The following is a 134,601-nucleotide window of genomic DNA, read 5'->3' as shown; positions in this document are numbered from 1 at the left end:
AGTGATTCCAAATCTGGCTGCAAATTAGAACCACTTGGGGTATTAAAAAATGCCCACGTCTGAGTCCCTGACAGGTCTGAGGCCGGTTAATAAGGGTTGGAGAGGGTGGCGGCTCAGAGACTAGGTAGGCCATGTGAAAGTTAGGACCCCTGGAGGGAACCACTTCAGACTCTAGAGCCTCATGAAGCAGACTCCTCACTCCTCGCTGACTTCTTCCCATTCCCTTTTCCCTCCACAGAGTTACTGGTCACCATTGATTTACTGGCTCATCTCTATCTCCTACCTGTTTGGGGAAATTAAACTCCTACATTCCTTATGAGGAAGGCAGAGGGCGGGAGAACTCAAGGCAACAGAGCTGCGGCAGGTCCCAACCAAGCTTGGCACAGGACAGGCCTGTCCTAGGAAGTGGTTGTAGCCACAAGTGGCCAGTTTATCCTCTGCTTGGAAAGCAGCCCAATGAGCCTGTCACCCCATAGGCTGGTTTCTAATCACAGGGTGCAGAGGCACAGAGAGGAGGTGTGGGTGGAGGCACAGGATCAATCCCTAGCTCCAGTTGTTGTGCACTCCTACTCTGTACTTCCTTGTCGTGACTGTCAGAAAAGTCATCTTGCTGGGCACAGTGGTGCACACCTGCAATCCCAGTGGCTCAGGCGGCTGAGGATTGTAAGTTCAAAGCCAGCCTCGGCAACTTAGCTAGGCCCTGAGCAACTTAGCAAGACCCTGTCTCATAATAAGAAGACATAAATAAAAGGGCTGGGGATGTGGCTCAGTGGTTAAGCACGCAGGGATTCAATCCCTGGTATGGGGGAGGGGGGAATAATAGAAAGAAAAGAAGCTCATAGCATAAGTCAGCAAAAGGTGGCTTGCTAGCTAAAGTTGGCTTTCTAACAGCCACCTAAAAAACCTGAATTCACACCACATGCTTCCTTACAGCTCTCCTCTATTGCACCAGATTGGAGCATGTCTCAACTCTTCTGCCCAATGATCTCAACCCTTCTATTTCATCAGGTCTTGTTAAATAACACTCTGTAGGAGGTCATGGATTTGGATTGGCATCTGCACAGGGCCCAGTAGACCAAATATAGTTTAATCACAACAGAAGCTGTGGGCTGGTTGCAGAAGGCCCTAGAGTCTGTTAACTGATTAGGCTGTAAATAACTAGTTAGGTTGTAACCCATTGACAAGGCTGTGGTCAATTAAGTTGTTGTTGACGCCTCGCACCTGTTTTCCTTAAGTGCCAGTCTAATTGCCACATTGACATAAGTTCTCAGAAACTGTGTTGGTTCTGGGAACTACTTTCTTCATGAAAAGGGTTTTTTGTTGTTGTTGTTGTTGTTCAAATAGAGTCTTCTAAATTCAACTGGTCTAAAAAAAATTCTCTTTTTACAATATTGACATAGCAGGATCCAAAACAGACCTCTAGAGACCCCCAGGAGCACTAGTTAAGCGGAAGGGGTTACCAGTTGGGCCCTTCCTGAGCACTGAGATCTTGCTGTATCTGGAATGGTAGCTAAGTTTTCTCTCAAATCCCAAAGTTCCCCAAGTTTGTGTTTTGAGCCATCTGAATCTGCATGAACAAAATTTTGATCTGGACTAAGTTTGGATGTTGTGACAGGGCTCTCTAGGGAAGTCTCAGGTTTCCAATTGGGTCAAACAGAAACTGAACTGGGTTCAGTAGGAACAAACCAAACTGTCCTCTAGAGAGGCCTCAGGTACATGACCAGATCAGAGAAAAAAAACGAAAGAAACAAAAACTGGTGGGGTTGGGGATTAGCTCAGGGGTAAAGCTTGCCTAGCATGTTGCCATTTATTTAATAACAAGCATTAGTACTAGTCTCAGTTTGATGTTTGAGTAAATTTGAGTACTGAGACATCTTGTTTTAAATGTAGTGTAGGGAAGGTCAGGGTGTTTGGTCTGTTTGTAGACAGGAAAAGTATTGACTATGAAGAAACATGTTGGCAAAGATTTAGAAATGGTGCCCATCTACAAAATGGTGCTATGGAACAGCTCAAAACTGCTTGCTTCCTAGGTTGTCACTAGAAATTAAAGTTGCTGGGAGTTTAAAAAAATCATAATATGTAGTAATTACAACTAGAATCAACTCCTTATGCAAGGAAAGTAAGATGTATTTGGCAGGTAAAGCAATACTGTATGAAAGATGTGTTTTGCGTGAGGGGAAAGTATTAGATCTAAAATAGAATGACTGCTTATCTCAAAATGAGAGAGGGAAAATATATGACAAGTAATTGAAGGAATGTAAGAAGGTTGTGAAAAGCTGGAGAAAGATGAATCTTGTGAAAGGAACTTTGTTTCAAGTTCACTAAAATTAAAAAGGAACTACTTAAACTTGCTAAAAACCAAACTTCCTTTTTTTTTCTTGGGGGGGGGGGTTGCTGGGGATTGAAGTTGGGGCCTTGTGCATGCAAGGCAAGCACTCTACCAATTGAGCTATATCCCCAGCCCCCAAACTAAACATTAACATCAAATATAACTATAGCTGTATGCAGTGGTGCACATCTGTTATCTCAGCCACTTGGGAGGCTGAAACAGGAAGAGCACAAGTTTAAGACCAGCCTTAGCAACTTGGCAACAAAAAAATGGAAAATTAGAATATGGTTCCTTATGTTAATACAAGATTTTGAGAATTGGTCTGTTCTTACTAAGAAATAGGGCTTCATTAGGTCTCTTGATTACTTAGGAAAACCAAATCCTTTTTATTGAACAGCTTGGATATTTTTCCTATGACTCCGCGACTTTGTGTTTGCTTTTGAAGTTTCTTGACCATCACTGTGGTTAGATGAATGACTTGAAGTGACCCATGATCTTATTTTGATCAAGAGTTTTGAAACTTTAATATATTTTTTTTTTTTGGTACTATGGATTGAACCAAAAATGGTGGAGTGCTTTTCCACCAAGATGCATCCCAGCCCTTTTTACTTTTTTATTTTGAAATAGGGTCTCACTAAGTAAGGGTTTTGTAAGTTGCTGAGGCTGGGCTTGAATTTGCGATTCTCCTTCTTCAGTCCCCCAAATCACTGGGATTACAGGTGTGCACCACTCTTCCTGGTGAACCTTCAATACCTTTGAAAGATCTTCCAAAATCACATTCTAAGTTATTTTATTTGTTTGTTTGTTTTTTACCTGAAACTAACCTTGAGATGTTCCAGAGAGGCCCCTGGACCATCTGAAAGGAGATGTGAAATGAGCATATCCAGTAGGCCTAAGTAAATTGTATGGAAAGAATTGTCAAATAAGTGAGGTTGGATCTTCTTTGAGTTGTATTTATATGAAGATGTTGATAATGTGTTTCAAAAATCATACAAAATTCTTCATATAGTCCTGATGTAAAGCTGTCTGTCATAATTCTGGTTATTAAGAAGTTGTCTGTAACAAAATAACTGAATTTCCTTGTGAATTGTGGTGGTGTTACTATAATAAACCCTCATTTCACAGAAGGTTAATTTACTCTGGTCCGTAGTCTTTCTTCAAAGAGGCTCTGGAAAGGACTCCGTCAAGTGGAGGTTTTTGATCTCTGTTCGATTATATAATTGGACTGGGTAAGGCTTCTGGAATTCTAATGGAGAGATGAATTGTCAATAATCCTGCTAATCCAGCATCAGTCAGATCAGGAATTGACTGAATACCAGGAAAATAAATGCCTTGGGAAATTTTCATGCTGGGTCAGCCAGTACTGGAGCTGCTGCAATGCAGTTCTGGGAAAACCTGGTCCCAGTGTATGAGAGCCAGCCACAAGATGCCGTGAGAGCCAAGAAAGAGAGAAAGATCCAGGATGGTAGAGTCCACTTTAGTGGAGACAGTGACAGAAATGTGGTCCCAGGTGCAGCAAAGCCAGGGATCCCCATGATTTGGGTCAGAAGGAAGGGGCTTATATAACAGTCAGGACAAAATGACTTCATCTGTGCTGAATCATGGTTTGGTTTTGCTCAAATAGATGCTACTAAACTTAATTGGTCTCAGGAATCTTCCTTTCAACACCCTAATTAAGAGAAGGGTCAGTTCTATCATTAGGCACCTAATTTCAGGGAGCTGATCTCATTTCTCAGCTTGTGGTAAAACACCCCATCACTGAATTCATACAAATTTTTTTAAACATGCTTATTAGGCCAATGGGAAGGTACAACTAAAAGATGCTGCACAGTCTTTTCTTCTACCATAGAACTATAAAAAAGCAATTTTTTTTTTTTTTGTGGTACTGGGGATCCAACCCAGGGCCTCATGCATACTAGTCAAGCACTCTATCACTGAGCCACATCTCCAGCCCAGAAAGAAACAATCCTATTGACCACATTAAAACAAACTCAGTGAGAACCCAATTGTCTATAGAAGTCCAGTGCTGAGCAGCTGGCAGGGAACTTGACTGTGAGTAGAGCTGCCTTACCACCGCCCGCAGTTACAAAAACAAAGTTCATCAGGGAGCAGAAAAAAATAAACACAAAGAGTAAAATGTTAAAATAACTGAGGGTCAAGTAATGCTTTTAGTATTTTCTATCAAAATAGTCTTTATTGTGTTAGAACAGTCTTAGACTTACAGGAGAATTTTAGAAATGGTACAGAGTTCCCATACACCTTACATCCAGTTTTCCTGTAATTAACATCTTACATTAACATAGTACATTCATTCCAATTAATGAACCAATACTGATGGACTATGAAAGAACTTCACTTGTTCATATTTTTTCAGTTTTCCCCAAATGTTGTTATACCACATTACATTTAGTTGTCATGGCTCCTTGGCTCCTCTTGGCTATGATGGTTTCTCAGAACTTCCTTCTTTTTGGTGACCCTTCAGTGTTTTCATAGCACTGCATTCAAATATATTGTATGGGGGAACTGTGGATCAGTTAGAGCAATTAAAAAAACAAAACCATAAAAGAAGAAAGTCGCAATCGGTTGACCAATTGGAAGTTACTTTGTTCTGAACAATCTAGCAAACATTAAATAATCACATTTTTTAGTCACCACACTAAAAAAGTGCACTAATATTTAAATAAATAAAAATAAAACAACTGCCAAGTTGTGGATATTGTGAAGAAGCAGTTGCACTTGAAAGAGGGTGGGTTTAAGAAGGGCAGTGTTTGAGGCCAGGCTTGGCAGGCTAATAAACAGGGTTAGTGAGAAAAGTCTTCTATGTTCACATTATTGATATATACATGTGTCTTAAAGATATAGGAAGAAAACCACATATAAAGAAGATTTTTTTCCCCTTATTTAACAGACCTGTTAGAAGAAGACAAAGAATAGTTTAGGTGGAAATGGAAATTCATGTGTCTTGAAAATATAGGAAGAAAACTACATATAAAGAAGCTGAGGTTTTTTTCCCCCTTATTTAACAAACCTGTTGGAAGAAGACAAAGAATAGTTTAGGTGGAAATGGAATTCCCGGTGTACTGAGAATTGTTTCAATGTTTTTCTGAGTACTTCAGGCAGGAACTGAGACTAGAAAATACCCTTACCTGTTTAGCCAGTGTCACACGTCATTTAACTTAAAACACTCATCATACATTTATGTAGTAACCCCCTGTCCCCCTTGCTCCATGCAAATTGAGCTATTTTCTGAATCAAGTTCGTACAAATTTTAAAAACTTCACAGAATAACACGTTTTACAAGGCAGGCCTTTTAGAAGCTAATTTTGATTTGCCCTATTTTGGACTCTTCCAGTGTTTAGTCTATCTTCCTGGGTAGTTAGATTGGAAATAAGTTCATCATCTGATATTAAAAAGTCTGATTTTTTTTTTTTTTTTTTTTTTTTTTTTTTTTTTTTTAGATTCTGGGGATTGAACCCAGGGCCTTGTACATGCTAGGCAAGTACTCTACCACTGAGCTACATCCCCAACAAAAATGGTCTGATTTTAATATCTTCAGTATACCATTTTCTTGGTTAAAAACCTAAAGCTGGCAATCTAAAAGTACTAAAGAAAGTGGAAGAAGAATTTATGGCTCATTAGAACAAATCCCTGTTTCTCTTTGTCATAAAACTTCCTTGAAAGAGAACCAGGGGATCGAGATGATTTGTACTCTTTTTTAAAAAAATTTTTTTGTAGTAGTAGATGGACAGAATGCCTTTATTTTATTTGTTTATTTTTATGTGGTACTAAGGATCAAACCCAGTGCCTCACACATGCTTGGCAAGCGCTCTGCTGCTGAGCTATAGCCCCAGCCCCGATTTGTACTCTTTTTATTGAAGGTTCTCTGTGTAGTATCAAAACTCCAGATCTAGGTGGATGCAGTGGTGAATGCCTGTAATCTCAGTGACTCAGGAGGCTAAAACAGGAGAATCATAAGTTCAAGCCGAGCCCTGGAAACTGAGTAAGACACTGTCTCAAAAATAAATAATAAAATGGAGTGGGATATAGCTCAATGGTAGAACCCCACTGGATTCAATCCCTAGTACCAAAAACAAATAAAATTGAATCTACTATGTTAGTCTGGTGGGGGAAGATCAATTGGTGTCATATAAAAATCAATAGGTTAATCAAACTTCTTCAAATTTTAATTGGATATTTAGGATCAAATGTATATTATAGGACATTCATGATGAAAAAGATGATCTTAACCATGCTTTAGGAATAATACAGGCTTTTAGTAGTGCAAGTGTTTATTCTTTACTCAAAGGGTAAGTTGTTTAGGGCCTCACTGAGTTTTGATTGTGATTTGCTCTAAGTGAATAATGGTAAAATTTAACAGTTCAACTCATGAAGATATACAATATGACATCCCAATGTATTTCAATTTATGGCAGACTCTCTGTAGGAGAACTGAAGTCTTTGGTTCCCTGGTGATGCTAAACCATACCTTTCAATTCATAATTAACTGAAGCTAGAATCTGATTTTTATTTATAGATACTGCCAAAAGAAATATTCATCAGATTTCAAATAGCACAGTCATAAATTGTCAATTGGCAGCTTTCCATGTAAAACACCATCTCAGCGAGAGAAACTGGATTAGAGTCAAAACTGGCCAAGGAAACCTCAGGTGTGAGGATGCCTAAGAGGTCACTATGTGGCTTTTTGAAGACTTGTGACTGTAGCATGGTGCTCTCCATCCATGCAGCTTTTAAAGAACTATCAAAAACAGGCCCAGGTGGGGGAAGAGACAACTCCAGAATTTTTTAAAGTCTGTGATATTTAACATCTTTTTTTTTTTAGAGAGAAACAGAATTTTTATTATTTATTTATTTATTTTAGTTGTCGACGGACACAACATCTTTCTTTGTATGTGGTGCTGAGGATCGAACCCGGGCTGCTCGCATGCCAGGCCAGCGTGCTACCGCTTGAGCTACATCCCCAGCCCCTAACATACATCTTAACACCTTTGGCAAGACCTCTCTGGGGTCCTGGGTTTGTGTAAGTTGTCAGATTTGTCACATGGTGGTAAGGGCTTCCCCTCCACCTCAGCCTTCTCGACTTCAAATGGCTGGCCTTTAGTTAAGTTCTTTTAAAATTTTTGACTGAATTTTGTTCATTTGTGATCCAAGCTAGCCAGGTTTTTCCATTTGAGGATTATTTAGGTAGCTGTTCAATTTTTAAATGCCCTCTCTGAATCATCTGCATTTGGATTTATACAATTCATTCCTTTGTAGCTTTTCCCATCTTTGCTGAGGTAGGTTTCTGACAACCTCCACACTTTAGACTTTTTTAAAAAAAATATTTATTTTTTAGTAGTTGGGCACAATACCTTAAATTTATTTATTTTAATGTGGTGCTGAGGATCGAACCCAGGGCCTTGCATGTGGTAGATGAGTGCTCTACTGCTGAGCCACAATCCCAGCCCACACACTTTAGACTTTTGAAGCTGTGAATTTGGGGGTCTCAAGATCATGAGCTCATTGCAGCAATGTCTTCCTTCTTGCTGGTCGGAAGACTTATTTATTTATTTATTTATCTTTGGGGTGGGTACCAGGGATTGAACTCAGGAGTAGTCAGCCACTGAGCCACATCCCCAGCCTTATTTTTGTATTTTTATTTAGAGACTGGATCTCACTAAGTTGCTTAGCACCTTGCCATTGCTAAGGCTGGCTTTGAACTTTTGATCCCCCTGTCTCAGCCTCCTGAGCCGGCTGGGACTTATTTATTTTTATGAACAGCTGTAACATGCCTTTGGATTTGTTCCCAAATTTGATTTCTGGTTTGTCGTCTGCTCTGGAGTTTGAGTACACTACACTGGCATGCTCACATGTCCAGGAGGCTCAAACTCTGACTTAATAGTTGCTTTTAGCAGCTTAGGACGTTGAGCATTGATTTAGCTGCCATCACAGTTCCCTCCCAGCAGTTCCCATTGGGTGGTAATATTCATGCAGCTCATGATCAAACTTCTTGAGTTGATAATAATCTGCTTGGCTATCCTCTGCTACTGGTGACATTTTTTGTGGGGGGGAGGTGCTTGCTAAGTTGCTTAGTTGTTTAGGGCCTCACTGAGTTGCTGAGGCTGGCCTTGAACTTTTGATACTCTTGCCTCAGTTTCCCAAGTTGCTGAGAGTATAGGCATGTGCCTTCGTGCCTAGCTGGTGATACTTCTTGAGCTTACTGGTATGAATTTTCCTCTACTTTTTAAAACATGTATGTAAGCATCAATTTCTCAACATACTGCTGTGCTCTCTCTCTCTCTTGTTTTCAATCAGGTTCAAATTGCCTTTTATGATGATTCAGGTTGCTTCCAGCAGGTCTCTGTTGGAGTTTGTGCTTTCCCTGCACCAGGAAGGGAAATTTTCTCTTCCACTTTAGCTGAATCCACAGATCTGGAAGGTCAAGTTCTCTAACTCGTATGGCATGATGGTCCATTTCATTGGCAGGGTGAGATGGAAAGCTTTGCATGAGGGATACCTGTAATCCCTTCCTCCTCCCAGTCCTGTAGGTTGATATTTCTTCAAAAGATTCCTGAATTGAAGGCAAACACCTGTAATTCCAGTGACTCTGAAGGCTGAGGCAGGAGGATGGTAAGTTCTAGACCAGCCTGGGCAACTTAGTGAGCTCCTGTTGGAAAATAAAAAAGGACTGGGCATGTGTCTCAGTGGTGAAGCATCCCTAGGTTCAATCCCCATACCAATAAATAAATAAATAAGAGCTGTTTTGCATAATTGGGTTCAATCTATCTTTTTCTTGACAAATATAATGAATTTTCCAAGAATATCAATTCTCCCTCTGTGTGTTTTTTTAGGTGGTCAATATGAACTCAACACTCAATGCAGGGGGGCAGAAAGGGATAGCGCTCACCCATAGCAGGGCTCTTACAGGTCCCCCCACCTCCAGCTCTTCCCAGCCTCTCGTCCTCCCCCAAATCCTGGTTGCTCTCCTTGGGCCTTTTCAGCTTCTATTCCTCCCCAGCGCTACTCACCAAAGTGACCCAAGGAGCCCATGCAGGGCCCATCATCCCAGGCCCTGAGTGCTATGACATGTAAGTGACCTGGGTACTGGCAAGCCCAGCAGAGTACACACGTTTCTTGCCTCATCCTCCTGAGTTGCTGAGATTTCAGGCATGCACCACCATACCTGGCAGAACAGATTTTTTTCCTTTTTGTTAAGGAGAGAGGCTAGTTTTTTTATTTCACTCATTTTTTTAAAATTAGTTTTCCCTCCTCCTCTCCCTCCTCCTCCTCTTCCTCTTCCTCCTCCTCCTTCTTCTCTTTGTAGATGGACACAGTACCTTTATTTTATTTATTTATTTTTTATGTGGTGCTGAGGATTGAACCCAGGGCCTCGCATGTGCAAGGCCAGCGCTCTACCACTGAGCCCCAGCCCCTCGCTCATTTTTTTTTATGTGGTGCTAAGAATTGAACCCAGGGCCTCGCATGTGCTAGGGCGAGCGCTCTACTGTTGAGCCACAACCCCAGCCCAGAATAGAAATTTAAAAAAAAATATGTGCAGCTATAAAATCCTTTGTACATTTTATGCAGATAAATTTTTAAAACATCAATGAATAATCAGAAGAAAATACATTTTGCCAAAATTGACTCCAGTAAATAGAGAAAGTATTGCCAATCTCTATAAAATAATAGAGAAATCAAATATACCTACATGTAGAAGAATTCTACCAAACCTCTAAATATTCAATAATCCTTATACTACACAAATTTTTCCAGAGACCAGAAAATAAATGAGAATTGTCAAACTTTTTAAAGCAAATTCAAAATTCATATCAATCTGATGTAGCTTATACAAAAATAACTATAAATCAAACTCACATACGAATAAAATAGTTTACTCCTAACTCAATATGCTATTAAGGAGGGGGCTGGGGATGTGGCTCATGCGGTAGCGCTCGCCTGGCATGCTTGCGGCCCGGGTTCGATCCTCAGCACCACATACAAACAAAGATGTTGTGTCTGCTGAAAACTGAAAAATTAAAAAAAAAAAAAACGATTATTAAAAAAATGCTATTAAGGAAATGAATCCCTATGACCCAGTGGATTGTGTGAAAAAAGAAAAATGAGTTCATACCTGGAAATCCATTAATATAATGTAAATACTTTTTCCATATATCCTGAAAAGAACTTTTAAAAAGATGTAACACCAATTTCTAATATTTACAAAAACTAATATGAGTAATTGGATTTTTAGAAACATGATAATACATACACCTGCAAAAGTCAACATCTTACTAATGGGTAACAAAGCAAGATGCTCAATATCTTTATCTTTTTTTATAGTATGAAATGAACCCAGCCACATCCCCAGCCCTTTTAATTTTTTTATTTTGAAACAGGGTCTCACTAAATTGCTGAGACTGGCTTTGAACTTGTGATCCTTCTTCCTTAGCCTCCTGACTTGCTGAGATTACAGGTGTGTGCCACCATATCTGACTCTCCATCACTATTTAGCATTAAAGTGGAATTATTGGCTAAAGCAATTACATGAGAAAATAACTGAACATAAGAATTGGAGAGCTGGGGATATAGCCCAGTTGGTAGAGTGCTTGCCTTGCATGCACAAGGCCCTGGGTTCAATCCCCAGCACCACAAAAATAAAAGAAAGAACCACTGCAGTTATTAAAAATATAATTGGAAAAGAAAAGGTAAAACCATCTCTATACAAAAATGACATAATATAGCTGGAAATCCCCCAAAAGATCTATATTAAAGCTAACTCAAAAGAATTCAATAAAATAGTAATATATAAAATTAATGCAATAATTAATGTAATAACAATAAACAGGATTAAAGAGTACCCAATTTATAATATAAAATTAAAAGATAAATATTTTGGCATAAACTTAATCAGAAATGTGTAAATCCCATATGCAGAAAACTTCAACACATCCTAAGAAGATACAGAAGCAGACTTGAGCAAATGGAAAATGTAACCTTATTCTTGGATAGAATGACTCAACAGTATAAAAGTAAATCTACCTACTTTGATTTATAAAGTTATTGTGATTCAAATCAAAATGTCAAGTTTTTTTTCTGGCACAAAACAGTTCATTTTAAAGTTCAGATAGAAAGAAAAACAGTGCAAGAATAGCTAGCAACTCTTAAAAAAAAAGAGCAATAAGGAAATACCAGCCGCGCTAGAAGTCAAAATATACTTTAAATGCATTTAATTAGTATGGAAAGCTAATATTAAAATATACCATAAAGGTACTGGGGTTGTGCTCAGCAGTAGAGTGCTTGCCTAGCATATGTGAGGCCCTGGGTTCGATCCTCAGCACCACATAAAAATTTAAAAAATAAAATAAAATAAATGTATTGTGTCCAACTACAACTAAAAAATAAATGTTTAAATATATACACCATAAAAACACAAAACATTGGGGTACATAAATGGACTGACCAGAGGAACAGGAGAGAGTATGAAACTTTAGAATGCTAAGGTGGCATCTTAAATCAGTAGGTTAAAGGCAGTTTTGATTAATGCTACTGGGATAATTAGCTACTTGGGAAAGTATAAAATTGGATCTGTTTCTAGACTGTGCATGAGAAAATGGATCAGAGATTTAAATGTTAAATTTAAATCAGCTGGGGCTGTAGCTCAGTGGTAAAGCACTTGCCTCGCATGTGTGAGGCACCAGGTTTGATCCTCAGCACCACATAAAAATAAATAAAGATACTGTGTGTTCATCCACAACTAAAAAAAATTTTTAAAAATGCAACTACAGTCAAAGGCTGTATGTTTTCTCCTCTATGTGGAAACTAGAGAAAGAAAAGGAATTTTAAAAGGGGGGAATCTTATGTAAATAAAAGAGGAAAGGATGGGGAACTGGGTGAGGATGGAGGGAAGGAATAGGGAAGATACTGGGGAATGAAACTGACCAAATTATGTTATGTGCATGTATGAATATATATAGCAAATACCACTGTTATGGTAATGTTAAGACACCTATTTAAAAATTGCAACTACATAGCTGGGCTCAGTGGAAAAGCCATTATCTAGCATGCCTGAGGCCTTCAGTTTGATCCCCAGCATTGCAAAGTAAATAAATAAGACAGTATTAGAAGAAAGTATGGGCCAATTCCTTTGTAAGTTAGGTGCTATTTCCTAAGTAAGAGAAAATCTAAATGGAACAAAATAAAGATAATTTAGATAACATAAAAATAGGGGAAAAAAGTCATGAGCAAAGACAAATGAAAAATGAGGATAAAATATTTGCAACATAGACCACAGATAAAGTTTAAAGTGCCAGTTATCTAAAGAAATCCTAAAAATTGAGGAGATAGGCAATAGAGGGAAAGACAAAAAAAAAAAAACATTAAAACGATGGATAAAATACATGCATATATGAGCTGGGGTTGTGGCTCAGCAGTAGAGAACTTGCTTAGCACATTTGAAGCCCTGTGTTTTATCCTTAGCACTACATAATAATAAATGAAAAATAAAGGTATTGTATCCAACTACAACTAAAAAATAAATATTTTTTAAAAATACACACATATACAGATCACTAAAATATAAATGTACAAATATTTAATAAAGATATGAAAAATGCTCAACTTAAGAGAAATTAAAACTATGTTGAAATGCTTTTTCTTATTGCTAAATGTTCAAAAATTGGATGACATGATAGCTGAGGCTGTGGAGAAACAGATGCACTCATACGTTGTTGATGACAGAGCCAAATATCAGGGGATCTGGGAATACTTTGGTTAAATAATCCTATTTCTAGGAGTTTATCCTGAATATAGCACACAATGTGAAAATAAGTATGCAAACGTTTATTCACTATGGCATTATTGATAATAAGCATAACCAAATGTGCAGACATGAGAGACTGGTCAAAGGAACTATAGTATAGCCACACAATCAAGTACAATGAAGGTGTAAAAAAAAAACAATGGGAAAGTCATATTTTAAAAATCATAAAGAATGTACATACACACAAAAAACTATCAAAACTGATACATGAGCTGAGTGCAGGTTGCATGCCTTCAATCCCAATAGCTCAGGAGGCTGAGGCAGGAAGATCACAAATTCAAGGCCACCCTCAGCAACTTAGTGAGACCCTGTCTCAAAATAATCAATAAAAAGGAAAAAAGGGTTAGGGATATAACCCAGTGGTTAAAGCACCCCTGGATTCAATCCCTGGTATAAAAAAAAAAAAAAAAAAACAGGGCTGGGATTGTGGCTCAGTGGCAGAGTACTTGCCTCACAAGTATGAGGCACTGGGTTTGATCCTTAGCACCATATGAAAATAAATAAATAAAATAAAAGTATTAAAAAAAACTAACACATGAGGTAACAAGGTTGCAGGATATAAGGTTAATATACAAAATCAATTGTATTTCTGCACCCTATCAATAATATGAAGAGAAAACAATTCCTTGTATAATATTATAACAAGAATAAAATACTTAGGAATAAGTTTAATCAGAGGGTCTGGGTTGTGGCTCAGAGGTAGAGTGCTCACCTAGCACATGTGAAGCCCTGGGTTCAATCCTTAGCACCACATAAAAATAAATAAATAAATAAAACAAAGGTATTGTGTCCAACTACAACTGAAAAATAAGTATCTTTAAAAAAAAGTATAATCAGAGATGTAAAACTTGTGCACAAAAACTATATTATAGGGGCCAGGGTTGTGGCTCAGTGGTAGAGTGCTTGCTGAGCATGTGTGAGGCACTGGGTTCGATTCCAGCACCACATAAAAATAAACAAAGGTATTTTATATATCTACAACTAAAAAAATATTTTAAAAATGATATAATATCATTGAAAGAGACTGAAGTAGACCTAACTATAAAGACATTGCATTGTTCAGGAATTAAAATATTATTATAATAGCAATACTCTTGGGCTGGTGTTGTTTGTAGCTCAATGGTAGAACACTTGCCTAGTACCTGTGAGGCACTGGGTTCAATTCTCAGAATCACATATAAATAAAATGAAAGTTCACTGACAACTAAAAAAAAAATTTTAAATGGCAATACTCTCCAAATTGGTCTAAAGATGCAATGAATTAATTTCAATGCAACACAGTACGCCTTAAGTTGATCTAATAATGCAAGATAATCCTATCAGATCACCCTCTGTTCTTTTTGCAGAAATTGACTAGCTGGTTCTGAAATTCATATGGAGATGGATCCAGTCTAGCCAAAATATCTTGAAAATGCATTTGGAGTATTCTCACTTCTTAATTTAAAAAAAATCTACAGTAATCAAGAGAGTATGGTATTAAATTAGAATAAAAATATAGATCAAAGGAATATACTTGAAAGCCCAGAAAAACCCCTAACACTTATGGTCAACTAATTTGCAACAAGGGTGCCAAGGTAATTCCATAAGGAAAGAACAGTTTTTTCAACAAATGGTGCTAGGACATGTGGATAGCCACTGCTATAGTTTGGATGTAGAATGTCCCCAAAGGTCCATGTGTTAAAGGTTTGGTCCTCAGCTTGGTGCTATTGGATGGTGATAAAGCCTTTAAGAGGTGTGGCCCAGTGGGTGGTCTTCAGATCATTGGGGGCATGCCCTCAGAGGGGAATGGGGGACCCAGCCTCCTCTTCTGGCTCTCTTTCATGTCCTAGCCATGAGGTGAACAGCTTTGATCTTCCATGCGTTCCCTGCCATGTCATACTGCCTTGCCACAGGCCCCAAAGCACCAGAGCCAAGCAATCATGGACTGAAAGTTCTAAAACTATGGGCCACAGTAAGCCTTTTCACCAGGTGCAGTGATGCACACCTGTCATCCCAGCAACTTGAGAAGCTAAAGCAGGAAGGTCATAAGTTTGAGGTCAACTGGGCAACTGAGCAAGACCCTGTCTCAAAATAATAAAAAGGACAAAGGATGTGGCTTGGAGGTAAAGCACCCCTGTGTTCAATCCCCAGTACCAAACAAATAAAACTTTTAAAAAAGATTTTTCTAGTTGTTGTTGGACACATGCCTTTATTTTTACTTATTTTTATGTGGTGCTGAGGATCGAACCCAGCGCCTCGCACATGCTAGGCAAGTGCTCTACTGCTGAGCCACAACCCCAGCCCCAAATAAAACTTTTTTATAAATAGATTATTTCAGGCATTTATTACAGTAACAAAGTTGACTTATATAGTCACATTGAAAAAAGTTGAACCATTTCTTCACCCTATACATAAAAATTAAACTATATCACAGATCTAAATGTAAGAGCTAAAATTATAAAACTCTTAATAAATTTGTGTGACCTTGGCTTAGATAAAGTCTTTTCAGATATAAGATCAAAATCATACATGACAAAATAAGCAATAAATTGGATTTCACCAAAATTCAAAACTTGTGCTTCAAAGGATACCTCCGAAAAAATGATAAGACAACCTAGAGATGTGGAGCCAACTTTTGCCTATCAAGTATCTGATAAGGAATTGGATCCATTTCTCACATCCTATGCAAGAAAAATAAAGAAATGGATCAGAGTACTAGAGGAAATCATATACAAAGAATTCATGCAGCTCAACAATGAAAAGATAACCCAATTTAAAAACAGGCAAAAGATTTGAACAGATGTTTATCAAAGAAGATACACAAATGACCAAAAACTGCATGAAAAAAATTCTGAACTAGAGTAGCTATTGGGAAAATGAATATGGTCCCCACTGTACATATGCATCTACTCTTGTTGCAAAGAATTGATCATTTTGTTCAAACCTGGGGTGTTTTCCTGGTGGTCTCTGGCAGAAGGGAACTTAAAATACAAATATGAGAAGGAGAGGAGAATCCCCGGGTGTTAGATTGGAACAAGAGCTATCAGTTTGAACTCATAATTTAAAACAAACAAACAAACATGTATCTCCTAAATCCATCCACTAAAAGGCAAGTAGCATCAAACATGTCTGTTTCCCAGATTTTGGTTTCTAAATATTCTCCCTTAGAAAAATATCACAGCTTCTTAGAGAAATGGCTGGTCCCAGGACAGGGTTGGGGAAAGCATGAAGTAATGGTGGAATATCCTGCTGTGACATAAAATAAGGAAGAGCTCAGAGTGATGAGTGGAAAAGCCACAGGATCCAACTTAACAGGGCTTCCATGGTAAAATTAGGTACAATTTGAGTATCAAAATGAACAACAATAGGTATTTATTTTAAAATATTCAATCAAAAACAAGAATTTGACTTCCTGTTACTATTAATATTTTTGGCTAATAACATAAAAGAAGAAAGGAAAAATGCTTTCTTATCACAGAGAAATGGCCACAAATGAGTGTAGGAATTATAAGATTGAAAATTTTTTTTTGCCAGAACCATGCCATTGATGCAGGGAAGAATCATTGATGGAAACCAAAACCACTGGGCAAGAGATTTTTGGGGAACAGATTACTCAATCACCCCCCAGATCACTTATTAATTACAAAAGGGAAAAATTTTAAGGCACCTCTGCAATAGAGAAATTTGTTAAACACTACCAAGAAACTTAGCATTAAAAACAGGACAGAGCAGCCCGATGTACCGCCACAGGTGATGAACTGAGAACATAAGTCTGGGTGGTAGTTTCATCAAATAGTTTTAATTTGAATTTAATAACAAGGAAACAATTAGACAAACCAAAATTGAAGAACATTCTGCAAAGCAATTGCCCAAGCCTCCCGGAGGATGGCAGCATCATGAACGAAAATAGTAGTATGGCCGTAGGCTGCAGATGAGAGCTAGTGCAGCTGAATGTACCACGTGGTTTGGGGTTGGATCCTGGCTTAGGAGAAAACACATTCACAAAGGACATTATTGCAATAACTGAATAAATTTGAATATGAAATCTCTATTAGATAATATATCAATTTCCTGGGTGGAATAATTATTTTGTGATTGTGAAAGAGAATGACTGGCCCACATGTCCTATGAACAGTATTTACAGAGTATGTATCTTGATATCTGCCAACTCCCAAATTGTTCTCTCATATGCTCGTGTGTGTGTGTGTGTGCATCATAATGTATATGCATACAAATAAATTCTGCATGTCAAAACACCTGAAGTCAAAACATCACCTATTTGCGTTTTGCACCCCAAAATTTTTAAAGAAAACTCCATAATTGCATACAAATATACCCATGCTAAGTGAACTTCAACCCAGACATATAATGAATAGGACGAAAAAAACTATTAGAAAACTCTAGGTACTCACTTTCTTCTCATTGCCTTCCAAAAAGTAGCCTTTAAAGAATAAAAATGTTTTGTATTAGATTCTATAAAAGTTGAATTCTTTTAGATTTGTAAAGTGTCAAATTTATAGAAAAGTTTGTAAAGGGACAATGAGCACCCATAACCCTTCACTTAGATTTACCAATTTTTATCATTTTGTTATATTTGCTGCCGCCTTTTTTTTTCTTTTTCTTTTTTTCTTTTTTTTTTCCTTTTGGTACCAGGGCACTTAACCACTGAGCAACATCCCCAGTCCTTTTTTATATTTTATTTATCGACAGGGTCTCACTGAGTTGCTTAGGGCCTCTCTAAATTGCCAAAGCTGGCTTTGAACTCTCAATGTTCTTGTCTCAGCCTCCAGAGCTGCTGGGATTACAGGCATGCACCACCACACCTGGATATTTGCTTCTCTTTCTGCATGCGCGTGCGCGCACACACACACACACACACACACACACACACACTTCATTTGCCTCTGCCTCTGCACTCCTCCCAGGATCTCCCCTGCCCCATTTCCTCCTAGCTCTGTTCACCCCCTCCACTGGCAACTGGGGCTCTGCAACTGGGCCAGGGCTGCCAGTCAGGATTGGCACTCATTGCTCTGTCCATGAAATACTCTTCCCCAAACATCCACTGAAATCCCTCTTTTCCTTCCTTTCTCCCAAATATATCAGAATGCAATTTAAAAGAATTGATCCTGGCGATAAAAAGAAATGAACTATGAAGTCACAAAAAAATAGAGGAACTTAAAGAATAAGTTAAGAGAAAGAAGCCAATCTGAAGAGATGATGCCAATTATATGATATTGTGGAAAAAGAAAAATGATGAAGACAAAAAAAGATCAGTGGCAGGGGGTGGAGGAGTGTGACTAGGTAGAGCACAGGGGATTTTAGGGCAGCAGAACTGTTCTGGTGATATTGTAATGGGGGATACATGAATGAACCCTAATGGAGTTTAGTTACATATCTATCAGTATGAACTCATCAGTTCTAACAAACCTACTAAACTAATGTAAAATGTTAATAAGGTTGGTGGGGGTTATGATATGCTATTTGTGAACTCTGCCTTTTCTGCTTAGTTTTTCTATAAACCCAAAATTGCCCTAAAAATTAAGTGTCTTAATTTTAAAACCAAGAAAGTGTTAATTTCCACCCCCACCCACCCCCACCATGGTTCTGGGGACCAATGTTCTTCCACCGAGCTATATCTCTAGCCCTTTTTATTTCTTCTTTTTTATTGCTCACTTAGGCTGGCCTTAAACTTGCAATACTCCTGCCTCAGCCTCCTGAGTAGCTGGGGTTGCAGGCATGCGCCATTACACCCGGCCACTTATTCCTTTGTTGTACCATGATATTTATTTTATTTCACAAGAATGTTAGAATTTCTAGCCACATGGGGTGATAATAAACAGCCAGACTTTTAATCTCCAGCATGGGCCTCTGCTTTGAATGGTGTGGACATCTGACCCAATCTCACACAGCCTCTTCAACAAGCTCCTCCTCTCCCAATGCTGCTTTTCTGTCGTTTGTTCATAACTGTGTAAATGGCAATTTTTTTCTTCCATTTATTCAGACTAAAATATGGGAGCCATCCTCATCTCCTCCCTTTCCCCCCGCCCAACCCACATCCAACCCCCAAACAAATCCTGATTTATCTACCTTCAAAACATGCTTAAGCTGACCACTAATTGCCTCTGCTTCTCCAGCTGCAGGATCCTTGCCGGATGTATTTCCCATTTCCTCTTCCTAGGCTCTCTGCTGCTCCCTCCCCATGTGAGTTGGAGCTCCAAGTCTGGTTACCCATCTCTCTCCTCTTCCTGGCTGGCTGCACAGTGTCCAAGCTCCTGAGGACCCAGAACCAAGCCCCTTCTCTCTCCCTGAGGCATCTCAAACACAACCTGGACTTTGATCACCATGGACTGCTGATAGCTTCCACAGTGGCACCCAGTCCCTATCCCTGTCCTGGGGACCAGACCAGAATTGGTCTCTTGCAAGGTGGTTGTTTAGACATCTAACAGGTTCCTCAAATCCTTTATACTCCAAATGGAGGTGAGCATCTTTCTTTAGTTGCCTAGGTTCTTCCTCTCCTCCCCTATACTAAGGGAATGGTGTCACTCTGGTGCCCAGCTCAGAAACCTGGGAGTCATCCTCATGCCTACCTCAACCTCCTCCATACACACTCACCAAGTCCTCCTCTTTCCCCTTCCATTTCTCTCTCCAGGTGCTTTCCCCTTGCCCTTGCTGTGCGCTCTGCCTGGAATGACTTCTTCCCATTCCCACTGGCTGTTCCCCACTCATCTTTGGTCACCTACGGTAGCTAATGACAACAGAAATATTATTAAATGTTCTATTGAGCCCTTTAACATGGCAGGCACTGTACCAGGTGCTTTATAGACATTACCTCATTGGATTTTTACACCAATCCTAAGAGAAAGAATGACTTCCATTTTACAAATGGGGAAACTGAGGCTCAGAGAAGGCAGGTGAGGTACATTATTGAGGTCATGGAGCATGTGGGCCAGAGCTGGAACCTGGCTCCAGATATGTCCAATACTCTCTCCCCTGAACCACATGGCCTCGGCCTCAGTTTACCTCATCTATGGAATCTTTTCTGAGCCTCTTGCCTGGATCTGACCTGCTCCCAAGTGTTCACAGCACCCTCCATGTGGACCCAGCTCTTGTGCTTTACCTACCTCCTACTCTCCATCCCCAGGGCAGGCCCTGAATCGTAGGTGCCCAGCACAGCCTCTGCTGAGAGCGAGGTTTGTGGTGCAACTGTGAACTGGAGGCCTGTGGACCACAGCTTTTGTTCAGGTTCCAAGCGAAACCATGACTGAAGAGCCAAGATGTGTGTTGCAGAAATGCTTCCTCTGCTGATTAGGAGGAAGAAGTTTCTAGAACTCTCACTTCTTGTTGGAATGAACCACCCTTGACCAGGCTGTGAGGCTTCTGTTCTTATTTGGCCCTATTCCAAACATTTTTTTCTTCCTGTAAAGCTTTTTTTTTTTTTTACTGATTTTTAACCATTTACTCTGTGTCTTTTATTGGAAATTCCCTGTATTCACAAGAGGCACATCCAGTCAGGGTTCTTTTGTGGGTTTTTAAAAAATGACTACTTGCATCTCATTATATATTCCTTTTTATTCCAGCTTTTTATTACAGAATGTTCATATGTATGGAAAAATCTTTTTCTTAATATTTGTTTTCTAGTTTTCAGTGGACACAACATCTTTATTTTATTTTTATGTGGTGCTGAGGATCGAACCCAACACCCCGCACATGTCAGGCGAGTGCACTACCTCTTGAGCCACATCCCCAGCCCTGGAAAAATCTTAAAGAATAGTTCAATGAATACCCAAACCCACCAATTAATTCAATTTTTAAATTTTTTCCACATTTTTATTGATATATTATTTTTATTGGTATAATTATACATAATAGTGGGATTTCCCATTACATATTCTTACATGCACATGGTATAGAAATATCATTTCCCTGATAATGGAAATTATATGTCTTCTCCCCACTCCCTGTGGCCTTTTGCTATACTGATCTCCTTTCTATTTCATGAGGTTTCCCCCCATACCTTTCTTTTCCTTTTTTAAAAAATATTTTGTTTTTAGTTGTAGTTGGACACAACACCTTTATTTTATTTATTTATTTATTTTTATGTGCTTAGGATTGAATCCAGTGCCTCGCACATACTAGGCAAGCACTCTACCACTGAGCCATAACCCAGCCCCTATAACTTTATTTTATTAATTTATTATCTTATGTGGTGCTGAGGATCAAACCCAGTGCCTCACACGTGCTAGGCAAGCACTCTGCCACTGAGCCACAACCCCAGCCACTCTTTTCCTTTTTTCTCTCTAGCTTCCACAATGAGAGAAAAATATGACCCTTGACTTTCTGAGTTTGGCTTATTATGCTTAACATAGTGCTCTCAAGTTCTCTCCATTTTCTTGCAAATGACATAATTTCATTCTTTTTCTAATATCTAAAAAAAAATTTCCCACATTTTTAATTGGTACATTATAGTTGTAAATATTGATGGAATTTGTTTCATAATCATACATGCACACAATATACAATATAAAAATATAAACTTGGCCAATAGCACTGCCTAGCACTTCCCCATCCCTCCCAACTTCCTACTCTTTGGTCTCTTTACTGATCTCCCTCTTTTCCTTTTTCCTCTCTAGCTTCCACATATGAGAGAAAACATATGACCCTTGACTTTCTAAGTTTGATGTATTTCACTTAACATAATGGGCCGCGTTCCATTCATTTTCCTACAAATGACATAATTTCTTTTTTCTTTATAGCTGAATAAAACTCCATTGTGTATATACACTACATTTTCTTTAGCTGTTAATTCACCTAATATGGTTCTATAATTTGCCTATTGTGAATTGCGCTTCTATAAACATGTATATGCACATTATCACTATAGTATGATCACTTTAATTCTTTAGGATAAATATGGATGGGTGGTATAGCTGGGTCATATGATAGTTCCATTCCTAGTCTTTTGAGGAAATTCCATACCGATTTTCATAATAGTTATACTAATTTACTTTCCCACCAACACTGTGAAGGTGGTCCTTTTCACCGTATCCTCTCTAGCTTTTATTATTTGTATTTTTGATGGCTATCATTCTCACTTGGGTGACATAAAATCTCAGTGTAATTTTGATTTGCATTTCCCCAATTGCTAAAGATGCTGAACATTGTTCATATTTGTTAGCCACTTGTATTTTTCTTTTGAGAAGCATCTGTTTAGTTCATTTGCTCATTTATTAATTGGGCTGTTTTTTGGTGATGAGTTTTTTGAGTCCTTTATACATTCTGGATATTAATCATGTGAGAAGAATAACTAGCAAAGGCTTTCTCTTCACATTCTTGTTTTCTTTGTTTTGTAGGAGCGTTTTAATTTGATGCCATCCCATTTATTAACTCTTGGCATTATTTCCTGAGTTTTAAGGGTCCTTTTGAAGAAGTCATTGCCTGTCCCTCTGTTTTGGAGTGTTGACCCTATGTTTTCTTCTAGGAGTGGCAGTTTCTGGTCTAATTTCTAGGACTTTGATCCATTTTGAGTTGAATTTTGTGAAGGGCAAGAGATTGGGATCTGGTCTCATTCTTCTACACACAAGTCACCCTTTATCCCAGCATATTGGTTGAAAAGACTGTCTTTTCTCCTACATATATATTTTTTGCAGCTTTGTCAAAAATCAGATGACTACAGATGTGTGGTTTGTCTCTTGTGTCTTCTATTCTGTCTCATTTGTCTATGTGACTGTTTTATGCCAGTACCATTCAGTTTTTGATAATATATCTCTTCAGTATTATTTGAAGTCTGGTATTGTGATGCCTCCAGCATTGCTTTTTTGCCTTAGAATTTCTTTGCCTATCTGCGCATGGTGATGCATGCCTGTAATCCAAGTGGCTCAGGAGGCAGAGACAGGAGGATTGCAGGTTTGAAGCCAGCCTCACAACTTAGCAAAGCTGTAAGCAACCTAGTGAGAACTTGTTTCAAAGTAAAAAGGGCTGGGGATGTGACTCAGTGGTTAAGTGCCCTTGGGTTCAATTCCTGGTTACCCTTCCCGCCACCAAAAAAAAAAAAAAAAAAATGGCTTTGACTATTCTGAGTCTTTAGTTCTTCTAAATGAATTTTAAGATTGTTCTTTCTAGTTTTGTGAAAAAGAATGTCATTGGTATTTTTATAGGAATTGCATTGGAACTATGATGTTTTGGTATGACGACCATTTTAACAATACGAATTCTGCCTATCCATGAACATGGAAGTTCTTTCCATTTTCTTGTGTCTTCTTTGATTTCTTTCTTCAATATTCTATAGTTTTCATCATAGAGGCCTTTTACCTCCTTGATTAAATTTATTCCTAGTTTGTTGTCACTGTTGTTTTGAGGTAATTGTGAATGAGTTATTTTCCTGATTTCTTTCTCAGCAGGTTCATGATTGGTATATAGGAAAGCTGTTGATTTTTATATGTTGATTTTGTAACTGCTACTTTGCTGAACTTATTAGCTCTAGCAGTCTTCCGGTGGAGCTTTTTGGACTTTCTAAGTATAGGATCATATCATCTGAAAACAGTGATACTTTGACTTCTTCCTTTCCTATCTTATTGCTTTTATTTCCTCCTCTTGCCTAATCATTTTGTATATATTTTAAGTTGTTATGGTTTAGATTTGAGGTATCTCCCAAAAGCTCATGTGTAGTCAATGCAAGAAAATTCAAAGGTGAAAGGATTGGGTTAGGAGAGCCATAACCTAAACAGTACATTAATCCCCTGATAGAGATTAACTGGGTGGTAACTGTAGGCAGGTAGTATGTGGCTAGAGGAGGTGGGTCACTAAGGGTGTGCCTTTGGGGTTTATATTTAATCAGTGGTGAGGGGAGCGCTCTCTTTCTCATCTCTCTCTATCTCTATCTCTCCTTCCTGGTGCCATGCTTATAGCTGGTTTCTGCTGCCATACTCAACTGCCATGATGCTCTGCCTTACCTGGGGCCCTGTGCAGTGGAATTGGCTATCTATGAAACCATGAGTCCCCAGATAAACTTTCCTTTTTGTAATTGTTTTTATCAGGTTTTTTGGTCACAGCAGAGAAAAAACTGACTAAGACATAAACTTTTTGTGTGTGTGTGTGGTGCTGGGGACAGAGCCCAGGACCTCACCCATGCTAGGCAAGCACTCTACCACTGAACCACACCCCAGGCCTTTCCTGTGTATTCTTACCTGTTCTATAGCTGTTTCCTGGTCTGGTATCTAGTGGTCTTGCTTTAGTTGAATAGGTAAGATGTCCTTTTTAATCTTTTTCAAGTATATAGCAGTTACTGGCTATCCTTTCATATTTCTTGCAAAGGACTCATTGCTAGTTTTTGAATTCTTTTTTTTTTAATTTAGTTTTTAGTTGTTGGCGGACACAATATCTTTATTTCATTTTTATGTGGTGCTGAGGATTGAACCCAGGGCCTCAAGTGTGCTAGGTGAGTATTCTACCACTGAGCCACAACCCCAGTCCCAGTCTTTGAATTCTTAATGTTTGTTGTTTTTTGTGCCATAAAACTTTTAATTTGGCTTTAGATTCATTTTGTTTCCTGTTTATTCATGTTTTCTTGAGTAGAATCTTGCTAATCTTTTTTGTTCTTATTGATACTTTTTTTTATTTGGAGTACTTTCAGAGTTTAAGTCAATCTTTTAATGGAATTTAAAAGAAGTGAGTTTTTGGTGGTCCTTCAGGAATGATATTCAGCCTGGAAACCCTTTATAATGAGAGGCCACTTGAAGGCACCAAGGAGATCATTAGACAAAGACACCAAGAGGCCTATGCAGTCCTGGAGATGCAAACTGGGCCAGGTCCTGTGAGACTCTTGGACAAAGTTAAGATGGGTACTTTATCCTGAGAACTGCACCACATGGGGAATATTGAGCAGTATTTCAGGGAAATGGTATTGTTTAATTTGTTTTTCAAGAAGACTGTGTAAAGAGATTGGCTTTGGTAAGCTGGGCAGGCAAATCAAACAGAGATTGGAATCCAATCCTTTCAAATATCAATCTGTTGAGAATGCTCTAAAGACACCAGTTTCTTCCTGTAGAGCCACCTTGTGACAATCTGTGCCTCTCTTGCCCATAAACCTCCATCCCCTAAGCTCTGCTTATGGGTAGAGGCCCAACAGCAAGGACAATGTGTGTCTCTTGGGCATACGGGTCTTAGGGTGCAGAAAAAAAAAATGAGCAAGAGATTCTACTTGGGGTAGAATCCAGATTTGATGGGTGTCAGAATATGACAAGGAGAAAAATAGGAAAGTTGACAGAATTGAGATGTCAGTTTTAGTTATGCTGCATTTAAAATTTTGACTCTGCCAAAGAGCCACCTAGAGCTACTCAGTAGCCTAAACCTTCAAGGGAGACCAGGGCTAAACATGGTTTTGAAAAGCATTAGCATTGGCGTCAGAGTTGAGACCTGGTAGCTGAACAAGGTCCCTGAGGGAAAGCCTGTAGCTGTGGAGATTGAATCAATTTTCTTGTGGACATTAGTATTTAAAGGACATGAAGGCACAAAAAGGCCCATGAAGAGGGGTAGAAGACTTTGGGATCCTGTTGTTACCAGCCATGGAGCCTCGGAGCAGAATGTTTCTTGATGGACAGGGGACCAAGAGTCAAGACTTCAGAGATCAATGAGGACAAGGCTCCTGGGCCTGGAAAATGGCTCTTTATGCAGGAGCAGGGATGGGTGAGTGGGTGGGTGATATTAAAGTGGAAACCTGGAGGTTGCCTTCACCTGCAGATTGGGTAGTGGTAGGATGACCCAGGAAAGTGTGAGCCTGAAGAATAGCAGCATCCTGCCTGGGCAGCCCTGAGAGTCTGGGATGGGGAGAAAAGGAGTAACTGCAAAGCATGTTCCCAAGGAGCAGCAAAAGCAGAGATTTAGAGTAAGTCAGTGGAGGGGGCACCAAAGAGCAGGGGTTGGAGTGTGTAGAAAAGATGGTGAGGATACAAGAGGGTGGCTTGAGGTGGAGGACAGGAAGTTGAGCAAAGTCCTTCAGGCCAGCGGGGCTTCTCCGTAGGGGAGGGAAGGAGGCATTGCCAAGACTTCTGGGGGTGGGAGAGAGGATGGGCTTGGAGGGATCCAGAGTTTGACAAAGCTTTGTCTGTCTTCTGTGATGTCCTTGCAGCACTGACAGGACTGTGCCCTGGACTATGTGGGTTGAACATATTTCCAGGGCCTTTTTCCTCCTCCAGGATGGGGAAAGCCTATTATTTACAGAGTACAGTGGGAGGGATAATGACGACTAATAGCTCTTCAGGATTAAGAAGGCTATAAGAGCATCAGTGGGAGAACTTTTGATAAGGTTGTTGCCCGTGCTGTGTATCTGGGCAGGGACAATGAACACTCTGACAAAGTGAAAACTCAAAATAGGGAGGATGGGTGAGAGTCCATTTGAGATGGCTAAGCTTCAAGTGCTGTGTGAAGCATTCGAGAAACTAATCTTGGTCAGTGAATGAAAGCTTTGTATATGTCAAGAGTGACGCTGGCTGTGATCAATTAGTTGTAAATAACACTGATCTCAGACCAGCAAATCTGGGAATGGAACCACCATTTGACCCAGCTATCCCTCTCCTCGGTCTGTACCCAAAAGACTGTAGTATGCTTACTACAGGGACACAGCCACATTGTGTGAATAGCAGCACAATTCACAAAAGCTGTGAATTCACAAAAAACTGTGGAGGCCACCTAGATGCCCTTCAGTGGATGAATAGATAAAAAAAAAATGTGGCATATACACACAATGAAATTTTACTCAGCAATAAAAGAGAATAAAATCATGGCATTTGCAGGTAAATTGGAGAAGACAATGCTAAGTGAAGTTAACCAATCCCCCCCCAAAACAAATGCCAAATGTTTTCTCTGATTTAAGGAGGCTGATTCATAGTGGGGTAGGGAGGGGGAGCATGGGAGGAATACACGAACTCTAGATAGGACAGAGGGGTGAGAGGGGAGGGGAAGGGAGGGGACAGGGGGTTAGCAAGGATGGTGGAATGTGACAGACATCATTATCCAAAGTACATGTATAAGACACGAATTGGTGTCAACACTTTATATACAACCAGGGATATGAAAAATTGTGTTGTATATGTGTAATAAGAATTGTAATGCATTCTGCTGTCATTTATTTTTTTAAAAAATTTAAAAGAGTGACACTGGCTTTTATTATCTTCCGTGCCCCTAATGCCTGGCAGTTTTACTTCTGTAGTTTTGTTTGGTCCTCATATCAACTTTATGCCGTATCATCAGCCTGTTTTTTAGACAAAGTGAACAGCATAGGGAGACAGAAGTGCTCAGCTTATATAATGCAATTGGGAAATGAGGGAGCCATCTTCTCTCCAGAGCCTGGATGGTTTAGCTGATTAAAAAATTAATAAGCCTTGGTTTGTATTTATAAAGATGCCATAAGCAAATCATGGGGCTCCTTGGTGTGTGTCTGCTTGGCTTGGATCAGCAGGCGACCAACTGGATGAAGACGTTTATATCTGGAGGTCCCAAAATGAAGAAAGACACTCTAGGTGACAAGATGGGGGCATGGTGGATAGGATCTGGGACTGTTCCATGGAGGGTTGGAGAATGAAGGATGCAGTTGTACAGTGGAGGGGGACTTACTGTGGTGCTGCTACGGTAGAAAGAAATTCAGTGGGTGGGCTTGAAAGCAGGTTTGGTTTAGTATAATTGATACTTGCAGCAGGTGGGATATTAAAGAGCTTGAAAACTTGGGGATGATTAAGTGCTTCTGTAAACACTAGGTGACTGTTTTGTATTAGTCATCTTAGTGTTACTGTGACCAAAATACCCAACAAAGACACCATAAAGAAAGTTAAATTCATTTTGGCTCAGTTTCAGAGATCCAGTCCATGGATGGCTGACTTCACCCCTCTGGGCTTTAAAGGTGAGGCAGAACATCATGGCACAGGGAAGCTGCTCAGGACAAGGCAGCCAGGAAGCAGAGAAGGGAAGGTTCCCATGGGATGACGCACCCTCCAGGGTAGGCCCCAGTGACCCACTTCCTCCAGCAATGCCTCACCTGCCTACAGTTACCACCCAGCAAGTCCATTCAAACCAGGAGAGACCGATTAGGTCATAGTTCCTATCATTTTTTCCCTCTTTCTGCATTGACACAGGAGTTTTGGCGGGGGGAGGTGGGGGCACACCTCATATCCAAACCATATTTGAAAAGGTGTAGCTCCATATAATTTTTGAATATATATTAAGTGAAAAGATGATATAGTATTACTGTATTCCACTTTAAAAAAATATATATATACACACACATATGATCATATTTACGTACTTAGAAAACGTTTGCAACCAATGTGGTATTCTTGTGTAGAATTTCAGGTAATTTTAAAAATTTGTCTTCTAATTCTATATTTAACATGGACTTTGTATAAGAAGAAATAAGCATATTTATAGCTACCCAGTAGTGAACTCAGCCCCTGCTGAAGAAGGACTTGCCCCTTGGGCTCTGAAAGACATGTTCACCATGATAGGGACCTGGGAAGGGTCCCTCTCAACTTGCAGGAAAGCAGGTTACAAAACACAGTGTGTTCCTGCTTTTGTGAGAATGCAAAGACATATGAGGATTACTGGGTATACTGAGTGAGGGGGCTTTTCTAGAAGGTTCTACCTAGTCACCACTTAGAGTTATGGAGTTTTTAGTCAGATGCCCTCAGAGATGTGCTTTCCTGTTGTGGGAAGTTTTGTGGACGGCTGGGTGCTTCTCACACACACTGGATTGATTACAGTGCTGTTTCAAGCAGGAGGAAGGAGAAGCTAGAAGGGAGGTTTTCCTTACCATTTATCCTTCCCTCTCCTTCCCCAGAACAGGCTTCCCCCTTTATAAGAACAGCCACCATCAGAACCAGCAATGTGAAATAAGGAGAGTAGCTCCAGGCACGGGCCTTTAGGAGAACCTCCTCCCGCCAGGGACAGCAGATTCTTGGGTCCCACCTTTGCCCCTCCCTATTAAACTCACACCCAAGTCAGATTCCATGATCCTTAGCAAATGTTAACTCTGGACAGTAACAATTTTAATGGAGGGTGGGGTGGGGCAGATTGCCAAGTTGAATGGGAAAGGGGGACAAAGGGAATGAAAATAGGAGAAATAGATGTGGGAAAGGCCATCTCATATCCAGATTTAACAGCAGTCTTTGAACATGGCTTTATTTATCTGGGTGCACAGTGGACAAGGACAGTCTTTGTCCCTGTGAGCAACAAGGACTTCATTTGTGCATCTACAACACAGGCTGAAAGGGTGAGGTTACAGGGTACCATAAGGGTCAAAATTAAATACTGGTTCAAGGAGGAAAGAAAGGATCCACAATGAATTTGAGTGCAAAAAATAAATATAAAATTTATTAAAACACCCACAATATTTTAAAGATACCAGGAGTAATACAGTTCACAAACCCAGTTGTTTGTGTAAATTATAATAAAATACAAATCAAAAAAGGATACATACTTGCAATTTCTAGGCACCCTAAATTAAATTTACTGAAACACTGGGGGAGAAGGGAGAGTAAGGAGGGGTAGCTCAGGAGGCAAACCAATAAAGTGGAAGGAAAAAAATATTAACAAAAAGGTAAAAATTATACAAAATAAAATTATCAGCATAAATTTACTGTACTAAGAATATCTACAGTTTAATACACATCCTATTGCCTTGAGACATAGCAAAAATCTACCATTCATCCATCAACCCCAGATAAACTTCATTTCAAGTAGCCACAGTTTACAAAGTCAAGACGGAATATTCAAGTATGGTTGTTAAGTTCACCTCCATTGGAAGCCAAGTAACCAAACAGGAATTCAAAGAGATAAGAAATAAAACACATCAGAAAGCTACAAGGGCTCTAGATTAAGTCTAACGTGTTAATAATATGCCACAAGACGACCTGTCCTTGTTCTTTAATACATGAAAAAGAAATGACATCACTCCTGTTTTTCTCCCCTTTTCCCCTCAAAAGAAAAAAGGAAAGGTACTGGAAGGGAGGAAATTTGTAATGTTCCAATGAGCCAATTGGTATTTTAAGTCCCCATGTGAAGAGTGACGAGTTCAGTTCCCCTGAACGACGGGTAGTCAAAATGAGGAGAGCACAAACAATACCACTACAAAAAGCATCCCTGATATCAGAATAGAAGCGTAGGAGGAAGTAGGCCAAATAGCTCACTGATTCTTAGGCAAAACTCAACTTTAGACCTGGCATTTCTGCGATGAGGTCTCTGCTCAGGGGAGAAGCCTATTGCTTTGCTCTTGCCGGCAGCTCTGCAGAAGGGCTGGGCACACCAGAAGGGCCCCATGTTCCAGGAAAAAACGACGCACGTGTGTGCGCGGGACTGTATAACCTATGCTGGGGTATGCACCTCGATGTCATTTTGGTCCAGGGTATGATGAAGCTGGCCGTGTACTACAGCAGAGGCAGCTGGCTAATGAAGCTAGGTTTTGAAGGAGTCATTTCAAATGACAGCAACGATGACTGAGAAAGCATGATGAGATGGGCATAGGAGATTCACATTTTAATCTAAAGCAAAACTTAAAGGAAACAAAAAAAAAAGCTGACCACGCTCCTTCCTTTAGGCGTTCTGCCATCTTAACTGCCAAAGAATGAAAAAACAAAATGACCCCAGATTCTTCAAGGTCAAGCATATCATCAAATGGACAACCTGCAGGTCTCAGACCCTCATGGAATCTACTGAAGTTGTCATGATGTCCTGTTTTTGAGGTATTTTAAAAAAAAATCGTGACAGTGGATGATGCAAAATGGAGCTTCCTGTTGAGTTCTAAAATATCAACTTCTGTGGACCCAAGGAGAAATTTAGCACCAACTAAAAAGCAGCCTCAGTGGCATTGAGGGACAAAGAAAGCTCCTGCCTGTAGTCTGGACATGACGGCAACAGAAGCCACGCTGGGGCAGACTGAGAAGAGCAAAGGAAAGAACTCCTTGTCTACTGTGGCCCCAGCTGGTGTCAGAAGAGGAAGGAGCTCCCTCTGGACCCCTCAGTGTGCCCCTTCGAGACTCCCAGGAAATCTGCTTAGCACCCTGGGCCATAGGAGGAAAACGTGCGGCCCTGGCTCTGAGGACGCCTGCCGTGCTGGGAGAGGCAGGAGTATCTGACTCCCTTTCCTCAAACGTATCACTCCCAAGCCCTCCCCATGTTCTTCCTCATCAGGCCTGAGAAGACAGGCATGAAACCAAAGCACCAGCTGAGCCAGACAGGCCCATCACCATCCTCAGCAAGGGAGCGAGCTGCTTTCTCACCTTGCGTTAGTTTGGCCACCAAGGGAAGAACCATAAAACAAAACACAAAATCTGCTCAGAGCAGATTACAGCATGGTAAACAGAGGTCTAAGACGACAGCACCAAACGAGGAGGGGGAGGGAAAAAAGCCGAGAGAGACTGGAGCCCACCTTGTTTTTGGTTGGTTGTGGTTTCAGAACGTTGATAGCACCTCAGCAAGACAGGATCAGGGACAGTCACATTAAAACACCATAGCACCATTTTATTTAGTCTATTTCAATTCATAAAAATGCTTCCTAGTCCATAAAACACACTTCAGTAACAAAAGGAAAAGAGATATTGGTTGAGGCACGTCAGGGATATATCAGAGTTTTCCACCAGCTTTGCCTTGGTTTGAGATCTCATGGTGGTTAAACTTCAAGAGGAAAGTCTGGCTGGGTATCTCTCAGTGAAGCCAGGTCACGTCTACTCATCATCAACCATCCTCACACATCTGCTGCTGTCTGATACAAAGCAATTAAGCTCTGCTACTTCTTTCCTTGCATTAGCACTTTAAAAATCCCTTGCTCTGCAAACTACTGTTTTCAAAAGAGGCAGGTGGAAGGGCCAGAGGGGACAGGTAGCATCCCTTTCCATGCACACCATCGTCAGCTCAGCAAGAAGGCAAAGCAGCACCCAGGAAGCTGGGGGTATGGGGAACTTAGGACCTGCTAAAAGCCAGACCCAAAACAAAACCCCCCAAATCCACGCAACACCTTTAATCAAGCTTGCCAATGGCAAGACGATGATTTCTTGAGCTAGCACCAGTTATTTTATAAGAACCTGCTGCAAAGTGATTTTTCTTTAAAAAAAAAAAAATCTCTTTAGCATAGAACTTTGCAAGTACTTCCCTTGCATGCAACAGGAAGGGAAAAACGCATCAAAGCAAAAAAAAAGGAACCGAATATTTGCACTGCATGTGGATGGTGTCCATGGATGGGGCACACTGGGGAGATGACAGTAAGACTCCATCATTTTCTGTTGCTATATTATCATTCTTAAAACTTGGTCATGCTGTTAGGTTCTTTAGTTGCAATGGCTTTATTTTTTCTTCTCATGATAAAAATGTCAATCATCTTTAGGACTTAAAAAAATGATAGTGCCAGTAAAAAATAAAAATTTGATTTTTCTCTTTAAGAAGCCTTCAGCAGCAAGGGGGGATAAAGAGCTGTGCATAGTTACTTTTAAAATATATGTCTAAAGCATGCTAATTTCAATGACTGAGATTTGAGGTAGGTTATACATGTAGTGTGTAAAGATCAGCAATGGGCTTGAGCGCGGCAACAGCACCACCTAACTCTCAGAACACGCTTGGAGGGCAATGGGAGCGTCCCACGGAGACTGCCTCTTGCCAGCCTCTCAGCTCCTAGCCAGGAGGCTTATGACCCAAGGCTGTGTGGGCTGGGGACAGATGTCACATGCTTTTAGCTTGTATTGTTTTCTCCTTTCATCTAATGGCTTTGCTACCAAAGGGTGACGAGGGGAAGAGTATATTTAACATACATCAGAGAGATCCACACATGCCAAGTATCAGAAATCACCTGGGTTACACTCGGGACCTTCCAAACCAACAGCCAACCTGGGGCTTCCACGGGTCATACAGACGGTCACATTCTCCAAATGTTTCGTAAAATATCATATTTCTTGCTTAAGATCATTTAAAATGAAGTTTTCAAGGCACCCCCGCATCTACCTAAGCACGGAGTCAAATGAGACCTGCATAAAAGTACTGATGCGATAAGCAAAATAGCATTTAAAGGACCCAACTTTTCCTCAAAACTAGAAAATTAGCATGCTCATTAAAGACTCTGCTTCCTTTAGCTTTTCAAACTGAAGGTCAGAGGTTTTCCTATAAATCTGAGTTCTGAATAATTCTAAATCCTGATAAGCTCTTGGGTATTTATTTCAAAAGCAATAATATTTCATTTTTGTCCTGTAAAATAAATGCAACTTTACAGAATATGGTAAAAGTGGAGGATAGACAAAGCACGTTAAATATTCAGCTACTATTTACAATTTCTCCCACAATTACATGTTAAAACGTACTTTTTTTTTTTCAAGTTGCTGTTTAAATCTAGGCAAAAGTGCTTAAAAAAATCTTTCACTATTTACAATTAAAACCAGACCACACAAATGCTCAGGACGTCTCACAGCGACTCTCCACCGGTGCTTCCCAAGGGCTACAGTGAACACCTGGCGGGTCGGTTCTCAGCTCTTCCACAAGGCACCTGGAAGCTCAGGAGCTTGCCTTTCGCATTGTCATCTGATTGTTAAACTTGACTTATGAAGACCTACATCTGAATAAAACTGCTTAATAAATATCTGATGTTTATTTCAGGGCTTGGCTGTCATTCACCATGTGGCCACATCCCCCTACCCCTGACCATGTCCTGACGACACCCTTCACTCGCCACACACATCCACATGGGTAGCTTGAGATCATCTCTGCTAATACCACAGGAAAAACGAACACTCCAACAAGTGTGACTTGCCATAGACGAGGGCTACTTCCACCTGTCAGACCCAACCTCTCTCAACAATGTCACTAAAATTAAGCACCACATTCTCATTTCAAAGAACTGAACAAATGCACCAGAATTTTAGAACGGGTGTGTTACAAGGGGGTGGAGAGAGGAGGAAGGAAAAAAAGAAAATGGAGAAGATGAAGAACTGGCACCAATGAGGGAGGAAAATCATAGCAACCTGTTGAAAATGTTTGACTCTTGCACTTTAAAATTAAGTGGAGGCCTCACCCCCGCAGAGCTTGGAGGGGGGTGGACTGGGGCATGCACCATTGTCCAATGTGGAGATCCAAGAGTAAGGACAGATGTGGTAACTGCTGTTACACTGGTTTGCTGAGCTCCCATAGGACACAACCTGCCCAAGAGTCAAGAAAGTTCCAGCACAATACTAGAGCACCTGGTTCCGCACAGCCCAGCACCATGCGCAGAGCCATGCTGGCTCTCCACTGCTTGGATTCAACTTGTTTTTAGAACAGTAGCCCTTTTGCAGCATCAGCATAGACTTTCGGGCGATTCTGAAAAACTGCCATTAAGACAAATTCCTTCAGCCCAGTATTCATTGGCTTAGCAAGTGGTGGAGAGGACTCCTGGGAGCCTCTCAACTCCAGCTCCAGCATGAGGTGCTGCCTAGCAAACCATGACATGATGACTTGGTAAATAACGGACAGACAGGATTCAGTGTGGAGACTAGCAAGCTTGAAGCTGTCTACTTCCATCCTGGTTTCTGGGAAAATTGACACCAGGGTCTCTGGGGCTGGGCCTGGGGTGCCCCTGCCCTGCCGCCAACTGGAAAGGGGCCCCAGATGGTTTTCTACAGCTTTCCCCATCCTGCCAGAGAGGACGAGGCTGTCCCAAGGGCTCCCTGCCCGTGGGGAGGGATGAATGAACTGGGGGGCTACACGCTGCACTTGGCTCATGAGGGGCAGATGACTGAGAACCTGTCAGCTCCCAAGAGGCCGGGCTCGCCGGGCAGGAGCGAGCACTGTGGGCCTTTCCTGCCCTCCATTACCATTACTATTGTCGCTTTAAAAAAATCCAATAAATACACATTTTAAATGGAATTTAAAACTACTCCTTTGTGAAAGGACACTATAAACTTTCTTTCCATTATTGTGATATACAAGGATAGAGTTTTAAAAACAAAATAAAAGCCCCCCCAAACAAGGGGAAAAATAAAACAACGTGGAGATATAAATATTAAGATCACGGAAAAAATCACCCGACAGCCGTAGTTTCTTCTTCAAAGTGCTGGGGACGTGGGGGAGAGGGAGGGGCGGGTCAGTTCTGAGGTTTGGACCATAAATACATATATATGATAGGCATATCCATATATGTATGTATAGATAGAAAGACTTCTGCACCCCCAACCCGCCCCCGGTGTGAGGGCAAAAGCACCAGAGGCAGCTCGGGCCGGGCCCGACGCTGAGGTACGCTGGCTCCCTGGCACCTAGATCCAGCGGCTGTAGGGGCCAGTGACCTTCGTGTAGGCGTAAGAGGACACGGTGACCGCTGAGTCTGTGGGCACGGCCAGTGCCTGCCGGGTGGGGACAGCCCCCTTCTTCTCCTTGTGCTGGGGCTCAGGGACCATGGCACCCCCCCACTTGCGCTTCTTGCCATAGAGCTTGGCCTCCTGCTGGCCCAGGCCCAGTCGGGCGGCCTCCTCCTGCCGGGCCCGCGCGCGCTCCGCCAGCTGCTTCATCTTGGCTTCCCAGAGGGCCAGCCCGTGGTTGGGCTGGTTGAGGTTCTTGTGCTGGTAGAAGACCAGCGAGATGCGGGTGGGGTGGCAGCGGTTGGGCTTCTTGAGTGGTGTGGTGGCATGCAGCTCCCGCCGGGCACACTCGATGAGGATGGAGCCATGGGCGGGGGCCACGGCCACGCCGCCGATGTTCTCGTCTAGGAAGTTGTGTTCGCTGTCTGACCACAGCTCTTCCTCCTCTTCCTCCTCCACGCCAGCACCACCCTTCTCCTCCTTCACAGCTCCCTTGCTGGGGGTCTCCTCGGCTGTTCCCTCCTCCAGGCTGAAGGGGTCCCATAGCTTCTCCTCCGACTTCAGGGCCCCAAACAGCTTATCACTGGAGCCCAGAGGCATGCCAAAGGCCTGCCAGGCTTTGTCCAGCTGGCTCGCCCCGGGGTTGGGGATCCTTCCCTCCTCCCCTTTCATGGGGTTCCACAACTTGTCTTGGAACCCGGCACCACCTTTCAGGGCAGAGTTGAAATCACTTGTCCCCACGCCCCATGGCTTCTCAGTCAGGCCAGGTCCAGTCAAGGCTGAGGTGTTATTCCCAAACTTACAAGGACTCCACGGTTTGCCTCGCAGCCGTCCTCCAGGATGCGGAGCCGACTGCTGCCCATCGCTAGCAAACAGCCCCCACTGGCCATCTGGGAAGTGCGAAGGTGTCAGGCAGCTGGTCCCAAAAGAACTAAGCTTGTCGGGGACGACGGCAGGACTCTCCCTTGGAGGGAACACGCCCCAGCTGCCACCCACACTGTTAGTCCTCTTGGGAGACATGGTTGGGCCTCCTGAGTATTGTCCCCATAGGTGATTGGGTCCCCCATTCTGAGATGCCTCAGGCAAAGGTGTTTTGCCCAGCTTACCAGGATCCCTGGTTACAGATTCGGCCTGAGCCAGTGGGTCTATCGGCTCTTGCTTGATGGATCTGTTATAGCAGTTGGAGCTCTGAGCAAAGGGAGAAGCGTCCCTGGATGCTGGGTGGAGCTGGGGAGCCTTGGGAAGCAGATACTCCTTGGGGCCTGGGTAAGTAGGCTGCTGGTGGTGAGGAGTGGGGTGGTGGGTGTCTGTGGGAACAGCCTGGCCAGGTAGCTCGGCAAACTCAGCACCACCGTAGGCTGGGCTCAGGCTGTTGTGCAGAGCATGGAGATCTGGCTTCTTCTCAAAACTGCTGCTGCTGCCACTGTGCCCCCAGGTGCCAGGACCCAGGAACTGGGAGGGGAAGACGGGGTTGCTGGGTGGAAAGCCATAGTAACTGAATGAGGGAAGAGCGTACTTGGAGTGGAACCCGTTGACGGAGGTCAGGCTGGGCTGTGCATAGTAGGAGTGGTAGGAGTACACGCTGTTCATGCTGTAGGGGTCGGAGGGCCGGCAGTTGCCCAGCACCGAGTAGCTCTCCACCACAGAGTTGCCGCTGTACTTGAAGGAGCTGAAGTGGTTCTGTGGTTCCACCTTGAGGGAGGGCTTTAGGCTTTGCTGGGACAATCCACCCTTCAGAGACAGTCCTGGGGAGAACAGAGGGCAAGGTGGGAAGGAGCCAAGAACACCGCAGCCTGGCAAGGCCGGGACGGAGGACAGGGGAAGGGGTCTCCCTCCTTCCCCGAGTCCTGTTTCAGGTGGGAAAGACAGGACAGGTGAGATTCTGAGACTTACCCAATTCAGGACCTGGATGCCCCCGAGCACAGGCCCCAGCCCCACTGTGGGTTCCAGGAGGTGGCTTGCAGTCCTCATTCTACCCCAGTGAACTCCCTGAGTCTTCATCAAATCACCACTTCCAGTGCTGGATCAGGGTCGCCAGACACAAGAACCCAAGTGCCCACAACCCCCTGCAGTAGCATGCCCACAAGCCCTAGGGCAATGCACCTTTCCTCAGACTCCAGGGGGATGTGTGAGCATGCGAGAGAAGCCAAATGCTCCCATCCACCAAGCTGTTCCCTGGAGATAACCAGCTCTCTCTGCACTTCCCTCCCCAGGGGCCTCCTCTCAGGTAAATTTGCTACTGACCCAACTAAGCAGAGGCCCCAAGACTCTCTGTCTAGTTGCTAGCATGATGCAGGAATGGGGGTGGAGGCTGAGGCCCTCCAGGAAGGGGCCCAGGCCAGTCCTGACAGTGCCCTCTCCACACACCTGTTTCAGTGGGAACCCCAGCCAGCTCCAGGGCCTCCTGCTTGATCTTCTCGGGGGTGCTCAGCTTCTCCTTCTGAATCTTCTTCTTTTCAGCTGCTGCCCTCCTGGCTTCCAGCTGCCGTTGGCGGCAAGACTTGGCAGGCTCAGGGAGGCGCCGGACCTCGCGGGGGAAGGCAGTGAGCACCTGGATGGCCCCGCTGCCCACCTTGGCATTCTGGTTCTCCTCACTGCCAAACTCATCTGTGCTGGCCATCTTGTACAGAGGGAGCACGTGCAGCTGCTCGTCCTCGGGAATCTGGCCCACACAGCGATTGTCTTCCTTGGTCAGGGTACAGACCTGACCCACATGGGGAGAGAAAGACATGGGGTTGGGAACCAAGTGCCAGGGAAGGTCTAAATCCCCAGATGACCTCTCCTCAGACTCCAGGGGGGTGTGTAAGCATCCCCATGCAATCCAAATGCCACCCACCCACCCAGCCCTACCACTCTCTGCTGCTTCCCAGAGTTTCTAAAAAGCATCTTGGTCCATACAGTACCAGTACTGCCAACATTATAGCCAGCACCACAGCTTTCAAAGCGGATCTGTTCATGTCACCTCACATGCCCCTGATGTGGCACAGGGTCAGTGCTGGCAAGGTGCTGGGCCAAGAACAGGAAACCTGCTCTGCCCTGGGCCCAGCATTGCTGCCACTGCACCTGGCTGAGCCTGGATCTTCCAGCCCCTGTCTTGAACATTCAAGTTCCTTTTGCTCTTGAGACACTTTTCCTTTTTTGTTAAAAACTATCTCTATAATCTCACTCCCCAGAAACAATCATTGCAAACACTTGGGTCATCTGTGCATACACATGCACATAATTACTTTTTGATAATTAAATAGGGATACACTACATATTAATAAGTCTCTTTCTTAACATAGTATGAATATTATGCATTAAATATTCATCCCTGTATGATATATCATACATGATACATATGACTATGGTACCAATGTTACTTAACTAATCCCTCATTATCAAACATTTCAACTTGTTTCTAATTTTTTCCTACCATAACAATTTTTTTCAAAGTCTCCTTTTAGTATTTTCTAAAAAACTTAATTCCTTAGAATAAATGCCGTGAAGCACACCAACCACATGCAACCAAAATGCCCTCCAAAATTATTGTTTTACTCACACTAACAGAATGTGAGTTTCAATTCTTTTTCACATTTTTGCTGATAATTTAGTCTTTACTCTCTTTAAAAACATTTTGTTCATTAAAATGTATCTTATTATTGGTTTACATTTCCCAGTGAGGCTTGTTTTCCTCCCCTCCCCCCCAGTTTACTCTCTCCTTTTGTATTTTCTTATTTTTTGTATTCTTGATGCTGGTATTTGAGGCCTTGATCCTGGAGATCTGGCCCCTCCCAGAGCTAGCTAATTCCCGGAGATAGCACATGACTCCCTGAGAATAAGCCTTTGATACAGAACCAAACAATTCAAGAGCCCACATCCCCCAACCACCTCCTTCATCAAGCTCACATAGCAAGCCAACATTCTCCACTCTAAATCGCCCTACGGCCAGGTCCCAAGCAACCATGGACCACCTGCATAGTCCAAAGCCTGCTGAAATTATCCAAACCCGAACAGACTCCACATACCTACCCCTGCCTTGCTATTCCTTCCTGTGGAAACCACAATAAAGGCTCGGGCTAAATTTCCCCCAGCTCCCCACTATCCTGGTACTACCTCTACCCTATGGTATGCCATGTCTTCTGACTCTAGGGATCTGTATGAATTTCTTCCTTGATGACAGTCACTTCATGTGTCTTTTTTTTCATGCCTATATTTTGTTTATTTTTATGTTGTGCTAATGATCAAACCAAGTGCATCACAGGTGCAGGAGGCAAGTTCTCTGCCACTGAGCTACAACCCCAGGCCTCATGTGTCTCATGATACCAGATTAAAATAAAGTTGTACAACTCTGTAGAATTGTTTTCCTTCTTTTGTGTATCTTATACCTTTTGCCAAATTTTATTCTATATTATTCATTGTTTCATAGTCTTCTTTTTAAAAAATATGTATTTTTTAGTTGTAGATGAACATAATACCTTGATTTATTTATTTTTATGTGGTGCTAAGGATTGAACTCAGTGCCTCACATATGTTAGGCAAGTGCTCTACCACTGAAGTACAGCTGCAGCCCCATATAGTCATCTCTGTATGTTCATGTTATCATTCCTTTATCACAAATGCTACTGCAGTTGAGCTCTGTGCACTGTTGGTCATTATGATGATTGTTTAGACAGCTGAATGAGTGTGCACATGTGCAGTTAGACACTTCGACACAAATGAGCTCATGTTATATATCCCTGCTGTTCTAGGACCTACTTTTATGTTCTGAACACAGCTCTACCTCTGAGCTACACCCTATTTTTAAATTTTGAGACAGGGTCTTGCTAATTGCTGAGGATCTCACAAAGCTGCTGAGGCTGGCCTCAAACTTGAGATCCTCCTGTACCCCAGCCTCCCAAGATATTGGGATAACCATCAAGCTTGACTGTACCTGGGAGGTCCTACTTTTTTTAACTCAAAGATAATTCCAGTTATCCATTTTATATTTGCCTTTTCATTTTTGTATTATTTCATTTTATTTCAGTTTTATTTATTGAACAGAAACATTACACTTTTCAGGGTCAGTTTTATAAATCCTTTCATTCTGACTTTCTCTTTTGGCTTCAAACTCTAGCTTGATCCAATGTTATAAACAGGAAGAAGGTAAAATGAAAGGGTGAGACAGAGATAGAAGCAAAGTTTCTGTCCTGGCACATAAAAGACACCTAACAAATGACAAACGAATGGCAATCCTGATTTTAAAAATAAGTAGTAAAGGACATAAGTGGAATATTCACAAAGCTGAAATGGGCAAGAAAAATAGAGAAAGATGTTCCACCTCTTCAGTAGAAAAGACAACAAATCAAAGTGAGACTGTATGTTGGCCACTGGGGGAGGCAAAGACTAAAAGACTGATAAAGTCCAGTGCTGCCAATAGGCAGAACAGATGCTCTCCAAGCCTCTACAAGTAAACATTCCTCCCTGGGGACCTCAAAGAGGCTACCACATGGTTGCACAAAGCTGCATGAGGCTGAATCCTCCTTGTAGCTTATAGATGAGAAACTCTGAAAGTATCTATGGTCCATCCATAGGGGCTGGTGAAATAAGTGACAGCAGAGCCATACCCACAGCCTCAGCAAGCATGGACGTAAAGCCATCTACACGGACACAAAATCTGAGTTATCCCCGAGTTAGGAATAGCAAGTCACAGAAGAGGATGGAGAGATTAACTAGAAACCCTCACACTAGGGTGTAGACAGGTGCCTGCCTCATCTTGCTTATCAATCTGAGGCACAGAGACAGGAGACAGGGTGGAGGAATGAAATCCTGAGATGGGGCCACCTCACATGGCCAAGAAGTATAGTCAGAATCTGGGAGCTCCCTTGCCTCTTCCACAGCGGCCCAGGAACCCTGCCTGCACAGGACCTAGCTAAAGAGTGTAGCACAGCACCGGTGCCATCTCTTTGAGGAGGATTCCCCACCTGAGCCTCTTCCCTTCTTCATCCACAAATATGCCCCTGGAGAGCCATTCGGCCTCAGAGCTCTGCCAGCACCAGGCCCTCTCCTCTGACTTCTTCTTCAGTGCATCTAGTAGATATCTCAAAACAAATTTTTGATTTTCTACCCCAAACCTGGTCTTCCCCTCTTATTCTACTTCTCATTAAGTGGCACCAATATACTCCCAGTTGCTCAAGTGTCTCCCGTCCCTTTGTCCCTCACACTATATACTTCTCCCTCAGCTTTTACTGCTACCAGAGTATCACATACTTGGGAGGGGACTCTGTCCATTTTATTCCCCACCATCTAGACAGTACTTAGGAACACAGTTGACACTCAATAAACAATTGTTTAATTAATGAATCAAGGGGTTGTCTGGAATTATATCCAAGGGTCCACAGAGACCTGGAACCCCATTTTAGATGATGAGGGACTCCAGGTGTCCAAGGTACTGCATCCTACAGTATCCACCTAAGACACAGAGCCCACACACCCCACCTGCCTGTCATTATGGGTTTTCTCAGAGAAGCAGCAGGAGCAGGCAGTCTGGCCAGACATCACCCAGAATTCTCAAAATACTGCCTCCTTGTCCCTCCTGACCCTGGGCCTACTTTCTGCAGAGTCCACAGCTAGGCAGGTGGGGCTGTCGCAGAACACAGGCTTCCTTACCACAGTACACCCATTGTAGAGGTTATGCTGGTCCTTGTGGGCGTGGGCACAGAAGTCCATGCAGGCTGTGACCCCGGAGAAGGGCCGCCCTTCCTTCAGCCCCAGGCGGCAGTCGATCGCTATTTCCTCATTGGTAACCTGTGTGAATATCAAGGAGAGTGAGCTGCCCATGGGACCCAGAGGTGAGTTAGATCCTGATTCTGCACCTGAGGAACCTCGAGGTCTTAGAGGAAGGGAGGTTAAGGATCACAGCCGGCTTCAACTTGGACTGGCTGAGAGGCCCCGGTTCCTAAAAGTTACTTTCCAATCCCTGTCGAAATGGTTCCCTCCCAGATTATCTCCAGCACCCCTGCCTCATCTGGGAGGTGCAGGTTCTAGGAAGAGCTCAGGCCTCAGCAGTGGAAAACAGACTAGAGGTGACAGAGGACAACTGGGAGGGGGACAAATACTAGGGGTTCTGTAGAGATGGTGTGTAATGCAGTTAGCTTGATATAAAAAGGATTTATCAAAGAACTGTATCACCTCTTTACTTCTGGGCTGGGCTCTTTACGAGCACAAAGGAGCCCACTCCTATTTCCCAACTTTAGGGACCCCAGGGTGGGGAGAGATGTGGATGGTTTGTGGGCAGAGAAAGGCAGGCCCCAGTACCTGGTTCTGATAGGCCTGAGGTGCCAGCCGTTTGTATAGGGGAGCGACTTCAGTGGCCAGGTCCTGGAAACTCTTCCGTAGCACTTCTTCCTGTGGAAAGAAGAGCAGTCATACATATCCAGAGTGGCCCTGCATGGCAAACTGTGTGCTAGGAATGAGCCACCATCCAGAACCACAGCCAGGTGTATCTGGCAAGGTGGAAAGTCAGGTGCAAGTGAAATTTTCTTGTATTCCCTTTGCCATGTCCACTTTAAAGCTGGGGGCACTGAGGCTGACACCAGGAAAAGCCACTGCCAGAAGAAGGTCCAGTCATCTTGACTACTATGCTACTGCCCAGTTCAGCCCAGGACACACAATACACGTTCTCATTTTCAGTGCTGAACAACCCGAGTCAAAGATGTGATAACATGGGCATAGAAAAATTGTGAGCAACAGGTAGAGAACTTCTTAATCATGTGAGAGACAGGAAGGCAGAGCAGACAGGATTCTGTGCTAGAAAATCCATGGCCAGCCTAGCCCAAAGTCTGTTATGAGCCAGGTGTTCAGATGAACTCCCAAGTTCTGACTGCTAAACCCATACCACCTAAGTACAAATTCAGTCCCTCAGGGGCACTAGCCACATTTCAAATACCCAGCAACTCCTGCCCTCTCATCATCAGAGAAAGTTCCACTGGATGGTACCACTCTAGACAAAGTAGTGGTCACCTAGTAACATTCAGAGATGTCTCTCTGGTCCTCATAGAGAAGAAAGTCAGACTATCAGGGGCTTTTACATGGCCTTCAGCACAGGCACAAAGAACCTATGAAGAAGCAGGAGGAAGAGGGAAGAGAGAAAGAAGTATACACACAGGATTAGAAATGGAAATCAAGACAATGGCTCATCTCTCCATCCAGGAGGATGGCCTGGTCGCCTCCCTGGCTGCTACCAGACATTGCCACTTATATAGTGGGCCTGAAGCCAGTGAAGCATAGAGAAAAGGCCCATGAGATCTGGGAAAACAGGCCGAGGACTGAATTTTGCCTTCACCATAAGCCAGAAGACCTTCAGCAAGGCCTCTGCCTCTCTATAAAGTGAGGTAACAGTGCCCACATTATTGAGGGGGCGATATCTGAAATTAACTGAGATACCTGTGAGGAGCTCAGCGCAGTATCTGGCCAGGCATGGTGGCGCACACCTGTAATCCCAGAGACTGGGAAGGCTGAGGCAGGAGGTTTGAGAGTTCAAACCCAGCCTCAGCAACTTAGCAAGGCCCTAAACAACTCAGTGAAACCCTGTCTCTAAATAAAAAATACAAAAAAAAAAAAAAAAAAAGGCTGGGGATGTGGCTCAGTGGTTGAGTGCCCTTGGGTTCAATCCCCAGAACCAAAAAAAGAAAAGTACCAGGAAATGATGACTGACAGCATGGGGGAAGTATTTTAAGAGACTGAACCAGTCTTTCCATTCCTGGGAGTTCTTAGGTCTTGGTGGCCCTGAGGCACCTCCATTCACCAAAGCAACTGCATTTGCTGCTTCAGGGAAAGGATGGATCCTCTGTACCAAGTTAAACTACTGTAAGCTAACAAACAAAATAGTCTAAGAGACAGGTCTTTTTTTTTTTTGAAAATGCTTCCTTTTGCTTTTAATGCTTTAAAGTTGCTTCCTTATGTTGGAAGTTGGAAAACACAAGTTCATATGAGCTGTAGTGCAGAGAAGAGGTGCCCAAATGGATGTCCGTACTCCAGCATAAGGAGCTGGAAGGTTAAGACTGGGATCAAGACACTGTGCCTGGATTTCAGCAGAGTGACTCAGTACCTGCCCGCTCAAGAGCTCAGGCAAGAGGGAAGGAGGCAGAGGTGAAGTGATGGCTCAGAAGGCTTAAGCCTGCTTGGTTGTGGTATGTGAGTCCTACTCACGCCGCCCCCCCTCCAGGTGAGAAAGGGGAAGGGTCCCTGTGCTCCCTACACAGCTCTGCTCACCTCCTTGGGATTGTCCCCTGCCAGGCGGAACTTGCGAGGCGTCTTGCTTCGGGCGTATTTGCAGCCATTGAAGTACATGCTCCAGGAACAGCCAAAGGAGAAGGAGGCACCACAGGTGTTGGGGTCTTTGCCTTGGCAAGCGCAGGTCCGGCTGCAACATATATCACAAAATAGGCATACAGATGCAATACCAATTTGCTCTGGAATCTTTTTCCTCCCATGAGGGAAGTCCCTGCTGAGGCCTGGCATCTTCTAGCCTCCCAGTGACTTGGACTCATCCTTCCCTGCCCCCCTCAAGTCCTTTCTCAAATTTCTTTAAGCAGATGACCAGCTCTCAGCAGCCTGCTCTGCCCCCACCTGAGCATGAAAAGCTAACCTGGAGTCTGTTGTTAGGAGAAGCATGTGGGTTAAGGTAGGAGGATGAATTAATAAAGGCCCAGTATGGTTTACACTTGGCTTTAACTCTAACATCCTGACCAGCTCCAATGCAGACCCCCAAGCAGGGAATGATGTGGACCCCAGGGTTGGAACATGCCCAACCCTAGGGTCTACATCATATATATACACCCTCCCTATAACCCAGCTGAAAGGCTTTGAAACTAAAGAATGTTGATATAAAAATTCAACTCTTAATAAAATGTGGAAACAACCCAATGCCCCTCAACTGTGGAATGGATAAACTGTGATACATCCATACAGTGAAAGACCCCTCAGTGGAATAAAAAGGAACAAACCACTGACACATGTCAACTGGACAACCCTCAAAAACACCAAGCTCAGTGCATAGCCAGGCTCAGCAGGCTGCACTCCATATGATCCTGGTAGGTGACATTCCCTCAAAGGCAAACCTGCAGGGTCAGGAAACAAGATTGGTGGTTGCCAAGGGATGTGAAAAGGGATACTGATAAAGGGGCGTTTTATCAGCACAGGGAGTTTAGGGAAGTGGTGGAACTGATCTCTATCTTGATTGTGGTGGTGGCAGCTGCATGACTGTAAATATTTATCAAAAATCTCCCAATTATATACCTGAAAGGATGAACCTTACTGAAAATAAATATATTTAATAGAAAACAAAAACAAAAATGAGGAAATCCAAAACACAAAGGCAGGTTTTGTAAAACATTTATGTTTATGGGGCACATACTTTTTTCACACTGTTCACATCCTTAGCGCCTCAGCGGCCGATCTGGATTTTAACAGTGAAACTGAGCCAAGTCAATAGCCTCCCCAGAGCCGGGATCTGTGCGGAAGCATTTCTCAACCCTGGTCCCAACTCTGCAGGACAACAGCACCCAAGGAGGGTGCAAGCTTGCCCAGGGTTGTCCAGAATCCCTGCACCTGATGCCCTGAGCCCTACAGGGGACCTTGGCACCCTGAGCCTGCCCTACTGCCACGTACTCATCGTTGAGGCCACATCTTCGGCTGGTGGGGTTCCCATATTTCCGCAGAGTGTCAGTGAGCTCCTGGTACAGGGTGTCTCCGAGGCTGCGGGGGATGCCCTCCCAGGCCAAGATGAGGATGACAATTACGGCGTTCTGGCAGTGGTGGCCCGCCCGGTGCCGCACCAGGCAGAGCAGCTTCTCTTCCAGTGTGTGCCTGCGGATCACCTGTGGGGATGTGAGGCCACACTGTAAACTGTGGGAGTTTAACAGTGAAATCCCTCCACGCGGTGCCACAAATCCCTCCTGGTCACATAGCATCTTTAAGGTATAGACCCATGAATGTCACAATGTGGCAGTAGCAACCCCACAGGCTAAGAGATTATTAAAATTAGGGCATAAACCACACAAAAAGTCTTTTAGGAGTGGAATGAACGATCACTACAGTATCTTAGACCTTGTAGTTTAAGATACTGATGACTTACATAGGCCTTGAAGTAAAAAGACATAGATAAAATTCTAAGACACAGAAATTTTTACATTGTCCTAAAACATTTCTAGTGAAAATACAGCATACCTGTGTTTTTAGTTAAAAGCAAGAGGATTAGCACGGTGGAAAACAGATTATTGTCCCTCAAAAAGCTAAAAACAGAATTAGTATATGATCCAGCAATTCTACATCTTGGACTACATGCTGGGGAATCAGGGGCAGCAACTCAGGCAGATACTTGCACACAAATGTTCAATGCAACACACAGACAACAGTCAAAGGAGGAAACAATTCAAGTCTCTATCAGTAGATGAATGGATAAACAAAGTATGACATATATGTACAATAGAATATTATTCAGCTATAAAAAAGGAATGAAATTCTGACACCTGCTACAAACACGGATGAACCCTGAAAACACTCAGCTAAGAGAAATAAGCCAGATACCAGACGATGAACATGGCAGGGTTCTGCTAAAATAAGGTGCCTAGAATAGTCAGATCCACAGAGACAGAAAACAGATTACAGGTTATCAGGGGCCGGGGAAGGGGGAGTAGGGAGGGAATTGGGGAGAATACCCAAAATACTCAAAACAAGCTGTTAAAAAATTTAAAAGCAAGGGCCCTGTGCATCACACTACTCTGCAACTCAGGATTCAGCTGTTCCTCATCCAGGTTTTTTCATCTCCTCCCTCCACACACAAAAAGATGCATCAGGGCAAAGCATCCTGGGAGCTGGGGAACAAGGTGGCTGAATTTCCCCAAAGGGTCCCAAGCAGTTCTGTGAAGAGATACAAGGTAGAGGGCCTGTAAACAGGGGTGGAATGAAGGCAGATAGAGGGGAGCTAAGTGGCAGCAATGTAACAAAGCAAAAATGCACACAGTCCTGAACTATAGCAACCGGGAAGGAAACCAGCAAAGGAGTGGATCTAGTGGGGAGAAAAGTTTGGGACTATGGGGGCTGACGGACAGGGAAATACTTCAAGTGACTTCCAAGTTTTGTGGCTTAAGAGGCAGTAGTGTGGTGCTGAATGGCATGTCAACTGGGAGTTCTCAGAGGTCAAGCTACTTGGGAAGACCTCAGGGGTTATTCCCACCAGGCCTGCAGGTCTGGAGGTTGATGTCTGGGCTGCAGATGGCCATGGTCACCAGTATGCCCAGGCAGGAGATGAAAAAAGGGGTAGCCAAGCAGATAACACTAACAAGGAAAGTGGGTCTGATGCAAGGCCAGGGAGTGATGGGACCATGGCAGTATGAAGGCATCTGGCAATCAAAAGGGGGAAACAAGGTTTCAGCTCCATTAATTGCCTTCAGTTGGGGGATCCTGGCCTAGCATAGCCAATTCTTCTGATACTTTATTGCAGGAAAAAAAGATGAAAATTTACAAATTTACGTGATTTTTTTAAAACGTGGATACCACATTCAACTTTTTTGTCATGGTAATATATACATAAAAATTTACCACGTTAAGTGTGCACTTTAGTGGAATTGGGTATATCCAAACCATCACCATCTCCAGAACCTTTTCACCTTGCAAAACTGAAACTATTCAAACAATAACTCTGTTTCCCCCACCTGATAGACCTTGCCAAGCACTATTCCATTTGCTCCACTCTATGAATTTGACTCCTCTAGATACCTCATAAAAGTGAAGCCAAGCAAAATCTGTCCTTTTGTGACTGACTTGTCTCACCAAGTGCAATGTCCTCAAGGTTCATCCATGTTGTAGCATGTACCACAATTTCCTTCAAACTTTTAGGGGATACTTTGCATGCTGAACAAAATACATCTCTGTCCAGTTCTTGCTTTGAGGCAAGGAAATAATGGTTCTTCCCTACTGAGGCATCAATTATGTTCATTTTTTAAATTGTATTTTGGAAACCAGTAACACATGAATAAGATACTAAGTCATATACTGTGTTCGAACTTCCTATGTAGTTACCTGGCTTTCTGCAGAATGAGCTGAGGAATATCATGGGTATCAACATGCATCTGTAGAAACTAATATGACAGTGGTCCCTGTGACAAGGATTTGTGAGGCACTATGGTCAACCTCTGCTCACTACCTGGGCACCACACAGGCTAATCACACTCATGGATCATGTACTCAGAGCATACAGCAAGACCCAAGCAGCTAAAGCTGTGATGGAAGCTGTGTCATTCTGGATTCCTCAATGGCAAACACACAAATGTCTTAGCACAAGTAGACAGCTTTCCCTGGCCACATCCTCACAGGTCTATGGATATGGTCAAAAAACTAGGAAAGCAAAAAAAGAGGAGCTGCTCCCTGCCCACACTCCCATGAAGAAACCCAGCAGGATGAAATGCACAAAAGTGTAAAAGTCAAAGGTGAATTGAAGACATGAACACACAAACACTGAGCACTATAAAGTGGTGGTTCACATTCTGTGAAAACATCATGAATATCTCACTTCGTTTCTAGGCAGGCAATCCCTAAGAACTGAACCAAGAGCAGTGTAATGCCCAGCAGAAAGCAAAGTGTCCCCTCCTAGAGGGGGGGGTCTTCATTTCATTTCCTGGGGTTTCCTGTGTCAAGTCTGCTCCACTATGCCTGATGGGACTTCAGATACCTGCCTTCTGATCTCCACTAGCTTTATCCTGCTCAACCAGCATCTCTGTGGTTCTTCTATCAAAACTGTCTGCCGTCCTCACTGTGTGCTTGTGTTTATTCTGAGCCTTTGAATGCTCCCTGGGCACTCCCTCCTTCTCAGGTTTGGCATCTTCCATATTTGGTATAGGATATCTTAAAATCAGACCTTACAGTTGGGCACTGTGGCACATGCCTATAATCTCAGCAATTCAGGGGCTGAGGCAGAAGGATCACAAGTTCAAGGGCAGCCTATGCAACTTAATGAGATTCTGTCCCAAAATAAACAATAAGCTGGGTGTGGTGGTGCATGCCTGTAATCCCAGCAACTTCAGAGGCTGAGGCAAGAGGATTGCAGGTTCAAAGCCATAAACAACCTAGAACACTCTGTTTTAAAATAAAAAAAATAAAAAGGGCTGGGGATGTGGCTCAGTGGTTAAGAACCCTTGGATTCAATCCCTGGAAAAAAAAGAAAAAAATCAATAAAAAGGACTGGGATGTAGCTCAGAGGTAGAGTTGTTCCCTGGGTTCAGTTCCCAGTATTGCAAAAAAAAAAAAAAAAAAAAAAAAAAGAATGAAACAAAAAGAACAAGATCAGAGGTTACTCAAGGACTCCCTGGATTGACCCATTGTGTTCTCAGATCATTCAACACATTTTCTGCACACTCGCAATGTGCCTTAACACCCACATGCTCTACCCATAAGAAATAATTTTCTTTCCTTTTATCTTCCCTCCACAGATGGGAATTTCCCTAACTCTGGGAGTACTCACTATGTATTCCCTACGCTGTCCACCAGGGCTTGGAGATCTCCATGAAGACCAAAGTAATGAGGATGGAGGGTTTTTTTGTTTTGTACCCTTCTGCCTCCCTCTTCCTAATCCTTGGCAGAGCCATACAAGCTTGGTCAGGAATTAATGCTCTACCATCCATTCCAGGTTCTAGAAGTGCACATTCTCTCCTTCAAGAATATCCATATAGCAGGCCTGTAATCCCAGTGGCTCAGCAAGCTGAGGTAGGAGGATCGAGAGTTCAAAGACAGCCTCCGCAAAAGTGAGGCCCTAAGCAACTCAAGTGAGATCTTGTCTCTAAATAAAATACAAAATAGGGCTGGGGATATGGCTCAATGGCCAAGTGCCTCTGAGTTTAATCCCTGGCATCCCCCCACATACACACACAAGGAATATCCACATAGCCAGCTGTCATCTTTAACATGACAACTTTTTTGAAGCTGGAAAAATCCCTCCCTCTACCTGTGCCCTGAGGCTTTCCTCCCCAAAATGTTGGAATTCCTCAACAATCAGTTGAATTAGCAAGAGAAACGTGCAACTGTCACTCTATGGCTGATGTAATTTCATGGATGGGTTTTACTGAAAGAGAACCTTTACCTTGGATCAGCCACATCAGACCTCCCACTGCAACAACCAGCTCTCACAAAGGTGGGGACAACGTGTTTCTCATACCTGTGAATGTGCTAAGTAGTTCCAGATTATTTTGTTGCATATACTTCTACAATAGTGACTAAAAAGAGGTATGTGGTAGTTGGAAGTTCAGACTCCTTTGATTTTCATTAAATGCAAAGATGCAGGGGCCTGGGGCACATGACAGTTACAACAGGCATGTGTGCAGATGAACAAAAGCTGACCAAGGTCATTCTACCAACCTCCCTCTCTCAGTCAGTCATGTGTTGTCCACCCAGCCTTTCTGCCTTTGCCTACCTGATCCTCTTGCCTGGGAATGCTTCTAACCTGCTCCCCAGTCCAAACATGGGCCAATACCAATGGCCCCATGCGTGTCCACTTTTGGGAAAATCTAGCCTGAACACTCCTTCTGCCACTCTAGGTCCTTATCCCTGAACTCCTATAGCACCATATCTGCCTCTCATATTAAACCTCTATTATCCATCTCTCCGTGGCTTTATTTTGCTTGTCTCTAAGTATAAATAGCTTCCACCCAAAACTGAACATTTTTCACATACACCCTTACAAAGCCCTCAGCTGAGCTTACAAGACTAGAAGAGCCTTGCTGCAGCTCCTGGGGACTTTTCTGCAGAAACAGATGCTCTGCTATTGACATATCTCCCTGTGGACAACCATGGCAAGACCAGGAGAATTTTGCTTTGGTTAACTGGGGTCTCAGTTGGTGACATTCTCCCTGCTGAGACACCCAGGCTTCCTGGGAGGAAACAGCAGCTCAGAAGTTGGGCAGTTGCAAGGCTGGTCATGACCCTGCTCAGAGGTCCAGCCTTGTCCCTCAGGTTGGGTCACAGCAGACCAGTCTTTAGTTTCCAGCGAGAGACAGGAGTACTGGCCACTCCAGGGTACACAGAGAGGGCAGAGGAATCGAAGAGTCCCCAGTGGGGCCCGGCATTGGGTAATGACAGCTATTCCAGCTCCCTTTTTCCTACCCTGTAGCCCTGAACCAAAGACCATACGAACCAAGGGTAATGTTCAACAGTTCTCAGCCCAGATGCCAGGAGCTGGCATTTAGACAACATGAAGACAAACAGCTGATGCTGGAGGAAAATGACCCTAACTGCTGGCTCCAGAGTTCCCCCAATGGTCAACATACCTGTTTCCTACATCCCCTGCCCAGCGGGGAAGTTGCTCTTAATGGTTGAGGGGGTGAGGAGAGCAAGGAACAGTTTGGCTACAGGGACTCAACACTCACCCACTTTGCAATGGGGCAGCCCCGAGAGCTCTTCCCCTCCTTTCCCGTGTAGATGACCTTCTCGATCCGGATGGCTTTCCCCTTCTCTCCATACCTAGAGAAGAAGACAGAGGCCACCATTAGCTCAGTGGAATGCCAAACACCTCATGGTAAGAAGGCAGGCCCCCAGGAGCTTCAGTGTGGCTTTCTGGTTACTGTTGGGGCATGAGAGGGGAGAGAGGTTTGAACGTTATTCAATGCTTCGAGGCTCTGGAGACACAGTGGCTACCTCCAGGTTCCCAGGCTTTGGTTCACCTGCTTCTTCTTTGCTCTTGTCCATGCGGCCCATCTCTGTCCAAGGGCAGAGGGACAGTCAAGTAGTATTCTACCTGATTATTACCTGTGAGCCTCCAAGAAGGGTCCTGAAACCAAAGGCTAAACACAGACGCTTGTACTCTGTCTTGTTAGCTTAGCCACCTCACAGTTAGTGATTTATAAATCCAATGCACAAAAGAAAATAAACTCTTGCTTTTCTCTTTTAGCCACCCCAACTGACCTCTGGGGAAGTGACCCTTCCAAACACACACACTGGCTTTCAGGTTCCCCTGGACAGTAAATTCATCTGGTTCTCGCACACACCCACTGCCCTGGTCCACACACACAGTTCTGCAGAGCTGCAGGTCTCTGAGACCATCTAATCAACTATATCATGTTCAGAGGTGACAAGATCATAGTTGGCCCCAGAGCTGAAGTGACTCATCCAAGTTCACACAACTATATGGGAGAAACGGTGGTTCACCTACAGCCTGGGAAGTCAGACAGACTGGGTTTGAATGCCTGTGCCACCACTTTCTACATCTATAATGACTAATTACTGACTTCTCTAAATCTCAGTTTTCTTATCTGTAAGATGGAGATGAAAATTGCTCCTACCTCCTAGGCTTGGTAAACAGCGCATAGGGAAGTGGTGGTGGTTCATCTTACTGAACCATCTCATTTTAATTTCAGGAAAAATATATCATCTGCAGATAATGGTCACTTGCCACCTCTTCCTTTCTACTCTCGATGCCTCTATTCCAATCTCTGTCTCTCTGACCTCATGTTTCTGACATGCCAACAGCCAATTTTTTTTTTTTTTTTTTGTACTGGAGAGTGAATCCAGGGACACTTTGCCACTGAGCTACTTTCCCAGTTCCTTTTTATTTTGAGACAGTGTCTCACTAAGTTGCTTCTGATCTCAAATTTGTGGTCCTCCAGCCTCAGCCTCCCAAGTTGCTGGGATTACAGATGTGCCCCGACACCTTTGCATATTTCTCCACTTCAACAAAAATGTTTCTTGTAATTTATTACTGAACATGAAGTCAGCTGGTGCTGGGAAAGACTCCTTGCTTTGAAGAGTCCTACTAAAGAATTTTTAACTCTAAGAATCATTTAACTCTTATCCAACACAGTTTTAACATCTAAGGAGACAGATGGCTAGTTTTTTTTCTTTGATCAATTAACATTTTTTTTTTTTTTTTTTTTGTACCAGGGATTGAGTCCAGGGACACTTAACCACTGAGCTCCATCCCCAACCCCTTTTATATTTTATTTAGAGACAGGGTCTCGCTGAGTTGCTTTGGGCCTCGCTAAATTGCTAAGGATGGCTTTGAACTCACAATTCTCCTGCCTCAGCCTCCTGAGCCACTGGGATTACAGGTGTGTGCTACTGAAGCTGACTGGTATGCTCTTCTTTTTCTTTTTTTTTTTTTTAATGTGGTGCTGAGGATCGAACTCATTGCCTCACACATGCTAAGTAAGCTCTACCACAGAACTACAACTCCAACCTGTTTTATAATTACCTAAATCACACTTTTCTTGTATTTCTGTAATGAATTCAGTTTGAGCAAACATTTTAATATACTATTTAATAAAGCATAATGTTATCATAGTGATTAAAATACCACTTTTTAAATCTCCTCTCCTCCACTTCTAGGACCAACAACCTCAAAATAACTACATAAATGCAGTGCCTGGGGTTGGGGCCCAGTGGTACAACAGTGGGTAGAAATGATCCCATTTGGCTCAAAATTTCTCTGTGCATGTATGTATATTTTTGTAAATGCTTAGAAAGATGAAAAGGTAAACATCAAACCTTTAAAGTTTATTCTGGGAAGAATAACTGCTAGAGGGTTTTATTCACTCTGTACTTAGACTTTTTAAGGGTCTTCTTTCATTTTCATAATTCAAAAAGGTGTTGTTGTTGTTGTTGTTGTTGTTTAATGCTAACTGAAGGTTTCTGAGTTTCATGTTGTCTACTGAGGTCTTAGTGAAGGGGTGAGGAATGCTTCTGGTCATTACAGCATTAGAATTTGAAGGCTCTGATAGTCAGGACACTGAGAATTTCTATAATGTGGTCTGGATCATGAGTTAGAAATCACACAGTGCTGCTTTTGTTTGGCTCCTGAACAACTTTCAGTTGAACTAGCATTTATCAGGAAGCCGCCCACAAGTTTAGGGTCTGGGCCTCTGTGTGTCCTGGGGATCTCTGTTGGGAGAACAGCTCGAGGTGACCACACTAACCTCTCTAAAATGTAGGACTATCATGTTCCTCACAGGAGGGTGAGCCAAGGACACGGATGCTGGCTTTCCACCCAGGTCCTCCCCACCACCCCTGTGAGAAATGCATCCTGCAGCAAGCTTCATATTAGAGATCAAATAAAAAGACCCAGCACTGCCTGAACAGTTATACTTCTTTAAATACATAAAATAAAAACAGAATTGAGTGTCTCTTTGTGTTTAAATACAACCAATCAACTCTTACTTCACTCTTTCTTCTTAAACATCTCACTTTCTGTCCTAGCATGGAACATCCCTTCTACTATATAAACTCCCAGACCATAAACTAAGCCAAAAGGACAGGCTGAACCTTATTCTAAAGAGAGACTAATAATCTTAGCCAGTGGTTCTCCAAGGGTGGACCCAGGACCAGCCGCATTGGCATCACCTGGGAACTTGGTAGGAATGGGAAGTAGGCTTTTACATCACATCCCAGACCTGCTAGGTCAGAAACTCAGTGGGGCCCAGTGAAATGTGCTTTCCAAAGCCCTCAGGAGCTTCTGATGCCTGCACAAGCTGAAGAACCACTGTTCTAATGCTGTATTTCTTCAGGGTCAGCTCTACCACACTAATGAGATCAGTTCCTCCAAAGCTCAGAGGACTCTCTAGCATAGTGTTGGTTCTTCATTTCTAGAACAAGCATTTAATGAACTAGGCTGCAGGGAATCCCTTTCCCAGATAGAACACACAAGGCTCTGGGCAACGTACCATTCTTAGATCTGAGTTTGACAACTGACTCCAATTATCTATGACAATGAGGACCTGGGTACCCAGGAGGTATAAAGCCCATAAATAAATTGAGATTTTTTAAGGATTTGCTTTCAACTGCCCTCTCCTTTCTCCAAATCTGTACCAGAGAAACTAACAGCATCATCTCTTTGATTTCAGTTTATTTCTCCTCCCTGACTTTGGCCAATGCCTGACAACAAAGGTTCTGCAGAGAAAGGGTGGAGGGAAAATAACTCTAGAGAGAGGGCAAAGACGATTCATGAACTTGGCCCCCAGTCAGGGAATCATTCATTTATTCCCCTCCCTTGTTCCAGAAGGATCTTAATAACATTCCTTTAAGATAAAAATAATAGGTGATGAAAAGAACAGCTACTTGGTACAGAAAATACAATCAGTGAGGTTTTACATGTACTTTTGAGATGAGTCTGGAACATCTTGCCATATGAAGAAGAATCAAAACATTTAGAGACTCTTTAGGGTAATATCAAAAGGACTCAGGAGCAACCTGAATAGGTCCTATGGCCAAAGGAGGGACATCACATTCCTCCTAGTGGTGGGGGTACAAAAATCTGGCTCTAAGCTTACTAGCAGCCAACATAAAGATGGAAATGCAATCCGTTACATGATTGACAAGGTCCTTAAGATAAAAATAAACCAATTGCTGAGGAAAAAGACAAGTATTCCTGGTCTTAAGAGGAATTCCTCCCTTGGATCAGATTCTGAACAATCTACAGTTGGCTGTTACTTTTAAAACAAAGAGGGAAAAATAAATATACAAATAAATATACAAATCTCAACTTTTATCTCTCTCTCTCTTAATCCATTTTTGAAATGTACTCTTCCATAATTAGAAGTTATTTAGGGAACTACCTGGAAATCTCACAAAAGTGGTACCCCCTAGGCCCCCCCCCAAAAAAAATCAAAGCAAAAAACAAATACCCATATTGGATCAAACTTATAGATTTCTCTACCCTTCGGCAAAGGATAATATTGAGATTCCTTACAAAAAAAACCACTGGCCAAGGGCTGGAGTCGTGGCTCAGTGGTGGAGCGCTCGCCTAGCATATGCGAGGCGAGGCCCTGGGGTCGATCCTCAGCACCACATAAAAACAAATAAATAAAGGTATTGTGTCCAGCTACAACTAAAAAATAAATATAAAAAAACCCCACTGGTCAAATGATGTTTATTCCAATATAGAAACTGTAGCATGCGTGCCTGTGGGCACAGGAAGCAAGCATGCACAATACACACGGTTTTAAATCTGTTGTGCTCTCATGGGCTCAGAAGTGCCCTTCACATCGGGCTGGAATTTACCAATTGGGTCTTTGATCTACTTTGAATATAAATGTTTCCAGATGATGTAAGAAATTAACAGTAACCACAGCCGATCACAGACTTCCATCCATCTCTCCTTACAGAAATTCAGCTCAAAATCATGTTCCCTACTATGCCAACAGGACTCATTTGGCTCCCCTGCTCAGATAAAATCTGGTTCCCAAACCTGTGGAAACTCTAAGCTGCTCAAGTCTTCCACAAAAACTGCTGTATATGTGTGAGCAAACATATGCTCAGGTTCACGTCACCTGTGTTTTCACTTAAAATGCTCATGCTTGTTATTGAAACTGCAATCAGTGCACAAGTACACGAGGTGGACAAAGACTGCCCACCGTGTGGTGCTTGCAGCAGACACTGTTTTTCATAGTCAGCTCAGTTTATCCTCAAAATACTCCCACTCTGTATGTGCTTCTGTCATCATCCCTATTTTGTCATTGAGAAAACTGAGTCATACAGGAGAACGACTTACCAAGGACTTAGCAGTAAGTGGCAGGGCCAGGACTGGACCCAGAATAGCTCCAGCATCCACGCTCAGCCACCACGATGTATTACCTCTCCACAGACTGGAACTTGGTATTTACTAACTGCTATGAAATGTACATAGATTTAAATACTCTATCTACATGAGTTGCATGTTAATAAAAAAAAAACTATTAAATATTCTATAGTCTTGAATTTGAATTGGGAGTGTCAATATAAACTCAAGATGTTTAACCCCTAGCAAATAACAAAAATTAAAAAGCCACAGATACAACTTAGGCTTTTCTACTGAAATGATCTAAAAACAATGAAAAAAGAAGTGGTGTACGCCCATAATCCCAGACTTTTGGGAGGCTGAAGCAGGAGGATCATAGCTTGAGACCAGCCTCAGCATCTTATCAAAACCCCATCTCAAATAAAAAATAAAAAAGGCTGGGGATGCAGTTCAGTGGTGAAGCGCCCCTAGGTTCAATTCACAGTTTTTAAAAAAATTTTTTTTAAGTAAAAATAAAAAACAATTAACAACCTACTATTAGCAATGAGCACCTTTTAGCTCTGATTACCATACCATAGGATTTACAGAAGAAGAGCATGTTAAATGACATCACAGGAAAGCGATAAGAACAGCTCAGACTGTGGGAAACAAACTCTGCAGGACATACACCCACATAACCATGTTCCTTCAGTAAAAATATTTCAGGAATGAGGGGGCATATCGACAGATTCAAAGAAACCCAGGACTTCCTGGAAGTGAGCACCCCACATTTGACCTGCCACAACATGGATGTGAGGGCTTCCTTTCTGCACATTGACTAATAGGAGGCATATTCTGTCAACACGTCCATTTCTTCTAGGACATCTGTGTATCACTCACCGCTCCTCCATGAGTTCCCGGATGGAGGCTACCGTGGGGCCAGATCCCAGGTGAGTGTAATAAGGACCTTCATCTTTCTCCACTATTTGTTCTGCAGAAATACCAAGAATAAGCATTATTTGAAGATAACAATTAGTCAACACCAATTAAGAAAGGCAAGCCACCAATAGGAAAATTAATAGGCATGTTACAAAACAGGAAACCCAAATGACTTATAAGCATGTGAAAATGTATTCAATCCCTTCAGAAACCAGAAAATCATAATAAAGCATCATTACACACCCGCCAAATGGGCAAACATTTAGAAATCTGGTAAAACTAAGTGTCATCAAGACTGTGGACTAACCACTTTGGAATTAAGCTCACTAACACCCAGTAAAGCTGGAGTGTTGCACACTGTGTGACCCAGTGATTCCCCTTCTATGTACACACTCTAGACCAGGGGTCAGCAAGCTACTCCAAAGGGACTCAAATGCCAGCATTCATAGCCATCATTCACAACCAAAAAATGATAACGCCACACGTGCCCATCAATAAATGAACAGATAAATTAAATGTAGTATAACCATATAATGAAATATTAGTCAGCCTTAAAAATGAATGAAGTTCTAGCTGGGTGCAGTGGCTCATGCCTATAATAATCCCAGCAGCTGGGGAAGGATTCAAAACCAGCCTCAACAACTTAGCGAGGCCCTAAGCAACTTGGCAAGACCCTGTCTTCAAAACATAAAAAGGGCTGGGGATGTGCCTCAGTGGTTAAACATCTCTGGGTTAATCCCCAGTATAAAAAGATAAATATATAAATGTACCATAAGTATGTAAGGGAAGCTATGTAAAGAGTAAACAGAAACTTTCTGTACCATTTTGCAACTCTCCTATAAGTGTGATATTATTTCAAAATAGTTGTTTTTCTTTTTTATAAAAAATAAAACAAACCAGGCAGTGAGTTCTAATTTGTGATTGTGTCTATTAAAAAAATCATGGTCAGGGGCTGGGATTGTGGCTCAGGGGTAGAGCGCTTGCCTAGCGTGCATGAGGCATGCTCATACAAATAAATATGCACCACATACAAATAAATGCTGGTCTTGAACTTGCAATCCCTCCTGCCTCAGCCTCCTGAATCCCTGAGATTACAGGTGAACATCACTGCACTGGGTTTCCTTAATACATCAAGAGCTACTACAGCTGAATAATAAGGTCAATAGTATAAGAAAAACTTGGGGAAAAAAAGGATAAAAAAAAAAAAGAATCTTGGAGAAAGCAAATGGTTCAAACACACATGAAACTACAATAAGATAATTTTCTCCTTTCAGATAACTCACTGTGTTGGCAAGGTTATAGGAAACAAGTAGTGTGGAATTTAGCAATATATTACAACTACAAATGCAAAATCTGACTCAGCAACAAATTTTTTATTCAAAAAATTTGTTTCTAGGAATTTGGTTATACTTGCATATGTATTAAATAAGAGTATGAGAATATTTACTGTATCATCATTTGTAACAGGAAAATATCAGAAAGAACTAAATGTTCATTACTAAGAACTGGTTAAAAATATTATGGCATACCCATATAATAAAATATTAAGTAGCTAAAATTAGAAGGTTCCAAATATACTGAGAAAATGATTTCTAAGGTATCTTAAGTAGAAGGAGATTCAGACTCTCAGTATAGCATGTGTAATATGCATATATAATCACATACACATTCCTACACAGACACAAGATAAAGGTGTATACATTATTACCAACACTAAGAACAGAGTAAGAGCAAGTTTAAACTGACTTCACTTGTATTCCTGAGGGGTTTTTTTTTGAGTGTGTGTTTTTTAATGGTTAGCAATGTGTACAACTCAGCAGATGATCTGCTCATGAAGGCACTTCGTTCCTCCCCACTGCCCTTGGACAGTCTTTACCTGAGTAATTACCATGGTCTCCTAACTGGTCCCCTCCCTCCTAAAGTCCTCCTATCCAACATCACCAGTTATGCTCTCCAAACAGAAATCTGCTCACACAACTTACCACTGACAACTCCACACTAGATAAAAGAAAGACCACCACCACCAACTCCAGAGCTCTGTCCTCAGGTCCCTGCCATTCAGGCATCTCTACAAACCTGCTGATCTTGCATTCTGCCTTGGCCACCCAGGCTCCTGCACAGTATCCCTGTGTCTTTAAATGTTTTCTCACTGAAAACAGTGCCTTCCTTTATTTCTCCCTTTGGAGAAACTCATCTCTTAAGGCCTAGTTTAAGTGCTGTCCTTTCTGTGATGCCCTACTGGACTCGCTCAGAGCACTTTATACACAAAGCACTAACAGGCATGGGTCACAATCCATTATGTAACTGTTAATGGGGCACAGAAGAACAAACACAGATCTTGCAGACAGAGACCTGGGCAGCCGTGATGCATTATGTTCCAACCTCTCTAATCCTCATGCCTTCATGTGTAAAATACATAAAGGGCTTATTAGCACAGTTTTTGGCACATAATATGAACTCAATAGGTTGCTATTGTCTAGGCTCTGACAAATAAACTGTGTGACTATGGACAAGTTGCACAACCTTTGTAAGCCTTAAAGCAGTTGAAATAATATTTACACATGATAGAATTATAGAGGATTAGATGAGATGTAAGGTACTAGGGCTTTAACACTGAAAGAATGAATGGTTTCAACTAAAGAGTTAAAAGCTACCTGCTCCAAATTTACATTTTTTGAACCATAAAACAGATTTTACAGATGTCTGCTAGTGAAGAGTGGAGGAGGGGAGAGGCTGGGAGAGACTGGGGTTTAGGGAAAGACAGTGTGAAGACGTGGGTGTTGGGGTAGTAGTCTGAAGCTCTTTATAGGTGCTAGGAGACCACATGGTATACAGAAAATAGAATAGAAGAACATGCCAGAACTTCTGGGCTCTGTTCCAGTTTCTATTGTCTGGAGAAAATGCAAAGTTATGAATTGACTATAGGGTCTTACACTGGAACTAGAACCTAATATAGCTTTTGGTGACTACCCTCTTCCCCACATTAGAAAAACTCAAAACTCCCAGGGTTAAGGGCAGAGAAAGGGAATTTTCAAGGAGAAGATGCAAACTAAATCTTGGCAACTCCAATTCAGCAACTGGAACAGACGAAAAGAGGATCCTAAACCAAGCCAACCTGGAAACCGGCTGATCGGGTTTCTCTGGGAGGGCCAGTGAGACACACAGGGCAGACACGCTCCAAGAGCCAAACGAAACCAAAGCCACTTGTAGCACTTTACAAGGCAAAACAAGGAGTGTCTCAACAGCATGCTTCTTTTCACTGCATCCCTTGCCCCAGTATGTGTCTGTGTCGGGGGAAGATCTGTGAAGAAATCTGACAATGAGGGACGTCTAGTATGAAACTGGTGTGTATATACTACGCACACTCTGACACTCCCAATATCTCTCGTTCATATAGTTTTTGTTTTAGTATATTCAATATTATATAGGGTGCTTAAAGGTTCCTGAGTTAGGAACTAACATATTAAGGATAAAGGAGATATTAAGCATAACAATTTAAAAATTAAGTAAAAATCCTGTTCTGTTAAATTTGAAGTATAAATATCACAGTGACACATACCTGAGATAATCTACTTACAAAGAAGAAAGGCTTCCTCGGGCTTATGATTTCAGAAGTTTTGGCCCATGGTTGCTTGGCCCTGTGGCTCTGAGCCCTGAGATGGCACAGTGCATCATGAGTGGTTTATGGCAGAGGAGGTCTGTCACCTCATGGCAGCCAGAAAGCAGAGAGAGGAAGAAGAGGGCCAAGGTACCAACATCTCCTTCGAGGGCAGGTCCCCATGACCTTTCTTCCACTAGCCCGGGCTCCTAAAGGTTCCACCACTTCCCAGAAGTTTCTGGCTCAGCACAAGCCTTCAATATGTGGGTTTTTGGGGGGACATTCAAGTTCTATTTTAAACTGTAGCAATCACTATGAACTTGGGTTCTAATCAAAGAGCATAAAAGCAATGACACTCTAGTAACTTTAAGCACCCCTAGCTGTCCAGTTTTGATTTCTTTTTTTTTTTTTTTTAAAGAGAGAGTGAGAGAGGGGAGAGAAAGAGAGAAAGAGAGAGAGAGAGAGAGAGAGAGAGAATTTTTAATATTTATTTTTTAGTTTTCGGCGGACACAACATCTTTGTTGGTATGTGGTGCTGAGGATCGAGCCCGGGCCGCACGCATGCCAGGCGAGCGCGCTACCGCTTGAGCCACATCCCCAGCCCCCAGTTTTGATTTCTAAATATCATTATTCACCAAAAGGAATAGGCATCCTCAAAGAAACGATCAATTCAAGGTCTAAGGCAGAAGTATAGCTCATGTGTGCACTGGTGTCAAAACGGCTGCCCAGCCAACAACTTGCACAAGACATCACTGAGTACAAGCCACAGGCTGATTTCAGAAATGTTGAAGATGTTTTTAAAAGGTATACACACATGCACACTCACACCAAGTATGAGGAAACGTGATATTAAGCCACCTTATATATTCTAATAATTGATAACTAAAGGAAAATTATACATAATCCTGGCTTTCTGGTAAAAGCAAACTAAATGATGAAGACAAGTCCTGCCACCTTTTGGTAATAACACTTGATGTAATGCCGACCCTGTTGAATTTTTAAGTGCACAACATGGCACTGTTAACAACAGGCCCTATGTTGTACAGCAGATCTCCAGAACTTTCTCATCTTGTGTGACTGTAACGTTACACCCACTAAACAAACTTCCCGTTTCTCTCCCCCCATCCCCTGGCAACCACCATTCTATTTTCTACTTCTGCAAGTCTATTTTAAATACCTCACATAAGTGGAATCATGCAGTATGTGTTGTTCTGTGACTGACTTATTTCACTTAGCATGTTTTCAAGATCCATCCATGTTTAGAAAAGTGTTACTTTTTAAATATACAAGGAATGATAGAAAATTATCACTTTGTCATCTCTAATGAAAAATTAATTTACTTAAGGAATATAGGGATCTGGATAAGCATGTGACTGCTGTGATTTGGCTATGAAGTGCCCCCAAAAGCTCTTGTATTAATGCAGGAATTTTCAGAGGTACAGTGATTAGATTATGAGAACTGTAACCTAATTAGTGGATTAATCCTGGATAAATACTTTAGAAGAACTACCGTGCTGAGTGGCTGCTGTAGGCAGCGGGGGCAAGGCTGGAGGAGGAAGGTTACTGGAGGTATGCCCCGGCCCCTCCCCTTCTCTTTGTGCTTCTTGGCTACCACGAGTTGAACAGCTTTCCTCCACCATGCCCTTCTGGCCTGACATTCTGCTTCACCTTGGGCCCAGAGCACTGGAGTTGGCTGACCATGGACTGAACCTCTGCAACCATGAGCCCCAATGAACTTTTCCTCCTCTTAAGTTTTTCTGATCAGGTGTTTTGGTCACAGCAATGAAAAGCTGAACTTCCTGATCAACTGTCATTACTAACAGTGGGACAAGCATACTTCTGGATTAGATGTAATGAGGAGCATGGCATCATCCACTTAAAAAACTTTTTCCACCAGAACCCAATCAAGTACTCAGATCTAACTGTCAGCCCACAGGAAACACAGAGAAACAGGAATAAGTTAGGCAACATCACAAACCCAGAAAGGTGACAGGGCAACATAGAGGCCAACTAGGCCTGTGCTCATCAACAATGTGCTCTGGGTATGGCTTTGCCTTCCCTTTGCCAAACCACCACCATGAACTTACACAACATCATGTGTACCTTGCACAGAAGTGCAATTGGATCTACTATGCAGCTAACAAAAGGCATCAATGGGCTTGCACTCAGTTATGGTGCCAGAGAGGAAAGGACACTTTGCAAAGATGGGGTGTTTTGTGTTTCTGTTTGTTTGGTACTGAGGATTGGGCCCAGAGGAGTTCTATAACTGAGCTACAGTCTCATCCTCTTTGAGACAGGGTTTTGCTAAATTGTTGAGGTTGGCCTTGAACTTGTAATTCTCCTGCCTCCGCCTCCCTAGTTGTTGGGATTACATGTGTGAACCACTACAACCAGTTTGGGGCAAGTTCTATATGATATTTGTGTTCGGAATCACAGATCAATATATGGTACTATATATACAGCTGTTCTGTGACTGATTTATTTCACTTAGCATGTTTTCCCATAGAGAAATAGTTTGTTCACCTTAGTGCTGTTTAATGCTATCAATCCTCAACTGAATAGGTGAATTTATTTATGTTTAGTGTTATATATTTAGTCTTCTGTTATTTTATGTTTTCCAAGTTTATTTGCTTCCTTGTTTTCTTTCTTCCTATTTTTGCCATAGGTATTGTATTTTCTTTTTTCCTCTCACCAGCACCTCCTTTGGCGATCTGGAAAATCTAGAGTATGTTTTTGGTAAAGCTAATGGGACTTTTAGAAGAACAGAAGCAAGCACCTTTGCAATTTCTCCCATCTTTTCCTTTACTTTGCCTTTTGCTCATAAATGTCTCCCCTTCTCTATTATAAGATACTTAACATAAAAATAAATTTATTTCAAATGAGTGAAAATACCTTTTGTTTTAGAAAAATAATTATCGTAGACTTCTTTTTTTGAACAGATTTAATGTTCACTGCTGGCACCAATTCATACCACAACTTTGACATCTATTATTCATTTTAATGCATCTCCAGAAAACTTGAGTTTTTGTGTATTTGGAAATGTTTTAATGAAGCCTTTACAAACATGAATGGTGATTTAATTGGGTATAGACTTCTTGGATCAAATGTTTTGTCTCAACATTCTACTCTGAGGACTGTGATATATATGTTCAACAAATAACTCAGACCCAGAATAAATAATCCTTACCAGCAGAGAAACAGGCAAGTAGACTCACACAGGTACTCTATAGAAAAGGGCATAGGACAAAGTGATGGGATTCATTAGTCAACAGGGGAAATGTCAAAGCCACAAAGAGATACTATGGTATACCTACTAAAATGGCAAAGAAACTGATGACAGTATTTGCTGGTGAGGATGTGCAGTAATGCTGGTGGGAGTTTAGATCATTGCAACCACTTTGGAAAACTGATAGTACCTACTAAAGCTAAACACCCACAATTTCAATCCTAGAGACAAGCTTAGCAGAAATACATAAATGTGTACATAAATGCACCCAGAGACATGTATAAGAATGTTTCATATCAGCATGATTTATATTAATCCCAAATTGGGAACAATCCAAAAGACCATCTGTGATCCAGTAGCTACGCAATGGTATATTCATTCACAAACCAAAATACTGTGCAACAGTAAGAATGAACAACACTGCTACACACAACATAGATCAATCTCACAAACACACTACTGAATGAAAACCAGAAAAGTACATACATGTGTATGCATGATTCCATACATATGAAGTTCAAGAACAGATGAAATTGATCAGTGTGGTCAGAAGTTAGAAAAGAGCCTTGGGATAGGGGTCAGCACACACTGTGAAGGGCCAGATAGTAAACATTCTAGGCTTTGCAGGGCATGCAGCCTCAGTGGCAATTATTCAGCTTTGATATTATAGTGCAAAAAAAACCTTTATATGATACATAAACTAATGAGCATGGCTATGTTTCATTGAAACTTTATTTACGAACTCTGAAATTTGGATTTCATATAATTTTTATGAGTCATGAAATAGTATGCTTCTTTTGGTTTTCTTTCAACCATTTAAAAATATAAAAACATTTCTTTTTTTTTTTTAAAGAGAGAGAGAGAATTTTTTTTTTAATATTTACTTTTCAGTTTTCGGTGGACTTTATTTTATTTTATGTGGTGCTGAGGATCGAACCCAGCGTCCCGCACATGCCAGGTGAGCGTGTTGCCGCTTGAGCCACATCCCCAGCCCAATATAAAAACATTTCTACTCACAGATGTGGGCCAGATTTGTTCTTCAGGACATAGTTTGCCAGCCCATGCTGTTTGGGGACAGGTGGTAAGTCACAGGGGAAGGGGATGAGGGGCACTGTGGAGTGCTAGTCATGTTCTGTTCTGGTTATGTAAGGGTATAACTGCTATAAAACTGTATTAAGCTGTACACTTAAGATTTATATTCTTTCCTATATTCAATAAAAAGAACTTTTTAAAAAAACTTTTTAAAAGTTAGAAAAAAAATACTTTGAAAAACCAAGTATATGTCACCAACCTGATGGTTAATTTATAGGCACTTCTTCATTAAGTTCATTAAATTCATCAGAATCATTATTTGCTTATTTTTACTCGTTTTTCCTGGGATCGCTTATGATCATTTCTTATCAAAGCTTTCGAAGTCTTCCGCTGCCTTTGGCTCTTATCTTCCATTGATTTATTCCAGGGTCCTCACTGGGAACACCAACAAATGTTCCCCGTGTTTCCCATAAAATGTGGTCTCTCTTCTGAGCCCCCCAACTGCACTGATTATGTTCACTCCTGTTTTTTTCCCTGTCTTCCTCCCTCATGCTTGTCCCCCATCCTCACTGATTTGCTTTTCCTGTAGCTTTCATTCTACTTTTTGCAGCTCCTAATGCAGTCTTAAGTGCTTTGTAATGGTGCTCTCCTAGCACTTAATCCATAACTCTTGTCACTCTGTAACTTCAGTACCTCACCTTTCATTTCTCATTTCATGGTGAACATTTCTTCAGCCTCCCTTAAAGTATAAATTGGTTGAATGATTCTTATATTTTCTAGGGTAAATTTCCATCTTATGTGTTATATTAATTCCTCTGTTTTCCCACAGAATTTAATGGGTACCATATTGGATTTTTGTACATTAATCATTCTTTTCATAAGGAAAGTTTATTTCTAAGGGCTTCTCACCCTCAGCATGACCGACACTGTGCAGAAGATAATTTGTTGTAGGGCTGTCTTGGGTCTGGTAGGAGGCTCAGCAGCATACCTAACCTCTAATGCCAGCAGTATTTCACCTGTTATGACAACCAAAAATATCCTCAAACATTTTGTTTGAGGCAATTAAGAGGGGAAAAATAGTCTCCCCCTCATTGGAAGTCACTGATCTAGACTCATTTATCCAAAAATAGAGTGGGTAGAATCCTACTCCAGGTTACCTGACCACTGCTCAAATTCTTCCCTTAGACATTAAGTTAGAGAACTGTATGTTGTAGAGGTTTTGATTATTAGTTCAAAAGCTCAGCAGTCTGAGAGAGGCTGGAGGAACTGTGGCTTGCTGTGGACAGTTGCAAGTGGGAAATTTCATCTCTGAGAATTCCGTTTGCTGGAGCCAATGCCTCTGAATTTGTATGTGTGTTTGTGTGCTGAGGGTTGGATTATATACTCTGTCCTAATGGGGACAAACACTTTGGGACTTGGGCTTATTCCCTCAAAAGGGCATGAGCTGGTCATTCTGATAAGACCAAGTTAAAATAAAGCCTTACATTTGGCAGGATTTTTGTTTGGTGGTTCAGCAAATACTGAACAATGGCCTTTGTTTGATGTTGCTGGCCTTCAGCTACAGAGTTGGCTCCTACTATATGGTTTCTCCTCTCTCCTGCCAACTGTCCTTATCCCACACCTTACTCCACCAGAAGCTGGAGTTAGAGGGACACAGTCAACTGCTTGCACCCCAACTTTGCACAGAGCATGCCTTCTAGACAGGTGGTCTCCAACCCATTCCCTAAGATGTAGGTTCCCTCTGAGCCTCCATGATCATCTTCTCAACACTGGAACTGTATACCTTAGTATCCTTTAACTTGATCTTATACTGGCAGACAGCCCTTGAAATTCATGATTTAAGATGGTAGCTTTGGCCAAATTTCAGTTGATGAGACTTTCTCTTCTAATTTTGTTTCTTTTGGTTCTTTTCATCAGGTTCTAAGAAAGGAGTATTTCGTTATTTTGCTGTTAAGTCCTTGTTCTTCCTTTTAGTCCCCAATGCAATATTTCTTCCTTCTCCATAAAGGTAAAGTGACAGAGCAGAGAAATGACTCAACTCTCTGAAAGAAAAAACTTGCTTTATGTCTTACTTTGAGCAGTGAGACAAGAATTGAGTTCTCTTTCCTAAAATATTCAATAGAAAGCTCTGGGGGACAGCTCAGAGGAGCAAAATTCAATTTTTAAAAAAAATGCTGATAATATGGCTCTAGGTGTTTTTCTTAACCCTGTGCACTTAATTTTACACTCATTAAAATAGAAAAATATGCTCTGTTCTTCTGCACTAGGTTGGGATGAGAATGAAATGTATCTTTTCTGCCATCAGCAAGAGATTACTAAACATAAGAAATTACTCATGACTACCTAACATGAAGAGGGATCCTCAGATCTAAATGAAACTTACACCTTTCCCTCCCTCTCAGAGACCAGGGGATCCACACTTTGCCAGTAGGAAATCTCAAGGGTAGAAATGTACGTGGGAGCACAGCTGAGGCATTTTTTTATGACACTGGTCCAGAGAGATAATAAATGTTCAGATGTCAAAAATCACACAAGGGGGTGCTGGGGCTGGGGCTGAGTGGTAGAGCGCTCGCCTAGCGTGCATGAGGCACTGGGTTTGATCCTTACACCACATTAAAATGAAATAAAGATATTGTGTCCACCTACAACTAAAAACTAATTATTTTTTAAAAAATCATACAAGGGTTTTATTTGTACCTATCTTCTCTTTCCAAGCAACTCTTTATAATGCCTCAGTTTTCTAATGTAATCAGCAGACTTAAATCTGAACATCTTAAGCATATACAGCTAATCAGATTCCACTTCAATGACGGTCAGTAACCAACCACTAGCGCGATGCCTCCTGATAGTCATAAGCACACAGCAATGGATGAGTAGATGGTCAGGACCTACCCTGGATCAGGTATGTTAGACAAATTTTTTAACACTAAAATCTCAGGTCACTTATGAGTCCATGGGCAGCATGCTGGGCTTACTGGTAATAGATATAAATACCTTCATAAAAATGCGCCCAATTGCCAACAACAAAAATTAAAAATAAGATCATGCCTAAACCTGACATCCTTGTAGAGTGAAATACAGAAATACAGTAAGGTTGACTAGGTAACCAAAAAATATGTAGAGTATTTGTTCTTTGTTCAACATCAGTACAATGCTTTAAAAAATACAACACAGTTTCTGTTCTAAGGAACATGGAAATTAACTTCGAAGACTAATGTACAAAGTCAGACAAAGAAGGACAAAGCATTACAACTTGACTCTTCCCAAGCACCGATGCTGTTATCTGTTCTCAGCCCTGAAATCCAACCTCTGTTGGATCTTCCACCTACCATCTCCTCCATTTCTTCCCACGGCTCATCTACTTGTCCTTCAGAGCCTCCTGTTTGAACCTTCTCCTCTAAACTGTGGTCTCCTCCATCTCAGACACATTTAGCCTAGTGAAAGGACCCGAAGTGTAACTTCAACTCCCATCTGTTTGCTGAAGAACTTCCATTTCACAGATCCAACAAGACTCTACAGGGATACCCCTCACAGAAGTCTTCAAGGCTGGAGGGCCAAACTTACTCTCCTCCAGTGTTTTGCAGTCTCAGCAAGTGACACCACCATCATGCAATCAGCCAACCCAGGACCCTAGGAGGAGCCTGTGCCTGCTCCTTCTCTCTTCTTTCTGCATCCAACTGTTAATAAGCAGAAATTCTTTTTCTTATTCTTTCTCCTATCTATTCCTCTTCCTCCTCAGCATCACTCTCTTCGTTCAGACACCCATTATTTCTTGCCTGAATGACACCTGAACCTGCAAATTGGTTTCTCTGCCTTTGAATATCATCCCTTCTTCCCCAGAACTCTCCTCTCCAGCTACTCCTGGTCCTTTGTCTAACACACCAGCCACCTCAGAACCACCTGTGTTTCTCCCTGTTCTGTGATCTCCACATCTTCACTCCCCTCACCCCCACCACACACATGTGTTTCTTCTCCATAATCTTTGCCTGGCACACATAGTTACCTTCTCCCTGTTGACCAATTAAACTTCTATTGATCCTTTAAAATTCAGATCTCACCTCCTCCAGGAAGTTCTCTCTGATACCCGCCTACTCCCTTTATATTGGTATCCAAATAGTCTACCATCTTGAAAAATACTTCACATGACATTTCTCTTTACCTCTGAATTCAAGGGAGGGGGAATAAGTTCTCAAAAATACTACAGAAAATAGATTTTACATGACTGTAAACAGAAATAACTTTGTGTCATCCCATTCGGGACTGTGGTCCCTACCAAGGTTAACTGGCAGATACTGCAATCAGCCACATCCACTGGACAACACCTCTCCCTTACCTGGACTTGCACCATGCTCCAGGAAAAAAAGATTTTTTTCATATGACCACTTATTTAGGACAGGATAATCAACTGGTTAAAAATTCAAGCACTTCTTAGGATAGCAGCCCCTAAAATCTGCGTCTCCTAGCTTCCTGCTTTGGCTAGGAGTTTAGTCTCTGCAGCTTCCTGTCAGCTGCTCCTCAGAGATATCAGGACAACATTTAAAAGCTAACAGACTATTTCCTCGTCTATAAAATGATGACTAGATCTCAAAGGATGCTTTTCCCACTAAAAAGTCATTTGGACTTATTCTCTACCCTAGTGGCTCCTCTGGGAAATTTCCACATTATTGAGAATGGATACAATGCAGAGAGGCCTGCACACATCCTGCCCCTGTGTTAAAGGATCACTAGGGGATCAGGGGCATTTGAATGCATGCTTCAACGTAACAGAACTATATCAACAGCCATGCATCCCCTGCAATAATGCAATACAGGGCTTCAACTTAAGTTTTCTCAAAACTGTAAAATCACATGCTTTTTGGAGGAAGACATTACCTTCTCATATCATCTAAATTTATTTTTTTTGAAGCTTCAAGGGTGCCTTGAATTCTAGTACTTCGATGAATCCCCTTCGAACCCTTGGAAACTCGTAAGTTTTACATAAGGGTAAAACAATGCTCTTGGTGCTCAGGGTTTAATATGATGCCCATATTGGCCAAAATTGTGTATTGGCAAGACTTAACCAATACACTTGACTAACAGGTTTCTTTGCTATGCCGTAGGGACTAGTTATGCTTTTATAAAGTTGTTCTCACCGTCTATCATCAATTGTTTATCCTGAATGCTTAATGGAGACTTCACTTTTCAGCTACTGTTGCATCCATGGCAAATTCTTCCTTATATGCACCTGCCATGTGTACCTCTCTGCCTTCCATGGGTGAGGGGATGAGTCTGGGGGATACAGGATGGTCCCTATCTATAATTAATCCTTGAGCGACCACCTTTATCTCTAAGCCTTGTCCTGAGCCTGAATTCACAAAGGCAGAGTTCTCCCCACCCCCACCTCCCCCCCCCCCCCAGCTGATGAAGCACCTGAGCAGATGCAGGGCTCCAGACACCTCTGGAGTCCAGGATAGCTTCCCTATCACAAACCCTCAGTCTCCACAAAAATTGTTTCAGGGAAAATCCCTTCTTCTGTGCTCTCTTCACTCTGCCGCCATTGGTGCAGTTAGGGCTTGTTTCTCAACCAATTTCAATGACACGTGGTCAGGAGTCCTGCTGCTGAGCTCAAATCTCACTTCCAACTTTCTATGACCTTGGGAAATTATTTAATCTGACTTTTGTTTCTTTGCTGTTAAAATGGAGCCACTGACGGTCCTCACCTCATACAAATGTTACGAGGATTAAACGAGGTGGTAACTGTAAAGTACCTGGCACAATGCCTGGATCAGAGCAAGTGTTTCATAAATACCAATATTGTTATTCTCAACAGCCACCAGTCTCCTGCCACAGGGTAACCACCCTCCACCAACCCATCTTCCATGCTACTGCTAGGGTGCACTTTTAAAAATATCGATTATAGGGACTGGGGTTTAATTTCATTTTGTTGCATTTGGATTTCCAGTTTTCCCAGCCCCATTTGTTGAAGATGCTATCTTTTCCCCAGTGCTTGTTTTTGGCACCTTTGTCTAATATAAGATAATGGGCTGTGGCTCAGTGGTAGAGTGCTCGCCTAGCACGCAAGGCGCTGGGTTCAATCCTCAGCACCACATTAAAAAAAATTAATAAATAAAATAAAGGTATTGTATCCAACTACAACTAAAAAATATTTTAAAAAATTAAAATATCAATTATAAAATACATATTTTTGTCATAGAAAAAAATTCAGAAAGGTTACCTGTAGTCTGACCATAGAAACAATCACTTGACAAAGTGCCTGCTAGTCTTTTTCTCTATTTTCTTTTAAACCAAACAAGATTCCCATTTATTTTTATTTGTTTTTTTTTAAAGAGAGAGAGGGGGGAGGGAGAGAGGGGGGGAGTGAGAGAGGGGGGGAGGGAGGGAGAGAGAGAGAATTTTTAAAAATATTTATTATTTAGTTTTTGGCAGACACAACATCTTTCTTTGTATGTGGTGCTGAGGATCGAACCCGGGTCGCACGCATGCCAGGCGAGCGCGCTACCACTTGAGCCACATCCCCAGCCCAAGATTCCCATTTATATACTTTTCTTTTGGGAAGAGAAAAGTCACCATGAATTAAATCCAGGGCTACTTAATCACTGGGCCACATCCCCAGCCCCTTTTTATATTTTATTCAAAGTCAGGGTCTTGCTAAGTTGCTTAGGCCCAGCCCCTTTTTATATTTTATTCAAAGTCAGGGTCTTGCTAAGTTGCTTAGGGCCTCGCCTAAATTGTTGAGGCTAGCTTTGAACTCACTATTCTCTTGCCTCAGCCTCCTGAGCTACTGAGATTACAAGCATGTACCACTGTGCCCAGCTATATATACTGTTATATTTTCTGTTTTCACCCAAGCATTTTCCTATGATTGAACAATAAGCAACATAAGATAGGTTTGGTTTTAATTCTTTGTTTAGATACAGATAAAATACAACCTGGAAGAGTAAGTGACTGGCAGTGATGGGACTCTGCTCCCCTTGCCTCTTGCCCACTGCAGATGCCCTCCATCTGCCTGCTAAGGCAGTAGCTGCCACTTTTGCATTGCTGGAGTTCTTGGATGCTGAGTGTCTATTGCCTACGTTTTTGCTCGTTGGCTTGAAGCTGGTACACATCCCCCCTGGGAGCTCCTCAAGTCCCAGGAACACAGCAGAATACCAAGGTTTCAGGTCCAGCCCTGCACTAGTGGGCTTCCACCTGGATCTGTGCTCCCTGCTGCCCCAACCCTGTGCTCATGTATTTCTGTGTCTGGAGAGGCCACCTTCTCACCTCTCACCATCTGTATTCTCTACATTTTTTTTTTTTTTTAAACTCAGCTTGGCCAAGTTTCCTGAATAAAACATGTATCTCCTTAATGAGGACCAAACCTGGTCCTCCACATACTCTTACAGCACAGCTACTTCCATGCAAGCATGGCTGTGGTGGAGTGCAGGGTCAGATCCCACTGAATGGGCCACTAGGTATTTTATCATCTATTCTGTCTCCTCAAGCAAGCCACAAAGTCCTTCCTTGCTGAGCCACTTGTCTTCATTTTTATTCATAGTGATTAAGGATACAGGGCTAGGTGATCAATGAATGACTGATAGATACAGGACAACAACCTTGTCCTTCTTTTACAATGCATGTGTTTTTATTTCTTTTTCTTGCTGATTGGACTTGACAGGCGTGAGACCAGCTGGTGCTCCTCTAGGCCTCACTATGACCCAGATGTGGTTCTAAGTGTTTGCACAGATGAACTAACCCAACCCGCAGCCTGGTGAGTAGGTGCTATTACCATTTTCATTGTACACTGAAGAAACAAGACATTGGAGGTTGGGAAAGTACCTAAGCTCTCCGCACTAGTAAGCATGGCAGTTGAAATTTAAATTAAAAAAAAAAAAAAGAAACAAAAGAATCTAATTTGACCAACCCTAATACCTATGCAATTGAATGCAACAATTAAAACATTATTAAGAATCAACTATGCCCTAAGCACTTGGTAAGGACATTTCTGACCTTGGAGGAAGGAAAACACCTAACATAGCACTAAACCCAGGCAGGTGGGACAGATGTATACAAACACAGAAAAGAGCAAGGGGAGGGGGCCCAATTCCTATGATTGGAACTAGCTTCCCCCAAATACTGGGATATAAGGTGGCCCTCGAGACCTTGTCAACACTAGTCATGCCTAAGGAGCAAGGTGAGCGGAACGTGATGCTGACATGTCTGTGCACACTCAGCAGGACCCTGCATGTCTGCTCGCTCCAACAGAAGCCAACATTTTTTGCACTGCAAGAGAATGGTCCCTTGGTGTCTACACAGGACTCTGGGGTAGCTGGGGTGGAAGGACAGCTCCTTCTCACAGGCTGTGACACGGCTTCCCAACAAATCACACAATTTTGTTGCTATTTATGTATTTTGACAAGTCAAGAGGACAGGACTGTCCTTTCCTAATACCCATTTGTGTACCATAAAGTCACAGTAATTCAACACGCTTATCACCAGCCTCAGTGTTCTTCTGTCAACACCTGAAATGCACGTGTCTTTCAGAGAATCTCTATCAACAGCAGAGCTCGGAGCCCAGGGTGTGCCTAGAGCCTACCACCGCACCAGCAACCTCCTCTAAACAGAATCCACGTGTCTTATTTTTACCCTGGAGAGCAAGGCCTACCATACCAGCTAACTCTTCAGTGTTCTGACCCCACAGCACTGCTGCATGCACTACCCCACAAGTACCTCTGTTAAAACCCCTAACTCATCCCCTGGCCTCTCAGCCACTTCAGACCCACTCATCCAAACCGAACTCACAAACTCTCCTTCAAACCTGTGGTCTTAGCAAACACCACCACCACAGTGGAGATCCAAGTTGGCCTCATTGCCTTCTCCTCTTAAGAGGTTCTAGGACCCTTTGTCCTTTCCTAACCCACAACTCCTTTCTTATAGAACCCTCCACCAATCTTTCCTCCTCACAAGCCAGAACAGTCTTTCAAAGCATAAGTTGGCAGGACATTAGTTGCTTTTGACCTCTTAGGAGCTCACCTAGTCCAACTGCTGACCTTGGCTCCCTGGGCTCTGCTCCATCTGGCCCTTGCCTACCCCTCAAGCCACCTTTTCTTTCTCCTCTCTTCTCTTGCCAGACCAAGAACAGTCCAAACAAGTTCCACCTTCCCATAGCTCAAGCTGTTCCCTTTTCCTAGAATGTCTCCTTTCTGCCTAATGGCCCTGAGGGGCTCAGCACCGGAGCCACCTCCAGGTGCTTTTAGCTCAAGCTATACTACATGGCACCTGTCCCACCTGCGCTAACATGGCACACACCTCATGGCATCATAATCAGTTCCCATCATCTTTTTCATTCACCTCTGAGCTCACTTCTGTGTTCCCAGGACTCAGCATGCTGGGAAACTCATAAGTGTTTTCCAAATGAAAAGGCAGAGCCTGGAGATTCAAAGCCACCAGGCCATGGCCCTTAGCTCTTCCCCGACATCTAAGTGGACTTACCGACACAATCGCAGGTTGGGAACTCGGCCTGAGCCCTCTTGGCAGGTGTGTCCAGCAGACTCTTGGTGGGTGTGTCCAGGTACTTAAGAGGTGACTCCAAGAAGCCACTGAGGGTGGGTGTGAGTGGGTTCTCAGCCTTGGTTGGTGTGGCCTCCTGGCCTCCCTCCTCCGAATGAAAGCAGGTGGTTGAGAGCACAGTCACAGCCCCTGAAGACTCAATCTTGATTTGCTTGGGAGAGCGGGTAGCAAAAGGGCTCTCAGGGGCTGGGAGACATGCTGGTTGGTTCTCAGGGTCCTGAATGGGCACAGAAGGGGGGCCGGGAAGCCCAAAGCTATCCCCAAATTCAGCCTCAAACTGCCGGATGAGCTCTTCCAGTTTGTCATCGGCAGGGGGAAGGGGGCCAGTGGAGCCTGGCTGCAGGGTTGCCATAGGGCTGGGGGACCTCATTTCCTGAGTAGGGGGCAGCAGGCTGTCCCCGGAGGGACTAGGTGCAAATAGCGCAAGAGAAGGTTCTGGGGGCAAGGAGACAGCAGAGCCCTGTGAGGCAGGGAGAGAGACAGGGGGAGGGGTTGGGAGAGGGGCAGGAAGAGAAACAGGGGGAGGGAGGGAGACAGAGACTGGGGCAGGGAGAGACAGAGAGACAGGGGCAGGGAGAGAGACAGAGACAGGGGCAGGTGGATGTGCCTGCACTTCCTCAGAGGCTGGGGACCTCAGCCCTTCCAGGACAATCTGCCGCAGCGGCAGGAAGAGGGGCTGGGCTTCCCGGGGCCTGGACTTCTTGATCTGAATGGGCTTTCGGACACTGGGCTTAATTCCAGGGGTGTTTTTCTCTGCTCCCACAAGACCTCCAGCTGGTGTGGGGGGCTTCTTCTTCTTCTCCTTGGGTGGTTTGTCAGGAGGCCGTGGGGCAGGTGAGCTTGGTGGGGCCCACCAGCCAGGAGTAGGAGGCTCTGAGGGAGCGGGGAAGGAGGCATCGTGGGCCTGTTCTAGAAAGAGACTGCGCTTATGGTGGAGGTGCTGCTGTAGGGCGGTCTGGGCCTTCTGGTGGGTACTGGGCTCCGAGGATGGTGGAGGAGCCTCCTTCTGGAGGACTGGTGATGGGGATGGGGCTGGAGAGGAAGAGGGTGCCTCAACCTTGACCTTGGGCTTGGTGGGTAGGGCCTCAGGTCGCTTGAATACTGACTGGATGTAATCACTGGCACTGCCCAACAACTGCTCCAGTTCAGCCATGGGGTCAGGGCTTGGACGGGGCACAGGCCAGGAGTTCCGGGATGTGGCTGGTGGGGTGTTGGTGCCCCAGGCTTCAGGAAACTCAGTTCTAGGAGTTGCTGGAGGAAAGGCAGGACTATCAGGAGCAAAAGATGCATGCTCCTCGGGGGGAACCACAGGCCATGAGGGGGCCCGGAGGTAGGACTGGGGAGACCTGAAAGGGGCTGGAGGGGACAAGGCCTCAGGGAGGGGACAAGAAGCCTGGGAGGTGGAGTGAGAAGGCTGGGGGAGGGCAGAGGAGAGTTGTGTGAGGGCCTCTATGGCGATGGCGGTCTGCAGGCTGATGTTTTTTTCCTTGGCGATGCTCAGGGCACTCTGGGACAGGGGCAGGCCCTCCAGGGGAGGAATCTGGGGGACCTCAGAGCTAAGAAGTGGCCTGGTGCTTGGGGCTGGGAGGCTAGCCTCACCAGGAGGCAGAGTCCCTGGGAGCCTGGGCCTTTCCTGCCCTCCTTCCATGACCACAGACTTGATCTTCCCCTCCAGCCACTCGAGGTAGTCAGGGCACTCTGGGCCATCGCAGTTGCAGTTGGGTGGTTTCATACCATGCCGTGCAAGGGCCAGGGCTGTCTGTAGCGTGTCAAGGTCTTCACTGCCAGCAGAGCAGCCCTCAGACCCTGGCCGGGAGCCCCTGCTATTATTCCCAGCCTCGCGACTCATCTCACGGTTGAAGGTTTCATAGAGCCGGGTGCTAAGGGCCCCGTAAGAGGACACAGCTTCGGCCACAGCCGAAAAGGCCACCAGATCGTGGGCATCTTCCAGGCGAGCAGTGTGAGCTGGGCCTGGGGCAGCGTCCCAGTCGGGCTTCTGGTCTACCCGCCAAGGACCTGCAGTCCCCAGCAGACTGGGTCCGGCGGGCTCTCTAGCACCATTGACCGGCGCCCCTGAGGTGCTTAGCTGCCGTGAGTCCCCATGGTACACTGGCCCTGAGTCCATCTGACCTGGAACAGGTCCATCAACTGGGCTGAGCTCTGGGCCTGTCTGGAGAGAGAGGGGAAAGCAAAAAAGGAAAAAGATGAACCACATTATTTGAAAGGCATTGCCCTCTTCACACAACTCTGATGTACTTCCCAATCCTGGTTTTCTTACAAACCCTCTCCTGGTACTTCCTGAGCCTCAGTTCATCTTCCCATGTCTCTGTTGCTTAGTTAGCCTCACCAGCTGCAACAGAAAGATTTTTTTTCCCCCTAGTGCTGAGGATTAAACTTGGGGTGACTTATCACTGGGATACATTCCCAGCCTTTTCATTTCTGAGACAGGGTCTTGATGTTGCATGAGGCTAAGCTCAAACTCACAATCCTCCTGCCTCAGCCTCCTAAGTGGCTGAGTTTATAGGCATACACCACCACACTCTGCAACAAGGAGGTCCTAACACAGAGTCCTCAGTGTTGCTCAGGTTCCGTGACAGTCTCAGACTAATCATACTGACAAGCTCCCCGAAACCAAGGGCACCAAGAAAAAGTCTAACTCACAATCACCAAAGTCACACCAGGATCATATTTATTCTTTTTCCCCAAGAGGTAAAGAAAGCTAACCAAGCCCAACACATAACTAGGTGCTTTAAGTGGGAAGCATGTACATGTAAGGGTCAGTGGGGAAAAGCCCTTTCATAAACTCAGCCTGGACCAGCAGTCAGCCCTGCTACTTATCAGGAAGGAATCCACAGTTCCTTTCTCTCTCCTTTACTGTCCTCACTTAAGCCCAGGCTGAGCTGTCAAACAGCAAGGGACAGACCACATTCCCCACATAGCCCCAGGCTGCAGGGAAACACTGGATCCCACACGGTGTGTGTTTAGCCCGTGCCAAGTCAATCATACTGATGACAAGAAAATTGCTGCTTAGGAAAAAAAAAGAAAAAAGAAAAAAGACTCAGGCCACTTCCCAAGTCCAGGAACCACCATTATACACCTGATATCTACAGAAGCACAAAAGGGAAAGAACGAGAAGAAGGGGACCAGGAACACCCGGCAAGGCCAACACTGATAAGACATGAAATTGAGTCCGCGAAACTCATCCTTCAGGAAAGAAAAGTTCTTCTTTACTATCAAATGCCAAGAAAGAACACCCAAGGAATGACAGATTTTGAAAGTCACAGTGGATGCTGCCAGTAGTATACAAAGATAGAAGGTCTGAAGGCACCTCCTTGCAGATCACTGAATTAAAACAGGAACTCTGTAATGAAGAAACCTGATGTATACCACTTTAACCAAATGACCAAAGTTATCATGACCAATATTAAGACAGACCAACATCATGGGCCTGCCTCTGCCTATGATACACTGAGATTAACACCCTTCACACAGAACTCTTGCCAAAATGTAGAACCTGAATCTATTCTTGAGGAAATGTCAGGAAACCAAAATTGCAGGGTGTTCTACAAAGTACCTGAAATGTTCTCTTTAAATATTTCAGTCAAGAAACAATTTCTTCCAATTTGTAAGGACAAAACGCACGCTCACAGGTTAGATCTCAGACTGAGGAAAACCATCAATAAAGTATATTGTTGGAACAATTCATGAAATTTGAATGTGGACATGGACAAGATAATACTGAGTGCACTTAATCTTCTTGATGTGGATCATTAGGCTATGGTTACATAAGAGAATGTCCTTTGTTACAACACACACGCTGAAGTAATGGGGTAAAGGGACACAGTAATTCCAACTTATCTACAAATGATTTCAAAAAAGCTATATGTGTAATAAAAAATACCTACATACTACATACACATGAGACACTAAGATAGACCTACATACTACATACACATACTAAGACACATGAGGCAAAATGTACAGGAGACCCAGGCACTATTCTTACAAATGTTTTTTGTTTGTTTGCAATAACCACTGAGCTACATCCCCAGCCTGTTCTATTTTGTTTCAGACAGGATCTTATTAAGTTGCCCAGACTGACCTCAAATTTGTGATCCTCCTGTCTTAGCCTCCCGGTTGCTGCAATCATAGGCATGTACCAAAATGTCCATTCTCGCACAACTTCTCTGTAAGTTTTAAACTTGCATCAAAATAAAAAGCTAAAAAAGAAATCAGGGGCTGGGGTTGTGGCTCAGCAGTAGAGCACTCACCTAGCATACACAAGGCCCAGGGTTCAATCCTGAACACCACATAAAAATAAATCAATAAAATAAAGCTATTGTGTCCAACTACAACTAAAATATAAAGATTTTTTTTTTAAAAGAAAGAAAACAAAATACAAAGCACTTTAAACAGATTGCTGAAATGATGCTAGCTCCAAGACTGTCAGAAAGGACCATAACAGGCTCGAAAGTGGTGGCAGATACTAGGACTTCAGATCAGACCTGTGAGAGGTGAGGCCCCAGCCTTCAGTTCCTGCCTCATCCTCATCACTGCTCCTGTTCTGGTCACAAGGGACCCTTAGGCTTCTCCAATAGGCCACTTTCTCTGATGTCAACAAGCTTTGTACATGGAGTTACCAGTCCTCAGGCGCTGAGAGGGTCACTCTGGCTTATTTTTCAAGCACCAGCTAGTGTCACCTCCTCTCCCACTCAGTTGGCAGAGTTATCTGTGGTTCCTTCTCCTGGGATCTAATGACACTTTGTACACTGTGGCTTCTTCCCTAGGTTCCCATAGAACCTTTATTATCATTATCATACGCCATGACTATCACATGTTCAAGCAGCTGCCTGCCCTACCAGCCAATGTCCAAATCTTAATGACTTCTGTGCCTCCTGTCCACAGCTGGTACAGCAGCATAATCCCAGGAGATTAAAAGGCATCACATCCCCCACCGGCCATGGAATAATCCAGCATCTCTCTAACCCTGGAGGAAGACCACTTTTCAGAGGAAAGGCCCAGGAGTATGGCAGATGACCCTGCACTCCCTTCCTTCTTATAGACCTACATGAGCGTGAGCTGACAAAGCCTACAAAGTCTGAAGCAATCAAAATTTACATGCTTGTATATAAAGGACAGAAGGAGCATGCATAACCACAAAGAAACATGAGGTGGGCGCAGCGGAGAATTCTTGTAATCCCTACAGCTCGGGAGACGGAGGATTCCATGTTCAAAGCCAGCCCCAGCAAGTTAGTGAGACCCTGTCACAAAATAAAATATTAAAAAAGGGCTGGGAATATGGCTCAGTGGTTAAGCACCCCTGGGTTCAATTCCGGGTACCAAAAAAAAAAAAAAAAAACACCTCACCAAAAACGTGAGTGTAGCATGGATTTACAAAAACAGTGTCAGGAAGACTAATGCTGCACGAGCTGAGGCTTCCCCAAAATGGTCACAACAACGAAAAGGGATTTAAAAAGTTATTTTTGGTGTGTGAATAAGAATAAGGAAGGGCTAGGCTAGTTTCGTGCCTTAGAATTCCCTGCGAAGTAAAATGCTTTTTGTCCCAAAAAAAAGAGAAGAAAGGGAAAAGTAGATAAGGATATGAGGGAAAGAAAACAAAGCCAGCAGGGGTGGGGAAATCTTATGAAACCCTAAATTCTACTTTCCCAGTCAGGAAGCCCACAGAAATATTTTTCAACACCTGCCAATGGTCCTGGAGCAGGGGAGGACACCAACAGGCACAAAGGGCAACACCATTCCCAGCCTCCAGTCGCCTCAGTTTGAGAACCATGCCGGGTAAGACCCCTGAATGCATTCACAGAGGAGCCACAGGAGCCAGGTTCCACAGAGGACCTCAACCTGTCCATACCCAACCAGTTTAACTCCTCTTGTCACGTGGTCAGTGGGTCAGCAGATGGAGAGATCCCATGGCGGCCCAGTCACAAATCCGAAGGCTGTGGGCCAAATCTGCCAACAATCTGCTGGAAGGCCTACACGGTATTCATATTTTTGTTTATTTTGCCAACATTTAAAAATCAAACTGCACACGAAACTTGGGATTTCCTTGATGGTCCACACCTCTACAGCAGCGGTGACTGCTGAATCACAAAATGTAAGTGCTCCAGCTCATTCTCAGTTCCACCACTCCGTACTGCCTCGAAACCAAGGTCAGGGGTCAGGGATTACTTACTAATTGCCTGAATTAATTATCACTTCATTCACTTGTGTTACCTGCCAAGCCCCTGAAGGCTTTTGAATGTGCAACTCAGTCTGTAGAAGTTCAAATTTCACAAGGTCTGCTATGGCCCCTCTGAGGCTGGCTATGGAGCATCACAGCTGTAAGGGCTGGCTCACCACTGGAGACAGAGCACAAGTGGGATGTCAAATGATGGGGGATGAATCTCTAGAAGCCCACCACAGGGCTTTGTTCTCAGAACTGTCCAGTTCAACATGTTTATCAATAACAATAACAATAGAGAGGGCACACTTATCAAACAGGCAGATGTTGAAAACAGGAGGGCAGGCTGGGGTTGCAACTCAGTGGTAGAGCACTTGCCTAGCATGTGTGAGGCATGTGTGAGGTTCGATCCTTAGTACTACATAAAGATAAATAAATAAAATAAAGGTATTGTGTCCACAAAAAAAAAAAAAAAAAAGGAGGGATAAAGCTATGCTGAATGACAGTGCCAGAAGTCAAAACGTCAACAGGCCAGAGAGAAAAAAATCTAACAGGGTAAGTACGGTCCCGTACTCACGCCCCAAACCACATCTACACAGATTAAAAATGGGGGAAGCAATGGCAGCAGAGCACATCCAACTGTCTCAGGAATCGAGAGGGAGAAAAGACTGAAGGCTAACTGGAGGTATACTCAGTATGACATGATATGGCAGCATCAAAGGGTCTCATGACCCACAGTTTTTTCAAACTTTGTGATTACAATCCAGAGTAAGAAACACATTTTACACTGTGATCCTTTATGAATTTATAAACAATGTTTTACAAAACACTACTTCCCTTTACTAGATAAATATGTCTTTCTTCCTTCATTTCTTAATGTTGACCGATATCTTTTAAGTCTATCTCACAGTCTACTAAAGGGTCCCATACACAGCTACCTAAAAAGGACCTGTAGCACAGGTGGAGGTGGCGCCACTCTGCCCAGACAGTCCCTATCTGAACACAGAACTTACTTCCCTTTAGGGACACATCCTCCGAGAGCACAGAGAAGAGTGAGCAGGACAGCTCAAAACCATAGAGGGTAGGTACCCCATAAATACATACAAGTATAACTATGTTGTCAATAAAAACAAGCAATCCATAAAATAAATACGTCCCATTTGGTCCTGAAAAACTTAAGGTCTTTAAACATGTCATTTGGGAAAAGAATTAAGAGTTCTGAGTAGCCCTAAGGGTAAAGCTATAAACAGAACCTAGGCTCCTTTTAAGGAGAGAATTTTCCTAATACTGCAATGAACCCAGTCCCCCAAACAGCCAGAGGGTAATGAGTTCTTATCAATGGAGACTCTAGACAAGGAAACCCAAGACTTGTCTGGCAATTACTGGTAGGGAGGGCAATGTTGGAGGACAGACTCCAATTTAAGCCCTTTCAAAGTCCCAGCTCAGACATTCTTCAACTCTAAACTCTCCATACTTTCCCTCTTAATTCTTACTGTCCTCTGGGTTCCAGCAAACACCATGTGAGGAAGCTCCTAAATGTCTGCTTCCTGCCTGGACTTCTCAAGTGCCCTCCAGCCAGCTCTAAACCCTGGAATGTGTTCCACACCGAGAGTCAGCTTGTCTAAAATGGAACTAAACTTGTTTATCAATAACAATTCCCCATCTCCAGTAACTCCTTTCCAACTTTACCATTTTTGCACTTCACGTTCCCAGCCCAAACATTACCCATGTCCCTCCATCGTGCCTGGGAATCAGATCTAGACAACTTTGAATGTGTACTGTCTTTCTGTTCTATCAGTCTAACTTTGCACTCCTGCTCTCCAGTCTAGGTCTTTATGTGCACATGCACTTTTTACTGATCCTAAGCAACAGTGGCTTCTTTAAGCAACTCTATGCACCCTTAGTCCCCCATCCCTCCATACACACACACACACACACACACACAGACACGCATGCTCTTTTCTCCACCCTGAAATCTATTGCTGAACATAGTTCACCCTTCTGTGGGACTCCCAGTCAAACTTCAAAAAATCTCATATTTTACTCTTCTTCAAGCTTCAGATTTTAAGGATGACATGTTGCATATCAAGGGCTGAGTGTGTGTGTGTGGTTGACTATATTTCCCAAAGATGGCCACAATAATCCCTTCATCCCATAAATTCTTGTTTTGTGACTTTGGTATTTCTCTCAGGGATGGGTGGGGCCTGTTCCCTTCCCTTCAATCTGGGTGGGCTTATGAATATGAAAGAAGTGACACTTTCAAAGTGACACCTTAATGACCTTCAAAGACAGATCAAAAAGTTGACCCAGCCTGGGTTTCTTGGGACACTCACTCCCAGCCACCATGATATGAGGAAGTTCGGCCCGTGGGAGCCCACAAGTAGGAGTCAGCATTCCCAGCTAAGGTCCTGGCCAAGCTATGGTTAATCACCAAACGAGGGTGAAGGAACTCTTTGAGGATTGACTAACCTGGGATTCTCAAGCCTTTCCAGTTAGATCCTAAACATCAAAGGATAGAGACAAGCTACCCCTTGCCGAATCATTTCCGATTTCCCAATCCAGAATCCAAGAGCACAAAAAAAATGACTGCTGTTCTAGGCCACGAAGTTTTGGGCGGTTACTCAACAACAGACCAGACTGTAGATTTCAAGAACCTCAAGAAGATACAGAAGAAAGGTGAGGTCTATAAAAATAATGCCAAGAAGCCTGTCAGTGCTGTGAAAATAGGGCATAGCTAGGCCTGTGGGGGGAAGATCAGTTCTCCCTACGCAGGAATGCATGTGAGTACATGGGAGTCAGAAAGGGTTCATCTCAAAATAACCTTTGGGATGAGGCTGGAAAGATGGGCAGGTATTTTGAAAGAGGGGCAGGAGGAGGAATTCTAGACGGAAACAATGAAGGAATAACATATGCAAAGGCTTGAGGATGGGTGAGCTGCTCTGTGTGTGTGTGTGTGTGTGTGTGTTTAACTAGTGACTGAACTCAGGGCCTTATGCATGCTAGGCAAGCACTCTACCACTGAGGGAGAGCCCACAAGTAGGAGTCGGCATTCCCAGCTAAGGTCCTGGCCCCACTTGTTTTTAAATTTTGAGACAGGGTCTTACTAATTTGCTGAGGCTGGCCTAGAACTTTCAATCCTTCTTCCTTAGCCACCTCTGTCGCTTGAATTACAGGCCACTTCATCCAGCAGTTGTTTGTGTATCTATTCTAAAGTAGGAGGCAGAAGGTGCATAGGCTACAGCATGAACACAGCAGATTTATAATTCGGGACATTCAGATGTCCCCACAGAGCATGCACTACAGGATTCAAGGCTGGTGATCGAAACACCAGTTAGACTAATGCCACTGCTCAAATCCACAATAGTGAGGGCCAGAACCAAAGCACTGGCTGAAATGGGGAAGAAATGTGGTCATGGAGGTATATGATCAATTGCAGGGAGCGAGACAAGAACTGAATCAACTCCCTCCTAGGAAGTCTTCCTTGACGCACCACAGGGTCTGCCCCAGACTACAGGTACAATCACCAAGAACAACTTGTTCTGTTAGGGATCTCTTCATAAAAGCATATGATCAAATGGAACTACCATTTGGCCCAGTTATCCCACTCCTCAGTTTATACCCAAAGAACTTAAAATCAGCATACTGTAGTGACACAGCCATATCGATGTCCACAGCAGCTCAATTCTATGAAAACCCACCTAGGTACCCTTCAACAAATGAATAGATAAAGAAACTGTGGTATATACACACAATGGAATATTACTCAGCCATAAAGAAGAAAGAACTACAGGTAAATGGATGAAACTGGAGAATATTATGCTAAGTGAAATAAGCCAATCCCAAAGACCAAATGTTTTCTGATATGCGGATGCTAATTCACAATGGGGCGGGGGTGGGGAACAGAGGTATTTGGACTAGACAGAGGGGAGTGAAGGGAGGGGAAGGGGTATGGGGGTAGGAATGATAGTAAAATGAACCAGACATTATTACCCTATGTGCATATATGATTACAAAACCCTACATCATGTATAACCAGAAGAATGAGAAATTATACTCTATTTATGTATGATGTGTCAAAATGCATTCCACTGTCACATATAACTAATTAGAACAAGGAAAAAAAAAAAGCATATGACCAACTACACCTTACTTCTATCACACCTTTGGAATCTAGCAGAAAACCTCTAGGATGTGTTCTATAAGATCTGCCCCCTCTGTTTCCTGAAGGACCTGGCTGTACACAGCTCATCACCCCTGTGCTTTCAAAGGAAGATCGGTGAAAACTCCAAGCAGAGTCAGTGATCTCTCCTCTATGACAGCACTGTCACATGCATAGATGGCAGAAATCAGCAAAGGCTGCTGAATGCCACTGGGAATGCCTTGGTCCCAAAGGACCCAGGAATCCAGCAACAGACCCTAGAACAGCTTGGCACTCCCATCCGCCCTCCAGAGAAGCCCACCAATGGCACTAGTGCTGCCCCCTCCCAGGTATAGAACCCTGCCCAGCCCTACTGGGATCTTCCCACCCACCCCCTATTAGGTTCCTTGCCTCCCACTATCATGTAGATGGCTCCAGTCCACCCTAGGCAAGGCCTTCCCCAGCTTGGGGGTTTGCTCCCTCCTCCAGGGGCAGCAAGGTTTTATTACCAGACCATTCAGCGGTAGTAAACATTACTCAGGCAGAGCCAAGCATGGGGGTGCATACTTGTAATCTGAGCGGCTCAGGAGACTGAGGCTGGAGGATTATGAGCAACCCAGTGAGACCGGGTGTCAAAAACAAAAAGAACTGTGGACAAATTCAAAGTGTCCCTGGGTTCAATCCCCAGTACTGGGGGGAGAGGGACTACAACAAAAGAAAATTACTCAGGCAGAGAAAACATCTTTTCAGATCCAAGAAGAGACCTAACTTACCATTCTCCTTCCTGACACTGCTGTGCATGCACTGCATTGCCACCTGCAGTCTCGGATCTCACCCACCAAAGACTTGCCTCTTCCCCAGGGATCCAGGAACCTGTGCTGGGATCTGGCTCTGCAGCCTTCCTGGTTAAGACTGCAGAGACCCTGCCCATCTCCTCTTCTACAGCAAACTCCCTTCTTGGACTCCCATATCCCCAGGTATCTGCAGGTATTCAACAGCCGCAGCCTGCCCTCTCCACCCACGGGGCTCTGGAACCCCCAGGTGCCAGGTGAGGCAGGAAAAGAGTAGAACTCCACTCAAACACCACTTTCGGTCACCAATACAGACAGAGGTACAGACACGACATAGGTTTCCCAAGTCTTTCCTGTCTCTCTCAGTATCAACACTCTGCAAAACCACATCAGCAATTCTCTACTAAAAGGAAATGGAAGAGTAAAAGAAGATGAAGGACATTATCTGGAAGGAGCAAAGTCCTCATTGGCCACATCTTCTTAGGGCCTCTAAGAAAGGGGAAGCTGCAAGATGTGCACAGAGGGCCGACTTGACCATCAGCGGTGACATGCCACGTTAGAAAAACGTGTCTAAGATGTTTTCAGCCAGAATGAACATGTCTGTAGTCAGCCTCCACAAGATTCTTCCACAGTGGAATCTCCAAGAGTGGACTCTCATGGGACTCCAAGGCAATGGTGGCTGCTTCCCTGCCAGAGGGCCAGTAAGTCCCACCCAGTGCTTTCCTGACCACACACACCACGACTCTGCGCCTCTGTTCTGTCAGCAGCTGTTTGAGGGCTTGACCCTTCCCAGCCCCACCCTTTCCCTCAGTCCCTGAGCTCAGCATCCACCTCCCAAACAGATGGCCCCATTCCCTTGAACAGTACATGGGTTGTATTTATGGCACATTGTCTAGAGTTGATCAATTATTCATCTCTTAAGAGGATCCTGCCCTCTTGGGATTTACTGATGAAACCAATCTGAGTGGAGAGACTTTCAGGGGACTCCTGCAGAAGATGTGCTTATCTGCCTGTTTTTGCAGGAGAGTGTATACATGTACGTGGGCTAGCCCAGTTGAACGTGTGCACCATCCACATCAAAACTGGCCCTCAGCAGACAGCAAACCAAAGAGGGTTATCTACAACTTCTTAAAGCCATCACATGTCGGCAGAAGGTGTTCTTGTGCGAGGTGGTGGGGGAGACGTGTTTCTCGTGGTTACTATTTACGTATCAGTAAAACATTTTAAAATCTAATGTTTTCTACTACAAAATGGTTGAATACAGATCTTTCAGTGGCTGGGGTATAATGCACAGGAAAATGCTAAAATGGGCTTAACTCCCTGAGGTCATCATATCTGGCAAAAGCAGAGCTATGACTGTTCATGCCCTCTGACCTAATAATAATTAATGCAGCTTCGAGGAAGAAAGAAAAAGAAGCAGCACCAGGAAAAGACTCTATAATGCTGATGGAACACCCTTCTGATAGGCTGAGCATCTTGCTAATCATTCTACACTTATTTCATTTAATCATCACAAACTCCCACAAGGTTAAGTAACACTCTCAAGATCACAAAGCAATCCAAAAGAGGCTGTCCATTTTAAACTTATATAAAATAAATGTAAAAATACATAAAATAGAAGAAATTAATGTTACCTATGCCAAAGATATCCCCTGAATCATTAGCAGTGTGGAACTACAAATAACCCGAGAGTCCAAACATGAGGGAAGTGGTGTCTAAAAGGTATATTTCTTATTTATGAAAATGAAATGGGGGAATAAACATATGAAAAATACTTACCTTCATCAGTATCAAAGAAATACAAAGTAAGACCGTAGTGAGATTCCATTTTATACCTATCATATAGGACTCAAGAGGAACATTGATTTGTTTGACTCTAGTCCCCCGGCCACTTACAAACTGTGACCTTAAGAAAATTAATCTGTCTCCCTTTCCTCATCTGTAAATTGGGACTTCATAACAGTACCTACCTCAAAGCTGTTACAATGATTAAACTAATAACTATACAAAAAACACTCATAACAGCACCAGATACATCGTAAGCACCATGAGAGAGGATTTTAGATCAAAACCAAGTGACTACAGTTTAGCATTCACTTTTCCTTATACCCCACTGGCAATAAGGAAAATAGGACAAACATTCTGGAAAGGTTTATGGCACTACATTTAATGTTGACCTCGCATATTCCACATCAGGAATTAAGTATACAAATGTTCACAGCAGTATTACTCAAACACTGAAGTGTGAAAATATTCTAATTGCCCATCAACCACAGAATGGACAATAGAATATTACAGAGCAGTGGGAATAAATGAACTACAGGATCATGAATGAATCTCAGAAACTGCACTGGGGCAGGGGGAGAAGCAAGCTTTGAAAGACTACATATGCTCTGTTGATCCTAAAAACCTCTAACAGACAAATAAACAAAATTAAAATGTGTAAAAATATAAACATATAAAACGAAAACTTTAAAAGGCTAACAAAAGAAAAACACAAAATTCACTCCTCCTGGAGTGAAGAAGGGGGATGGGCTGGGAGAACACACCAGAGTGGGGTCAGTGAGGCTGTCCATGTTCTAGTTAAAGTAGAGAATTCACATGTGTCTTTTATCATTATGCTTTATCTATTGAACATATAAAACACTAGTTTAATAAGCTTACACACATATAAGAAAAATTACGACATTTCATCAGTAGATTCACAATTGTTTAAAATAGGAATATGATGTATAAGGACATGTGTTAAATGAAGAAAGGCCAAGAATGTACTTCTTACATGGATACTTCCAAGGTTTTTCTGTTGGAGAAGTGAATACTATTTTAGGTTTAGAAAAACAAAAACCAAGATTCAAAATATTGCCTAATTTAACAATTTCATTCCATTAACACACATGAAACATCAAGAAGAAATACATGGCACCATGAAGACTGCTTACCTCTGGGTGGTACTGAGTGGGTATATTTTCTTGTTTAGTCTCCAAGTTTTATTGTACTTCAATTTTACTTAGGGGGAAAGGTTTTAGAACACAAACTGAAAGTTTGTGCAAACCTTGCGTGCCTGTTAATCTCTGGGACAGGAATTTGTGGGTGAGGTATTTTCTTTGCTATTTCTGTTGCTAGAGAGCTGTTCACAGCACACAGAGATCACACACGCAAAGTAAGGAAAATGCCTAAAAAGACGAAGAATACTCTGGAAGGAGAAGATTCAGTGTGGCCGAGGTGGGAGGTGGGGTGCTTAGCTTGGAACTTCCCACCCATTAAGGATTTCTGCAACTTGCTGTGGAACGAGAATTCCAAACTAAAGCCTTGTCACTGTGACCAGCGATGGACCGTCCCCTCCCAGCTCACCGCCCCAAAGCACCCCGTGGCAGGGTTGGCAGGCGAGGGCGAACAGAGCTGCAGCCACTCTGCAGAGTCCCCCGCCAGCCTCTTGATCTGCAGCCAGGAAGCAGGATCCAGCCCTCCTGACGGAAGCCCCTGTCTCAAGCAGCCGGTGGCGGACCGGCCAGAGGCCAGCAGGGAGGAAATCGAGCCCGACCACATCTGAGGCCTGGCATAAAGCAGCAGTGGCTGCCTCTGCAGCCGCCAGCACACAAGAACCAGGTCATGACGTGCAGGCGGCTCCTCAGCCAGACGCAGCCAGAGCCGGGCTCCCAGCACGCGCGCGCGTGCGGGCGCACACTCAGCCCGGCAGCGCTGGGCCACCGAGGGCCACGCTGCGCACGTCGGCAGCCAGAAAAGCCCCTGGCAGCTCCCGGGAGGCGGGGCAACCCACAGCGCGCCCACCCGGTTATTCACACCGAGTTCCAGCACCACCTCCCAAGCAAACAAGAAAGCAAACTGCTGGCACCACGGCTCCCTGACAGAGAGCCAGCCCTTGGCTAACAGCCCCACAGACTTTCCCTAAAGAGCCCCCACAGCCTTCAAAACCCAGCTCAGGTGTGTTGTTAGGAAGTAGAGCTGAGACGGCTGCTATCAGTTTTGAGTGCCAGGTGCCACCTACACTGAGCAAGCACTTTTACACTTAAATGTAACCTTCCAGTTCCCACAACTCCACATCCATTTCAGCAGGCTAGCAGATGAGGCACAGAGAGGGTAACTGACCTACTCCTCAAAATTGACAGCGGGGCAAAAGTTGAATCCAATATCAATGCAACTGATGTGGATGCCCCTGGCCTCCCAGCTACCACGATTCTAATCATTCAGAATCTGGAAAATGAGCTCCTAAATTTGAGGGAAGTGCTCAGTAATTACTAATGGATTTCAGCTTCTTCCTCAAACCCCTGTCAAACAAGTCTATCCCTTCCTCATTCCTTTTCCAAGGACTCAAGAAGACTAAAAGTCCTCCCCCACCTTTTTCATTAAAATAAATCAATCTTTAACCACCCCAAAATTTGAAGGAAAATTAAGTGGAGAGTTATCCACTTCTAAGCCCTAAGGTCAACTTTACACACTGGGCTGGGAAGTGGCAAAGGGGCATTATGTGTCAGATATGCCTGTTAAGAGACCCTGCTGCTGTTCACAAGGCAGGAAATAGGCGGGCTCAGTGGCGCATGCCTGTAATCTCAGTGGCTCTGGAGGCTGAGGCAGGAGGATCACAAGTTCAAAGCCAGCTTCAGCAAAAGCGAGGCAATAGGCAACTCAGTGAGAACCTGTCTCTAAATAAAATAAAAAATAGGGCTAGGGATGTTGCTCAGTGGCCAAGTTCCCCTGAGTTCAATCCCCAGTACCCCCCCCCCAAAATGAAGGAGTACAAATAAATTCTCTTTACCCTAAACCATAACTCCAAACAAACAAAACTCACAAGACGCATTCCACAGCCTCATTTTCCATCGTCACTGCTGGTCTGTTACCTCCAGTAACTGAACAATGCCAGTAATTAGGGTCTTCTACATGCTCACCTGTAAGTCCTGTCTGCAGTGTGGGAGAGGGAACAGCACCTTAGCCCAGCCACACCCATTCCCTGCTCCTTAAGGCTCAGGAGGGGTGAGGAAGGTCCTAGGAGTCCCACTCCTTTGGCCTCTATGGCAGACCACCCAACCTCCTGCCTACCCTCACACCTCCTTCTCTCCCTCTGTTTTTATGATCCTGCTGAATCCTGGTCCTCCTCCATTCTCTTTCCTTCCTTCATCCTCTCAAGGAGCGGCTCTCCTCCTCCTCTCCCCCGACTCTTGGAAACCTCACTTCCTTTCAAGACTACATCACCCCAGCTTGCACCAACAACCCAAAAGCTTCTTTCTCCCTCCACTGTCCTCCAGCTGCCAGACATGATTCCACGTGGATGCAATTTAAAGCTCATACATTTAAAACATAACTCAGGGGCTGGGATGTAACCCTTTGGGGTAAAGTGCTTGCCTATTATGTGCAAGGCCCTGGGTTCAATTTCCAGTACCTCTAAAGAAAGAAACTAAATAAGTAAAACCTAACTTAGCACCTGTCCTCCTTTACCCAGCAACTCCTCCTCTAAACAATCCCTCCCACTGCCTTTTTTTTCTCTTTTTTCTTTTTTTTTTTTTTTTTTTTGACAGTACAAGGGAATGAACCTAGGGCCTCTTTAGGCAACAACCACTGATCTATCTTTCATTTAGAGACAGTCTCACCAAGTCGCCCAGGCTGATCTTGAACTCGTGATCTTCCTGCCTCTGCTTCCCGAGTACCTGGATTATAGATATACACCTCCATGCTGCTTGGACAATACTTTTCTTTAGGAAAAAAAAAAAATCATGTTAAGGGCTAGGTGGAGTTATAGCTCAGAGGAGTTGCTAGTTGTGTACAGCACTTGCCTAGCACGTGTGAGGCACTGGGTTCGATCCTTAACACCACATAAAAATAAATAAATAAGACAAAGTATTGTGTCCATCTATAACTAAAAAAATTTAAAAATAAAAAAAGAGCTATTCTCCTGGGTACCCTATTCAAACCCTCCATCGCCTTCAGTGTCCTCATCTTTACATTTCCATATGCAAACAAAACTGAAACCTGCCACATGCTCCTCTTGAGAGCACTTCAAATCTGCCTTCTTTCAGTTGACTTATTCTCTGAATCTCTCACAGGACAATCACAGTAGAAGATTCCTTGACTGATCAGCCCACCTCTGCTTTCATCCCAGCAGACCACTGTTAGATTCACATTCAATCTACTGAGCCTAGAACCTCGATATCGCATCCCCCACCCCACCACAGTCCCCTCTAATTCATAACTTTAATCTTCTCTTTTGGTTCAAACCGTAAAAAACTATCTTCTCTTTTGGTTAAAAAAAAAAAATCAGTAGATAAGTGAATGAATGAATGAATCACAGGTAATAAAGGTCTTTCCATCAAGTAGTGATTCTCCTAAGAACTTAAAACTTACATTTGTAAAAAGTCTTTTCTAAACTTAATGAAAACTGAAAACTCATTATGAGAGGAATGTTCTGGTAGACTATGATACAACTCAATGGAATATTATGCAGTTGTCAAAACCCTTTACTATAAACACTAAGGGAAAAAGATGGATGAAACAGGAAGCAAAATAAATAAATAAAAGCAAAATACGATACTGTATAAAAGTTTTGATTGGAACAATGTAAATCTATATATGAAAATGATAAAAAGGTAGTTTTTGTTTGTTTGTTTGTTTTGGTACCAGGGATCGAACCCAGGGCCACTTAACTCCTGAGCCACATCCCCAGTCCTTTTCTTTATTTTTTATTTTGAGACAGAGTCTTCTTAAGTTGCTTAGGGCCTTGCTAAATTGCTGAGGCTGGCTTTGTACTTGGATCCTCCTGCCTCAGCCTTCCAAGCCACTGGGGTTATAGACATGTGCCACTATGTGCCGGGCGATAGCTTTTTAGTTTGTTTGTTTTTAATGAAAATCCTCACAAAACTATGAAATTCTACCTACTATTGCTATCAGCACATTGTAACAATCTAAGTAAGTATCCGTTCGCTTATTCCTCTAACAAATATGTATTCAGCATTACTTTTAGACACAGAGGACATAGTAGTGAAGAAGCAGAGTCCTGACCTCATGAACAGGGACTTGTTAGATGTCTGAATCTGTCTTAGATCCTGATCAAAATTAAGCTCCTTCAGGAATTTATACTGTACCAGTGTCACTAAAATGTGTGTAGCAGTATAAGCCTATATCACATACTGAGGCTTTGAATATATAATGAAAGCAATGAAAACTGATATTAACTATGAGTTTATCTCCAAGTGAAGCTGCCTTTTGTGTAGTTACTGATAGGATATCAAAGACACATCATAAATTCATTAAAGAGCCAGGGAAAACCCTGGTGGATGACCCAAGAGAATAAAAAGAGGTCAGAAAAACAGAATGATAAGGAAGAAAAGGAATAGTTTCAGTAGAAATTGCTCAGTGAGATAGAAGAACAGGGGGCTCTTTTCACTAGAAAGTGAAAAATAACCAGATAAAAACAATGAGATTCTCACTGGCAAGAAATGACCATGGTTTGTGTGTGTGTGTGTATAAACACACATATAGTTATATATATATATATTTTTTTTTATTATGCCACATGCACTTAATTTATAAAATTCAAAATTCAGTATATTCAGTGGGGTTTTTAAAAATATGTATTTATTTTTAGTTGCAGTTGGACGCCACACCTTTATTTTATTTATTTTTATGTGGTGCTAAGGATCAAACCCAGGTCCTCGAACGTGCTAGGCAAACACTCTACCGCTACGCCACAACCTCAGCCTCATCAGTGGGTTTTTATGTGTTAAAATTTTCCCTAACTAGGGGCTGGGGTTGTAGCTCAGTGGTGGAGTGCTCACCTTGCATGTGGAGGGCACAGGGTTCGATTTTCAGTACCACAAAAAAAATAAAGGCATTGTGTCCATCTACAACTAAAAAAAAATTTTTTTTAATTTCCCAAACTATATCATGAGCATTTCTCCATACTGTTAACTATTTAAGAACTTCACCTCTAATTTTGAAATATGCCTTCTTTCAGTTGGCTCAATCTCTGAATCTCTCACAGGACAATTGCAGTAGAAGACACACATACTGTTCTCCCTGGTATGTGCATGACATACACAGAGCTTGCAGCAAATCTGTAGGTTCACTACAATCCTATGGCATATAGTGACTGTCGGGGTCATTTCTGGCTTCCTCTTACATCCATTTGGACTTATCATTCCCAAGGACAGGCATGAAAACTGGCAATAAGACAGGGCTGAATGGACAGACTGCTCACCCCAAACACAACAGACAACAACCATGGTAACAACAAGGGGTTTTACTCAGATTAGCACAGGGTTTTATTTTATTTGAGTGACTATTTAAAAACATGTCCCTAGCAAGCCTTGGGGACAACACCCCTTCTAAGACTAGAGAGGGAGTAGTTGGCGCAGCAGTATCTATTGGTCTAGTGCCATAGGTGACACTGATGAGGTCCCCTAAGGCCCCTTAAGACATGCCCATCAAGCAATAAGGAGACTGAGCACGGGCCACAGGGTCTTGGCCTGTACTATTCCCTGTTGAGTACCAGGGCTGCTCTGCAAGCTCCATCAGTCCAGGACAATGTAAGTACCAAAGCTGAGAGTCAACTCAACTTTCGAACCTGCATCACAATTTAATAATGTTGTGGCAACTAAACACATAATTCACTTTTACTGTATTTTACAAAATGATCAGCCTATGATGGATTAGAAATTTTAAAATCAGGAGAGGATGGTTAATGGGTACAGTTGTACAGTTGGAAAGGAGTAATTTCTTAAGTCCTACAGCATAGTAACTATGGTTGGCAACAATTAATTGTATATTTCAAAACAGAGTGAATGTTCCCAACACAAAGGAATAAGGTGATGGATATCCAATCATCCTGATCATTACACACTGTGTCCACGTATTGAAATGTCTATTTCCCATAAACGTGTATATTATGGGGGCTGGGTTTGTGGCTCAGTGGTGGAGTGCTTGCTTCACATATGTCAGGTACTTAGTGGGGTCAATCCTCAGCATCACATAAAAATAAAGATTTTTTTTAAATACATGTATTATGATTCAATTATAAAACCTAGTCCCTTCACCAGAAAATCTGAACAGCATTGATATACATCATTTAAATGCTAACACAAGTCAATTCATATAAATAATTAGTTAAAAAAAGTTGAAATGATAAATCTAGCTATCTCACTTGGTTTAAACATCTCACAAACCTTTAGAGAACACCAAGACAATTCACTGGGGGGAAATGTCTTTTTGATAAATAGTAGTAGACAACTGGATAGCCACATGCAACAGAATGAATCTGTACACCTGCCTCACACCACATACAAAAATCCACTCACAACGAATTCAAGACCTAAGTGTAAAAAGTATAAAAAAGGTCTAAAACTAAAAGGTCTGTAAAAGGTCTAAAACTGTAAAGCTCTTAAAAATAGACATAAATCTTCCTCATCTTGGATTAGACAATGGTTTCTGTGATGTGATACCAACAGAACAAAGATCAACCAGATTTTACCAAAATTAAAAACTCTTCAGCTCCAAATGACACCATCAAGAAAGGTAGGGGCATAGTATGGGGAAAATATTTGCAAATTGTTAACACTTCTAAGAGATTTCTATCTTCATAGAAAACAATAATAAAATGACAAACCAATTTAGAAATGGGCACATTCACACAAAAACTTGTGCATGAACATTCATAATAGCATTATTCACAATAGCTGTAAAGGGGAAATAAAACAAATGTCCATCAACTGATCAATGGATAAACAAAACAGTCATACCAAGGATTATTATGCAGCTACTAAAAGGAATAAAATATTGACACATGCTCCAACATGGATGGCCCTTGAAAACATTGCATTAAGTAAAATAAGTCAGACACAAAAGGTCACATACTGTATGATTCCATTTATATGAAATATGCAGACTAGGCGAATCCACAGAAACAAAGTATACTAGTGGTTGCTAGGGGCTGAGGGAGCTGGGGAAAACCAAAGGGAGGTTAATGCTATTTGCTATGGTTTCTTTTGGGGTTGATGAAATTTTTATGAAATAGAATGGTGTTGGTTGTGTAACTCTAAATATACTAAACCACTGAACTGTGAACTTTGGGTGAATTATGTTAGATGAAGTATATCTCAGTAAAACCATAATTTGAAAAATATAGAAAACCTTACTCTGCAAGAAGCTATAAGAAACACAGAAGCTAAATACCTGCTCAAGGAGGGGAGTGGTGGGGAGGGCCAGGCTGGTGAGCTCACCCTCAAACAGGTGGAGACACAAGCAGAGGAAAAACTGAAGCAGGAAAGCACATCTTGTAACTCCCTCACAAGCATTTCCCTCTGCATTTTCCCATTAGGTTATAGGTAAAGTGAAAACAGGAGGATCCTATCCCAGGGACCTTGGTGGCAGCAGTTCCTTTTGTATTAAAGGCAGACAAGAAGAGCACCTCCCACACCTCATTGTCAGTCTCTGAAACAGATAACCCCTTGGGTGGCAGGGGTAGTGGCAAGAATGTATACTAAGTAGTAAGTATGTCCTTAAAGAGTTAAATGCAAATCATTAGTTGAAAAAAAAATCATGTTAATGCCCACAACAGGGAGCCTGATATGCAAAATAATCTAATAGTCAATTACCTGTGAAGCATCCTCCTTGTAATGTAAATGACCACTCCAGAAGTACTGCACTGGAAAACCGAGCAGCAACTAGCTGCTCTGACCCAATCTAAGGACATAGCTCAGTTGGGACATATCTCAGGCCACCACCTCTGGTTAGGGATGAAGAAGGCCAAGCTGAAACCCCCAAGTAGTGGCAGGGTGCTAAACCATACTCAGCCTGAGGGCGTTCCTCCTCAGAAATCAGCAGCTGTGCCCCACCCAAGGTGATGATCTCTTCCCCAGCACTGTTCTCAGGGACAGGCAGTGGCTGGACCAGTTTTAAAGTCCCTCTCTCTCCAGCTATGGCCCTAATCCCAGGCCAACACCAAACCAGCCAGGGACAGGGTAGGGTGTGGGCTGTGGCCTGGCATTGCAAAGACAGAAGGGCAAAAGGAGAAAGGAAGGAAGGCAGTTCCCTGGGGAGCTGGCCCTGTTCCACCTCTCTGCCTATGGACTCAGCGACCAGACTCCTGCCCAGCTTTGCTAAACCTGTCTTGCTCTAATCTACCAGGGCCTTAAGTTCCTCATCAACTTAAAAAAGAAAGCTTTAAAATAAAAAATTAAAAAAATTACAAAAACCAGACTGTATGCAAGCATGACTATGTAACAACATATCCCATCAATATGTACAACTACAATGCACCAATAAAAAAAATTTTTTAAAGAAACAGAAAAAAAAAAAAAAAGACCACCAAATACTGAATGTGATGTGTGATCCAGGGGTTTTTTCTCCCACAAAAGAGGTTGTTGACACTGCCAAATATGATTAAGTGGGGCTGGAATTGTAGCTCAGTGGTACAGCGCTTGCCTAGCATGTGTGAGGGAGTGGGTTGGATTCTCAGCACAGCATATAAATAAATAGAATAAAGGTCCATCAACAACTAACTAAAAAATTTTTTTAAAAAAAGATGACTCTTTAAAAAAAATATATGATTAAGGTCTGCAGATCAGCTAGTGATACTGCATCTACAATGAATTTCCTGATTTTGATCACAGCTGTGGATACCAATGTGATTTTTAGAAAATTCACATTCAAGTATTTAGAAGTGTTTTCTACTAACTTTCAAATGGCTCAAATAAAAATCACAAAGAAAGGTTGAAAGTATAGCTTAGTGGTATAGCTATACCTATAATACATAAAACCATGGATTCGATCGCCTGCGGAAACACACAGATACAGAGAGAGAGAGAGAGAGAGAGAGAGAGAGAGAGAGAGAGAGAGAGAGAGAGAGAGGGAGGGAGGGAGGGGGAGAGGGGGAACAAAACAAATGTGGTAAAATGTTAACATTTAGGAATCTGGGTGAAAAAAAATTCCTGTAACTTTTGAAACTCTGAAATTATGCCAAAAAAAATTTTTTAAACTGTGATTGTTGCTGGATATCTCAAAGGGTCTTCCAGTTTCTGTGAAAAGGTGACATTCTCCACAGTTTACAGGTGAGGAAGAGGAAACAGGATGAAGTGGGCTCTAGAACTCAGGTTCTCTCACTTAACTTAGGTCCGTCCCCTCCACCAGCCACAGGTTTTCCAACTGAGGAACAGTGAGCATGAGACAAAATAAAACACTAATAAAAGAAATATGTAATATTTGCCAAAGTATAAAAAAAAGTTAATACCACTAATATAGAAGCTCTCATGAATAAGAAAACTCTAAAGGAGGCAAAGAAAATCAGTATATACTCACAGAGAAAAAGATACAGACCACAACTAAACATAGCAATAAAGGATTTGTAGGTCAAGACCTTTTATATCATTTTTTATATCATTTAGAAAATAGTTTCTTAATAAACATGTATTATTTTTATAATTAGGGTAAAAAACAGACATTTAAAAATTTTTCAAAAATGACTATTCTAGAAAGGCAAAATATTAACAGGAGTTTAAGTGGAAAATTAAGGAGTTTTAACCCTAACCTAAACTATCTTTTCTGTGATGAATTTGCCTTCTTTGTAACAAGAGCAAAAAGTTTTAACTATTTCCAGAGTTTGGTCATATCAGAAACGGAACTAATAGCTTTTACACTTAATCTCCCTTGTGTTTTCACAAGTGTATGCATAATGCCCGGCCTTTTCACAAACCATCACAAGCACTTAAAGGCATGTCTTTCTAGTCCTGATCAAGTATTGGGAGCCCAAATAAACAGAGCTCTTTTTGTTATATTAGTCCAGTGGAGCAGTTCTCAAATTCCAGTGTGCTTAGGAATACCTTGCAGAAAACTGGCTACTGCTGCTGAAGCCAGGTCTCACCCCCAAATGGGGATCCTGATACAAGTGGTCCCCAAACTACCCTGTGAGAACCCCTTTTCAATAACCCTGCAGGGATGAGGGTGAGCGCAAACGTGGGGGGGGGGCCCACCTGATTCAGAAGCTGGGAGAATTGGGACTCTTGCAGGCTGACAGGGGACAGCGCTCTCTTTCTACCTTCCAGGTACACACACACTTGAGAAGTCAGTGGTCAGTGCCTTTGCTCTTTGAAAAGATCACATGGACAGGAAAGGCAGGGGTTGGAACAGGCTTTGTCCAACAGGTGAGCTGAAGTCCTGAGCAGCCTGGCATTGCAGCCTCACTGCCGGAATGGGCTCTGCTCTGGGAGAGGCATTTGGAACAACTCCACAGGTTCACAGAGGTCCATCTGTCAGAGTTTCTGCTCAGCACCCCGAGAAGGCAGCTCCTCCAGAGCTGGCAGAGGTACAGACGTAGCTGCCAGGAGGGGCCCTTCTCTCAGCCCCAGGGCCACCTGGCACACAGTGCCTCACCCACTCCAGGTGGGAGCTGGGAGATGCACTAACATGAAATGGGATGGGGGCCCAGAACAATATTTCCACCTCCCTCCCTGACCCACAGCATTTCTTGGGTACACCCTTGCTTCCCCTGCTTCTGGGGAATTAAACTAGCAAAGAAGCCAGAGAAGCGTTTTGATCTCTGATGCCCTGAGCTTGGGAGATAAGTGGAAAAGAAGGGCGAACCCAGACCACCAGCTAAATGAGTAACAGTTTGCTGTAGCAGTGAAGCAAAAAGGGTGACACACTGACACATAGCTCTTGCAGAGGGACTGTCATCCTGCTCTTGTCCTCCACCCCCGCCTTCTTACGAACAGCAAAGAGTTTCCCAAACTCCAAGTCCATACCCTTAGGCTCTTGGGTCTCTGCGAAGCCAGCCCTCCTAGGCAGACAGGCAGGCATCTCCTGTTGTTGGGGAGGCAGAGACCATGGTCCTGAGGGTCTGCAAAGACCACCAAAGAGGCAGAGTGGAGAAGCACACCCCAACAACCCCATCAATAAATAGTACCTTTGATTCCCAATTACTAATAAAAACTTAGAAGGCAAATACCACAGGAATTAACTTGACCCAGGAAACGCTTCAGGGAACAGACTCTGGAGAGGACAGCAGTGGGAAAAGAAAGATGCTATCATGAGACAGGAGACTGGGCATGGAAATGGGGAGCCAGTTTCACCAGTGGTCTTTATAAGTCCTCCTTCCAGCCTTGCTGAGTCCTCTTCCCTGAACAGAAGTTGCATGTTTGTTTTGTACTATCTTCAAGTGTTTGGAAACCCAGAAAGCAGTCTTCCCTACTAGTTAGTATTTAATAATGAGGTTAATGACAAGTGAGTTGCAATCCGAGGGTAATTATGAGGTATGGGCTCCTCCCTGATGTCTACATGTGGGAAAATGTCCCAGGACTTTTTTCTTCCTGTGGGGACAGGGTGGGTGCCCCATCTGTTATCTGGATCACTGCCTCCAGGCTTGGAGCCAGGGCTGCCTTAGGCTCTTCTCCTCGCCTTGGCCCAGGCTGGTACACTTTGAAGAAGGGATGGGATGTGATGCTCACTGACTCTCTCACCAATTTGATTTCACAAGCATTTATTAAAAGGATTTACTGCATGCGAGGCTGTGTGCCAGTTTCCGAAAACATGAAATTGATAAGAGGAGCACCCCACCATGAGGAACCCATACCCACACACTGCAGTATTGCTAAGGAGGTGCAGTGAGCTACCAGAACTGAGGGACACAGGAGGACAGAGAAGTGTCAGAAACAATAGTACAGAGCAGTTGACAAAAAAAAAAAAAAAAAAAAGTTTTTCTCATGTGCCTGCAGAGACAGAGACAGGTTAAAGAGTGCAAAAGGAGCTGGGGCGGGGGGGGGGGGGGGGGGGGGGGTACTGCTCAGTGGTAGCACCCTTACCTGGCGTGCACCCAGCACTGCATGGGGACTGGGGACTGCAACAGAAATTAACCCATTCACAACAGCCATTTACAACTATAGTATGCCTAGGAATGAATTTAATAAAATATGTGAAATAGCCAAGTGGAGAAAACTTTCAAACTTTGATGGACATCCAAACAAAGAGCAGAATAAATGGAAAGATATACTTCCCTTCCTCTGGAAGGGAAAACTCAATATAAAGCTGTCTCTTCTCCCCCAAAATCTCTAAGTTCTATGTGATTCCAATTGGAAACTCCCAACAATTCTCAGAGAACTTGACAAGTTGTTCAATAAGCTTATCTGGAGAAAGAAACTAGGAAGAAAAAGAAAAAAAAGGCAAACAATGTTGTTTTGAGTTTTCAGAACAGAACTGTTAAATAAAAACGGTAGTAATTAAACCAATGGAGTACACAGAATCAGACTAAGAATTCAACAGACCTGCAACAAGGTCCTAGAACACCAGTTAATAAGAATATTTATGAAATACTTCCCTTGGAATTGCAAACCACTGGGGAAACTATAAATACTCAGTGAAGAGAATGGAAATAACAGGCTTTCCATTTGGGAAAAGTTCAATCCTATCTTATATATAAAAAAAAAAAAATACATGTGTCACCTTAGAGATCTGAATGTCTAAAATAAAACTATATAGTAAAAACTCAGAAGCCAAAATATTGATAAATTCCAATTGTACAAAAATCAAATCTCCGTAGACAGATATTACGAAGGCCAAAAAATGTTTTTCAAAATAAAACAGACGTTGGATGGGGGTGTAGCTCAGTGGTAGAGAACACATTTAGCATGTGCAAGACCTTGGATTCAATCCCAGCACAAAAAAAACAAAAACAAAAACAAAAATAAACCGGGTATGGTAGCACACAACTGTAATCATCCCAGTGTGCTCCCAGGTGGCTGAGGCAGGAGGATCACAAGTTCCAGGCCAGCCTCAGCAATTTATCAAGACTCTGTCTATCTGGGCACAGTGGCACATGCCTGTAATCCCAGCAGCTCTGAAGGCTGAGGCAGGAGGATCCCGAGTTCAAAGACAGCCTCAGCAAAAGTGAGGCATTAAGAAACTCAATGAGACCTGGTCTCTAAATAAAATACAAAACAGGGCTGGGGATGTGGCTCAGTGGTTGAGTGCCCCATACACCGACCCCCCCCCCCCCCGCAAATGACCCTGTCTTAAAATATAAAAAGGGCTTAATATATAGTTAAGTGCTTGCCTAGCATGTGAGAGGCTCTGGGTTATCTCCAATGCTGCAAAAACAAATATACAACAGAAATTGACAAATAATATATTAAGAACTTTTGCCGATCAATAAAAAGATAATCTAAAAGTAGATAATGGATATAACAGGTAATACACAGAATGAAATCAAAATAACCAACATTTTGAAACATTCTTAACTTCACTAATGAAATAAATTAAAATGAGATATTTTAACCTATCATTGGCAAAAATTAGTGACTGAATTGCTTATTCAGTGATAGTGAAGGATAATTTGTTAGGTATTATCAAATTACCTGTGGAAAAGGTAACTTGGCAATAGCAACTAAAAATTTCATTTGTTATGATTTTGTCCTATAACAATCACCTGAACAAGTAACAACCAAAACAAAATCTATATACAAATATGCTCATTACTTCATTATTTATAACTGCGAAAAAAGTTGGAACTGTGAATGTCTATCAATGGGAAACAAGTTAAATTACAATAAGCCTATAAAACTAAATACTTCATAGCCATTTAAAAAGCTAAGGCAGATGTGCTAACATGGAAAGAGGTCTTCAACATATTAGTGAGTAAATAAAAGATTACTCCAAACCACTGTGGTACAAACACATAACTGTGGAAAAGGTAGTAATGATAATGTCTGTCCTTGTTTTAAAGCCTGGAAAGATGTAACAATTGGCAATGATTACACTGGATTAGTGAAGAAATAAGAATTCTCAGTTTCCAATTATAGGTTTTCATATTATTTTAGTTCTTTAAATGGGCACGTATTACCTTAAAGTTCAAAATAATTTTAATTTTGAGGGAAAAAAAAAGAAGACTACTATTGAGATTTCTAGGTTGTACTCAAAGTTCATCCCTTGAGTAGGGTTAAGGGCAAGAAAATCTTTCCCCAAGAAAAGATTCTTTTTTTTTTCCCCAAGAAGATTCTTCTTCAAAACCTTCTCCCTTGGGCTAAGTCATTTCTCCACTGGTCTGAACAAGTTCAGGACAACAACAGGCCCTGCTGAGTACAGAAAGAAGAGACTGGGCCTTGACAGTGTCCATCACTGATGCCCTGTACCTTGAGCTCTAGAACAGGAATACAGAGATGGATATACAGATGGCTGTGCCCAAGAGGCACCCATCCCATTTTTCCTAGTATCCCTCTTTCATCTTCCATTTTCCTCTCTAGGACATTAGTCAGAGCCTGAAAGACACTAATGGGATCATATTTTCTAGGGGGTGTATGAAAGGAGCAAGACTTATACCTACAGCCTCGCCTACCTCAGGCCATGAGCTCTGGGACAAATACTTTTATGTCCTCTCTCACCGTCCCTAGCTTCTAGCTTTACTTCCCCTTTGCATAAGGCTTTTCTAAACACCATTACTAAAAACTTCCATGTGGGTTTAGGATATGAATTTAGGACATATCCTAGGCAAAGAACTCAAACAGACTGGTTAGGTTAAAAAATGTTTTCCACAGGTCCTGGTTGCCAAGTTGGTAAGCTATTATTAGGGTGCCCACCTGGGGGTTTGGAGACAAAGCCCCAGGGAATAACCAAGAGCTGTACTGCCAGGGTTGCTCTTGCTACACTGGAAGGCTTGTTCTCAAGGCCCTGTTGGGAGGAAGATGGTCAGGCCGAACAGGGACTGGGTATTCACATGCTGGTTCTCTCCAGAAGCCCCAACAGACAAATTACCAAAACCTATAGAAGGGAACCTGAGGCTGTAGCTCAGTGGCAGAGCACCTGCCTAGCATATGTGAGGCACTGGGTTCGATCCTCAGCACCACATATAAATAAAATAAAGGTACTGCGTCTATTGACAACTAAAAAATATTTTTAAAAAACAAAACAAAAAAAAACCTATAGAAGGAGCCCACAGTCAAACTTGGAGAAAGTCATATTTTTTTAAATATGTTATCAAAGAAGAAAATATTGGTATTTCTCTCTTGGTACAAGGGATTAAACCCAACATAAATAAGGGTCCAACAGAGAATCTAGAGAAAGGACATATTGAATTATCTAAGACAATTTATGATTTAAAGCAGAAATTAATGCTTTAAAAAAACGGGACAACTAACAAATCTATTTGCTTTTAAATTTCATACAGTAGACATGCAGGAAAAAAGTCAGTTCTGAGAGAAATGAAAAGCAATTAACTGAATATACATTAGGCTAGTAAATTTGAAAGTAGGTCACTTTCATGGAAAATACAAAGCAAATACTTTATACCAATAGCTACAAGGGATGGGGGCAAAAACCCAGAAGACTACAAAGGCCCATCTCTCAAAAAAGGAAGCAAGTTTAGACCCGAGCATGGTGGCATGTACCTGTAATCTCAGCTCCTTGGGAGGCTGAGGCAGGAGGATTGCCAAATTTGAGGCCAGCCTGGGCAACTTGGCAAGATCCTGTCTCAAAATAAAATTAAAAGGGCTGGAGACATAGCTCAGTGGTAGAGCACTTGCCTCAATCAAATGCAGTGAAGCACTGGGTTTAATCCCTAGTACCAAGAGAGAGAGAGAAAAAAAAAAAAAAAAAAAACAAACTCAGAGAGACGGAGAAAGAGATTAAATACCAAACTAAGATACTTTCATCAGATTTTCTCAAATCTTCAAGGAAAAAACTTTTTATTTAAGCTATATTTTTTAAATTTTACCAGAGCATACAGAATAAAAGCTTTCCAATCTACTGTATGAAGTTACTATTATTCTAATTACTAACATCTGACAATGAAAACATAAAATGAAAATTATAGGTCAATTCCACAGATACAGATGTTAATAAATCAAATAGCATGTTAAAAAAAAAAACCCACCTCACTATCAAGTATACTCAAGGAATGCAAAGATAGTTCAATATTAACACAATTCACCTTATTAACAGGCAAAAGTGAAATACCATTTGATCTTCAAGTCATGCTAAATAGACACGACAAAATGAAACACCCACTGAAAAAAATCTCAATAAGATGGAATAAGATTTCTTTGATATGCAAGAAATCCAACAACAAACATCAGAACTCAACAAGCAACATCATGCTTAATTAAGGATAAAATGCTAGAGTCATCCATACTAGTGAAAGAAATCACTAAGAAGAAAGATATTTCCTATCCAATAAATATTTGGCAAGTGATTTAAAATGGAAGCACAGACATCCCTGATCTCCATTCCAGCTCCACCTATAGTGAAACATCAGCTCTTGGTCAAGTACCTGGCCTGATTCTCCGTTTCCTTATCTAAAAGTAGGGCTACTACCATCTGCCCCAGAACTGTCATGAAAACTAAGGAAGAGAAATGTGAAAACTTTGCCCATGTGCCCACCCTGCTCATAGGAAGCTCTCAATAAATGATTTGACTACTAGCTATCGTTTAGAGTAAATATGTAATAATATACAAGCTATAATGCAGCATGACTCCATTATAAATAACACCATGGTATACAGCATGCTTATGGAGTGTCTGTCCACCACAAAATCTGGACAAGCACTCCAGTTAACAGTGATTAACTGAACTGTGAAATCATAGGCAAATGCCTCTCCTTCTCTCCTCTCCTGTCTACTCATATTTTCCAAAGAATATATTACCTGTATAACCAAAAAAGAGACTTAGCTGGGCATGGTGGCATCACTAATAACAGCAGCTACTCTGGAGGCTGAGGCAGGAGGAGCGAATGTTTTGCAACCAGCCTGGGTTAACTCAGCAAGACCCTGCCTCAAAATAAAACAAAATGGGCTGGGGAAGTAGCTCAGTGGTACAGTGTCCCTGGGTTCCATTCCCGATACCCCAAAAATAAATAAAAAGAAACCCAAAGGCCAAAAAAGAATATAGATTTTTGGATTTATCCACAAATGGGAACAACCAAGCCCAAATGGAAAAGAAACTAAAGGAAACTAAAGGAAGAAGATAACATAAGGAAGAGGCTCACAGGGTCCCCTGGCCTGTGTCCTGTCAGTGACACCTGTCACTTACTCCAGGAGCACCTACATAAGAAAGAAAATACTGAAAGACATTCCTGACCAAGTCAAGCTGAAGCCCTCCAGGTCTAAAGCCTCAGAATACTGTTAAGCTACAGACTGAATTTACCCAAATGCCACAGAAAATTCTGGGCACTGGGAACAAAGTATAAGTACACATTGCTTGATCCAGGCGCTGGTTACACTGGTGTTTGTGAAAATTCATCACACTGTACATACAACGTGGTTTTTACTATGTATATGGTTCAATTGAGTTTTTACAAATAAAAAGCCTGGAGAGAAAACTCAATTTCTATTATCCGCTACAGTTTCCCTCGGAAATTCTGGTTTTAATAACTATGAATTTATGGATCAGTTTCATGGAACAGAATATCCAACACAGTGTGATGTGTCTGTACTTTTTCAGACTCCTGTATTGATTATCACTAAAGTTCTCAATGACGAGAAATGAATTCTGGGGCAGCCCTCAGGTACAGGAGACACAGGGAGGGCCAAATTGGAAAAGGCAGCTGCTCTCAACCCTGACTGCTAGTTCTAATCACCTGGGGAGCTTAAAAAAGTGCTAACCCAGGCACAGTGGCACACGCATGTAATCCCAGCAGCTCAGGAAGCTAAGACAGGAGGAGCTCGAGTTCAAAACCAACCTGAGCAACAAGGCACTAAGCAATTCAGTGAGACCCTGTCTCTAAATAAAATACAAAATAGGGCTGGGGATGTGGCTCAGTGCCCTTTAGTTCAATCCCTGGTACCAAAAGGAAAAATAACGCTGGGGCCCAGCTCCACTCCAGACTAATAACACCCAGTTCTCTGGGGCTGGCTTACACACTGGTATTTCTTTTTGGGCTGTGAACCACTAGACTAGTTGAACCAGAGGAACTGGTCATTGGAAACTCTCTTAACTCTCTAGGCAAGTTGAAGCATGGCCCCTGCCTGCCCTGGTGGAAGCTATGAGGTGGGAGTGTTTAGGGATGTCCTGGCACCCATCCAGAACCTTCTCCACGATGCCCTTCCCCCAGACCCCAGGCAGAGTCCCAGTGAGGAATGATGGATGCCCCCCACATGAAGGGTACAGCACCTACAAAGTAGGAAGGAGGAGTTCACCAGGGCTAGACACTGGCTCCTGGCTCCTCGCCGGGTATTCAGGCTGCTCTAGACCACTTGCCAGGACAGCCCCAAGACACACGCCACACCAACCACACAAGCCCAGAGCTAAGCCCTAACTACTACTCAGGGTCCAAATGATGCCTCTGGGAACCCACATCTGGAAAACAGGAAACCAAGGAGAAATAATAGTAGAAAAAAAAGGCCACAGGGCAAAGGTCAGCATAGAGCTCAACCATCAGATAGGACCAGCTCAGGGACAAGCAGCAAGGCCAGAGAAGAAGGAGATGCCATATGGCCTGCCTGCCCAGAGCTGCCAGTACTAATAATATCTGGGACCTATGCCACCCCCATCCTATGTCCACTCGACCTAATGGTGCAACAGGACCTTATGGGTTTGACCCAATGTGTGACTACCTTGGCTAGGGAAGCCCCAGGGCATTTTATAAGCACCCTAGATGATTCTGACCCAGAAATCCTTGGCCCATACTTTACAAAGCATGCCCTCAGAGGCCCTCTCTGCTGTCTAGCATGCAGAGCTGTGCTCAAAGCATAAGGGATGAGAGTGGGAATGGATTGATGCCCTGATAAGTGTCTAGAATGGAGAGGATAGAGGAAGGAGAGAAAAGGATCCCAGGAAAAACAGGGTGGGCATCTCTTGGGCATGACCTCCAGCTCCACTGAAAAGCTATCTCCCTGGACTATTGGTGCGAGGCAACAATGATCCATGCTGTGAAGGCCTGTTCTCCCCTCTCTGGGTCCTCTTGTGGTCAGAGAGCCTTCTGCACCTGCATCTGACCTTGTTCAGGCCAGCAGAGAAATGACTCCTCTGTGTAGCAGATGAAATTGGTATGGGGATCCAAACAAAGTTCTCAGGCCAGAACCCTTCCCAGGGTCTCTCTCTCTGCCTCTGACAGGCATTACTGGCCTCCCTGGTTCTTCCCCTTCAGTAGAGTAGCCTGTAGCATCAGAGGCAGAACCTCCCTGAGGTACAGGAAGGTGGACCTGCAGGAAATGACTCCTTCTGTAAACTCATCTGCTTAGCAGGGCTGGGAACCAAAGGCTGCAGGCTAGAAAGACAGGGGATGGGGGCATCTGGGGAGGGAGAAGGAAGATGCTCTAGAGGCAAAGCACGTAAAGTCAGTCAACTGGGCATGGAGCTCAGGAGCTCAATGTCAGGGACAAGTTGCAAACCCTTTCAAACCTTTTTGTTTCCATGCAAAGCCCAGGAGGCTAGGATTACACGTGAAAATGCCTGGAGGCGGGGTTGAGAAATCCAATTACTTAAGCACCAAGGGCACCAGAGTTCCAGGCCACAGAATGACCAGGATTTACTTAGACCCTAATCCTCCTATCCTTGGCTCCTTGGCATGTTTGCCTCTTAAGGAATATTTCGTGGCTTAAGGAATATTTTGTGGCAAGACGATGTTACCTACCTTTCAGCCCCCTCCTTCCCTGTAGGGTAGAAAGGCTTGAATAGAAGGAAATTGGTATTTTCACTTTGGGGTCTTAGCTTTAGCATCTCAAACAAACAACAGCAGAGCCAAAGATCTCAGAGGGAAGAAGTAGGGGCAAGCAGTCAAAATGATAAGGATATCCTTCCTTACAGAAATCAAAGCAGTTTGTGATTAGCTCCCAAGAGGAAAGGACTACACCTCTAGATTATCAAGAGTCACCAGAGAAAGCTCTTAAGTCAAGGCATCTTGCCTGTAGCAACGCAGTTTTAGTTTCTTTCAGGGCCCAGTTCTACAGCAGCACCTAGAGGAGACCTGCTTTATCCTGAACTGCATTCTTCCTCCAAATCACGTAGTACACACATACACACACACACACAGTCCTGCTCCTCAGGGACCTCCTCAGGTTCTGATGCTCTGCCATCAGACTTCCAGACTTACAGAGCTGAAGGGAAAGCAGAAGTCATCTTTATCTACAGAAGCAGAGGTGAAAGGAAATCTTCTGGGGCACTCCAAGAGAAAGTCTGGGATGGAAAGATCTCTGTCCAGAAAGGGTAGGAAAGCATCGAAATGGAGATCATTATGCTTTCCCCAAAGCAAGTTCAAAAGTAGGGCTGTAGGAGATTAAAAGTAGGGCTGCCTGGTGCTCTCAGCATTGGGCACTTTCTCCTGTCTAAGCTGCCAAGGGCAGTTGGGTGGCAGGGGTAGTGTGCACTATGATATGTTTCTTGGAATATCATGGGGAGACTTGGAACAAACTAAACAGATTTCAGGATCTCAAGCCCAACACACCTAAGGCCAACACCTTCCTTTCAAAATCTAGCTAGTCCATTTGGGGCCATGATCCCCTAACCTACTAGATCTTGGAAACGCTAACTTACTAAAAATGAGATTGGCATGTTGATTCTTTCAAAGTCCCTTGAAGTTCACTGAGTTAGAGAGAAAGGTAATGAGCTAGGTATGTATGGGATGAGAAGTTTTGTCCATCATGTATAAAGTTCACCACCTCAAACACAAATTTACCATTAAAAGCTTTCACTGTATGAAAACAAAAACTGGCAAGGCTGGTTTTCCACTTATGATTTTAGGTAATTTAGTCAACATCGCTTACCTTCCAACTGTTTTATGAAGTTGAAATAATGATTTCTCCTATTTTTCCGTACTGAGAATTATACCCAGAACATGATAAAGTGGAAAGTGGAAAGGGATGATGTCACAGCCCTAGTTAGCACAATAATCTATACATTTTAAGCATCCGAGCCATTCCTATCCCCCGTTTGCCTAAAGACTCCCTAAACTTATCCACAAGGAAGCCACCTCCTCCTTAGAAGCTGCAGAGATGCTGGGAACAGGGGGAGTCCTCAGCTGACTGCCAGATGTCTGGGTGTGAGAGGAAATGAGGCCAAAAGCCCAAGAGGTCAGGAGTGGGAAAAAGAGGACTTAAGAGGATTGGGAGACCCAAAAGCTGAGCCAAACCAAAGCCCCTCCCCACACTCCCTGCCCCCAGCCCCAGCCAGCCAAACCATTTGCTACAGCCTCCAGGGTATGGGAGGGGACTTGGCAAGACCACAAAGCCCATTTCTAGCAGAAATGTCCAACTACAGCTGGAGGGAGCCCAGCACCCAGGCCCCTCCTCATGTAGTAAGAGGGCTGTGTAGCCATTATGGTGGTCCCTGCACACAGCCCCAGGACCCCTGCACCACTGTGGACAGGAAGGCTCTCCCTTCAGCTCACTCTCCTGTCTATCTTGACAAGCACTCTCCCACTCCTTTGATGACATTCAACAAAAGTTGGGGTCACCAAGAAGATGGAGCTCAACTCTAGGGTTTAACTCCAGTTCTTCTAACATACACAGGGAACTCCTCTCTCCCTCCATCCTCTAACTCAACTCTTGGTTCCTTTCCTGCTTTAGCCTGTCAGGCTCACCTGCTTCCATATCTCCAAGTTCAGCTCAGAGAGGAGGGGCTGCTCCTGGACCCTCACAAAAGGCTAGAAGAACAAGCAAGAAAGAACTAGAAAGAGTGACCCTCAGTGCATAGAAAGCCAAGGATCAGATTCTTGACGAGGGCATTTCTGCAGTGGTCAAAAGGAAAGACAGAAGGCAGAGATCCTGGGCACAGTCCCAAAATAGTTTCCAGACATCCCTAGCCAGTGGAGTGTTCCCATGGGGCAGAGCGTGGGAGCCGCGTGGGAGCCCAAAAGCAGGGCTGCCTAGTGCTCTCAGCACTGGGCACTTGCTCCTGTCCAAGCTGCCAAGGGGGAGGAGGTGACAATAGTGTGTGCTATGGTATGTTTCTTGGGATATCATGGGGAGACATGGAATAAACTAAACAGAAAAATGACAACTTGTGTTCGTAAAGCTCAACTCTGTGCCTCTATGTACGCTCATACATCACAATATTCTCTAAAACCCTGACAAGACAACACACAGATGTTCAGATTTCCTCTGGCTGTTGGACACCATTCACCAATGGGGCTTACCCTCCTGCACCCATCCCATGAAAATGCAGACTGTGGCACTCCCTCTATCCTATGTCTCAGCATCTTGACCTGTTCTCAGACAAGTTCACACACCAGTTCTTCTGCCATGACTGATGATAAAAGAAGATTTGGCAAAACTGTCTCATCTAGCCACACCACGACTGGCCACCTGAGAAAACCCTATATGGAGTTAAGATGGAACCAAGAACAGGGGACTCAAACCTGAGGGCCTGTTGGCAGTGTCATCCTAAGAGGAAGTTATGATTCTCAAGACAGACAGTTCAACAACACAAACAAGAACAAACAAAACCTCCAAGCTGTCAGAACACAGCTCAGCCTCTACTGAGAGGAGGGAAGGGGGAAGACTTGTTTGGAGGGTTTCCTCTGCATTTTCAAATTGCCCCTGCCACATGACCACAACACGAAAGGCTGAAGGTTTGGAGTATTAGGCTGAGAGCTTCCAGCAGGTTTGCAGAAAACTGGCCTCATCACAGGTCAGCAGAATGCGGGCAGGAGAACTGGAGAGCACACTGGGAAACAGTGGAAGGGAAGTAGGTCTGCCAGAGAGAGCCATCAGTACAGCAGGCAGGAGGGATGCTTTTGGGAGTAAACAGACCTGTCAGCCGTCCTTTCTCCCAGTAGAAAGAGAAGCTCTGCTGACAAAGCTGGAGATACAGAGGGAGGAGGGAGCTTCCCCCTCTGATTCCATCTGTCCCCATCTCCTTGCCCTGTTTTCCCCAGGCTGGGGGTGGGCAGAACAGGTCTACTCCATGATCTCAGTGCCCGCAGCCCTGCAATAGCACATGCGTGACTACAACTCCTCTAGTCAGCAGCGGGCAGCCAGTAAGGAAGCAGAGGAGGAACCTGGGGATTCTGCTCCAGAGAAGAGGCAGAGTAAGAGCCAGTGTGAGCTGAGGTGAGCTCACAGCTCTCTCCTCTGCACCCACACTATCTCCAGTACACACTACCCTCTGCTTTCCTAGGGGCCTCCCACAGTCTCAATCCAGGTGATCGCCCACTACTCCCAGTCTCACCAAGACATGCCAGCTCCCCGGAGAAGCAAATGCCACCTGGCTCTTCTTCTCCTAGAAGCTGCTCCAAAAGCAAAAATCCATGCCCTCCCACAAGCACTTCCTTGAATCAAGTTCCTTGGGACAAAGCCAAGGAACCACCCTGGCCTCCTGATCCACCCTGTAGCCTTGCTCCAGAGCCCCCATCCCACGTGGAGAAGCAGAGCCCCTCCCTGCCAATGTCCCCACCCAGGCAGCAAGGTGGAAGGGTGCCACTTCCAGCACCTCCGCAGAGCTTCCCACAGTTTTCACAGGAAGCAGGAGGAAGATTTCCAGAGAGGAGAGACTAAGAGCATACAGGGACACTAGCAGCTCACCCACCTACTATCTAAGCAGCCAGGCTCCCCCAGATTCCTCCCTGCTAGGAAAAGTCCCACTGGCCTGCCCCTGCCCACCTGTCCCCACACACCTTCCCAGTCTCTCAGGTCTTGAAAGGCAGCCACTTCAAGCTGCCTCCTCTCGTTTTCTCTGTCCTTAGCCAGCAGAGGATACTGCTGAGTAATCCCAAACTCATGGAGGGTCCCCAGCCCTGAAAACAGGGGCAAAGCCCAAGGAAACCTAACTCATCTGGTCCTTGCCAACCTGGGAGGCTTATCCATGGTTTCCTAGTAATAACAGATACTTTATGAGAATCTCCACTTGCTTGTCCCAAATACCCCAGCCCCCACCCTCAGACAACCTCCTGGAGCAACTCAGTGCCCCTTTCTCTGCTTCCCACACACCTGAAAATGCTCCCTTCCCAGTCTCCCAGACACCAAGCTGCACAGAGTAGCAGCAATGCCTGCTGGCTTCCCAGTCATAATGTTGCATCAGCCCCCACCCTACCCAAAATATCCTCACCCCCACCACCTCCTCTCCTCTACAGCCATCTCCATGGTGACAGCAGCATGACTAATGACACCCTATCAGCTTCAGATTCAGGAGTGCAATTCCCCCTCCCCCTTACCCTCACCCCCCCACCCCCAGGGATTTCTGCAGATTGGATGCTAACCAACAGTGCCAGGGACATTCTCGAGAGATTTTCAGAGACAGGGGTGGGGAGTGGGTTGCATGTCTTAAAAAAAAGAAAGAAAGAAAGAAAAAACAGTTCAACAAACCAAACCCCAACTGCACCCAAACCATCCAGCTGAGAAAGCAAAAGAATCCAAACAAAACCCACACAGGCCTGAGAATTCATTGGCCGCCCACACTCCTGCCGCCCCTCCCCCTCAGCTGCTGCTACACACACAGTGGGAGATTAAGGGATCACCAGAGGAGACCCTTTATTTTTATCCAATCCAAACACATCACCCCCACCACACACACACAGACACACACACATACACACAAGGTACCTTGACAGCTGTCCCTTGTGCCCACTGCCCGGCTCCTTCACCAGCCTTTATTTCCACCTGCAAAAGAAGCCAGAGAGACTGATGAGCCAGGCGGGTATCAGAAAAAGAAGCAAAGTCCTTCTTACAGAACCCCCGCTCCACACTGAAGGGGAAGGAGGGAGGGGAAGAGGAAGGGGCCTGGGAAGAAAGGCTAACGGGGACCATCTTCCTGCCTCCAGCTGCCGCCCAGACCCTTGCGGATGGGCTCATTCGCCTTTCCAGTGTGTTTTTGTTTTCATTTCTCCTTTTTGAACCTTCCCGAGACCCAAGAGGACACTGCCCCCCTGCCAGTGTTCGCCCTGCCTGTCCCTCCAGGCCCTGCGCGCTCTACCTCGGCGGGCCTCCTCTGGTGCATTGGCCGCCGCCGGGCCTCCCATTATCCCCGCCGGAGGGAGCGCACGGAGGGAGGCACTGCAGAGGAGGCGGCGGCCAGCTGCCGGCTGCGCTCCCCTCCCCGCCGCGAGGCTGGTGTGCGAGGGGGCGGCGCGCGCGCCAGCCAATCCCTCAGTCGGCCCTGCCCCCGCCGGTGGACCTGCCCAGCCAGGAGGCGGGGGCCGCCACCGAGGGTGCTGCTGCGCCGCCAGGGCTGCTTCCCAGGCCTGTCGCGGCTCCCTCGGCAGGCTGGGGATCCCGGGGCACCCCCTGCTTATTCCTGAGGGCACCCCTAAGGTAATTCGCAGAAGGCGTTTTCTGCTCCTCCAGGGTCAAAGATGACAGACTGCATCTAGGATAGAGAAGACGCCAGTGGGATTCGGATCCTCACCACTCTAGCCACCTCATCCTGGTGGTAGCAGGACACTAGAGCATGAGGCACAATAAATAGCCCAGAAGAAAAAGCCAGGGGCTGCAGGAACCTTTACCCCGTTTTGCAAATGAGGAAACAAGGCAAGACCAGAGAAGTAACTTAGCCAAGATGACACAGCTAGGACACAGCAGAGCTGGGACACCAGGCCAGGTCTGTTGCACTCTAAAGACCGTTTCCTTAATCACTCTGCAGTTCCAGTCTTTCCCCCTCCAGCGCCTACATCGGAAAACAGGCTGTTTCTGGGAGCCCCCAATGCCTGTGCCTCGAGCCTTACCAAGTCAGCTGTGCCCTCCAGGAACATTCAAACACCTTATTCTGGGATCACTCCTACTGATGTCTGAACATACCCCACCCCACCATGGTTTCTCTTCTTTTGAAAAAGCTGCAGGAGATGCCCCCCAAACATCCTGACCTCAGGTTCTCTCAGCTCCGGGAGGAGGCAGAGGAGGGAAGGTGACAGCCAGGAAACTGAAGGGCAGGGAGGAAAGGTAAGGAAAGAAAAGAGAGAGGAAGACCCTGCGGTCCACTCCTGGATTCAATTACCTGCATCCGGAGCATATCCTTCTCTACCCCATCCCCTCCCTATAGCTGAACACTTCGGATCTTCCAATTCTCGGATCTTCCAATTCTCAGACATTCCGGTACCCTGTTCCATCACTACCCAGCTAGTGGTAACTTACCTGTCTTAGCCTCACTTTGCTCATCTGTAAAATGGAATTAGCAGCTACCTTCATACAGTTGCAGGGGCTCCCGTGGAGAAACGCACGCAGCACACTGCCTGTCAGGCTGTGGAGGCTGCTAGCTACCAGCACTCTTCATTTCTGGAAGAGCTCACTGGATGCTACTTCTTATTCTCACAGATGAATAAGCCAAGGCCAGAGAAGAGATATGACTCATAGGACTAGTTAGGATGTGTGAGGGCCCCTGATCAGTGATTCGTTCTATTACCCACTCCATCACAGATGCCTAATTGCTGCCCCTCCCTGGGGCCCCAAGGGGATACCCAGAACAGGAAGAGCTATCTTAAGAGAAAGAGCAAAGCTGACCTCTGGTAAGGAGACTCCAGGAAAAACCAGGGCCCATATTGCTTTCCCTAGGGGACAAAGGGCAGTCCTATTGGGCTTCTCCCAGGGCAAGAAGGAGGCCAGTGACAAGGTAAGGTAAGAAACTATGTCCCAAGCTATGATACTGAATGGAAAACTGAGCTTTACTGTTGACAGGCATACCTGTCAACTCTTACTTTAACCTGGTTAAATGGAGTCCCTCTTCTACCCTCCCCAAAGCCCTTGGCCCATACTCCTACCACACACACAGTCTGCTACTGGATGACAGAGACTAACACTGCTTGGTCAGTATCAATTAATATTGTTGCTGCTACAGCTGCCACAGTTTATCAAGGCCCTGCTACATACCAGGACCTGTGCCAACCACACTGTAGGATCATCTCATTTGACTTACTCCACACACAACCTTGTCTCTTCCCAGGAATGGAAGGACTTAGAGATACTTAGTTACTTGCCTGTCAAAAGAGCTGGTGAATGGTAGGTTGGAATTCAAACTCAGCCCTTTCTTATTCCAATTTGCCCATGCATGCTGCTCGCTTGCTCGCTCTCTCTCTTTCTCTCTCTCTCTCTCTCTCTCTCTCTCACACACACACACACACACACACACACACACACACGCAAAAACAAAAGCCCCACCAACCCTACAGAGGAAGAGGAATAGAACTCTTGAACTGACCACTTCCCCTTACGCTGCAGATCTGAGAATAGTAATTTTTTCATGCTTCACAGACTTCCTGATGACTCTCCTTCTGCCTGGATTGCCCTCCCCTCTGGATCCCGGCAAGCTAATGTGATACAGGGCTTAATCCAAACAGTGCCTCCCCTCTGCCAGTTTCTCAGTCAGCAAGCCTCTATGAGCATCACTGGCTCCTGCCGGGTCCTCACAGAGCAGTGTACTGCCTCTTCTAGGCACAACCACAACCAAGTACAGTTATTTATTTACATGGCAGTCCTCCCCACGTGGGCGGGGGCCCTGTCTTCCCCACTTTACTAGGCTCTGCACAGAGCTGGAATGTGCTGAGCAGAGTTTCTGCATGGGAGGTTAGAGAGGCAGGGGCTGGGCATTGAGATGGGGAGGCCCTTCTCCTGGTCAGCCTTCTCTCTGAGGTCCCCAAAGATCTGGGGGGCACATTTGCTCTCCTGGGAGGGCAGGACCTGCCATAACTGAACCAGAGCAGAGTTTGACTTGTTCAGCCAGCACACATCTTCCTCACCAGCCTGCAGGAGCCAAGTTTCCACACTAACTTCTTGTTCAAACCCCTCTCCCCCTGCTAAGTCAGCCCTACCAAGTGCATGCAAATCTCTATCCTGCCCTCAGTTACCCCAAAGGAGCCCCAAGGCAATCTACCTGCTTCCATCCTCATCCCACCCTGGTTTCCTTCCTTCTTCTGAGGTATCTGGAATGCCAGCAGTGGAGAGAGTCACAGAGGCACAGGCTGGGGCAGCTCTGCCTCCAGCTGAGACACTCCCCACATAATCCTCCTCCCATCTCTATGTTCTCCTCTTAATACATCAGGGTCTTCACAGTGACCAACTCAGCGGTACTTGGAATCCCTGTGCATAGGGCAGAGTGTCCCTTCCCCACCTTCCATCACAACCCACTGGACTCTCAGCAGGAGAAGTGGGCCACGATCCTCCCCACTGGGGAGAAGTGTAATAATTCATCAATTTTCAGGACACACAATGAAAACCTCTGAAACATGGGTACCCCAAGGCAGACCCCACACAGATTAAGACCAAGGAAGGTGGAAAGATCCAGACACACATTCATGGGGGATATGCAAGAACAGCAAACAAGCACCAACCCATGCAGTGCCCCACAGCTGGGGCACAACAGACAGCATCTTATTTAAGCGTCAAAACAAATCAACGAAACAGTAATTATTCATGCCCATTTTACAGAAGGAGAAACTGGGATACAGAAAGGCTAAAGCACCTTGCCAAGGTCACAGCTAGAAAACATCTAAGCAGGGATTTTGCTATTTCTTCATTTGCAAAAGCACAGTCAGAGCTACTACAGGTAGCTCCATGCTTTTCAAGCCCACCTACCTCTTCTAGAGCCAATAGGGGATACAGGAAGACAGGCTTCTCTTGTGCCATGGCTGTCCTAAATGAGGTCACTCTCCTCTGGGCTTCACTTCAGAACTCAGTTCAAGCCCCACTTCCTCCAGGAAGCTTTCTCCGATTACCCCAGCCTCTGCCAGCTGACAGCACTTCTAACATTTCTCATCTGGCACTTGGAATTTGCCTTTCTGTATGTGTGTCCTGTGTCCCCAAACAGAATGACTGGAGTCGTGCCTCTCCAAAGCCCCTGTGGGGCTTTGTCCACCATTATACACGCTAAAGGCACTTAGAATTGACTGTGAGGGAAGTCTGTGACCTCCTTCCCTCTCCATCACACAAAGAATCCTGCCAAAGAAACCTAACACCCCCTCCACCTTCAGAGCCTATGTTTGAAGTCCCCGGTGTCCACGCATCAATTTCCACCCAAGTAATTGCAGCCCATCACACACACATCATCCCCTATATTTGAAACTCTTTGTGGTTGTCATGGGAACTGCCTTTGCCTTCATTCACTGATCAGGCCTCACAATTAGCTTTGGCAGCGGAAGTCTGTGTCAACGGCAATTGCAGAGAGGAGGAAGCTGAGGAGCAGGAGCAACAACAGAAGAAAAAAGATGCCCCTCCTGGAGATGCAGCAGAACCAGACTGAACCAAGGTACCCAGTGATGACCAGCAGAAGCCAGCAAGAGGCAGCCAACAACTCACTCTCTCACATCTCCACCAACATGTAGAACATACACAGAGCCTCTGACAGGCAGCACTCACCACTCTGCCTGCACCCCACATGCCCTCCTGGGTGCTTGTGAGAAGGTTTTATATCCTATGAATCTCAACAGGGTCTCCTCACCCCAAATTTAACAATTTGGGGCCATCAAATGTTCCAGAACCCAATCAAGTAACAAGGGACTATATGACACTGTAGAGAAGACAGGACACAAATGCTGAATAGTTTAGAAACCTGGGGCAGCCCCGGAGGAAGATTTCCAAGAGGAATTAACACAAAGCATTAACCTCTCTCACATCAAAGATCCATGAACACCCTTGGTTGTGCTCAGTGGCCTGCCTGCATCTTCCACACCCCTGCCACTAGCCACGAGCACTCTTAACAGCACTTCTACATGCGCAAGGTTGGGGAGAGGAGACTCTGCCCTCCTTTCACTGTCACACGTCTCTACAGTGAAACTCTCAGGATATGTTCCTTCCCTTGCCAGCTGGACTACAGAGGCCCAGAGGTAACTAAGGCTGGTTTCTGCTTTCAAGGCATCTCTCCCTCATAGGCCTACCAGAATGTGCTATAATTATTTGTTTTCATGCTCGTCTCCCTCCCCAGACCACAGGCTCATTAAGGACATAGTTAACGCTGCCTCCGTTTCACTCAGAGCTCAGGTTCAGTGCACAACCCTGCCCACACCAAGTCCCCGGCAACATTAGCTGAATGAGGCTGGGAACGCAGCTTGAATGTCTGTGGGTCAAAGCAGATAACACCCTGCTTCTGGAAACGGAAGAGACATCAGAAGGAGATTATGCCCTCTTTCAGTACAAGGGACACTGAAGGTCCAGGGATCCAAAAAACATTTGAAGGAGGTGTATCTCCTCCTAGCACCAGCTCTCTTCCCCTTGCCCCGCAAGACCCTTACCACCTTCCACCCAATCCTGCAGCCTGAACACAATACAGAGTGGCCCTGGCCTTCACAGTAAGAATCTGCCATCCCTCTCTCTTCTACAGCTTCAGAATCCAGAATCATCCACAGCAACACTGGGGGAACTGGGACACCCAGAGCTTACCCTGAAAGGTCAGATGAATGAAAAATAAGACAAAGACAGGGAAGAACAACTCAAATATCCTCCTCATAAGGATGGCTCAGAAGTGGAACAGACTTTATCTAGTCCAGTACTTTGTCACTCTTTTTTCCCCCCATACTAAACCTAGGTTGAACCCAGGGGTGTTCTACCACTGATCAACATCCCCAGCCCCACTCTCATTTGAGACGGAATCTCATGAAGTTGCCCAGGCTGACCTCAAACTTGGGACTCTCTTGCCTCAGCCTCCCAAGTACAGGTATGTACCACTACACCCAACTCTCACCAGTTTTGACCCAGTTTCCACATGCTCCCTTCCTGAGGCTTCCCCTAGCAGTAATTAAGAGGAGCAGGAGGCTACAGGGTCATCTGCCGTCTGGCCAATGTCCCCCAAAACAATGCTATCCCAAGAAATTCCCATCCTATTCTGAGAATTTAGAGTTCCTACTCTAATAGCAGGGGAAGATTTATTATTTGTCCACCAATTCCCAGATGGGTTTAGGGCAGATGGGATAAGACAGAGTTAGAAATTGTACAAGTCAGAGACAGCCTTGCAGGAACAGTCATCAAGAGTGTCCAGCCTGCTGGACTACAGAGGCCCAGAGGTAACTAAGGTAACGTGAAACAATCAAGCAACCCTAAGACCTGTGGTCACCTGAAGATGAGCCAGTTATCCCACACTGGGTTGCTGGCTGTCTTCTTACCCCTCCCTCAGTGATTACTAAAAACTTAGGTCATCAAATTTCTTATTCAAATGACAATAGACAAGGCCACCAAGGGATCTTTGTACTCCAGGTATGGCAACAGCCTTGGTTCTGCATAGATGCACATGGGCAGAGGACCACAGCAACCCAAAGGACTTTTCCAGAACAGCCAACTAGGCTACAGTGAGCTTAAGAGCAAGATGAATGGGGTGTCTTTTTTTGCCAACCTCATCTCTGAGCTTCCTACCAGCATTCCACAAGGCAGATGTCAAAAAGTGCTGATGGGGAATGGGTGGAATTGGTAACAAATCCTAAGACCATGCACATGATGTTCTGGCCCACCAAGTCACCACACTGCCTTCTCTTGAATGAGAAAACCCAAGACATAGGGACAATTCTGGATAGGACCCATGAAGAAATACATTTGGTACTAGAAGTCCATAAGAACAAGGTTCACTGGAGCTGCTGATCAGAATTATGGGTAGAAAGAACTCATTTTCCCCACGAGGGAGTTGTGTGGGAGCCACACCTCACTCCCACTGTTATTTCCCTCCCCATAACAGGTAAGTAAAACATGGCCACACCTTCAAGAAGTATGAGCTTTGTGGTGGGTTACCCATGGGTTACCACCACAGACCTCACCACTTACCTGGAATGGAGGCCATGATCCTAAACCAGGGAAAAAAAATCCATCAAAGAGCAGCCAACCCAGACAGCTAGTCCCTCAACCTAGAAAGATGCTTTGGGACCACAAAGGATATCAAATGTTTGGCCCACATCCCTGTCCAACAGACCTTTCCTGCAATGATAGGAATATTCTTTTTTTTTTTTAATTTTTTTTACAGTTATAGATGTACAGCGTGCCTTTATTTTATCTATTTATTTTTATTTATTTATTTTTTTTTTGGTGCTGAGGATCGAACCCAGTGCCTCACACATGCTAGGCAAGTGCTCTGCCACTGAGCTACAGCCTCAGCCCAATAGGAACATTCTTTATCTGCACTATCCAATAGTGAACCACTAGCCACATGTGGCTATCAGGTATTTGAAAGACAAAGTGATGGAGCTATTAAATTAAATTAAAATGGCCACTTGTAGCTTATGGCTATCAAACCGGACAGCTCAGGTACAGCATGCTTTTTAAATCTGGAGAGCTCATGAAGATTCTTGAGAATCTTCTAAAAACCATGGACCTTCTCCCCTAAGAAAACATACCCCTAAACATTCACATAACAGTTGGCTGATAAGCCAACCCAGGTCTGAGGCTAGCTCTAGCTCTAAGATTAAGTCTAAAACTGGAATCTGATCTTTGGCACTACAAAAATAAGTAAGTCTAGAACTTGACCAAAAGTGTTGTGGCCCCAAATAAATGTTTTCACTACAACACAGATGTCTAAGGAATATAATTTACATAGTCCTATCAAGAACCACCAGGAAGCCCCCACGGGACAGAGGATGTCCTCATAACATCCCCACCTAGCCCCTATCCAGACACATGAAATAGTGCCTCTCAGGGCTAGCTCTTCAGTGTAGGAATAGCTGTAAATGTTAGACATTCTTTTTTCTAACATGGGTTCAGTTGGCCTGCTTATAATTTTTGCCCACTGACCAAAGTTGTCCATATTCCCCCATGTGAAGACACCAATTCCCTCTTCCACACAAGATGAGCCCTGGTCGGCGTTTCTCATCTGCAAGCTGCACAGCTCTGTTTCCTTCAATTGTCCTGCATGTGACTGCTCAACACTCCTTACAAAACTTCAGCTCTTTCTACATGCTAGATAGCAAGGTTTCTTTTCATTTTAAAAAAGGAATGCAGGACTTTGCATTATCTTAATTAAATGTCATTGTTCAGGCTGCCCCAATCACCCTAACCTCTTGTCGTATCAATTTAATAGCCGCACCCTCACTACCAGGGCCCACTTGTGGCTCTAACACACGTATTACCTACTTCTTGTGAAACAGACACACACTAACCCCCTTCTGCTTCATAAGCCTGCATATCCTTCTAAGAGGTCCAAGATTCCATGGACACATTCCTCCTCTGCATAAGCACCACTATCTTTACTCTTGTGGGGGCACCAATGTCCTGAATCAGGTTGCTGAGTGGCAAACATGTTCTCAGAACACACATTCTTAAAGGCACTGATAATCTACTAGACCAGAAAGACTAGAACTCCAAAAGAACATGAATAAACAAGGAGTAAATCTCATGACTTCTTGCATTTTTTTGGCTTACAGAGTGAAGAAATGTGTTGGGTCATCCTCCGTATCCTGGTTAGCCACTGGAATTCTTTGCCTGTTCATGACTTATTTGTGCCCCCTTTTCTATGTCCCATTCCTTCTAATCACAGAAGTGCTGCAGACTAGCCCCTCAAATTCTTACCTGGGAATCTGGTTGAAGTACATATTCTGATTCAGAAAGTCTGGGACAGGGCCAGAGATTTTGCATTTCTAACAAACTCCCAGGTAATGCTAATGGGTTTATTGAGCAGCGAGATGAGAGTGAAGGTGTCAACCACTCAGGAGGGCCTAGAACTCAATCTGCAGTAGCAGAGTCCAGGCAGCAGCCCATCACCTCAGTCTTTCATCTGCATCAGAGTCTACATGCTAACCACACATCAGATACACCCAAAGAGCCCCAGACGGATCAGTCCACCTCAGACTAGTTAAGTCAGAATCCCTGTGGGGTGGGTCCCAGGCACTGTTTTGTCCTCCCCATGATCCCAGTGTGGAAACCCTGATACACATAGTGGAGCAGGGCAATTATATCAGTGACCTCCCTTCAGCATGACATGTCAAACAATGAACCTTTGATTTGTCAAAAAGCTGGCCAGAGACACCATGACTTCTTTGTCAAAATCCAGAACTTAGCTTGTCTGGGCTGCTTCCTAAAGAACCATGGGGACTCCCATAGTTCACTACTTCATTTTCTAAAGTCTCACAAACCACCTTTCAAATAGTCTGTTCTAGAACTATAAAAAATTAACATTAAACACATTTAATTTCCAAAATCTCTGAAAAACTGGGCTTTTCACCAGTCTTTTGGTCTTCTTTCACTCACCATAATTCTGCTTGCAGTTGAAAGACAAAGTCTTAGGTCAACTTTTCTCAGGCCTCACAAATGCCAAGATGTGGTCCCTTTTTCTAAAGGGTCTCATCACTTCCTCTTTATAGATCAATTCCCTCTTTACTGCTGAGAGCCCCCTTCCTCACATCCTCTATCTTCAGGAAGAAAGAGTTACCTGGGCAAGAATTCATCAGGTGTTCTGATGTTGAAAGACCCTAGCAGAAAGATGTGTTTCAGCCATGAAATCCACTTGGCAGAGGGCTAGAAAGGGTTTTCAAACCATCCACCTTTTCATTTATCTAATTTTCAACCATAATACTCAGTCATGTCTCCAACCTGATGCATATATTCTATGCCGATTTTTTCCTCCATAAAGGGTCATTCTCCTACACAATCAGGTCTTTACTTTCCTCACCCATGGGCAATTTTTCAGTCAGGCCCAGGACCATGGTGGCTTCTTGCTCCTGGTATGCTGCCTCCCACCCTGATGCCTGTCCCCAAGGTTCTGCATCATAGTTCTTTGGGCAAGCTAGAGAATGTCTTGAAATAAACATTTAATTTGTATTGCATGTTTACAAGTCAGACTAATGCACAGTTGTTTACGCAAAAAGATTCTTTTCTACACATTCTAGGAATGTTTTGTCATGGGGCACTGATTACCTACTATGTGCCAGACACTATGCATGTTTATGCATCTCATTTAATTCTCACAACAACCCTGCAAAGATGGGTTAACCCAATTTTACAGTTGAGAAAACTGATGCTCAAGAGATTAACCCTATTGCCCTACTATGAGCCCTACTGTGCCTCTACTCCCACCAAATCCTACTTTTTTAATCAGCCATTTTTGTTGTGCCAAGTCACCTCTCAGTCAAGAAGAACGTGAGTCAAACAGCTTCTGTCATTAGCCAAGGATTTTAATCCTTCCCGGAACTAGGAAGGATTTTGGCCTACAAAGTGAAGAAATGTGTTGGGTCAACCTCCAGGCAACAAGAGGTACAAGAATGAACCCTTTCAGGTACGATATCCTACAGCTGCTGCCAACCTGCCACAACCTCATGTTAGGACCCAGAGAAGTAACCATCTCCCCTGGGAAGTATCCTGTAGTCTTGATGGACCTTTATTTAATTTGTTTATTTATATGCAGTGCTGAGAATCAAACCCAGTGCCTCATACATGCTAGGCAAGAGCTCTACAACTGAGCTACAATCCCAGCCCTGCATCCTCTAGTCTTAAATGAGGAACTACTTTTCTGAGTTGAGGGATTCCTAGCTTCCTCCTCAAATCCAACTAGGACAAAGGATGAGGAGTAGGGCAAGCAGACAGAAAACCCAAGATAATCTTCTTCCCTTACAGGATGATACAAAGCAGCTGTCAGCAGACAGCTCAAAGGAAGCCCAAAAGGCAGCTGGGAGAAATGGAATCAGGATGAAGTAAGGAAAGGGTGCCCAAGGGAGTGACACAACTCTAACAGGAGGAAATACCAGCAAGCAGAGATACAAGTAGATGGTCTAATTTCTGAGGTTCCTGGGTCCTGCCCCATCTGAAGAGTCAGGGGCAAAAACACCACCCCAGTCCTGGAACATGTTCCTTCAGCTTTGTCCTGCTAAAATCTAATGGTTAACATCCCAGCAGTCCCTTGGGGCTGCTAAACACTTTGCTCAGGCAGAGTCTCTCTGGCACATCTCAGCTCTGTGTCTGTGCCAGAGATATGCCCATTAAATACAGTGTTGCCTGGATGGTAGTTTTCAGGCCTTCAGCCTTCACAGACCAATAAAAACTATATAAATATTAAAAAAAAAAAAGACCCTGGTTACACCACTTTGCTTTACTAAGCAAAGACAGCCTAAAAAAAAAAATCTAAACCTCCATAAAAGCAAGCATGTTTTTGAATATCAAAGGCAGAAAGGACCTATCCTTGGAACAAAGTACTGCTCTTTAAGTCAAAGAAAGTTAGCTTTAACAAAAAAAACTCACTCCATTGTGCCCACTGTTTCTCCAGAACCTAGGAGAACACCATTGTGGGACAGCACTGATCCACAAACAAGCATGTGGACCCTCTGTTCTGGAATGCCACAGGCCATCAAGCCACGGTTTACCAGACCCTGGGGGCTCAGCCAGCAATGTCCACAGGGCCTAGATGTCTCTCAGCACGGGGGTCTCTGAGCCTCAGCTGACCCAGAGTCACAGTATCTTTACCATGACCACCCGGCAGCCTCGGCCAGCAGCTTACACACAAGGAAGACACGGCCCTGGCCTCATTCCCAGACCCTTTCACTCAGGTATGCCCGCATATTGCCAAAAGCAGCACTTAACATCATTCACAAGGGCCACTGGTTCCAAGAACATCAAGCCCACAAAGCTAAGCCTCCTCACCCATTGGGTTTGCTACTAGGAGGAATAGAATGAGATACAGGGGTGTGGAGAAGGAAATGAACATCAGAAGGAAGTGAAGGAATCAAGTTTTACAAAGTACAGTGGGCAAGTTCTCCTCACACCAAAACACCAAATCTCATTCCCAGAAATGAAGCCTATACCTGATCCTGCCCACTTTCAAAAATTACCTGCAAGGAAACAGACAAGCAGGATGTTAATCCCCAAAAACCCAGCAATATAAAGGGGCTGGACACTGGCTCCCAGGCTGGGGTGGGGGAACTGCAGATGTGATCCAGATGTCTGTTTTAACCAGAAACAGAGTAAACAGGGCACCAAGTCTGTGGTCCCTGGTCTTGACATACAGGATCCACAGCGAACGGACAAGGGAAGGTAAGAAGTGATAGAAACATCCCAGCAACACCCACTTTTCTGCCCCCAACACTTGCATCCTTCTTCCTATCCACGGGACCACAGCCCTACCAGCTTGCAGTTCAGCTCTGCTCTCAGCGGTCAGGGAAATCCCTGTGTGAACTGCCAGCCCATCACAGCCACAGGTGCCCAACCCTCAGGAGCACACAGCTGGGGAGCTTCAAAGGCCATGAGGTACAACTCCTGCACAAGGAGAAGACATGTCCAGAGAGACCTAAGTTGTCTGGGCCCTTGGACAGATCAGTGGCAGAGCTGGGGGAGCCCCACAGACAGCGCAGGCCTGTGTCTCTGTCCAGCGCCAGTTCCGCTGCCTGGAGCGACCTCAGCCGCTACATCGCTCTGCCTAAGCTGCTCAACTTCGCTAGTCACTACTTCTGCCAACTCTCTGCTGTTGAGGCTGCCACCAACCTTGAACCGGCAGGCCACTGCCAGAATGGAGGGGAAAGACAGCAATGCAGGGTCACTGCCCCTCCATTTCTCCCCCAACCCTCACCCTGGTTGCTCTCATCCCAATATCAACCTCACTCCTCTATCCCCCTACCCCCCAAAAAGGGAGTACTACTCCTTGGGGTTGAGAGTGGTTCAAAAGTACATCATTCATTCATGAATTAGTGTCTGGGTGCTTACTACCTGTCAAGGTACTACTGTGGCAGGTCCTGAAAACACAGATTAAAAAATTGTCTTTGGTCTCAAGAAGTACTCAGTTCCACAGGGGAACCCAAATCATGTGCTTTCCATTAAATTCCCAAACAGTTTCAAATGGCTCTCTTGCTGCCTGAGAAAAATGATGGCACCCAAGAAAAGACTTAGGGAAAGAAACATTCCACTCCATCAGGGTAGCATAAAACCACTCTGTCACTCTACAGCTTTCTTTCCAAATCCATAAGTCTTTATCCCTCACTTGGCACCCATCACTGCCAACATCACCCAGAACTTAATGGGACCTAGAAATACAACACATGAAGCTTCAAGCAGGACAAGAAACTTCTGGAGATAAAGCTAGACATCACCGACCTGCATTAAATGCAAACATAGATGAGGGTGCCAATGCACCCTCTGCGATTCAGTTACTCCCATATCAAACTCCCAGCCCTGCAAAGGAGGCCACTCTGGGTTCCAACCTCAGTTAAGCTCCCATTCATGGCCCCACTCAAAATTGGACCAAGAGACAGGAACTGGGAGAATGGGCTTAACTGGGCAAATCATTAACAAGATCCTCATGATTATAACACTCTCAAAGAAGGGATGAGGAGCCTAGCAAGGTCCACCTTACCTCCTTGAGAAGCCCCACTTTTTTCTTTAGCACCTCACACTTGCGGAGTTTGCAGATCTGGTGGGTGCGGCGGTTGGTGCAGCTGGTGCAAGCCCCACAATTTTCCAGTCTCCGGCAGGGCTCGCAAGTACCACACCGTTTCCTTTTCTTTCGCCCATCTCCACCAGATCGCAGCTGGGCCTCACTCCCGGCCAAGGGCAGCCCAGGCCCCTGGAAACCCCCTACCATCACCTGGCCCTGAGGAAAGTCATAAAGGCCTGGCAGGTCCGGCTGAACCGCCAGGGGCACCTGAAATTGGCTCATGACGCTGATGCTGATGCTGATGCTGCCAGAGGTGGGGGCATAGGTGCGGAGCAGAACCACAGTCCAGTTTCCTGCTTCCTGCAAAGGCCACCAACTGGTTCCTCTCTCCTAAAACAGTGAAGAAGTCTACAAGGGTGAAGACAAGGCGCTTCCGTCTCTGGGATGGGTGCCTCTTCTCAAGCCCTCTTCACCTCCTCTGCAGCAGTCTGACAGGGTTCCTTCTGGGGCCACTCTCCCACCTGCTGGGGCCCAGGATCTGGGGGAGGACAGCAGCAGCAGCCCCCAGGGAAGGGATCATCTTGGCTGGGTGGGTCCTTCACCCTCACCCACCCAGGACCCGGGCATGAGGTGAGCAGATGGGTGTGTGGTGGGACAGCAGTGTGAGGTGTCTCCTTCGGGTATTTCTCCTCCGGGATCAGGGTGATGGAGATTGCTGCGCTGCCTGAAAGAGACAGAAAGGGGAAGCGCATCACTCAGGGCTCATGGACAACTTTCACGTGTTACCTCTTCCTGCTTCTGGGAAGAGAGAAAATGGGGGAAGAGAGGGGCTAGCTCAAATGAAGTCCTGCCCAGAACCTTAGGCAGGACGCACAAGGGAGGTGGCCTATGGCCAGACCGGGGACTGGGGGTGCCTGGACGACGAATTTAAAGGGGGTGGTCAAGGTGGGATTTCTGAGAAAGTTGTCCTTTGAGCCCCTGCCCCCGCGGGCTTGTGAGAGTTTCACCAAAATTCCCCCACACCCCCTCACCGGAGGCCGCAGGGCCCTCCCCAAGGGAGCAAAGCTTTCAAAATAAAGTTTGCTGAGAGCCTCGCTCCTCCAAGCTGCCCAGCGCCCCCTGCACGGAAGCGGCCTGGAGGTGGGGGCGCGCCCGCGGGTAGCCCGCGCCGGCCGCCGCGCCTGCGGCCAAAGCCTCTCCCCAAGGGGGAGGGTGGCCCGCGCAGCCGAGGGGGCGCGGGGAGGGGGGCGCGCTAGGGGCGCGGGCCGGGCTGCGCGCGCGCCGCCGCTCGGGCTCCTTTGTTCTGGGGCCTCGGCCGCTGGGCTCCGGCTGCTCCGCAGCCCCCGCCCCGCCGCCCCCACCCGGCTCAGCTACACTGTGACCCGCAGCACCCCCGCAACAAAGTAGCGGCCCTCCCGCTGGTCCCGGGCCGTCCCCTCCCCCCGGGTCGGTCCCCCACGCCTCCCCTCCCCCACCCCGGAGCCGGAAAGGCACCGACTGCACCGACCTGCCCGCCGCCTCCGGGGCGGAGCGCACAAAGGGGCAAAGTTTCTCGGCCCGCGCCACCGCCACCACCGTCGCGGCCGCCGCCGCCGCCTGGGGCGTCCGCCTCCCGAAGCGCCCGGCCCGGCAGCGCTCGACGCGCGGAGCCCCCCGCCCGGGCCGAGGAGGAGACGGCGCAGGAGGAAGGAAGAGGCAGCGGCGGCCGCGGCGGCAGCAGCAGCAGCAATGAAGGCGTCCGCGGGACTCCCCGCCCCCCGCGCGCCGCGGCACGTGCTCGCCCGGGGACTCCCCCGCCCGGGAGGGCGCGCACGTGCGGCCCCGCCGAGCCCCGCCGGGCCCGCCGCCGCCCCCGCCGCCGGGCCCGGGGCCGCGCGAGAGGGGAGTTCCCGCGGAGAAGAGGAATGGGAGAGGACAGGCGGCAGGCGGGTGGGGGCAGGGCAGGGCCCGGCCGCCGCTTCTTTGCACCTGCAGTACCTCCCCAGCGCCTTGGCCGGCCCTCCCGGTACTCGGCCGTCCCCCTCGGACTGACCGCTCTTGCCCTCCGGCGGTACTACTGCCGAGGCTCGCGAGGCGGGGTGGGGCACGCGGACCTCCCAACCTAGGCCCTCGGCCGAACGGGCCTTGGTGTCCCCACTTCCTGCCACTCCCTATTGGCTCGAGCGGTCCGGGACAGCCTCAGCGCCCCTATGAACCCTGAGCTGTGGACCAGACTGACCCCCTTTTCCCCGGCTGCCTCTCTCATTCCAAGGCAGGACAATAGGGGACATCGCGCGTTTGCGTACCGAGTCAGCCCGGGCGGCAAGAAGAGGGTGCCCGAAGGCAGAGGCCGTGGACCGGCTGCGGAGCACCCTCGCGGGGGTCACAACCGAGCGCCCTGCCCAGGCGGACCCAGGGCCCTGCCATCGCAAGCCTCCCCCAAGCGGCGCTCGGCTCTTTCGCGTCGAAAACAAAGACTAATCCGATACCCCCGCCCTGCCTCCCAGAGGAGGGGGAACGGGCACGGGCACGTCGTCGTGGAGGGTAACAGAGGAGGACAGGGTTCAGGAGGGGCTTGGTTAGCCTCCGGGAGACCTTGGAGCGACCAAGCCCTAAAACCTGGAGCAAACACTTTAAAAAGTCACCCTGAGCTATGTTCCACATAGGGGGTAAGGGGCAAAGCCGCGAGAATACTTCCAAGTTGCCGAACTAACCATTCTCTCTGCTGCTTTCTTCCCCTCACCTGTTGTGCAGGCCAAGTTGAAATTCCAGGTTAGATTAATTCAGCTCCACCCATCTGGCCTGACTGCCAGACTGGTGCCCGCAGATGCCTTCCACCTACCTGGGTTGCTGTGGAGAAGGGTGGGTCTCTAACACACACACACACACACACACACACACACACACACACACACACACAGGCAAGTCCTGGCAGAAACAGCCACGGAGCCGACTAGCCTGACCAGTTTGGGCGGTGCTCACCAAGCCAGGTACCTTGCAGCGGTCCCCGCCCGCTGAAGCGAACTACTCAGTCAGAACTGGAAAAAGAGCATTCGGCTGGCTATTTAGAAGGAAAAAAAAGTAATAGATCTTAAGTAGCGCTATCCAGAAAGCCCTAGGCGGTAGAAGCGGCCCCCATTCTGTCTGGAACTTCCCTCTCACAGGCCTGATTTTGACAGCTGGCTCCAGTGGCTAGGTTGTCAGCTGTCAGGTGGGTTGTGAACATGGTTGAAATACCTATTTCCTACCATGCATGGCCTTTGGAAAGACCAAAGAGTTTCTGTTCAGGGAAGTAAGAATAGAATTGAGAGGAAATGCCACTAGAGTGTTATTTTCAAACATGGAAAGTTGTGGGCTTGTAGCTTTCAATGTAATAAATTGTTAGTGTTTTAAATATTAAAGAAAATGTGGAAAGTATGGGAAATTACAAGTTTTTTTTAATCACCCCAGTACAACTATATTTAATGATCTGCTATATTTCCTACTAGCCTTTTCTAATTGTAGCTTAGTTTCTCTTTTTTCCTCTAACATAGTTGTACTCATACTGATTATGCAATTTATGGTCCCTCTTTCACTTAACATTATATCATATATATTTTCCTACTTGGTATAAAATCTCTGGAAAGATAGTGTGACAATGAGGTGAAGATGGTTTAAGAACCAGAGAACTCTGGGTTCTAGACTGGGCTCAGTACTTTTTAACAGTGTTTCCTTGACTTAGGTACTCACAACCTGAGAGAAGTACTTAACATAGGGCCAAATAAATGACAATTATTGTTGTTTAATTCATAGAACAACCATGTGAGGTAGGTATTCTCAGACCCATTTTACAGATTAAAAATAGAAGTAACTTGTCCAAGCTCACTCAGCCAGGATTTTGTGGACTCAAAAATGTGAGCCAAGCATCTTTCCTCCTATTTTCTGCCTTATAAATAGCACCAGCAAAATATTGGACCAGTTTACTCTCCACCAGTAACTTATGAGAAGGTCATTTCATAAAGCCCTCAGAATAAGTTAGGTAAGTGGATGCTGGTTCCATTCACTGGGACAGTACAGGAGGAAATATGCCTGGGGACATCTATGTGAGATGAGGCCCTTGACTGGAGACAGACATGGACTCTATTCATGAGCAAGGAGTAAGCGAGGCCTCAGGTATGAAGGAGCTTCCAGGGAAGTGAACATGGAGAGCAGAAGGAAAGGTCACCAGGACCAGGCCTGGGGAACATCAGCTCACAAGGAACAGCAGAGGAGACACAGACTAGCCACTGTAGAGGTAGGAGAAACCAGGCTGCCCTGGAGAGCTTGATTATGCAAGCTTCCTGGTCACTGCCTCCGGAACCTCACCCTTGGGCAGTCCTATTGCTTATTCTTTCTGTTTGGGGAAAATCCTTCCTACATTCACCTGCCAAATTCCCACAAGTACTGCAGGTCTGTGCATAAATGCCAATTCTTTCATGAAACCTCCAGCTTCTCTCACAAATTCCAGAGCCCCACCCACCCTGCACCAAAGTTAGATGCTCCCTCCGGAGAACAGTTAAGGGCCTTGAAATCGTTTGCATAGTTCCCTCCCAGTATGGAATTCCTGGGCAGCTAGGACGTTTTGGTCTTTTTACCATTGAAACCCTAGACCTAACACCCGATCACCAGGGTGTGTTGTTGAATGAAAAAAAAAAAAAAAAAACAGGTCATCAGAGCCTGATCAGTTAAATACCCCAGTAACACTCAAGACCCATAGGCTTCCAAGTTTCTTTCTGCGGACTGTCCGACCAGCACAAACCCTCCTGCCTTCTAGTCTCCGGCTTCCAGTGCTGAGGGGTTATTCCATAGTCACACGGTGTTCAGGACAGGAGAGCGGCTGGGAAGGACGTGCAGCAGGAGAAAGATCCTTTATCTCCGAGCAGCTTTAGAAGAAAGCCGCAGCGGTTCCCGTTAAGTGCGTCCCCGGATCAACAGCATCACTGTCACCTGGGAACTAGTGAGATGTCACGCTCCCGGTCCATTCTAAACCTATTGAATCAGAAACTTAGGGGGTGGGGCCCAGCAGTCTGTTTTAACAAGCCCTTTAGCCGAAATCAACTTTGAGAAGCACTGAACTAGAGGAAGCGGCGGGAAGCAAGTTCAGCGCCTCAGCTGAGGCCAGGGTCAGGCCCCGAGGCGCTTAGTGCAGACAGCTATGTCTGTGCCTTTTGTAAGCGGGCTTGGCGGGCCTACCCCCAGCGGCTGGGGGCTGAGCCTCGTGCAGGCAACTGCGCATCAGGGAGGTCAAACCTGGCTGCGCTGCTACCCCAAGGACATTAGAAAAGAAACCGCCCTCTTGAGGGAAGGAAGGACGAAGCACTACGCCAATGACAGGGGTGAGAGAGGGGGCATTTCTCTGGATAGGGTTAAGGATAGAAATGGGGCTGAGCAACAAGGAGGTTTTACAACTCCGTTGATGAACTAAAGTTGATTCAGCAGTGGGCAAAGGAAAAGGACAAGCAGCATTATTGGATGTGTGTCACATGTTCTTCTTGGGGAATTGATGCCTGGAACCAACACTGATGGGTGTTTGCTGAACCTGCAAATGATTGAATGTGACTAACCTCCTCTGAGGTACTTGACCCCACTCCTTGACTTCAGCTAATAAGCACTGTGTCCCTGTGTGAAGAATGAGATTTGTAGTGTCTTTTTGCAGAAATGTAAACTATGCACCTGGGTTTGATTTTAAAGACTGAAGACATTGGGAGATTTATTTGATTTTTTTGGATATGTTATTTCTTTCGTCACATATATATTAAAAATACACTCAGTAGACATTTGCATGGAGCTTTCCCATTTCAAAGCACTTCCATACACATCGTTCTATCTGCACAGAGATGGCAATTGTGCAAATGTTACTTTCCTTTTCTGTGACATAGTTCTTATTATCATCATCACCATTTTGCAGAGAAAGGAATTGGGGCTCAGAGAGGTAATTTGCCCAAGTCACTCACTACTGAGTGGCAGAATGAGGCCTACAATCTAAGACCCTGAAATTGGCCTACTAATTTTGCTAGGGCTGATACAGAGCACACACTGGCATTTTGCTCTTGGGGACAAGGAGATTCATTAGTGACTTGCTTTTGGACAATGCATGAGTGTGTAGGGTATGTGTATGTTTCTGAGTAGCTCAGCAAATGCCTTTGTGGGGTTTTTTTTAACAGTTTTTTAAAATATATACCTTTATTTTATTTATTTATTTTTATATGGTGCTGAGGATCAAACCCAGGGCCTCACACATGCTAGACAAGCGCTCTACCACTAAGCCACAACCCTAGCCCAAATGCCTTTGTGTTTTATAACTATTTTTATGAAAAAATGCATTTTGGATTTAGATTGAACCAAATAGTCTCTATTACTAGCAAAGGATATGCAAGGGAACCCATCATAATAGCAAAGAGGTAAAATATTAGAAATCTTCCAATCTAGTGAGACTGGGCAGGAACTTAGAAGATTTGCTTGACTCAGAGACCCAAATTGCTGAATGCCCAACAGGGATAAAGACCTGAGTGTCCCTAAACTTTGGTTGGCAGGATGAAACAATCAGGATTAGTGATGTCATGCCACCATAGTAAATAATCCCCAGTCCTCAATGGGTTAACATACCAAAATTGTGTTTCCTCAATTACAAAACATGGCCATTGTAGGGAGATTTGTTTGATTTTTTTTTTTTTTTGTAGGGGGCGGGTACTGGGTATTGAATTCAGGGCTACTGACCACTGAGCCACATCCCAGCCCTATTTTGTATTTTATTTAGAGAAAGAGTCTCACTGAGTTGCTTAGCACCTCACTTTTGCTGAGGCTGGCTTTGAACTCCCAATCCTCCTGCCTCAGCCTTCCAAGCCACTGGTATTACAAGCACATACCACCGGGCCTGGGGTTAAGAGGAGTTCTGGCAACCAGCTCAGGAAACCAGGCTGCTGCAGATGGACATGTATCTCCTCGACCTGGAAGCCAGGAAGGCAGGATGGAGCAAATCAAGCACTGATTTTTACAGCTTTTACCTAGAAATGACACACATCACTTTTGCTCTCATCCCACTGGCCAAAGAAAGTCACAAGGGGACAGGAAATTACAATAAGTACAATCTTACCATGCGCCTGGAAGAGAAAGAAGTGAAACTACTTGGCTAACAGTATTAACTAATACACAGGAAACAAGTGTATGTACATTT

General features: G+C 44.3%; 1 protein-coding gene across 1 annotated transcript; it reads right to left on the bottom strand.

Annotated features, from left to right (window-relative positions):
- Window positions 1-35,277: 35,277 nt before the first annotated feature.
- Tet3 (tet methylcytosine dioxygenase 3) lies at window positions 35,278-129,013 on the bottom strand. Its single transcript, XM_077791897.1, has 13 exons — window positions 128,938-129,013; window positions 127,410-128,154; window positions 113,789-113,845; window positions 75,830-77,396; window positions 75,149-75,739; window positions 57,786-57,876; window positions 51,790-51,883; window positions 46,043-46,251; window positions 44,645-44,795; window positions 42,689-42,778; window positions 42,041-42,178; window positions 37,781-38,117; window positions 35,278-37,158 (listed from the first exon to the last, which is right to left on the bottom strand). Exons 2-13 carry the CDS (start codon window positions 127,710-127,712, stop codon window positions 35,372-35,374), a joined length of 5,415 nt encoding a protein of 1,804 aa, XP_077648023.1. The 5' UTR covers window positions 127,713-128,154; window positions 128,938-129,013; the 3' UTR covers window positions 35,278-35,371.
- Window positions 129,014-134,601: the final 5,588 nt, after the last annotated feature.

Source organism: Urocitellus parryii, chromosome 12 (genome assembly GCF_045843805.1).
Source record: "Urocitellus parryii isolate mUroPar1 chromosome 12, mUroPar1.hap1, whole genome shotgun sequence".
In the NCBI taxonomy this organism is placed as follows: Eukaryota; Metazoa; Chordata; class Mammalia; order Rodentia; family Sciuridae; genus Urocitellus; species Urocitellus parryii.
The sequence above is the reverse complement of the archived record's forward strand: the minus strand, read 5'-3'. Positions and strand labels throughout refer to the sequence as shown.

Excerpts from the sequence above, each read along its gene's own strand:
- Tet3 (XM_077791897.1), bottom strand. The coding sequence starts at position 127,712 with ATGAGCCAATTTCAGGTGCCCCTGGCGGTTCAGCCGGACCTGCCAGGC. Across the intron at positions 51,884-57,785 it reads CGGGAACTCATGGAGGAGCG|GTATGGAGAGAAGGGGAAAG; the intron begins GTGAGTGATACA and ends CTTCTTCTCTAG. Across the intron at positions 46,252-51,789 it reads GCTGCCCCATTGCAAAGTGG|GTGATCCGCAGGCACACACT; the intron begins GTGAGTGTTGAG and ends ACATCCCCACAG.